Genomic DNA, 144,179 nt, shown 5'->3' with positions numbered 1-144,179 from the left:
TAAGCCAGCACCTTAACTATTAGGAAGTTTTTTATAGGTATAATTACAAATGTTTTCTAGACTTAAAAATTCTAAGTATTAACAAAGGGCTGCTTAAATATATTTTGGTACATCCATGCTGTGAATACTATGATTCTTAAAACAGAAATAGCTCTTTACAATAATAGGAAGACATCCACATTTATCGCTGCATTATACTGGCATGTTATAAAACATGATGTTAAATGACATATCAGGATAAAAACTTGCATATGCATAGTATCTGGAAAATATCATTGCACTACTACTGATTATTCAAAGCAAGGACAAGATTATCAACTACTTTAAGTTTTCTGAATATTGAAGAAAAACTGAAACAAAAACACTAGTTTGGAGTCCCCAGAGGCAGGTGCTGCCGGGTCAAGTGCTTGAGTGCAAGGGATTTATCCAGGAGTCACTTCCCTGGGAGTCTGTGAGAATGGGAGAAAGCCACTGAAGTGTGGTCCCAGACAAAGCCCCACAGAACACAGCTTTAGCCTGCTGCTGCAAAGACACTGAGTGTCCTTTTCACCTCAAAGCTTTACAGAGGAGTTGGGCTCTCCATACTGTTTTCTGACAGTCATTGGTCCATAGGGTACCAAAGGAAGGAAATGGCACTTGGGATTCAAACTGCAGTTTTGCAAAGTGCATCCCCAAAGCACCAACAATATCTGCTACAGTGTGTAACTTTTATAATAAAATGTTATCTTATGTACAGTAAGAAAGGGAAAGAGAGCAGTAGCAGTGTGCTATAAGCAAAACAAAATTTAACACTGCACAGGCGTGGATATTTACTTGACAGCTCCCATGTCCATCATATCCTCCTTGTTCATTAGAAAAGCAGACTTAAGCGGCCTTTGAACCTATCCTTCCCCTTTCTGCTGTCCATCTGTCCCTATCTGAAGTAGCACAGAAGAGATCTTAAAGGTTAGGACTCTGAAATCCTCTGATAATCCTACCTGGAAGTGCATCACTCAGCTATAAACCAAACATGAAAGCTGTATGTAAGCTAGAAACCATTAGAAAGAAAACAGACTTGGTAAAGTTAAGCTCAAAATAGAACTCTAGATTCAGGAACATGCTCTAAGAGTCTGTTTATGTTGTTTAAGATTATGACGGCAAGACTTGCTTAATCTATGCCCAGACAAAAGAATCAGGCTCATTTTAGTGTAGCTTCTGTGCAGAACAGGGTCTTTCAGGGCAATGTCCCTCAATTTAATTTTCCCGAGTTTCAGTTATGAGTGTTTTATAAAGATGGCACTCCTCATGAACCCCACAGTTGGCTACAAATGGATCCTGCCATGAACCAGAGTTGAATGAAGTTGGTTGGTAAGTCCATCATGGCAATTTCTGTCTGTGGCACATTGGGTGCTTTTGTTTCTTCACCCACAAAGAGAATGTGGCATCCACCACTCTACTTATTTTTCATGATCACTGTGAAGATGGCCACGAAGTCAAGTACATGAAAGAGTTTTTTAAACTGTATAGTCCATTGTACCATGACACATTAGTTACACGTACCAAAGTTGTACCTTAAAAGAAATGTGTTTGTCTTTAGACATGTTGGATAAGAATTGGTTGTAAAATCTAAATTCAAATGAATAGCAAATGGGCTTGGATGCTGATCAATGGGGACGAAACTGAGGCTAAAACTGCTGAGTCATCACCTCAAGAGCACCATGCCTTGGAATTCTGCCTCCAATTCTATTTCAATAGCCATTCTCTTCAAAGTGCTCCGAATCAGCTCCTGGTTTGGATTACCGAACTGTAAAGACTTATTGATACATGTTACTGCTACAACAAAATATTAAGTGGTTCTTTTTACTCCCCATTTATTTATTGAACAAGTTAACTATGCAAAATATGCAGGTTCATGCATATCAGTTAATTTCATCATGAAACCTGAAAGAAAATGAGGAGGAGAATCCTGGAACAGACACCACGCACACTATGAAAAGCTGCAGAAATTACACATGAGGTTTTTCTGCATAAATCTACATCATTTCTTACATTATTGTTTAGAGAGAATAACTATGCATGCTACAATGCTTAATATAAACTGATGAATTTTAAAATTGCCCATTATGTATCATAATTTAAAAAAATCATAGTCTTGCACATTTTATAAAAAGATGTACGTGAATGTTTCTGTACCCTTTAACTCAGTGTATTTGTCCAATCCTGGCAGTATCAGAAAGTCAAATTTTGCTGTTGAAGATGTTTAAGATGTTCACTAAAGGCACAAACTCCAAAACTAGGTTTTCCATTTCCTTCTATCATCTCCTACAGTTGCATTGATTGGTAGTTTTCTCCACGTTTGACAGGTATCATGTCAGACATGTTGCTGGCCTTACCCTTTTAATTTTGTGACGTTTGTATTAGAACTTCTGAAGTCTTTTGAAGTTAAGGGTATCTCCAATTTAAATAGGCTGTACTCTGCAGAGGCATGAAGAAGCCACAGGCTAGTTTTCTGGTTGTAAAGCTCTAATAAGCTGTAAATTATTTAATTTAATAATCAGTATTTAACTGAGTGTCAGTTCACTTTTTATTTAAATGAAATAAATGAGTACATGCTAATAGTTAACAATTTTAAGATAGCATAACACCTGAAAGTATTGTTCGAATTTAAATTCTTCTGATTTTGCTAATTACATGCTTAATAAGTGCTAATTTCTTTTTCCTAGACTAAATTTTTCTTTTCCATAAGCAGAGACAGCAGTCATCGGTTCCTAACTGTTCTTACCTATACTTCTAAGTATGTCTCATTTGTGATATGGGGAAACCCCATGTAGAGCTTTTGTTTAAATCAATGTTTGTATCTAAGAAGTAGTGTAAATTGTATAAAAACTAAAGATGTAATTCATAAAAAAAAATGTCAATCACTGTCAGAACGTGTTCTTAGATGTGAATGTTAGAAATAGCTTTTTATTTCCTTTATCATGGTAATTTCATTTTTACAGATGAGTGTCTGAGACTGTACTGCTGTGGGATGGTCTGTATGTCAAATGTGTTGCTGATTGGTCAGTAAATAAATCACTGATTGGCCATTGGCTAGGCAGGAAGTATAGGCGGGACAAGGAAAAGAATTCTGGGAAGTGGAAGGCTGAGAGAGGAAGACTGCGAGCCGCCATCAGGACAAGGAAGATGTAAGGTACCAATAAGCCATGAGCCATGTGGCAAAGTAAAGATTAATAGAAATGGGCTAAATATAAGAGTAAGAGCTAGACAATAACAGGCCTGAGCTAATGGCCAAGCAGTTTAAATAATGTAAGAGTCTATATGTTTATTTTATAAGTGGGCTCTGGGACTGGCGGGACTTGGTGGCGGGAGCTGGAGAGAAATTCTCCAGCTACAAATGGCGTCCAACGTGGTGGCAAGAGTTTCCACCTAAAAACTTAGAAAAAAGATTCTAAAACGGAACTAAAAACAGCTTCCTAATTGTCTCTCTCAAATAAGCGGCAGCTGCCGGTTTGAGCTACTGGCGGGTTCCTAATGTGCACTCTCGACCTGCAGTATGGTAGGAATGAGGCCTCTGCAAGTAACACATTAAGCTATGTGGTGGATTTAGCCTTTGCTAGTACAAAACAAAAAAAAGAAGTTTCTGGGCTACACACTACTTTGGTAAAAATGTAGACCCACTATTTCTGAGAGTTACGGCTCCCAGAGCTGGCGGAAAGCGGACCACCGCCATGTTGGGAAGCTGAAGTGGGCGGAGCCAGCAGCCACTGCCCCATTTTAGGCTTGAAGGCTGCAGTTTAAAGCAATAGGCTCACACTAATATAAAAAAATAAGCCACGTAAAGATGGCTACCACACAAAGAATCTGGATTATGTTCTCTTTGATATTCGTAACTGCAAAAAAACATTTGATTGTAAAAGCTGTTGAGTTATGCCAAAATGTATATTTTAAAGGTACCTTGACTTCAAAATTTGGATATAAGGATATGTTGCTTTGGAAAAGAGTCTCTGCTTTTGTTTCCACAGAAAGTCAGAGACTATGGATTTGTTCCAGATTAAGATACATCAGGTTTGACCAGCCAAGACCCCCTGAAAGGTCTCCAATGACACCATGGCCCAGATGACTCAACATCCAGAATGGTTCCAAGGCAACTGGCTCAGATGATACAGCCTCATGGACTACTCCATGATCCTAAAATTTTCTTCGTGTCCCCATAAGATACAGCGCCCCCCTCCAGCAGGAAGTAGTAAAAGAAGCTACGCCCAAATTCCCAAATATACCAAGCTGGCTTTAGAGATGGAATTGGCTCACTCCCCCTCTAAACCCAGACATATTGCTCAAAAAAAAAAAAATGGTTAAGAGATTCTTATGTCCCAAATCAGAAGAGCCCTCTGGTATGGGACAGACAAAAACCAATATTTTTATTTAAAGCAGGTTGATTATAAATACAATCTCTTTCTAAAGAAAAAAAGGGGATAGTTTAGATATGATAGGATGAAAGGGTAGATTAATGAACCTACTTTTAAAGAGTAACAACTTGTTTAAAATGTTTTACATTGCTATAGATTTTAGTTTATTGATACAAATTTAAACTTAATTTTGTTATACTGTATATATATTTCTATTCTTGTTTGAGGTATTATGTTTATGTAACTCATTTAAAATTGTAATGGATAATTAAAAAATAGATTAATAGTTAGTCATCTATGATAATATTTGTAGCCATGTTAGTTAAGTCTTCTAGGTATACATAGATATATTTCAGATAGATAGATAGCCTTCAAACATTTCAAAGACCTACAGAATATGGCATTTAAAATGTTTTAAAAATTTAGACTTTTTGGACAGTGAGACATGTCTGCTCCTGACAGCACCGATTTACTTCAGAGAGGAGGATGGGCATCGAAGACACTCTATATGGAGTTTATCTTCACCTTGACAAAAATAGCCATTTGGGCAAGAAACTGTTCTTGCCTGGACTGTCTGATCAACTGGACATGCAGGACCCATACAAAGGTGACCACTGAACTTTGCTTGACAAAATGGTCCTTCAGGTTCCTGCTTTGCAGAGAAAACTGCCAGACATTCTACAGGACACAGAGAAAAGTGAATAAGAGACTCTAGGCCTGTGGGCTGAAGACAGATGCCCCAACTTTACAAGAGAACTTTGAATGACTGTCCAGGCTGCCAGCTGTCTCTGTCTACCCTACAAGACTCCTAAAAGTTGCTTATATCCTTCTCCATTTCTCAGGTAATAATATATCCTTCTGAGGTCTTTGATATGGTTAAAGACTAGATACTTACAATTTTCCTTAATTATAATAAAAGACAAGTTAGATATAAAACCTTAAACTTACAAATATAAGATAGATAGGATCTCTTCTTTAATATTGTAACTGTAATTCTTGCTTGATAATTGTTTTGTTATATGTAATTTTACTATGTTAAAGTTAAAACCTTCCTTTTTAAGAAAAGAAAAGGGGAAGTGCTGTGGGATGGTCTGTATGTCAAATGTGTTGCTGATTGGTCAGTAAATAAATCACTGATTGGCCATTGGCTAGGCAGGAAGTATAGGCGGGACAAGGAAAAGAATTCTGGGAAGTGGAAGGCTGAGAGAGGAAGACTGCGAGCCGCCATCAGGACAAGGAAGATGTAAGGTACCAATAAGCCATGAGCCATGTGGCAAAGTAAAGATTAATAGAAATGGGCTAAATATAAGAGTAAGAGCTAGACAATAACAGGCCTGAGCTAATGGCCAAGCAGTTTAAATAATGTAAGAGTCTGTATGTTTATTTTATAAGTGGGCTCTGGGACTGGCGGGACTTGGTGGCGGGAGCTGGAGAGAAATTCTCCAGCTACAAATGGCGTCCAACGTGGTGGCAAGAGTTTCCACCTAAAAACTTAGAAAAAAGATTCTAAAACGGAACTAAAAACAGCTTCCTAATTGTCTCTCTCAAATAAGCGGCAGCTGCCGGTTTGAGCTACTGGCGGGTTCCTAATGTGCACTCTCGACCTGCAGTATGGTAGGAATGAGGCCTCTGCAAGTAACACATTAAGCTATGTGGTGGATTTAGCCTTTGCTAGTACAAAACAAAAAAAAGAAGTTTCTGGGCTACACGCTACTTTGGTAAAAATGTAGACCCACTATTTCTGAGAGTTACGGCTCCCAGAGCTGGCGGAAAGCGGACCACCGCCATGTTGGGAAGCTGAAGTGGGCGGAGCCAGCAGCCACTGCCCCATTTTAGGCTTAGAAGGCTGCAGTTTAAAGCAATAGGCTCACACTAATATAAAAAAATAAGCCACGTAAAGATGGCTACCACACAAAGAATCTGGATTATGTTCTCTTTGATATTCGTAACTGCAAAAAAACATTTGATTGTAAAAGCTGTTGAGTTATGCCAAAATGTATATTTTAAAGGTACCTTGACTTCAAAATTTGGATATAAGGATATGTTGCTTTGGAAAAGAGTCTCTGCTTTTGTTTCCACAGAAAGTCAGAGACTATGGATTTGTTCCAGATTAAGATACATCAGGTTTGACCAGCCAAGACCCCCTGAAAGGTCTCCAATGACACCATGGCCCAGATGACTCAACATCCAGAATGGTTCCAAGGCAACTGGCTCAGATGATACAGCCTCATGGACTACTCCATGATCCTAAAATTTTCTTCGTGTCCCCATAAGATACAGCGCCCCCCTCCAGCAGGAAGTAGTAAAAGAAGCTACGCCCAAATTCCCAAATATACCAAGCTGGCTTTAGAGATGGAATTGGCTCACTCCCCCTCTAAACCCAGACATATTGCTCAAAAAAAAAAAAATGGTTAAGAGATTCTTATGTCCCAAATCAGAAGAGCCCTCTGGTATGGGACAGACAAAAACCAATATTTTTATTTAAAGCAGGTTGATTATAAATACAATCTCTTTCTAAAGAAAAAAAGGGGATAGTTTAGATATGATAGGATGAAAGGGTAGATTAATGAACCTACTTTTAAAGAGTAACAACTTGTTTAAAATGTTTTACATTGCTATAGATTTTAGTTTATTGATACAAATTTAAACTTAATTTTGTTATACTGTATATATATTTCTATTCTTGTTTGAGGTATTATGTTTATGTAACTCATTTAAAATTGTAATGGATAATTAAAAAATAGATTAATAGTTAGTCATCTATGATAATATTTGTAGCCATGTTAGTTAAGTCTTCTAGGTATACATAGATATATTTCAGATAGATAGATAGCCTTCAAACATTTCAAAGACCTACAGAATATGGCATTTAAAATGTTTTAAAAATTTAGACTTTTTGGACAGTGAGACATGTCTGCTCCTGACAGCACCGATTTACTTCAGAGAGGAGGATGGGCATCGAAGACACTCCATATGGAGTTTATCTTCACCTTGACAAAAATAGCCATTTGGGCAAGAAACTGTTCTTGCCTGGACTGTCTGATCAACTGGACATGCAGGACCCATACAAAGGTGACCACTGAACTTTGCTTGACAAAATGGTCCTTCAGGTTCCTGCTTTGCAGAGAAAACTGCCAGACATTCTACAGGACACAGAGAAAAGTGAATAAGAGACTCTAGGCCTGTGGGCTGAAGACAGATGCCCCAACTTTACAAGAGAACTTTGAATGACTGTCCAGGCTGCCAGCTGTCTCTGTCTACCCTACAAGACTCCTAAAAGTTGCTTATATCCTTCTCCATTTCTCAGGTAATAATATATCCTTCTGAGGTCTTTGATATGGTTAAAGACTAGATACTTACAATTTTCCTTAATTATAATAAAAGACAAGTTAGATATAAAACCTTAAACTTACAAATATAAGATAGATAGGATCTCTTCTTTAATATTGTAACTGTAATTCTTGCTTGATAATTGTTTTGTTATATGTAATTTTACTATGTTAAAGTTAAAACCTTCCTTTTTAAGAAAAGAAAAGGGGAAGTGCTGTGGGATGGTCTGTATGTCAAATGTGTTGCTGATTGGTCAGTAAATAAATCACTGATTGGCCATTGGCTAGGCAGGAAGTATAGGCGGGACAAGGAAAAGAATTCTGGGAAGTGGAAGGCTGAGAGAGGAAGATTGCGAGCCGCCATCAGGACAAGGAAGATGTAAGGTACCAATAAGCCATGAGCCATGTGGCAAAGTAAAGATTAATAGAAATGGGCTAAATATAAGAGTAAGAGCTAGACAATAACAGGCCTGAGCTAATGGCCAAGCAGTTTAAATAATGTAAGAGTCTGTATGTTTATTTTATAAGTGGGCTCTGGGACTGGCGGGACTTGGTGGCGGGAGCTGGAGAGAAATTCTCCAGCTACACTGTACAGTGAGCTGCCCAAGCCATACACACACACACACACACACACACACACACACACACAAACACACACACACACACACACTGACACTGGAACCATTCTGTTTTGTTTAATGCTTTTCTATTTCCACAATGCTTATGATAGTCTTGGCACAAAATCTGGGTCAAAATAGATAGCAATATTTGCTGAATGTCCAATTGATTTGGAAGGAGAATTCAAGTCTTTTGACCCAGTTCATTGTTCTTTGCAGAACACAAATAGAAACATTCAAAGTATCTTATGTTTCTAAGCCTTAACTGGCAGAATAGAACATGACAAATTATTGGGAGATCCGAATGTGGAAAAACATGTGCAAATCTGATGCTTGGTCATCATTATGGTTTGACGTCATCATTATGGTTTGACTTTATAAAACGCCCCATTCCCTTACCGCTGGTCTCTATGTTTAAAAGAGGAAATGAGACCAGAATGGCCAGGTTAAAAACTAACTGCAACTTCTTGAAGTAACTGATTAGGAAAAAGTATGTTTCCTCATAGCATTTAGGGTATAATAAGAAAACATTCATTTTGGATTTTATGTTTACAAAAAAACAGAATTTCATATTGATGTTTATCATAGAGTTTAATGAACCAGACAGCTGTTTGTGGATCCATATTAAAATGTTCACAAATTAAAATAACATAAAATGGGAGTTCTCTGTCAGTAATATGTTTTATTTCTTCTATAATATGAAAATCTACCCTGCAAGTTATTATAGATCACATTATTCTTTGTAAAGATTTTAAGGTGAAAAATGGAGTTGCCATCTGCATCATTGGTCATGTCATCAGTAATAAAATATGTAAAGAGAACGTTAGTAAATGTCATAAAAACCACTGACTAGAATACCTAGTTTGACATAATTGAAAATATTTATTCAATAATTTTGTTATAAAATCATGCACCTGTTATAACAAATATGCTACTTGGAAAACATTACCTTGTATACAAGGTAATGATAAAATAATTTTTAAATACCACATCATAAGTTGTAAACATGTACAAAGCAAAACTATAAGATTTGCTTGCTAATTTAGTCACCAGATTAATATAGAAATTAGTTTGTTGAATAATATATCATAACAATACCTAGAAGGTAACTTCTCATGGATGAGTGCTCAGGATCATTCAGAACGATTTTTAAAGCAGCTTTAAAACAACCTACTTCAAAATCAAGATATTAAATGCCAGCTTCTAACTAGCAAGAATGCTTATGGCTAAGATAGAAATGAGATTCTCTATAGAAATGCTGACACAGCCCTGGCTGTCAGCTCCAGGGTGTACAGCTATAATTCTTTTTTCAAATCTTACCCAGCAATGGCTCAGGTACAGGAGTTTACGGAATACATAAACAGTTAGGGGCAATTCCGTAGCTTTCATAAAATCACAGACCTATGACATGTTTATATCATCTTTGATTGCTACCATTAAATAACTAGATCATTCATGGTGTATTAATTAGCTACTTAACATACAAAAGACAGTACATTATAAAATGCACGATGACACATGATATTGTTCATGACAAAATCAGGGTTTCTTAATTCATGGGATTTCAGGAGTTAAACATTTTAAGCTACAATGTAACCTGGCCACTGATCAGAAAAAAAAAAAAAGTAGAAAATTGAGGGAACCCAGAAAACAAAGATTAAGAAAGACCTTCTTTTCTGTTTGAAAATCTGTTTGGCAACATACTAAATTCCCAAGAGGAGTCAGTTTTGTATGTGAAAAGTATTTAGACTTAGATCAGTAGCACAATCTCAGAACAGGCCATAGGGTACTGGGGTACTAGGGTCCTGGGGTACAAGGGCCCATTATTAAAGACCCCAAACAAATGATGTTCATAGGCGAGTTTGTCTGAAAGCCCAGGTCACTCTACATCTCAGGCCTGATACGATTCTTTCCTTCTGCACTGTCATCTGGACAACAGATGACTATTGATCCCACACTGGGAAATGCTGTTTTGATGTTTATTGATCAAGACTGTATGAGAGAAATTGTGATTGATAAATGGAAGACAGTGATGAGTTATCACTTCTGGATCATACCCTCAAAGAGAGGGTAAGTAAGAAAACCACTCTGAATAACTGTTAAAGTTATAAATTTATCAAGGTAAGCAAAAATTAATAAATGCGAGTGAGGGGATATTACATAGTGGGGGTGAATGCACCATTACCCATCTTATCTTTCAAGTATTTCAATTTTATATAACTCTGAGTTGCTCAGTTAACGTAATTAACACAAAACAATTCAGATTAACACATTTTTAAATCGTTGGTAGATTTTACCTTAAGTTAGACTTAATTATTTAAATTCAAATGCAACTTTTTTACCAGCCTATATTTTACTGAAAAATTAAAATCAGCCATATTATAAGTCACAAGTTATCTAGCAAATCTGTAAGAATTTGACATCTGGTGAACTCATGTCATGAAACAACACCTGTTTGGTTATACTACTAATTCCATGTGCTAATTGTCTTCATGAAGTGGCAGAAAAGAAACAGTGTAGTGAACAAGAATATTAAGAAAAGAATACCTATAAAATGAGTATTCAAATTGTGCACATGCCTAGTAATCCCATTAATTAGGTTAATAACATGTTTAAAAGGCTGAGTGTAGGCCATGGAAACTGTGCAAAGGTGTAGAATAGCATGCACACCCTTTTCACAGGCTGCCTGTATGTAACATTTATCAGCCCAGCTTATTTTCTCCTTATCCTCTAAGATAAGTGAAAATAAATTCTAGATATTCGAGAAATATTGTCTTTGAAGACTTATTGAAACCTGACTTCCTATAACTGTTTTCAGATTAAGCAGAAAATTTTCATTTAATTAATTGTCAATACACCCAAATAAATTCAATATGCACTTATATATTTTTTAACAAATACTCTTTAGGCTGCCAGTGCAGATGAAAAACTAAAGTCTAATTCTAATTACCTCTCCCTGCAACTAATTTTACATATCTCTTTATAAAATTTTATATTATTTGTCTCTATAAAACTGTGTGTCTGATAGACATGTGCACACACCTTTCATCCTACTCAGGGCATGGCTTTTGAATACACATGGTTCCTACAAAATAAAAACTACTTTTCAAATCGACTTACCTTTTTTAATTTATTTCCTCTTAGGATTTTTTTTTTTTAGAATTAATATTTTATTGTCATTTATAATCAGATGGCAGTTGGGCATAGACTCTCTTCACACTTCATATTTGTTTGAAAATTTAAAAAAAGTTACAGGTTTAAACAGCTGGTGGCTGGTTCTGTTTTTCAGGATGATCAGGCAAATTCAGCAATAGAAGCTTCAAGCTTTTCCTTGTTAGCGCCAGAGAATTCACCCACCTTTTGACCCTTTTTATAAAACTGGAAGGTCGGCATGCATTTGACTTCACAGTCTGCAGCAATATCCTGGCAGTCATCCACATCTACTTCAAGGAACACCACACTGGAATACTTTTCAGAGAGGGAATGAAAGAAGGGCTTGATCATTTTGCAAGGTCCGCACCACGTGGCAGAGAAGTCCACAACTACAAGCTTGTCTCCCGCAGACACCAGGGCCTCTTGAAAAGCTTCCTCGCTCTCGATCAGCTTCACCTTTTTGGCTGTCGCCGGGAGGAACCACACGAGTTTCTGTAGAACCCGATGGAAACGGATGCGAGGCGCCGGACCGAGCTTGCAGCCGAGCGCAGCGCCCGCCTTCTCTTTATAGCGACAGGGAGGAGCACGGCGGGGCGAGGCGGACTGGGGTGCGCGCGGCGGGGACGCGCTCCCCAGCCTCCCGCTCCCGCCAAGGCGCCTCCTCCTCTTAGGATTTAATAAAGAAGTTCAACATCAGCTGAAAATAACACAACTATGAACCATCCAAGCAGCAGATTATTAAATGTTTTGTGAAATCTTCCGGGTGGGGTGCACAGTGGGGTAGGGAGTGTTTTTATTTAGATCTACCCTGCTCAAGTGCTCTGCTTTCCTTTCACATCATCCCTGGCTTGTAGAAGGCTGGGAACAGCTTTAAGAATGTGTAGAATGTAAACAGCCTTTTATTGTCCAGGAGGATGGCAGCTAAGGCCTGTGTGCTTGTCACAGGGCTGCAGCTCCTCAACTCCCTTTCCATGATAACGTGCTTCAGAAAAAAAAAAAAATTACAATCCCAGTACAATCCCAAAACCGATTAGAATTTGGCATACGCTTCCTTAAAAAGTAATCAACCCATGCTGTAATATTAGAATCTGGCTCTTAAGGAGTATATTAATTCCTTCCATATTTATTTCCTATTTCCTGGTGGGGGAAGGAGATACCTAACATTTCCAGTATTGGGGCTAATAGAACTTTCCTCCACAGCAACCCTAAATACATTTCTCACCTTTGAGGACCTAACGTGGTGCTTACGGAGCACATACACAGTCCTTGGCCACTACATGTAAAATCAGCTAGCTAGATTCATGAGTCTGTGCTGAAGACTCCACTTCAGCAGCAGATTTCCTCAGGCGTTTTCTTCTGCACATGGTACAAGTGCTGTTTTGTTGGATCACTCTTACTGGAATTCAGATTAAATTTTTTTAAAAAGCAAGTGATACTAAAGATTATAGGCATGCATCCTGGATGCCTAAAAACTTAGTTGTAGTTCATTTTATGGTACTCGATTGACTGTGACTAGCAAGTACCGGCTCATTCAAAGACAGTCTGCCATGCCACATTTCTTCATGATGGCATGGACAATTTTCTTATTAAATGCTGTGCAGGTGAATTAAGTCTCTGCTTAAACCTCTTCACCTTTTGGAGTCCATTCCACGCTCAACACTTGCAAAGTGCCTACCTCTACATTTTGCCTTTTATATTTTTTTTCATAAGTTACTTAGTCTTTCCTCTAAAAGGACATGGGAAGAGGAGTGGTTTTTATTCTGCAAGCACTTGGAAGCGTTGCTCTTGTTTTTACATGCCCAAGGTGTATGCATGTAAAACTTAAAAGTGTCAGGACAAAGACGCGCCCTAGAATCAATGAAAGGCCAGTTACCGCACTGCTGTGCAGATACCAAGCGGCCAGGAGAAATCTGGCAGAGGCAGAAGAAGCCAGAAACCCATTTCTACAATCATGGTCAAGTTATTTTTTAAACGTTTTACTTTGGGTCTACTGTAAATGCAAATTAACTAAGAAAACATAATGTGACGGAGAGTAAGCTATTCTTCAGGAAACCTAGAGAGTCACAGCCGAAATGGCAGCCCCACTGTCCTTAGTATATCCTGAACTATCTTTTAACATCCTACCTACATCTTGCTCTGCAGCCGCAGTGGTTCACACTGTGAGATCTGGGGTCGCGGATCCGGCTACTAACTGCACGGAGTTGGGCATCAAAGTTATGTTTTACATCTCTAGCTGGTAGAAACCCCATTTCAGTCCCGAGGGCCAGAAGGAACAGAGTGAAATCCAAGCCGCCCCTAAAATCAGTTTTTATCTCTAAATTACCCCTGCTTTGCAAGAAATGTTCGCCGGCACCTGTGCAAAACCGGCCGAGCCGCCAAGACTGTCCCTGGGCTGCAGGAAGATCTTTCAACCCCTCGGGTCGTGTCCATCAGCCCGGGTGCACACCGAGTGCCTAGCAGAATGCCTCTTTCTTCCTAGCACATCTTTTCTAGATACGTCCTTCCTACTTTACCGAAACAGTACATCCAACCCTCACTAAGCCCTTCAAGTCGCCTCCAGGTGCCTCTCTCTAAGTGCGATTCTTCCCCATCAACAGTAAGGCGATCTAAACTCCCGTCACGGCCTGAGCTTCTAGCCCAGTTCTGGAGGAGCTCGCTCCTAGATCCCTTACAGAAGAGGATTTCCCGCCGAAACGCATCCCGGCACATGGACAGCACCGCAGGCCGGGCACTCACCAGCTGTAGCAAGCCGGGGACTACGACGAGGGGCAGCGGCCGCAGGCGCATGGTGCCAGCTGGCGCGATTTCAGGAGCTGCGCGCCCTCGCCAGCCTCTCGCGCATCTCCACTTCGAATTGAGAGCCAAAGACGCTGGGGACCTAGTGGTCGGTGGGCGGAGAGGCCAGCTGGAGCGGCGGGAGGGAGGTGGGTAGGCGCGCCTGGTGCCTCCTTCAAGTGACAAGAAAGTGCGCCGAGCTGCAGGGTTCCAGTACGCTCTCTCAGGGCGCGCTGTGCCTCTGGGGTGAGAGGCTAGGGGGCTGAGGGTTTAGGGGTCAGGGGGACTATGATCGCGACTGTACTGGATGCGGGACAGCCAGAGCCTGTCGCTCTGGAGCTGGGCGCAGAGTTCTGCACAGACAGGAGCGTGCCCCGCCCAGTGACCGGCAGTTAACGGTACCTAGTGCCGGGTGCCCAGAGCAGCTCTGGCTCTGGCCTAGTGAGGCGGATGGGTTCTCCCTGGATTGATGCAAGAAAGATGCTCAATGACAGCCCTCAGGAAATTTGTGGGGAAGGTTACTCAGGGTCCCGGAAAGGCGTGAGGGCAGTAGGATGGGGTTGGGGTGGGGGTGGGGTCTTATGAAAGGGAAGTGGGCTTAGCCACATTCTCAGAAGAACACCTACCAATCTCGCCTGGAGTTTGGCAAGAAACAACAGAGCTGCTGGGAGGAATATAAGGATTTCTGGAGTTGGATACTTATGGTACCCTTGGGGAACTTCCAACTGTGCTAGTGGCAGGACGGTGAGTAAAAGATCTAAGGGTGCTTCGGAATGATGTGGACACCAGGTGTTTAGGAGACCCACAGAACTGTGAGCTGCCACACTGTAACATCTGTCCTGGGCTTAGGGAGAGGAGGAAGAAGAGAGGAAAGCCAGCCACTCGGAGAACCTTATGGAGGGCAATCTTGGAGGCCAGGCAAGGTTGCAAACCTCAACTCAGCCTCAACACAGCGTTCACTGTCTGCTTTGAGGGCTCCTTAGCCTTTATGACTGAGTGGAAAAGTTAAAGGCAATGGGCAATTGGTGGAAATCGAAGCACAACCCCTGATGATCCGTTACTGAACATATGGAAAAACTTAAGATCCAGAGAGGTTATATATCCAAAACAACTGGCGTCCTGACATCTGGAGACAAATAGCTCTTACAAAAGGAAACCGTGGAGGGAAGGAAACAGAGTTGCAACCACAGCCAAGCCTTAAAAAACAAAACACAGCAAAAAGAGCAGTTTGGGTTGCCTTTGAGACAGGAGAAAAAACAAAAGCAATTAAGTTGTATTTCCTTCTCCTAGCATCCTGGATTCCAAAACAAAGGAAGGTGGTTTGTGGATTCCTAGCGATCTGGGGTCAGGCTTAAGGCAAAGATGCCCTGGTTCCAGGTCTCTAAAGCAGGAGAATTGATAAGAAGAGGGCAAAGTCCTGCCCATCCTCTGCGTGGGTGTGCTAAGACTGTGAATGAGAGAAAGGATATTATTCCAGAGTGTTGTACAATTCCACTGTGACTTTGAAGCCTATTGTTCCTGAAGCTATGGAGGAAGTGTCCCTCCATACAATTTCATTCCTATGAGGAGAGAGACATAGGCAAGTATAAGCTATGTATCCTTCCTACACATTTGCATTTTCCAAGGGTGATTTTGGTGTTCTAGGGACCTTGTGGGAAAGAATACACCTCTGCCTTGCTTTAGATTTTCTTTAAAAGACAAATAATATCACTATTTGCTGCTACCCACACCAAAATTCTCCTTATCAATGGTTTTAGAGCTTAATTCCACCTCTTCTTGTGTTTCTCTCTCTCTCTCTCTCTCTCTCTCTCTCTCTCTCTCTCTCTCTCTCTGTCTCCCTCTGTCTCTCTGTCTCTCTCTCTCTGTCTGTGTGTGTGTGTGTGTGTGTGTGTGTGTGTGTGTGTGTGTTGCTGAGGATTGGACCTGACCTCACACATGCTGGACAAGCTCTCTACCACTAAGCCACACTGCCGGCCCTAGAAAACTATTTTGACCTAGAAGGATAAATATGATCATTTTAAAAATTGAAAGAGATTTCTAATGGTTAATTTCCTGGCTCTGAGTTTGGGGACACATTTTTATTTTATTTACAGAAAACTCTATAAAAGACATAAACTCCTCTTTGAAGAAATGAAGCTACAAGGACAGGAGGACAAAACATTAACCAGATGCAGCCCCTCATCTGGAGTCACTCATTTCTGTCTGAGCCTGACTGATTCACTTTAAAGTAAAGGCGAGGTGTCTTCTTAACTCACCTTGTAACCCTATAGCAAAAATGGTTTGTAAGAGGAACATATAAGATACAAACACATCAAATTAAGCCATAGTCCACTCTTAATTTATTTATATTTCTTAGAACGTTTCTGTTCTTGTAGGAAAACTTCTAAATCAAATTTAAAAGTGGAACCTAGAGTTAGAATGTGTTTTCAAACTATGTATTCTCACAAAGGATGTGTGTTGGGGTGGGAGATGAATTCCAAACTAGCATGTATAGGACATAAGAGAACTGTGTGGAAGAGAAGCCTCAAGGTTTTTTACTATTGATTTTGATATCCCCTGTTTATTTATAAAGTTGATTGTTTTCTGGATTTTCCAAATTTACTTTATAAATTATGAGAAAATGAAAAACAGGAGAAAGGAATAAGGCGGGGTTGAGAATGGAAAGGAAAGAGAGAGGGAAGAAGAAAAGGAGAGAGGTAGACAGCTAGAATCATTTTTCACATTGTATTTGTTCCTCACAAGCGAGAGGTTGTTACCAGGAAATATGCAGTAAACGAAGCATAGTAGTCAATACAGGAAGGAAGAAGCGCTGTTTAGCAGAGTTGGTGGAAATAAAGACCACTGTAACACCAGTGCTTCAGGAAAGAAGTAAAATGTTAGCTCGCTTAGCTTCCAGCAATGGCCAAGTTTAGTCTGTGTTCAGAAAAATGAAGAAGGCAACTCCATATTGAGACAGGGGAGGGAAGTGTGAGCAAAAGCAAAGTGAAGTGACTTCGAATTGCTGAGTGAGGAGTAAACAAGTGCAGAGTGGGTGGCAGAAACGTGTCAGGAAAAGGCAAGAAGAAAAGTGGTCTGCAGGCTAGATGGTAGAGCTGCACGGTTTAGATATAGTCTGCAGGGAGCCTCAGAACAACATCAAGGGGCGTAAAAATTTGTGCAGTGGCAACATACAGGATGCCTTGAGGAGGAGGTGGCTCAGGGTCATGGTAAGGGAAGCAAGGACCAGAGAAATGTGGGTGCAAGACCTGTGCTTCAGAATGGTACATTGAGCTTGATGTTTGGATATTTAAATTTTTCCTGACTAACTAGAAGACTTTTTATCACCATTTTCTTTGTCTTAGAATTACCATAACAATTTGAGTACCATATCATTGAATTGCTGTTTTAAGAGTTTTTGTTGCAGTTGAGGAAGAGTAAGAACAGTATTTTTTTATGTCAACTAGTAGCAGAAAGCTGAGCCAACCAATTTTTGCCACCATGTGATTCCATTTTGGTCTCTTAAAAAATAGTATGTGCATGGATAAGCTCAAGGCTTTGAGATCAGATTTGTCCACGTGTGGCTTTTCCGGATGGTTAGGGTTTTTCTATTTTTCCTCTGTACTTACTTTTTCATCATTTACTCTTCATTAGTGTCAATACCAAAAAGTGACAGAAAAATAATATGCAGGCTGGCATTTCAGAGTTGGAATGGACATTAGATATTATGCAACTTTCTCATTTTACATTTACGGAAACTGACTGTAAAGGTTATATGACTTGCTTCAGGTCATCTTATGAGACATGAGCAAGTCTGCAACTTGATTGAAGTCACTGAGACCCACAACAGCTCTTTCCTATCTATCATCCCACCTCAGGTATTATTCAACTCTCTGGCAGTTATAAATGTAGTGAACGATTGTGCCTCTAGCTAATAAGAAATGTGGGGATGATCTATAGATGCTAAAAGCTACAGAATCTATATCATTATCAGGAAAGAGATTCCACTGTACCAAGCCTGAAGCATTGATCTTGCAATAATTTTCAGAGTTGAGAGGTCAGGCGAATGGCATGACTTGGTGCTAATGTGCAGTCTCAGAGAAGTGAAGCCTGGCATTTAAGAAGCCACATACCTCAAGGACTAGGAGATTTTCAAGGAGCCTCTGGCTTCTTATGGTCTGGCATTTAGAAGCTCTTTGGTACCACTCTTAACTAAAATCCTTTTGAGTCCATTATTCTTGAGGAATCAAACACTCCTAAGTCACAGTTTACTAGAGTATAATGCTGTGTTGTATTAAATATTAACCCTGGTTGCACAATAGAGTCACTGGGGCCTTTAAATATCTCTGAGGGTAAGATTAAGAAATGATGGTTTTAATATTCCATCAGAAATCTGGTTTTTACTTGCCTCCCCTGGCTTCTTCCCTCTTTTCCTTCTCTTCTCTTCTTTTTCACATCAACTTGTGGGAAAACACTACACTGAGGCTTTAACAGAATGTCTTTAGAATCTGCTTATATCCTTTCTTCTAGAGATCTTGTTAAGGAGAAAACTAGGCAACTTATTGAATATATTGAGGCATAGGTGAAGGGGTTAGCAAGTTTCATGGCATGTCTGTGTCCCAACGCAAACCGAAATATTCACCGGAGTGAGGCTTCACATGCCCTCCCTCTGGTAGCAACACTCTCTTCGTTATCTTTTCTCCTAGATGTTCGAGGGCAGTCGTATGACGACTTTAACAGTAGACTTCAGTGTTAGCTGTATAGAGAAGCTAGTGGTAAAGGAAGTGAGGTGCAGGCAGGCTGAGATGGGCTGGCACTGACTGAGACTGGCCAGGCAGTTCAGAAGCTTCGTGATGTGCCAGCTAATGTGCGTCTTCACCAAACCAGGCAGATTTTGGAACATGTGGCATCATCTTTCCATGTATGATCCTATGCACTGTCCATGTACAAATACAGACGATCATTTAAGGGAGTGATAGCCTTTTTTTTGTACATCAAATACAGTGTATATTATTCCTGGAGTGATGTCTCAACATACTTCAGATATTGTTTCCTAAGTGCAGAAAAAGCAGGGAAGAGATGTCCACAGATGCCCACGCTTCCTGCAACCTGTACCTGATTGCCTGTGTCATATTGACAAGGCACATTGTTGCAAATGCCCAAGCATAACTCAACTCCAAGATAAAGGATGCCATAGCTAACAGGATTAAGAACTTCAAAGGATGAAGGTCATCTTAGGCCTTCCCATGTGTGCATGAGTGTAAGTCTGTTAACCTAGAAAAGCCATGAAAGTGGGCCTGAAAATTCGGGGAGAAAATCTAATTCCTAATCTTTGTAAGAGTCTGTTTCTCCATCCTACCATCACCAACTAAATTGCAGAAGGAATTTGAAGTTATCTCTTTAGTTTTATTATTTTTAGATGTCTTTTTCCATTAACAGGTACTTTCCTTGCCTATTTGTCCCCAATTTTGGTTTTTCTTTGATAGATCCTTGAAGACTCGCCCCTTGAATTCTTATATTAAGCTTTATAACATGCTTTGATGAACTGAATTTGTAACTCATAGAAGAATGGTTCAGCATCACATGAGATCTCTTCACTGTGTTTTACCTAGAAAGGCACGTGACTTTACTCCTTGTATATAAAGATCATCACTTATCAAAACATAGCAACAGATGCACACAGTAGTATGCGTAACTATGGCAAAGGGATGTCTATCATCTTTGCATAACTATGATGCAGTTTTGTTTACAATTAGGCTTTTATTTATTAACACAGTGCATTCTCAAACATGTGTGACTTTTTACCTATGCCCTAAATGGTATTAATGAGGATAGTAAGTTGACTTGCTTGCGTGTTCATTCATTCTTCAAAGGCTGCTGGCATGCTCACCCACTCACCGCTCTACTTTGGGGTCTTTTGGGGCCTTGGCATTAAGAAAGTGCTATTTCATGTTTTATTTCAGTCGGTGCCAAACTCATACCTTCCTACCTCCTCACAGAAATTGTGTTAAGGAAACAGTGGGTTGGATGTGCAGGCTTACTTTAAGAGGCAACTGGGATTTGATATTTTAAAATTCCACTTTCTAAAACTGTAGGGGCTTCTCTTTTCCTCATGCACTGATCTAAAATGAGTCTGTCTAATGTTTCTTGGCAGTAATCACACCCATGCCTTTCTCCACTTATTAGAATATCTATACTGCTATCTACTGGCCAAATGTGGCATTGCTTTAAAAAGGGTGGGTTTTTTGTTGACTTTTTTTTTGTTTTTTTGTTTTTTTTCTAAGCTAAATTATAATTATACTTCTTCCCTTCCCTTTTGCTGTATGACACTATTCCTGGGGAAATATGAACAAATGTCTCCTCACTTCAGATAGGGAAAAAATGACTGAGAAAGTGCAGACACCATCAGAGTCCAACTTGGTGAACTGATGTGTTTTTGTCGGCTTACTTACAGGAGTATGAGTGAGGGGTTACTTACAAGAGTATGGGTGAGAGGTTTCTTACACGAATATGGGTGAAGGGTTACTTACAGGAGCAGACGTGACTCAAAGACAGCTGCATCAGCAGATACCACCCCAGCGTGGCTGACAGCCCACCAAGTTGGGAAACCTGTAGTACACTGTGCAACTCGCAGGCTGCTCAATAGGTTGGAGAGTAATGATCCCTTAGTTTAGTTAGTATTAGTCTCTTCTGTGCAGCTCAGCTCAGTTTCTGTTCCTTCCAGTCTTCTCAGGTGGTCTCTGCTTCTTCCAGGCAGCTGGGCTTTTCTGGGAGTCTTCAAGGTAGTTTGGCTTGTCTCTCAGGAGGCCTTACTGTTTCTATACATACATGAAGAGGGAAGGACCTGGTGAATCTGGTCAGTTTCATGGATTTCCTGAAGCTATTTTGAGTTGTTTATCTTGAGCTTAATGAGCTTCCCTGCAGGATGCAATGTTTCAACTCTCCTTAGAAGCTTCCCTTGTCTCACCTTCCTTTAAACACCCTATCTTTAAATACCCTGTTGTTTTTCCTGCTTTCACATCCTGAATCTTAAAGAGTTTACCTCCAAGACAAAAGGTTTCAATCTCAGAAGAAATTGCTACACAGCAACTTTCCCACTCCTAATCCTTCCCACATCGCTCCCATTCATCCGCCGCCGTGTGTGTGTGTGTGTGTGTGTGTGTGTGTGTGTGTGTGTGTTTGTGTGTGTGTGTGTGTGCAATATTAATGTATCATGTGTGTATATATGTAACATGTAAACACAACTGCTGAATCCATTTAGTGTTATTTGTATGTGTATGACCACATGACATTGGATAACCAATTAAGGAGCTCGTCCCTGAGGAAGACTAATTCTCCCTCTCTCAGTAGTCACCTGTATTTCTTTGTCTATGGCTGGGGCTGCTGTGAGGTTTTCCCCTTCCACATTATCACGTTCGTTGACTGACCATGTTCGGGTCTTGTTTAGGCAGCTATATTGTTATGGTATCATGTGTGATGCTTTCCCTTCATTTCTAGGAGACCAATCACAGAGCAGATTTCCTGGTCCTCTGGCTTTTAGAATCTTTCTGCCCCCTCTTCTGTCATTCACCCTGAGGCTTAGATGTAGGAACTATGCTGTGGATTTATCAATTGGAGCTATACAACCAACTAGTAGTTGTTCTCTGCATTTTGACCACTTCCATTTTTCCATAATTGTCTTACCCAGTTGTAAAGAGAAGATGCTTTGTTGAGGGATGAGAATTACATTTAGCTGTGAGTAAAAAGGATAATTATTTAGAATACAATTTGGAATTGTGTAGGTCTACTAAAGTGGGAGGAGGTAGTAATTTCTTCTCTGTGATCCACGACCTCATTAGTCTCAGGTAAGATTTCCCTAATGTGATCAGGCCTTAAGTACAACTAGACAGATATTAGTTACTATCAAGGTATGAGGGCCATTTTTCTTCCTTAGGACTGTTTTGCAGTGCTGATCATTGCTGTAGTCCATTGGCGTCACAGCTGGCTAGGACTGTTGGTTGCTTCCATCACTTGGCAGCTTGCATAGCACCTTTTGGTGCTGTTAAAGCTAGGCTCATGGAAGAAGCTTTCATGTCAGTTCAAGCTCAGACTCTGACTCCTGTGTCTGAAGTGGATCGTTTCTTCAACAAGAGGTACTTACCTCCATCTTGCGGAGACAAACAAGGGCAAAATAAATAGACTATATTATTTGGGGAGTCTTTCGTACTCCCTTGATGATAATTCCAAAGGGGATTTCTTGTACCCTGTACTGGGGTTTTTATTAGATACTCTATGGCTCTGAGGTGGAGCATTGTCTACTTGATTCCTTTAGCTTCATTTAGACTACAAATGTATATGTGCACACATATGTCATTTTAGTGAAACAGAAATGTTTCTTTATGGCTTTTTCAAAGTCCTTACTGTTATTTTTCCTCCTCTCTCTCTCTTTCCTTCTGTATTGACCTCTACCCACACTCTTCAATAAAAGCCTCCATTTTTCCCTTTATATTATCACTTTATCCTTATTCTCCTCTCTCATGCCACCTCTACCACCCCTCATGATACAGTTTCTACGGCTAATTCTGGTTATGTAGTGTCTATTTTCATCGACTTAGGCTCATCTGTGTCTGTGGGACCTGGGATCTGAGGATCTAAAAGAATGGGGCGGACAACAATGTAATGTTGTAGACTATTTTACTTCACTTTCAGTATACTTTTCTATATGAGTGAAACAAAACAGTGATCCAAGGAAGATTGTTTGAATTCAGAAAATATGATCAGAAAAAATGTAAATAAACATCACTAAGTGCCTACTAATTATTAACGGAGCAGCCCATTCCCAGAACTTTCTGAGGGCAGACCAATTCAAACACAATTGCCTGCCACGCATGACAGATTCTATCTGGGAAACCATGAAAGCCAGGCAGAAGGCTGTATCCAGATTCCGCATACAATGAAGACAGCACTCAGCATATTTTTCACCATATTGGGTTCTACAACTATGTTCTGACACCCAACAAGAATAAACATGGCTTATAAGTTGAATGTAAATGTTTGTTGCAGGAGGCACAAAATCACACCCAAGAAAATGCAGGAAACAAAATACCCTTGAGGTAAAAGGCCCTCTGCCTTTTTTCCTGCAGCCTTTTTCACAGGTCCCCAAGGCATTGTTCACCATGTGCCATCCCTTTGACTGTGTTCTGACAGCATACTCACATCTGAAGATTTGGAGCTAGGAACCACAGGTGAGAAAGAACATGTGGCATTTGTCTTTCTGGGTCTGGCATGCATCAGACCTACAAATTTCATGGTTTGATTTTTTTCTTTACAGCTAAATAGTATTCTATAGTGTATATGTAGCATATTTTCATTATCCATTCCTCAGTTTGAGAGCAATTAGATTGTTTCCATTTCTGACTATTCTAGAAATCAGTGTGGAACATGCTCAAAAAGCTAAAAATAAACAAATACCACTCTTTGGCATATGTACAAAGGACTTTACATCTTACTCCACAGATACTTGCTTGGCCATGTTCACTGCCATACTTTTCATAATGATGGATTTTTTTTCAGGCAAATTGCTATGGCTCTTTCTAGAACAACTATGGAGTAACTGAATATGTGCTATATTTTTTAGCATATTAAAGACCTGCTTTGTGGAGATCATTTCTAGAGATCATTCATTATCTTCTGATGGATTCCCTGATTCAGGGTCATACAAGTTGTAAATGAAATGTGATGGGCAGGCAGGTGTCCGTTTGCCCTTCCTTGAAATGGTCACCATGATAGCTTATATCTGATTTGTACTTTGCTGAGTAACATAAACATATAAAAAAAAAAAAACCGAACAAGCCATTAAGCCAAAATCAGCTTAGGTATATTGAACCAATCAATACTTCTCTGAGTGATGCGAAAATGAAGTTTCCATCATCATTCTTTCATTAGAAGAGAATACAAGCAAACAAAACCCAAACCTTTATGATTCCTTCTGTCTAGAAGGTTCAGTTCAAAGTCACACCTTAACATCCTAAGTTTTCAATTACTCTGCAGCAACTTATTTTCCCAGTGTTAGTTCTGTAACTGCTCAATGTGGACTTCCATGCCTAATTAAAGCTGTCACTGACCTCCCAAAGCACTTTGGCATTCTCATTACAAAGATTTCACTCTTGCTTTGCTCCTGCAATATCTTGCTTCCTTCTCCATTTCTATTTAACTGTATTTTCATCCTTTTATTTTAAATATTTATTTGATGAATAACGAGTACATATTTTCAAAGGGCCCAATATGATCATGTGATATGTTTTATGTAATGATGACCACCATGGTCAAATGAACATATCAATCATTATCCCCAGAACATTTTTCATACATGAATCTCCTATCTCTACTTCCACTGTTGGCCCTAAAAAAATATTATTCTATCCTTAATTTAAAATTCCAATAAAATTAACCCTCAAACTTTAATCCAAGTAAAAGTTTTCCCTGTTTATCCAAGTGATCATCACGAGCTTTTAAGCTCCTTCCACATGAATATCACTTATAGACAGGTTAGACATCTTAATCCACAATCAATCAGTCATACTACTACTGTCTTGTTAGTGTGTTCTTTATCTGAGAATGCCATATCAATACAAAGAAAATCCATCTTATTAATTAAAAAAGCTAAGAATAGATTCCAATAGAAGCACTATGTGTTCAAAAGAAAAGCCACATGACAGGCAAGTTTTAAAACCTCAGCTGCTGCCCACAGGAGAATGAGAAGAGAAACAGCCATGCCGCATAAGTTAGCATGGAGGTCAGACACATGGTGGACGAGGAGTCACATGGGAGGGAGGGGGAGCATTAGAGAAAGAATAGGGAAGCCTAAAATGCTGCGAGAAAACCGAAAATGCTAAGAAGGCTTGGTTAGAAGAGATGGAGAAAGATGAAAGGTGATGTTACCTTCCTCTGGAGAAAGATGAAAGGTGATGTTACCTTCCTCTGGATACTTCTGGACAGACTTATAATTCTGCGTGGCTGCAGCTCACAAGTTTTCAAAGTAGGGGTGGGAATTCTGGGAAGGAAAAGTACCCTGTCTCATTAATGAACTAACTATTTTGCCTATCTCTGTAGCATGGCTTAAGGTGAACCAACCTTTGTAGAGGTGGGTCTTTGGGCAAAGTGATTGAACCAGGCCAGCTAGAGTGTTAGGCTCCACCCAGGCCAGAGTCTAGTCTCTTGACCAGCAGCTTTTCTCCTCTGTTGTTATTATAAGCAACTCCTTGTAGCGTCCATGGAGGTAGACAGAAGATTTGTGCTATAGAATATGAGGATGTGCACCACAAATAATTCCTCTTCTTTTATATAAATTAGAGTAAATTAATTTCTAATATGGGAAATACTAATAGTAAAACACGAAGATCTATAGGGACGTGAGAGATGCCTCAGCAGTTAAAGATATTACCCCACAAGGATGAAGACTGGAGCTCAGACCCCCAGAAACACCAGGTGGGGCATGTCAGCCTGCCTTTAACTTTAGCCTCTGAAGAGGGACACGGAAGCAGAATGGCTAGAAAGACTAGCCTATCAGGAAGCTCTAAGTTTAGGATACACCGCCTCGGGCAGACTTTCACTTGCACAAACGTCCATGCATATACACACCCTCTTTGTAAAAACATGCATATACACACATGACACCACAGCCACGTGAACAAATGGTATAAAAAAGGGGGAAGGCTTTTAATATAACTAAAAATGTAAATATTTGGCCCGAAGAGCATTTATATATGGATAGAGCCCTTTAGGTATTTCATTCCCAGGTTTCCACCTTTCCTTTCATTTTCTACTCATTTTATGACCCTCACTGCCTTGACAGCTTGTCTGTCTGTGATGATGCGATTACTCCTTAGATCCTCATGTTGGGTTCCCCCCACACACTGAGGTTTTACTTATTTCATTCTTCTGATAAAAGATATTTTCCTCACAACTTACCATTTCTTCAAGGGATTCTGCTAAGAGATATGCTACTACCAGAAAGAGGAGGGTTTTCCTCTGATGGCTTAATTTTTAATAATATACTAACAAATTCGGTGTAGAAGTTCTTTTTAGTGAAAAGCACACCGTCTTTGAATTCAGATAGTCTTGCCTTCAAATCTGAGATCTACTATTTGCCATTTTCGTACTCTTGGGTGAACTGTTCAGTTTAGATAAGGGCACTTACAGATTTCACAGCACACAGAATGTGCAGTGGTAACAAATAGAATAATGTACTTCAGTTCCTTTGCCCCGGATTTTCTATCATCTTTTCCTGAGATGACAGTAACAGCTATTATTTCCTTGATGTGCTCTGTGTGCCACTCACAGTGCCAAGTTCCTTACATACACTCATAATCCTGGAACGGATAAATGTTTTTATATTACTTTATCACTTCTGATAAGTACAAGCAAATAATTAATTTAATGGACAATGTGTAAGGTCACAAAACCTGAAAACGTGATACTGGTATTTGAGCTTCAGTCTGTTGACTGTAACGAACTAGCTAGTACTCAACGTGGTATGTTGCCTTAGAAATTGTGTAGTGGGACCTCACAAGCTGGGGATATTCCACATCTAGAAATATGTGGCCAAGTATGTCTTGTATCTTCCTTCACATCTTTCTTGGTTTACTTCCTCTGATTCCTGACTGTCATGGCTTCTTTTTTCTTGGATTCTTAAACATTTGTTACTGGAAAATTTTTTCCTCAGGAGCTTTGAGAGAAAATGTACTTGGGAGGTAAAAACTCTGGTGACAATTGAATCTATGAAAGTTGCCAAACATGATTGCAGTATGTTGATGGTTTGAGTCCTGACATAGAAATGCACATCCCTCTGATTTCCAAGAGATATTTTATCATTTTCTATTATTTGATTAGATCAGTGGTGAAGGCTCTGTCTGCTCTTCCAGAGGTCTTGAGTTCAATTCCCAGTACCCACATGGAAGCTCACACCATCTATAATGGGATCTGATGCACTCTTCTGGCTTGCACTCAGACATAAAATACATAATTAAATAAATTTAAAAACACACAGACAATGAGTTCTCAAGTTACCCTGAGTGAAATCTTTTTTTTTTCTTCTTATTTTGGTTTGCATTCCATGGCTCCCTACATGTTTCTCTTTGTCTTAAATTTGTCATGTGTGCTACTGTTTACCTACGTTGAGCCTTCAATAGACCTTTTCAATCTAGAAACACACCATTAAATGTTGGGTTCTCCCTCCTTCCCTTTCTTCATACTTCTTTCCTTCCTTCTTTCCAAACAGGTAATTATTAGGTACTGATCTTCCTGAAATTATCTTATCTACTTTTCAGTTCTCCGTTCTACCTCCTCATAATTTTATTTTCCTTTTGGAGAAATTTTCTTAATTTTATCTTTCAAACCTTCTACTGAGTTGCAATTTATGTTATACTGCTCCGTAACATGAGCTATATTCCTGCCTTTGTTTTTGAGCTGATCATCTCTTACTTTTCCAAGAACACGGCTTTATTTTTTAATTTTTCTACTGGCCACTACTGCCTTTGCTGATGGTTTTCTGCCTCCAGGACTTCCTCCTTCTGTGCTTTTCCTGCAAGTTTGCATGTCCTCGATGATTTAATGAATGTTGATTTGCAAAATAATTTCCTTAGAGAACACAAATGGCAATGCCTGTAGAGTTTTGTGATTAAAATGCTCACAGGATTTTCACAGGGTCTGTCGTATAAAGTCATGCTTTCATACTTAATGGTGAAGTTACTAGTGATATGACTTTGGACCCTGACAGGAACGATGTGAGCATTCAGTATGTGAGCGTTCCTAAAATCTCATTGATTACGCATTCCCAGTTCAATTAGTTGCTTTAATTTGCTGTGACAAAATACTCAACAATAAGCAGTTTAGAACAAGGGATGTATTCTGCCTTAACGTTTAAAAGGAGATATTCCATGAAGGCAGGCAGTGTATTGAAGCAGCCTTGGGGAGATAGTTGGTCACATTGCATCCACAGTCAGGAAGCAGAGAGTGAAGATGAAGTGCAGCTGGGCTATGAAACCTGAAAGTCCACCCCTGTGAACCACTTCCTACAGCAAAGCTCTGTCCCCTGTAGGTTCCAGAACCTACTCAAATAGTGCCACTAGCTGCGGACCACACGTGCAAATACATGAGTCCCTGAGAGACATTTTATACCAAACCACAATTTCAACCTTTTAAGATATCTGATATTTTTCGATCTAGAAAGATTCTAGGTGGTTCTCAGCTTCTGAGAAGTTGGAGAGTAATGCATTCATCTGCATGGAAATGGGGAGAAGGTTTGGGCACTATTCATTTCTTAAACAGACTTTCAAACAGTATCCTAGCTCCTTTTAAAAGTGTGTGTGTGTGTGTGTGTGTGTGTGTGTGTGTGTGTGTGTGTGTGTATGTGTGTGTGTTTCTGGGCCTGAGCCTTTTGGGGGCCTGTAAATCTTTTTTCTTCTCAGCTTCTACATGATGATCTTAGGATTCAACTCTCTTAGAAATTCTGAGGCAGTTACTACTCCTTGATTTTTCTTCATTGTCTTTTTGATGCTTTTCTTTCTCATTGTTATGGCTTTAGTCTTTAAAACTAAGAAAATAATTGTTTAAAAACTCATTTATGGCTATCATAAAGGAATTCTAGGAGGAGCGAAACTAAATGTAATATATATGCCTGCCCCTCCTCTTCTTCACTGTACCTGGACATCTTGCTCCTTGTTGCTTGTTTTACTGGGAGTGGGGAGCTCACAAGGAGGTGGTAAAAGTATTTACCAGACCAGAATTGATGTAAAAGTTTTAATAAAATATAGATACTGGAAAGAAACATACTGGGCATATTCTGTAGGTGAGAAAGAGATACAGAGAGAGCAATCATCCCCTCCTGGGGAGGGAAGAAGGCCTTCTGTAGTAGTTATCCTGCTTTGTCTGTGTGCCTCTTATATGTGTTATATAGTTCACTTTGTTGAAGTGGTGGAGTTTATGACATGACTTGTCTTCTCTGAGACTGTTGATCTGAAGTGAAGGAAGTACAGGATCCAATAGAAGGTAGGCTGTAAGATGGTTAGCTTTAATTGTCAGCTTGATGTAATCTAGAATCGTTTGGAACTAGACTCTGAGGTATTTTCAATATTAGCTTGGCCTATGGGGATCATCTTAATTTAATTGCTATAGAGTGATCCTGACCACTGTGGATGACACCAGTCCTGAATTGTACAAGAGTAGGGAAATTCAACAGAGCACAAGCAAGCAAGCTGTATATGTGCACTTAGCTCCCTCAGTTTTTGACTGAGTGTCACAGGACTAGCCTGTTTAAGCTCCTGTTACTGTGTTTTCTTATCCACCCACTTTGCTTTTTGCCGGGATAATTTATCACAGCCACGGAAATGAAACAATAACAGTCTCCACTTGTCTGTGTAAGCAACATAAGTAAGCCAGCCCCTGCTCCAAGTAGCTATGTTGAAGAATTTTGCTGTTTACTTTTGGACTTTTTTGTCTCAACATTGCCCATTCTGCCAGACTCTCTCACTTGTTTCAGGGAATCCATTGTTTCTGTGAAGTTGGTTCAAAATTGAATCATAAATAACCACTGGTCTCTTCCCCCTCCTTAGGAGTTTCTGGGCCAGTGTGGATACAGGTATGTGGTGCTCTCTTTCCATATCTCTGAGCAATCCTGGATTTATAAAGTTTCCCACAATTCCACGTCCACAAACTACCAAGGCAGTGGATTAGACTGCCGTGGGCACTGAGAATATAAAGTAGACCCAAAGAATTTCTTTTTCTTTTCTACATAATCAAATGTTATTTGTTTGGAAATTTTCTTAGCTAATGTTTTTGTAACTACTAAGGCTTCTGTTGCAATTCTAGAAATGCATTTTCCATTAGTTCTTTTCACCTTCTTTCTTTCATTTGGGGTCAGTACCTTGCTTTCAAGTATTTACATGACATAATTGTAGCACTTTTCATGCTTATGTACTATTTCAGGTATGTATGTCGATCCCAGATCCCAGGAACATTGAAAATACTTAATTACCTCGGTGGTTAATGTAAATTTCATCTTGACAGATTATTGAATCACTAGGAAAAGGATACTCAACGAGGGGTTATCTATATTAAGTTGGCCTCTGGCATGTCTGTGGGTCATTATAGTGATTAAAGTAAGGTGGAAATGAGGTGGGAAGACCTCCCAACTGTGGATGACACCATTCCTTAGCCAGGGGGTCACAGACTGTGTAGCAATGGAGAAAAGGAGCTGAGCATTAGCATACAAGTCTCCATTGTCCTCTTCTCTTCTCGCTTTCTTTCTTAGCTCCTGATGCCTTGACTACCCAACCATGATGGACTAGAACCGGAAACTGGGGGTAAAAGTAAGCCCTCAATCCTTTAAGTTACTTCTGTCAGAGTTTGTTATCACAGCCATGAGAGAGAATCTAAGACCATTATCTCAAGTAGTTAGTACGTTAGAGTTTATTGATATTTTTACAGTGATGAAACTGAAATATTTCATTATGAAACCTGAATTTTAGTGAGGTCAAGTAATTTATTCACAGTAATCGACATGATAAAAATCAGTATTTTCAATCACATGGATGTTTTAAACTATGATGCTGTACTACATTTTATTAAGCTAAACAGATTTCTGCAACAAAGAGCCATGTAAATGATAATTACAGATAAATATGAATAATTATTAAAAATTCCATCTAAATTATTTTTTCATCTTACTGATATTTAAGTTCCAAGTTTATTTTAGCATTAACTCATATTTATTTTGAAGTAGTTAACTTAAGGCACTTCTATATCCAACTCATATTCTTCAAGTATCTATCATTTGGCAGACTCTGTTTTAAGTATAGGCCAATAGGAATGAGAATCAAGACCAGGAATTCTTGATATTATTTTCAGTTTCTTTTTTGGGGGGTTCATTTTTAATATTTTTTTCTCCTGAGGAGAATGATTCTTAAATGATTAGAATGCAGTGTATTTCTTACTATTTTACATCTTTTAGCTGTGACAATGGGAGACAATTTGTTTCCAGACACCTCAGTCTTGCAAACTCATGATAGTCATTCTGCTAGCAGTCATTGCTGGTAGAATTTATCAACTTTGACTTAGAAAATAAAACAAATATCTTACATCAGGTTTTTGGCTGATTCCCATCTGTAAGAGATGTTGTTTCAAACCATCCTCTGTAGATACCAGTAAAAAATCAATGAGCCCCTGGTGTGTAATAAGGAAGAGAGAAGTCAAAAGGTGAAGGAAAATAAGCAACAGAAAACAGTCACCAATATTCAGCATGAGAAAGCCCAACACTTATATTATTATTAGTGTTGCTAAATATATTCACATCTTACGGTAACTTCCTTAGGGTGATATGAACAAATGTCTGTTTCTTTCCAATTAGGGCACCAAAAACAGACCAAACAAAAATAGACCAAAGTAGCAACCCATCAAAGGCCAACTTGGTAAACTAGTGAGTTACTTGAGCTTACTTAATAGGTTCATAGGTGATAATTTATGTCTAGGAATGTGAGTGGCACCCCCCAAACAACTGTGTTGCTGCCAAGTTTTAACCTCTCATACATGATGATCTCATAGAAGCTGCAATACAATTTCACTCTCATTTAGCTTTCTACTTTGTATGTACTCTGAAATTTCCCAAGATCACTTGAAGCTGTTGAGGTAGGAGATATTAAAAGCTAGAATCCTAGGAGATGGTCCAGTGTACGTTCCCTTCTTCTGCTATAGAGTATTAACAGCTCCATCACCATCAACATAGACAGAGCTATCACTGTGATGCTTGGGTTGCTTAGTTGCTTAGGACTACTGAGCCAAGGACTCTGGCTTTCAAAATGGCAATTTTGCTATGCCTGGAGGAAAAGTCATATTGCAACAATCTTTGTAATTCATGTATTGTATTTCCCCAATTAATGCAAAAACACAACTCTCACTTCAAAGGGATAAGCAATCGTTTATTTTAGAGTCAAATATGAATTGCCATGCTGGGGAACACATTTGTTTTACCCCAAATTCTGTGTTTCAATACAGAAGTGGTTTCAGGAAGTTTTTATAGTAACAGAACAAATAAAGTCATAAACAAGGGACTTTTATTAGTGGAAACAGTAGGTAGGTTGATTAAAGCAAAACAGGAAAACCTGTTATTGGCCTTAGACACTTGCTGATGGTGTTCTTAGCCTTTTGGTTGGTGAGAGCTAGGTGTTTGTTATTCCAAATAATTTACCTAATAGGCACAAAGACATTAATTAGCTCATATACAAAAAAGGGTAATAAATGGCTATTAAGAGACCTAAAAATGGCCCAAGGTAACTTGATTCTGGAACTGCAACATTTTAAATTCTCTGGTCATTGAAGTTCTTCTAGTTGGCTCATCAGCCTTGCAGGAGGCTTGGCAGGTGGGGGGGCAGGGCGTGAAGCTTCTTCCTAAGAACTTTCATCCACACCAAATAAACTAAAATAATAATGTACTTCTGAATTCAGTGAATTATTTCCTAAGGACCTGAAGAAGCAGGCTTTGTGTGGCTGTCTTCATTACTTACCCACCACAAGACACTCGTTCTTCTGGTGGTACACATGTTTTCTTCCTTTCCTTTGAATTCTGACCATTTGCAGTCTGGTCACTGGGATAACTCCCCAGAAGGACTTCTAAAGTCCATCCCTCTCCCTCCTTCATTTTCTTAAATTTAATTTATTTATTTTGCATCATAACCTCAGCCTCCCTTCTATTCTCTCTCCCCCACTTCCTCTCCTAACCTCCCTTCCACCCCACCATTCCACCCCTCCTCTGTATTGGCTTAGAAAGGGCCAGGCCTCCCATGGGCATCAGCAAAGAATGGTATATTAAGCTGCTATAAGAGCAAGACCTACCCCTGTATTCAGACTGGGCAAGGAAATCCAGGATGAGGAGTAGGTTCCCAAGAGTCAGCCAAATCACCAGAGACAGACTCTGCTCCCATTGCCAGGAGCCCCACAAATAGACCAAGGTACACAACTGTTGCATACATGCAGAGGGCCTAGGTTGGTCCCATACAGGCTCCCAGGTTGTTGTTTCAGACTCTGTGAGTTCCCATGAGCTAGTCTAGCCATTTCTGTGGGTTTTCCTGCATTGTCCTTGCCCCCTTGCTCCTACAATCTTTCCTCACTCTTCTCAGGGGGCCTCCCTGAGCTTGGCCCAATGTTTGGCCATGGTTCTCTGTATCTGCTTCCATCAGATGAAGGCTCTCTGATGACAAGCAAGGTAATCACCAATCCTGTCACAAGGGATGTCCAGTTCAGGCTATGCATCCATTGCTGCCAGGAGTCTTAGCTGGGGCCATCCTTGTAGACTCCTAGAAGTTTTGCTTACATCAGGCTTCTATCCTACTCCTTAAAGCCCCCCCCCTTTTCTGTCATCTCTCTCAGCATTCTACCCTCTGCCCCCCCAACCCTATCCCTCAAGTTCCTGCCCACCCATCCCAGTCCAACCAGGAGATCTCCTCTATTTCACTTTCCCTGGGAGATCCATGCATCCCTGTTTTGGGCCCTCCTTGTTACCTAGCCTCTCTGGGTCTGTGGATTGTATTATGATTATCCTTTATTTTACAGTTAATATCTACTTTTGAGTGAGTACATACCATGTTTGTCTTTCTGGGTCTGGGTTACCTCACTCAGGATTATTTTTTTTTTTAGTTCCATCAATTTGCCTTCAAATTTTTTGATGTCCTTGTCCTTGATTTTAACAGCTGAGTGGTACTCCAGTGTGTACCACATTTTCTTCATCCATTCCTCAGTTGAGGGGCCTCAAGGTTGTTTCCAAGTTCTGGCTATTACAAGCAAAGCTGCTGTGAACATAGATGAGCATGAGTCCTTGTGGTATGATTGAGCATCCTTTGGGTATATGCCCAAGAGTGGTATCACTGGGTCTTGAGATAGATTGATTCCCAATTTTCTGAGAAACTGCTTTATTGATTTCCAAAGTATCTGTATAAGTTTGCACTCACACCAGCAAGGGAGGAGTGTTCCTCTTACTCCACATCCTCTGGTCATTAGTGTTTTTTTTTTTTTTTTATCTTAAGCATTCTAACAGGTGTAAGATGGAATCTCAGAGTTGTTTGATTTGCGTTTCCATGATAGCTAAGTATGATGAACATTTCTTTAAGTGTTTCTCTGTCATTTGAGATTCTTCTTTTGTGAATTCTCTGTTTACATCATTACCTCATTTTTTTTTAAAGATTTATTTATTTATTATGTATACGAAAGAGGGTGCCAGATCTCATTACAGATGGTTGTGAGTCACCATGTGGGTGCTGGGAATTGAACTCAGGACCTCTGGAAGAGCAGTCGGTGCTCTTAACCTCTGAGCCATCTCTCCAGCCCCTACCTCATTTTTAAATTTGATTGTTTGGTTTTTTGATGTCTAGTTTCTTGAGTTCTTTATATATTTTGGAGGTCAGCCCTCTTGGATGTGGGGTTGGTGAAAATCTTTTCCCATTCTTTAGGCAGTCATTTTGTTCTTTGACCGTGTCTTTTGCCTTACAGAAGCTTTTCAGTTTCAAGAGGTCCCGTTTACTAATTGTCGATCTTAGCGTCTGTGTTACTGGCATTCTATTCAGAAAGTTGTCTCCTGTGCCAAGGCTATTCCCCACTTTCTCTTCTATCACTTTCAGTGTAACTAGATTTATGTTGAAGTCTTCGATCCACTTGGACTTGAGTTTTGTGCAGGGTGATAGAAATGGATCTATTTGCATTCTTCTACATGCCAAGATCTGGTTATGCCAGCACCATTTGTTGAAGATGCTTTCTTTTCTCCATTTTATAGTTTTGGATTCTTTGTCAAAAATCAAGTGTCCATAGGTGTCGGCAGCAGTAAGTTTGCTGCCTTAATTTTAAATGCCCTTTTTTGTCCTGTCCCAGTTAAGTTGTTTGTGTGAAAAATGTGCAGTTGGGTTCCGGAGGGTGCTGGGGATCAGTTCTCCTGTGGTTTTTCCTGTGTGGAAAACAGTGTCCGGCTTGCCTCTGGATACAGAGTAACCATTCCTTGACTCCTGCTGTTAGAGGGGTACATAAGCCCATGTTGGTACGAATAAAGAGAGCTGCTTCCCTGACGAACTGAGACTGGGTGTCTAGAGTGCTGTTTAACCTCGGCGTCCCTCGCCAGATTTCGTGCTCCAGCTGTGCAGGCCGCGGCACATAGGTGTGTGAATGTATGTCTGGGTCTTTGATTTGATTCCATTTACACAATGAAGTATTACTCAGCTATTAAAAACAAGGACACCAGGAAATTTAAAGACAAATGGACAGAACTAGAAAAAAAATACCAAGTGAAGTAACACATACCCAGAAAGACTAACATGGTATGTCCTCATTCATAAGTAGATATTAACTGTAAAGTAAAGGATAACCATGCTACAATCCACAGATCCAGAGAGGCTAAGTAACAAGGAGGGCCCAAGGTGGGAGGCATGGATCCCCCAGGGTAGGGGAAATAGAGGAGATCTCCTAGTTGAATTGGGGGTGGGTAGACATGGGAACTTGAAGGATCAGGTTGGAGGTGGGCAGAAGAATAGAATGCTGAGAGAGATGACTGGAAAAGGAGGCTTTAAGGAGTAGAGTAGACGCCTGATGCAAGGGAAACTTCCAGCAGATGTGTTGTCTACTTGAAACCTAACAAAAGAACATCTGTTTCCTTTGTGTTTTTTCTTATACCCACTGGTTATCAACACAATGTCCTGCTGTGACATTGTGGCCAAAGAACATGACCTCATGACTTACATGCCTACTAGACTGGGTCCAAATGTTACCTAACTAACTTCACACACAGAACACAGAATTCTAGTACATTCGAACTGAGGTTGTTTGCATTTGTTCATCCAAATTGGATTGTACATCTAAAAGACTGTCAGCTGAGTATACAGAAAACACTATGGCTGATGATAGATGAATAAATCTGTGAGAAATAAAAAAAGATGATCAAGTGATCTGTAATTGTTCATGAATAGAAGTATGTTCATTGGACCATAGAAGAATTTTACCTTACAATTTTAAATAAACACATGATAAAAAGGCTGAGAAAGAAATCAGGGAAACAACACCCTATATAATAGCCACAAACAGTATAAAATATCCCAAGGAAACTCTAACCAAGGAAGTGAAAGACCTGTATGACAAGGACCTCAAGTCTTTGAAGAAAGAAATTGGAGAAGATCTCAGAAGATGGAAATATTCCCCATGCTCATGGATGCATAGGATTAACATAGTAAAAATTTGTATCTCACCAAAAGCAACCTACAGATTCAGTGCAATCCCCATCAAAATTCCAACACAATTATTTACACACCTTGAAAGAACAATACTAAACTTCATATGGAAAAACAAAAAACTCAGGAGAGCTAAAACAATCCTATATAATAAAAGAATTGCCAAAGGTATCATTCTTCCATTCTATCCCTACCTAAGAATCAATTTTGATGATCATTTAAAATTTTTAACATATAATGATTTTTACCTATCTAATTGTGTCGATTTATTCTCATCCCATCCAATCTATTCAGATCATGCTAGCATCCTTGCTTTCCCACAAGTACTCAAGTTCTGCTCTTACATTATAACCTTGGATAAAGTATTTCCTCTACTTGCAACTCTTTTCAGAAGAACTTCATAAATATTTTCATTCCTTTAACTCTTTAGCACTCGGGATGTGTTTTCATGAAGGCCTTTTCAAAATTTGACATGTCGACGTTCCCACAAAACGTGCATCTATAAACCTCTTCTTTGATACCCTTTAAATTCCCTGTAAGACTTTTTTATTTATAGCATGCATGCACTTGCTCTATATTATGGGCATGGTCTGTACACCAGTAGAAGCACAAGCTTTATGGAGATAAGCAAGATTGCTTATTTGTTGGTACATTCCATGTACCTTTTGCTTGCCATATAGTGGATGTACAGAAATATTTCTTTAATGTGAACAATATTTATTTTAAATTGTAAGGGAACATTCTTCTGTGGTTTAATGAACATAACTTCTATTCATGAATGATTGCAAATCATTTGATTATCATTTCTTATTGCTCTAAGATTTATTTATCTATCATAAACCATAGTGTTTCTTGCATGCTCCCATGACAGTCTTTTAGATGTACAATCCAATTTGGATGGACAAATGCAAACAACCCCTGTTTTAATGTACTAGTACCTTGTGTTCTGGCATGGGAAGTTAGTTGAGTAACATTTGGACTTGGTCTGGTAGGTACATAAGTCATGAGGTCAAGTTCTTTGGCCACAATGTCACAGCAGGCCATTGTTTTGCTAAAGCAATGGTGAGAAAAAGAAGAAACACAGAGGAAACAGATGCTCTTTTGTTAGACTTCAAGGAGATAATGTATCTCCACAGTAACAGGATTTCAGGCACCTAGAGAAGGCAGTTAGCACAGAGGAATCAGAGCAGGCAATGGTGGAGAAAGTAATGAAAGGAATCATAAATAATGAAATACAAATTAAACAGCCAGAGAAGGAGCAAGGAAAGCCTACGTTCAGTCATTGGTTATTCAGCATATTGGCAAAAAGGTGAAAGTGTGGTTGCGTGACAAAAATAGACTCTGGCTTGAGAGTCCCCATGACAAAGGAGATCCTGCAAAGAAGCACCGTGGGTTGGTTGGGTCTACAAATTTTGGTTCCTCTCCTGAAACTAGTGACCAGCCCCCAAGCAGGCCTGCTATCAAGCTTGATATGGCATGGCATTGAGGTTGTCATCAGTTTCTATTTTCTGCAATTATTCACCTCCTCACCACTGTGGTGCTTAGTTCTACATCAACTGTCTAACATGTCTCTGCAAAGCAGTTTGAGGAGTTAGTGCTGAGATCAACCCATTTTCTTCCCTTTGTTTGCCCATCCATGCTTTCTTGGTCTGTCACATATTCAGCTACTTCTTCAAGTCTCATTTTGCATGAGACTCATTCAAATGTGGCCAGTGAGCTAGCAGTATGATAAGCACAGTCATACAAACATATCTCCTAAGTTGATAACTGTTAGTTAATAAAAATTATTGTTTACTGACATTTCAGAATATTATGTTGTTCTTATAAGAGCTGAATCAATATTTTAGAATAAAACATTTTCAAAAAGTCTTTGAAATTTTTCTGAATATACTTTCTTGAAGTCTTTTATTATCTTGAAATGTTGCTGTATAATCCTTTGAAATAATATTGACGTCTTGAGTACAAGAACAGGAAAAAGACGTCTCAACCTGAGACTTTTGAAAGTACTCAAATTTTGGGCATCCGTGTTGAACCAAACTCATGAAGGATTTATGTAGATAGCTCTCACAGATACATTTGATCTTTTTAGAAGCATATGGAAATGCATATTTAATTTGTCAGCACTTTGCAACTCACAGCCCTTCAGAATAATTTTCAGAGTATAAATGTCTCCGTATGTTAAACTCTGGTTTGTCTATTATGGTAGGAAGAAAGAAAGAAAGAAAAAAAGAAAGAAAGAAAGAAAGGAACATACATTAATTTTTTTCACTGAGCATTCTGGATTATAAAGGAGAGATTAATAGCATAATGCCCCTTACTCAAATAATTCAGAATTAAGAAGTTTCAATTTACAATCAATTTTATATTGGAGAGATTATGATGAAATCTTACTAGGGTCATAAACCTTTTATTTAAAAAAAAAGAAAAAAAGAGCATATCACCTGCCTAAATTGCCATGTTAAGTTTCTGAGACATCAACCAAAACTGATTGAAACAGAAAATGACATGCAAACCAAAGGCACACCATATCTACATAAGGCCATGAAAGTAGCAGGTAAATGAGTAAATACCGCCCAAGCAAATTCCTTCTCCTGACAAAACACAAGTAGGCAAAGAGAAACTAGAGCCTGTAGGTCAGCCGTTTGTTTCAAGAACTATATTCAGAATGTCTTGAACATACCAGCATGCCCTGGGCCTGTGAGTGATGAGGTCATTTCCCAAGCTGCCTAGGTGTGTCTATCCTCATAGCAGATTTCTACCCCAGCTCTTTTGACAATCTTAAAGAGCTGAGGGGGGGATGCAAGCAATTTCTAGATAATGCTCTATTAAATTTTAGAAAAAAAAAAAACCCTGCAGATTTCAAAGGTCATTTTCTGTTCAGAATTTGAAGTAATTAACACAAGAGCTGAAGCTCTTTGACAAGTTTTACTTTTCAAGTCTGAAAGGATCGTTGACCCTATGTTCCTTCTGAGACCCTAGACTGCAGTTTTAGAGCATAAAATAAAATGTGAGGTTCCAAAGGACTTCACCGTTCCCAAATTAATGATTATGTCATCATTATCAGTGAAGACTGATGTGCTAGCAAGAAGGGCCTCAAGGATCTTATAATGTGGATAATTACTATTTAGCTTCCTTTAACAGCTGGTATTATTTATTTCCTTAGTAGAAAGAAAACAAAATGATTAATCAAATTTATTTTTAATTGTGATCACACCTCAGTACAAATAAGTTATTTTTATCGTAACAGCTTAAATTTACCATATGGGAAAGTTATTTGGAAATTTCACAGAATAAAAACTGCTGAGGCTGGGGAGAAGGTTAAGTGGGTAAAGTTCTTGAAGCACAAGAATAATAAGCTGAGTTCAGATACCTAGTACTCATATAAAAGTCTGATATGTCAGTGAGTGGAAAACAATGGCTAGTACTGGACCTAGCTAATTACTCAGTGCTAGTGAAATCATGGTTATTGGAGGAGAATCTACAACAACTAATTTACTAAACGCACATAATCTCTAACAACAGTCTATAAAAGTTAGTCTTTGTACCCACAGGTAAGTGTAGTCTTCGCCCTCATCAAGGAAACTTCTCTTTGCAACAGATACCACTACAGAAAATCACAACCAATCAAAATGCAATATTATGGAACCCAATCTCAATGGACACCTCGATACAAAGTGATCCTGCTCCTAAGATACAGGGGGCATTGTGGGAGAAGGGATGGGAACATTTTAAGAGCCTGAGGATCAATGTGTTTGTTGTGAGATTGTGTCTACTAGTAATATCAGAAGCTACACCCATAAATTCTCACCAACATGGACGGCCAAACATGAGCTGAACAAGGACAACACTAATGAACATGTTAAACTGGATGGGAAAAAGCCCACAAGGCCTTAACCCTATAAAAATAACTATAGGAAACTGAATAAATTGGTCATGGGAGAAGTGGTTTTCCCCACACTTGCATACCAATTGGTTGTCCAATGCCAAACATTCAGCACTAAAAACATACATACAAGTAACATTATATGGACCAAAATGGTATATTTAGGTATATATATATATATAGATAGATAGATAGATAGATATGAATAACAATTAGTGAATAAAAAGGCCACATGAAGAAAATTAGGGAGGAGTATATGGGAAAGTTTGGAGAGAGGAAAGGGAAGGAAGAATTTTATAATTACATTATAATCTCAATAATAATAATGATAATATAACAAAATAATATGACAAGGCCCAGACCATGGACAACCATGCAACCATTAAAAAAATTCTTATAAGGCTATAAGCCTGTAGCCCCAGCCTAGGTAGGAGGAGACAGGTAGATTCCAGGGGTCTCACTGGTCAACCAGTCTAGCCAAATCAGTGAGCTCTAGGTTAAGTAATATTATCTCTACAACCTGACAGTATTGCCTTATTGCTGAAGATTCTACTTATGTCATTGAACATGGGGAGTTCAAGCTTGTGCCTAACTAGAAGCTTTGCCCCTACTAAGTAGTATTCATTGTGTTGGAAAGTACTGTTTGATATCAGAGGAGAAAAGTAATAATATCATCCAGCTTCAAGTCTTATGACCTACAATAGAGACATGTCTAGAAGATATGATAGTGTGATAGTGGAACAAATGTTATGGGAGTAACCAATTGTTATTATATATAAGGTCTACTCCATGAGATAGAATCCATGCTTGACACTGCTAATGTGGCCAAAAATCGGAGACAAGGTAGGTCAGGGGTCCTAGTGGTAAACCTACTACTATTATTCTGATAAAGGAACATAGCAATAAAATGACTCCTAATGACATATTGCTGTGTCTGTAGATCAGTGTATCACTCAACCCTCATCAAAGAAGCTTCTTGGACTAGATGGCAATTGATACCGAGACCGACGAATGGACAATCTGCAGAGAGTGAGAGACTTGGAGCATTCAGACCCAGTTGGGATGACATTATCAAACCCCTCCCATGAAAGATTGGAGATCTACGTGAAAGATGAGGTTAAAAGACTAAGATTCAGAGGTGGTGGACAGCTCCAAGGGAACAGTGTCTTCTAGCTACAATAGGACTGATGTAAATATGAACTCACAGAAATGGTGACAGCATGTACACACCTGCACAGATTCAAATCAAACAAAATCCCATCACTGAGAAAGAGAAGTAGACACAAATTCATACCCATAACCAATAATCTATTTGCATTTGATACCTTCTGGAAAAAGGAAAATTAGTTTTCTCCATTGAGGTGTCATGGGTATATTAACTACACACCTAGGCAAGCCTCATGCCCAGAAGTAGTTGATCCACACAAAACGGACGCCATCAATTTTGTGCACTTCTTTTTTTGTTTTGGTATTTTTTTGGTCTTATTGGATTTGTGTTTGTTTTTATTTATGCATTCATTTTTGAGAGAGAGAGAGAGAGAGAGAGAGAGAGAGAGAGAGAGAGAGAGAGGGAACTGGTAGTTAGTGAGGTGGGAAGGATTTTGGAGGAGTTGGGGGAGAGGAATGATTAAAAAAATAAGGTTGAAGATTGATAGAGGAAAACACCAAATATTGACCTCCAGTTTTCTGGATAAGCTCAGCTACCCACTTCTTTCTCTCTCTCTCTCTCTCTCTCTCTCTCTCTCTCTCTCTCTCTCTCTCTCTCTCTCTGTCTCTCTCTCTGTCTCTCTCTGTCTCTCTCTCTTTTTCACACACACACACACACACACACACACACTCATACACACACACCACACTTTGCCATCGAGGGAAATAATAATTTTGTAATGACTGATCTTAAATCTTAATAGTTTATAAGCGAAAACAGAGTTGGTTATGTATCATGATTCCATAGGTAAATTTTCTGAAAGAAACATGTCTGATTTTGGACTCCCATATACTTACAAGTTGAGGCCTAAATCTGAGGACAGATGTAACTAACTTGTTCAGTGTGGCTTCAGAACTGGTAACTTAAAATAATCTTGATTTTACTATTGCTTATACTTTCTGAAATATTAAAGAATGAGGATAAAGGGCGATCTGATTATAGTGAGGCAGGTTTAAAATGTTAAGCCAATAACACTTCCATAAAGGTACCAGTGAAGGGAATAAAAAGAAAGGAGTCCCTTGACATAAACTTAAGGAATGTCATTTAAACAATAATACTTAAATGGATGGAATTAGTAGCGTGACTCTTTCTTATAGACAACTGGATAAAGGTAATCATGTAGTTAATATTGCATTCTGTTTGACAGAGGAATAGATGCTTTACATTCCTTCTCCCCTGGTCTGAGGTTAGACCAAGCAGCTCCGAGTTAGTTACGCATCTTCACTTCTATGGCAACACCAGCCATTACTTACAAGTTGGCTTGGGACACAGATTCTACATTGGTGTTGTCTGTCATTTAAATCAATTACATGATTGTTTAAGTGGTATCTTCTCAAATGAACTGTAACATTTTTAAATTTCCATCAGAAAGAATGTTTACTTTCTTGAGTGTTCTTCACAGTGTCACACAGCTGTAATGCCTGCACTGAGGGAGAAGGATCACAAGTTCAACACCAGCCTAGACTGTACGGCAAGAACATTTTATATCAATAAAGAGGTTTTCATAGTAATCTACAGATTCAGCACAATCCCCATCAAAATTCCAACACTATTCTTCACAGATCTTGGAAGGGTAATTTTCAGCTTCATATGGAAACACAAAAAAACAGGATAACTAAAAAAACAATTCTGAATAGTAAAAGAACCACAGGAGGGGTCACCATCCCTAATTTCAAGTTGTACTACAGAGCTATAGTACTAAAAACAGCATCAAATTGGCACAAAAACAGACACATCAATCAGTGGAATTTAATTGAAGACTCAGACACACACACACACACACACACACACACACACACACACACCTGATTTTTGATAAAGGAGCTGCAATACACACTTGAAATAGAAAGCATCTTCAACAACTAGTGCTGGTCAAACTGGACAGCTGCATGTAGAAGAATCCAAATAGATCCATCCTTATCATTCTGTATAAAGCTCAACTCTAAATGGATCAAAGACCTCAACATGAAACCACATAAACTGAACCTGATAGAAGAGAACGTGGGCAATATCTTTGATTTTTTTTTTGTTTTTTTTTTTTTGTTTTTTTTTTTTTGTTTTTGTTTTTGTTTTTCAAGACAGGGTTTCTCTGTGTAGCTTTGCGCCTTTCCTGGGACTCACTTGGTAGCCCAGGCTGGCCTCGAACTCACAGAGATCCGCCTGGCTCTGCCTCCCGAGTGCTGGGATTAAAGGCGTGCGCCACCACTGCCCGGCGGCAATATCTTTGAATTCATTGGCATAGGAGAAGACTTTCTGAACAGAGAAGTGTTAGTATAGTCCCTAAGATAAATAATTAATAACTTCATGAAACTGAAAAGCTCTTATATACCAAAAGACACTCTCATTTGGATAAAGGGGCAGCCTATGAAACAGGAAAGATTTTTTTTACCAACTACGCATTCGACAGAGTGCTAATATCCAAAATTATATAAAGAACTAAAAAAAAGCTAGATATCAAAAAACCCAAATGTGGTAGTTTGAATGTAATTGGCCTCAATAATCTCATAGGGAGTGGCTATTAGGAGGAGTGGCTTTGTTGTAGTGTATGGCCTTGTTGGAGGAAGTGAGCCACTGTAGGGAAGGCTTTGAGGTTTCCTATGCTAAGGATACTGCCCAGTGTCTCAGCTGACTTCCTGTTCCCTGCAAGATATAGGACTTCAGCTTCTTTTCCAGCACCACATCTGCCTGCATGTTCCCATGCTCCCTGCCATGACAATAAAAGACTAAACCTCTGAAACTATAAGTGAGCCACCCAATTGAATGTTTCATTTATCAACATTGCTGTGGTCATGGTGTCTCTTCACAGCAATAGAAACCCTAACTAAAACAGCAAATAATTCAATTAAAAATGGGCTGCATATCCAAACAAGAGAATTTTCAGTAGAGGAAACTCAAATGACTGGGAAACAATAAAAGAAGTGTTAACTATCATTAGGTCTCAGAGAAATACAAGTCAAAACTACTTTGAGAGTTCATCTTACATCTATCAGAATAGCTAAGATCAATAAGACAAGTGACAGCTTATGCTGGTGAGAATGTGGAATAAAGGGAGCGCTCATTCACTGCTGATGGGAAGGCAAACTTGTAGAGCTACTTTGGAAATAAGTGTGGCACTTTGTCAGAAAGATGAAAATCTATCCACCTCAAAATCCAGCTGTAACTCTGAGGCATATACCCAAAGGATGCTACATCCTACCACAGAGACACTTGTTTAACTCTGTTAATTGCTACTTTGTTCATAACAGCCCAAAATTGGAAACAACCCAATGTCCCTCAACAGAAGATAAATAACATGGGTATATGTATACAATGGAGTACTACTCAGCTGTAAAAATAAATGAAATAATAAAATTTTCAGGTAAATGAATGGAACATGAAAAAAAACAATCATCCTAAGTGATGCATCCCAGACCCAGAAGGACAAATATGGACTGTATTTACTTATGTGTGGATATCAGCTGTTAAGTCAATGATAACCAAACAACAACCTCTAAAACAACAGAGGTTAGATAAAGAGTGAGAGATTTTGGGGGCATAGATAGATCTCTCTAGAAAACAGAAATAGAATAGATAGTTATGGATGGGTGGCAGGATTGAAACAGGTGGATGAAGTGGAGAGGGAGATCGAAGGAGGGGCAGGAAGAAATATGGGGAGAGATAGTTAAAATTAAGAGTCATTTGAAGGATATTATGGAAACCTAATACAGTAAAAGCTTCCTAAAATATATACATGTATGAAGATGATCTATGTGAATTCACCAAATAATCGAGAGACAGAGTGACAACTGGATATTTCTTATTACTAAATGAAGCTTCCAGTACCAGGATTGGGTTACATCTAATTGCATTATTTGAAAATGGGTTCCAATGGGAATCTCCAAATAACCCAGACTGTTGCAAAGACTATAGTTTCCTCTTCACAAACTGATGGCAAGCCCATGGTGCTGAAGATAATGTTTACACAACTCATTGAAAATACAGAAATCGAGCTGTTGCCTACATAGAGTCTTCACCCCTAAGTGCTAGAGTCTTGGATGAAGGAAGGTACTCTGTATACTATCAAAAGAGAAATGTAAACAACAAGCTAGCCACAAACCCTTTGATCTACAATGGTGTACTACCTGCAAGATATGCTAATGCAATGGTAGCACAAAACTTCTAGGAATAACCAACTAATATCTATTTTGACTTAAGGCTCACTCCACAAGATGGAACTCATATCTGATGCTGATTGACTCAAGGATCTGAGGCTAGCTATCCAAGGGATCTTGGGAAAAACTAGGTACTAATGGTCTAAAAAAAGGGGGGAGGGATAAAATGACTTTTAATGATATTCTACTATACTTGTAGATCAGTGCCTTGCTCAGTCATCATGGCCAAGCTTCCTCCAGCAGCAGATGGGAACAAATACAGTGACCCACAGCCAGACAAAATGCAGAGAATGAAGGACCTTGGGATACATTCCTAAATGGGATGGGTCCATCAAATCATTCTCCTCAGTGTTCACAGAACCCTCTTGAAGAGAAGGCAGAAAGAGTGCAAGGGTCAGAGGTGATAGAGGACACCAAGGAAACAAATCAGTACCAACACAGAGACTGAAACAACATACATAGGGCCTTCACGGGTCTGCACCCTAACCTAGAAGCAATCTCCAATTGATAATCACTTGTAAATGAAAGTTTAATTTTCTCCAAGTGCTGTGGAATGCCATTTTGCATGCTGTGAATGTGTGTTGCTCTGATTGGTTGAAAAATAAAATGCTGATTGGCCACTGGCCAGGCAGGAAGTATAGGTGAGATATGCAGACAAGGAGAATTCTGGGAAGAGGAAGGCTGAGTCAGGTGTTGCCAGCCAGACACAAAGGAAGCAAAATGACAAGGCAGAACTAAGAAAAGGTACTGAGCCATGTGGCTAAACATTAATAAGAATTATGCATTAATTTAAATGTAAGAGTTAGTCAGTAATAACCCTGAGCTAATGGTCAAGCAGTTATAATTAATATAAGCCTCTGTGTGCTTACTTGGGGGATGCAAGTGGGAGAGATCTGGCGGGACCACCAGCAGGCCAGGATACTGGAAAACTTTCAGCTACATCCAAGGGAGTCTTACTGGAGAATAAACTACTCTTAATGGTAGGCTGCATGTCCAGCAGTAGATGGCCATCAGAAAACAAACTCAACATCACCTTTGGATGTTCCCTGTCTCATAATATCATGTCAGGGTTTTTCCTTTTTTTAAAAAATGTATCTTTTTTTATTTTATTTATGTATATTTTTTCTTTTCTCCTTTTACCTTATAGGTTCCATATATATATATATATAATATATATAATATATATAATATATATAATATATATATATATATGTATACACACACACACACACACACACACATATGGCTTCCAGTTTAGTGTTTTTCTGGGATTCCTGTATGTGGAAACAAGTGAGTCTCTGTTTCTTGTGACTTCTCTTGGGTTCTTTTCCTTATATTGTTGGTTTTGTCCTATTCCAATGTGTTAGTTTAATCTTGTTTTTATTATATTAGTATCCCTTGGAGATCTGTTTGTTTTCTTATGAAAGATAGAAAGAAGGTAAATCCAGATTGGGGAAGGGGAGTTTGAAAAGGAACTAGGAAAGTAGAGCAAGGGGAAACACATTTCAGGACACACTATATGAGAAAAAAATCTATTTTTAGTAAAAGAAAAAAAGAGGTTTTTGCATAAAAACATTTGCAGGTTGTATTTATGCTTCATTTTAGCCCGCTCAGTATTATTCCATTTACATGACTAAGCACTGAGAACTTAGATGGGTACTTGGGTAGGAATAAGATGCATAGTAAGCTTTGCCATATTTAATTATTGAGTTGGAAATATAAATTCATATGTATACAGATTCATACTTCCACAACATACATATGTATGTAAAGACACTGGAATTCTTTATCCTTTGATGACAAACTGAGCAAATATCTTTTGAAATAAATTTTAAATGTAATGGAGAAAGTAGTTTATTGAAGTGTTACCTTAAAATAAGTACATGAAAATACTGGAGAGATGGCTCATCGGTTAAGAGCACTGGCTGCTCCTGCAGAGGACTGAAGTTCAGTTCCTTGCACCTACATGGCAGCTTACTATCGTCTATAACTCCAATTTCAGGTGATCTAACACCCTCTTCTGGCCTCTGCAGCTACTAGGCACTGATATGTAGCACTGACAAACACTCATACTCGTGAAACAAAAATAAATAGAAAAAATTAATATGAAGTTGAAAATTATGAAAAATTTCAGTTTAGAATCTGATAAATTTGAAATTTGAAATAATTATTTTGTTTTTAATTTCTGTATGTATTGGTGCTTTTTGAGCATGTATATCTGTGCACCACATGTGGATCTGGTGACCTCAGAGGCCAGAACAGGGTAGAGGAGTCACCTGGGATTGGAATTACCAACAGCTGTGAATCATGTGCACCAGAGGATCGAATCCGGATCCTCTGAACCAATAGCCAGTGCTCTTAGCTGCTGAGTCATTCCTCCAGCCCTAGAAAACAAATTTTGAAAAGAACAAACAATACATCCATTGTTTATTTTTGGTCTGTATTTTGAGTCAGTGTGATGGTGGTATATACAATCCCCTTTATATAAGTTTTAACTCTTTCCAAATGATCTTGGAGATGTTTTTAACAATTATTTTCTCTAAAATCCTTAATATTTCAGTTATTTGATTTAAGATTCTTATCAGATTTCTTCAACTATCTATGCTAACAGCTCTAACTATGGCATATTCTTCCCATGATTAGGAATCAACAGTTTTTCAACTTTATTTACATTGTGACTCTCTGGAAAGATCTTACTTTTAATGTTCAGTATGCTTTCGCTGTATCTTCTCTTATTTATGATGAAACTACACAAAGTAATTCCCAGAATTGGATGCCAATTTAGTTGAGGAAAGATGTACAAGTAAGGACTAATTTTATAAGAGGGTAGTTGATGCGTGAACATTTTTTCTTGTAGGAAAATCTTTGTTTTCTTGCATCACTGTATTGTGTTCGACACTGGGTACTATTTGCATAATGAGAAACTCTCACAATTTGCAATTTGATGATAATAATGGCTAGCTATGGACATTTTTTTCTTCCACAAATGTGTGGTTAAAATTATCCCCAGGGCTGAGCTAGTCCTAGGCATGCACCTTCCTCTGCAACCTCTACTCTTTGTTATAGGAGCATTTGCATAAGGAGACATTATGCAGGAGCAGCAGAGGATTCGGTAAGTAGTGAGTAAGAAGAGATCACTGAGAAACTAAAGCAAGGTTTCCATTTTAGATACGGTTTTGAGCATGCCTCTAGATGTATATAGATATAGGAAACATCAAATCAATGTTGGGTGAAGCATGGTATAAGCTTATATGTTTTTTTAAGTCTTTTGGTAGGACATTTTGATGCATATGTTTATTCTTCACTGGACTTCTCTGAGAATCATTTTATGTACATAGTAAGTGGCAAAACAATGATACTAACCTGTGCTTCTGAGATCTATAATTTGTTTTAACCATTCACTAAGTTAGACAGACTTTTTTAACTTGCAAACTATCTGTAGCAATAAAGAGGGGGAAAGCCCTTAATAAAGTTTTTAAAATAATGTCATCTATATTTAAAAATTTCAATCAAATAACTGTAAGTTGTTATGAAAATGTGTTGACATGAATTAAAAATCAGAGAATTCTCATCAAAATTATCAGTTGGCATCATTCTGGACCAGTTAAAATGTTCACAAATTTATTCCAAGAGAAATGAACATTTCAGGAGATCAAACATAATGGGGGTGTTTGGAGATCTGCTGAATCAGAGTGCAAATGAGGGACAACAACATTGAGCACTAGGATCTCACTGACTAAGGTTAACAACGTGAACAGAAATCATCTTTCTGCACATCCAATCAAAGCAGAATATCCATTTTTATAAAAGTAGGTTGGGTGCTGAATATTGAATTACAGTCTATGGGATCTTGCAGAAAAAAAATAAAACTTTTCATAGAATTCAGGTATCATTGGAATTCCTAAATCAAAAGGGCAAACATTATACATTATCATGGCCCATATGAAATAAGTGACATTTGTAAAGCTAACACAAAGTCAAGGTCATTTGAACACTGCTGTTTCCCAAACATTTCTGATTATTAAGCCTTTGCAATTAAAAGACTCCTTTCATATTATTTTATGTTTACTTAGAAAGGCATATACAATATATACACATATATATTAAGTGAATTTGCACCACTTGGAGTGGTAATGCTCCCTCTTGAGAACCAGCCATAAGAAACCTCCCTTCAAGTTTTTGTTCAGGAGAGTCCGAGAGACTTTCCAAACAATTTCAGCCATTGCTGTTGTTCTCAGTTGCCTCCCAGAACTTGAAGGTAAGACCCGTTGGTGAAGAAACCACTTCAGACTTTTTTGTTTTTTGAAGTTCCGTTTGTCATTATGTCATGTCATGGATTTTTTTCTTTCTTTTTTCATTATCTTATTTTTTAATTTTAGTTTATTTATGTATTTTTCTCTCTTTTTATGCTATAGGTCTTTTGTGTATATATCTTGGCTTCCTGCTTATGGTTTTTATGGGGTTCCTGAATATGCCACAGATTGGGTCTCTGATTCTTATTCATTCCCTTATGCAATTTTCTTTCTGTTTGTTTTGTTTTATCCTATTTTGATGTGTTACATTTTATCTTATTTTATTTTTTAAAAAAAGATGGAATTCCACAAAGGACTAAGGATATAGTTCAGTGGTAGGGTTTTTACCTACTGATGCAGAATGTTCTGTGTGAGGCAGTCTGGCCAAGTGAAAGAGAGGATTAAGGACTTCCATGAGCTGACTCACAAACTACATCCTCCAGGGGCTGACTTCTTTGCAGTGCTCTCCTTTGGGTCTCTCTTAGGCCCCTGACTCCTCCCACCCCTCCCTTTGCCTGTCTCCTGAAGTCTCTTTCCTCCTTGGACTCAGAGACTCCACTAAAGCCTTAGGACCTGACTACCTTGACAAGGCAGAGAGGGGTAGTCGACCCTCCAGTGTTGTTTGTTCACAGTTTGAGAAGGGCCTGGCATCAGGTGAAGTGTGGGGCAGTTTTCTGCCAAGGTGTAAGTGTTGCCACATTTGAAGTTGGTTCCAGGTGTAGTCTCTTTGTGCCACATAATCATGATTGCTGTCTATCTCTGCAGGATTTTTCCAGAAAAAAAAAATTGGCAACATTACACAGTGGCCCATAAACCAGACACTTGTGACAAAATTTCCCTGGGTCTCCTACTATTACCTACCTGCCTGTCTCTTCACACTCAACTTTTGACTGACCTACTTCCCAGCCTTCCTGGAACCCCTACAACATCCCAATTCAGCTTAAAGTGGTCAGATGATAATTACAATCAGCCCCTATCATCAGCAAAATGTTGGAATGTTAAATCCTAACCCGCCTCCAATTGCAGTGCCACTGACAATGTCCTAAATGACAGTCTGGGCTCAGCTCTGCCTAGACTCTTGACAGGTTCAACAGAGGATTACTGAGGTATACACTCAGCACTCCTGGGAAACCTGTGAAATGGGTATCTGTCTGGTAAAAAGAGCTATCTCTCCCTACCTCAGCAAATGAGGAATCTAGGTCCCTATTAGCACATACCCATGACATACCAAAGTTCCATGCTGGCTGCTGGTCTCTTGTGGCTCTCAAACCTCCTCACCAGGCTCTTTTGGGCTGCATACTTCCCCCACTTCTTTAAAATTGGCATGACTTTCCTTACCATTCTGCTGTCCTCGGCCTCCCAAGGGGTAGTCATGTCAGCTTTGGACTCCTCCAAATGATTTTTGCTTCTTTTTGTCCCCAAGAAATACCCATGGCAGCTTTGAAGTCCTGAAAGAAACCACCTTTCCACCTGGGAAGTGGCCTTGTTCAGGGTTTTACTGTTCCCTCCCTTACACTTACATGTGTGTCTAGTGGGTGTGTACATGTGAATGAAGGCACCTATGGAGACCAGAGGTGTTGAACACACGGAGCTGAAATTACACCAGTTGTCTGTGAGTCACCTTGTGTGGGTGCCGGGAATTGGACATCTATCCTTACTAAAACTATGAGAGGACAGAAAAAGAAGGGACAGAGAGTTCAGGACAGAACTGAAGCTGTATAGACAGAATTTTGTCTTAGATAAATAAAGTGAATGGACAAAAGAGCATGTTTTAAATAGATTCTTTTCCTTCAGATAACTCCATGGTGGACATAGTGTCTTCCCCTTGACTCTGGAAGGAATCATCTCTGAGCAGGCACCTGGGAAAATTCCTGTATCTACCTTTTGCATTTTCTTTCACTTGTCTGTCTGTCTGTATATCTATCTATCTGTCTATCTATCTATCTATCTGTCTATCTATCTATCTATCTATCTATCTATCTATCTATCTATCTATCTAATTATTTATAGATATAGTCTCCCTACTTATCACAGATTGGCCTGCAACTTTCTATGTAGACCTCTAATGGTGCTATAAATAACTGGGCATTTGATGTGGAAGAGTGAACTAGATCTTTATCTCTCTGCCTGCATAAAAATCAACTCCAAATGGATCAGCTACCTTCATGTAAGACCTGATACTCTGGAATTACTATTGGAAAAGTAGGGAAAACTCTCCAAGGAAGAGACATAGGTTAGAACTTTGTGAATTAAACTCCATTCATCCAGGAGATATGGCCAACCATTGATAAATGAGTTGTCATAAATGTCACCATATGAACTAGTCTGGATATTATCAAATGACAAAAAAAATTTGCCTTTGTGTGAATTAAACACCCTTGGACATTGTTGGCAGAGCAAACATTGATTCAATCATCCTGAGACACAGTGTGGAGATTTCTCAAAGTCTGAAATCATGTCTGCCCTGTGATCCAGTCATCTCAACATTCTGGACATAACAAAGGAAAGGAGGTCAGGATGCCAAAGAGTCCTCTGTACTGCCCCATGTACCCAAGACCTGTTCCTGACAACCAGGCTATGGAGTTAACCAGTGTGCAGCAAGGGGTGAACTGATACAGCACAGTGCAGGACCCCTCATGAAACCAAAACCAGACCTGCCAGATGGCCCATGCTGTCTGTGTCTCCACAGGAAGAGAAGTGAGCTGCTTTTTGAGTTTCTTCTGACAGTGATTTGGTTGCAGGGGGCCAGGACTTCTGTCATTTTGGAAACCTCTCAGTCTCTAGTTCACAGGCCCTTGTCCCTTGAAGAAAACTCTGCCCCCTCAACAGGATGTGAATGGCAGGGCAGAAACATAAGTTGAGGAGGGAACCAGGTTACAGGCTACACAAAGGCAGTGCCTTGTGATTAGGAGTCAGGGCCCTTGTGAGCATTTCCACACCCAAATATAAGGATTTTTTGATGATGCTGAGATAGGACAACTGCAGAGAAAGATGGAAGTATTTCAAAATGAATCAAAACCTAATCCTTTAACAATGTGTCTAGCCTACAACCACATGTCTGTCTAAGAAGAATGTGATTAGGCCTTATAATTCAGGAGGTACAAACCTGTCACCCCAGTACCCAGGATTCTGAACGGGAGTATCAGGAATTGTGGGTCAACCGAGGCTACATAGCCAGACCTTGTCTCAGCAAAAGAAAGGGGAGATGGATACTGAGACTTGTGGTCAACTTGAGTCCACCTGAAAGACATTATGGTAAGAAAAATTATCCTTAAAAGAGAGAAATACTTCATATGTGGAGCCTAAAACAAAATTCTCCATTAGTGATAATAGCGGGATGGAGAGATGTTTCCAGGATGCAGACTAGGCAGTATGTAGGAGGAAGAGGGCAGAGATCTAATGCACAGAATGAAGACCAAAGTACATCATGGAGAATGAGGGTTGCTCTCACCACAGGGAGAAAGGGTGCATTCAGAAGACAGACATGCTGACCAATTCACTATCAGAATGTTTATATAGATATAAATCAGGACACCAGAGCATGTGGTTCAAATATACAAAGGAATTTATTGTAGCAAGAAAACAATCTCTTTATTCAGATATTTGTGCCGTATATCTTTTTGTCTGGTGCCTGTCTTTCTTGGTAACACTTCTGCAGAGCAATCTTATGCCCAGCTCTCTGAGCATATCCTCGATGGCTGATCTTCACCTGGATACACAAGGCATAAAGTCATCAGTCCCTCAGCTCTCACTATCTAGGACCTTTCCTTAGAGACTGTCTTCATGGTTCAGTTCTCTAGGTATTGGTTGATGTCACTCTCTAAAAGGGGACCCACTCTAAAAAGCCCTCAAATTACTGTCAGTGTTCTCTATGTCTGTCCCTTGCAGCCGGCAGTACTTCTGATGGAAAAGTGGTGTCCCTGCCTAGGTGACCGAGAAAACAGTAACAACAGCTGACTCCATAGAGTAGATGGAGGGGACTTGAGCAGCACCTCACCATCACATGGCTCCTGCCAGGACAGAGAGGCATTACCCTCAGTGAGGTAAGTCTCCAAGCTGCCTCAGACACTGTTCCACCAAAACAAGGAGTTAGTACAAGGGCCTGGGTGTTACCTGGATCAGTAGACATTTTCTTTTGTTGCTCTTAGTCCATCTGCTTGTAAGCCTCTGGCCCAAATTCTCTGTCAATCAGAAGCCTCTTCCATCAAGGAGACCTGGTAACAAGGCATTTTGTGAAGATGACCAAATGTTCACTTGTCCATCACCCTGTAACCAATCATAACTTCCCCATGGCCTGAGCAGAGAAGTATCACCTGTGTGTTCCCCCTTCCATCCAGTGTGTTAGGGCTTGAGTGGCATCTCCTGCTCTAAGCACCATCCAGTTGAAAATGTCCCTTGCTGAGTGTAGTCCCAGGAGTCTCCTTGGTAGCCCCAGCATAGGGTCATACAGGCAGCAAAAGTCTTTCCCAGCCTGCTGCCTGGAGACACAAAACTTCAGCACCAGCCATGTCCCTACAGGATGTCAGAAAGAAAACAGCTGGGATCTTTGTGTGAGATACTGTTGAAAGTAGTATCTTGGGGTGTAGTAGAGTGTGGTCTTGGGGTGTACTAAAGTGTGGTTTGGGGTGTACTAGAGTGTGGGCCTAAGGAGGGGTGTGAATCTGACCCCTTAAATCCCTTTAAGTGTCTCTGAGTTATCTTAGGAGGTGGAAATATGGCAGGAGACCATGAGCCACCCAGAGGAACACCCACACTGTCAGGCCGGGGGTTGCCATTGTTTTTCCATCAACAGATTCTATCCACGATCACGCTTGGAACCAGCTCCATCTCTGAATCCAACTGTCAAACACTCCAGACTTCACCTTGCTTCCACTCAAAGCACAGCTGGTGGGCCTTCCCTTGCACAGGACCGGATGCCCTGGGGGAAAATGTGCACCATGCCATGTGTTGGCTTCACGTGGCTCCTGCGAAGCAGTAGAGCAGGGTGGTAAGTGATTGCATTAGGGGTGGAGACAGGAACAAGCTGAGTTAGAGGAATTTTGAGACATTTCCAGAAGGGAAATCACATGAAATATGAAATTACCTTTCTTGGAATGGGAGTCCTCTCCAGTTCAAGCGAACTTCACTAGTGTCAACTGTGCACGAGGTACATTGGGAGAAACGTGTGTGTGTGTGTGTGTGTGTGTGTGTGTGTGTGTGTGTGTCCCTGTCTGTCCAGATACAGAGTAGAGAAGAGTGCATCCATATGACTCAGGTTGCAAAGCAACAAGCAGTTCAGCAGTAATAGTGCTGGGGTGAGTTATGAAGGTGTCTGGATCTGGTGGGGACGGGAAGCAAGCTGTCTAGTAGTTCAGGATGGTGCTGAGAGCTGCACCATAACTAATGGACTCACCTGTTCCCACACACTCTACCTTCCCAAATGAGCACAAGATGGACACTCCCTGCAAACTCGTTCCTCCTCTGTGTCTGGCTCCAACCTGGTCAGCAATACTCATCTTGAACACATACAAACTGGGCAGGCCCTCTGGGGTCCTCCTCTGCTTCCGGTGCCGCTCTCTCTTCTAATGGCTCATGGTACACCTGGCGACAGGTAGCTGGAATGACGATCACACTGTGCGTGGAAGGTCCTCTGAGGCCTGTTTTCCTAATGATCACAGCACTCCATGGATCCTTGTTTAAAGGATCTCGGGTCCCACGGAGTGCTTCACTTTACTGGCACAATTGTGGCACCACCAGCCATCATGAACCTACCTACAAGGGAGAGTCAGGAGGATCATGAGTCTGTCAGACCTGCCTCCCAGAATCCTTTCTCAGTCCTCAGGGTCCAGGTGATGTGAGAAGGGTGTGCCATGCCCCCTCCTCCCCAGTCATCATCTGCAGACACAGGAACACTTTGCTCCTAGTTTCAGCCTGTGATATGAACACAGCTTCCCATGGTACACAGCCATCTGAACTTCCTACCTGGCTCTCTCCAGCAGCCCTGTGCATCCTCAGCATGCTGCTCTTCACTCTCTGGTTTCAGCTTTGGGGGAGCACAGTGCCTCCAACAGCACTTGAAACAGACACAAAAAAGGGCCCTCTTAGGAGATCATGCAGGTCTTCTGCTTGGCTGTGCTGGCCCTGCGCAGTGCTGGGCCCTCAGTCTGATTCCTCCTGAGTGCCTGTCCTAGTGCTCTTTACCCACCCTTCTCCTCACCCTTGCCCAGCCTCGGGCCACTATCCTCTGCTATCTATCTGCATCTAGGTCAAGTTTCTCAGGAAGGATACTGTGGGATTTGCTTTCTGGTGTGAACTCCCAAAATGGGCATGTCTATAATCTGTTTATTTAAAAGCATATCATTTAGTCCAGGAAACAGCTTAGTGAGTAAAGGCACTTGACCCCAAGCCTGGGGACCTCAATTCATTCCCTAGGACCCACATGGTATAAAGACAGAACTGATTCCTGCAAGTTAACTTCCACACACACATATAGTAAATAAATAGTTTTTTTTTTTCTTTAAAGAAATGAACCAGATTTTAAAAAAGGCCTAGATAGAAAAGTGCATTGGAGCCTCTCCACCTACCTGTTACCTTGGCTCCCTCCATGGTCCTCTAAGGTCACAGGCAGGATTTTGTTGCAGCCTAGGCGCTCCCTCTTTTCTGTTGGTATGCAGCAGCATAAACTTCTCAGGCCTTTTATAATCCTGCTCTGTAGGCTCTTCCAAATCCGCTTTCTAAAGGGGGCTCTGGGTGCAGTCTGTCTCCGGCCACTGAGGTGTCCCTGGGATGTTTCTGGGGAGGATGGGCTGAGGTCTTTTTCTTGTACAATCGGACCCTCATCCTGGGCCTCCTTGCTGGAGAATGGAGTTGATCTATCTTGTGAGGTCATGTTGTTCTTTGAAGCAGCTGTAGCAACACTGAGGGGCTGTCCTCTGAGGTCCTCCTGAGGTGCAGTTTGTAGGAGAGATGAGCTGCTCCTTTCACCTCTCCGACCAGCAGTAGACATGCTGTGGGGCTGTCCTCTGAGGTCCTCCTGAGGTGCAGTTTGTAGGAGAGATGAGCTGCTCCTTTCATCTCTCTGACCAGCAGTAGACATGCTGTGGGGCTGTCCTCTGAGGTCCTCCTGAGGTGAGGTTTGTGGGAGAGATGAACCGATAATTTCACCTTGTATGTTGACGTCTCTGCACTGAACTTCCTCCATAGTGGTGTGATGAGATAAAACATCCTGTGAGGACGCCTTGCTCTTTGATTTGTTAGGGCCAGCTTCGGACACATTCCAGGATAACTTACTGGAATAAGTTTCCAGTGCTGAAGACACTGTGGTACATATTTCATCGGAAGTGATAACAGTGCTCTCTGAATCCCCCGAGGTGCTGTTCGTGAAATTAGCCTCATGTACACACTGGGGGCAGGACACTGTGGTACATATTTCATCGGAACTGTTAACAGTGCTCTCTGAATCCCCCGAGGTGCTGTTCGTGAAATTAGCCTCATGTACACACTGGGGGCAGGACACTGTGGTACATATTTCATCGGAGGTGTTAACAGTGCTCTCTGAATCCCCCGAGGTGCTGTTCGGGAAATTAGCCTCATGTACACACTGGGGGCAGGACACTGTGGTACATATTTCATCGGAGGTGTTAACAGTGCTCTCTGAATCCCCCGAGGTGCTGTTCGTGAAATTAGCCTCATGTACACACTGGGGGCAGGACACTGTGGTACATATTTCATCGGAGGTGTTAACAGTGCTCTCTGAATCCCCCGAGGTGCTGTTCGGGAAATTAGCCTCATGTACACACTGGGGGCAGGACACTGTGGTACATATTTCATCGGAGGTGTTAACAGTGCTCTCTGAATCCCCCGAGGTGCTGTTCGGGAAATTAGCCTCATGTACACACTGGGGGCAGGACACTGTGGTACATATTTCATCGGAGGTGTTAACAGTGCTCTCTGAATCCCCCGAGGTGCTGTTCGGGATATTAGCCTCATGTACACACTGGGGGCAGGACACTGTGGTACATATTTCATCGGAGGTGTTAATAGTGCTCTCTGAATCCCCCGAGGTGCTGTTCGTGAAATTAGCCTCATGTACACACTGGGGGCAGGACACTGTGGTACATATTTCATCGGAGGTGTTAATAGTGCTCTCTGAATCCCCCGAGGTGCTGTTCGGGAAATTAGCCTCATGTACACACTGGGGGCAGGACACTGTGGTACATATTTCATCGGAGGTGTTAACAGTGCTCTCTGAATCCCCCGAGGTGCTGTTCGAGAAATTAGCCTCATGTACACACTGGGGGCAAGACACTATGGTACATATTTCATCGGAGGTGTTAATAGTGCTCTCTGAATCCCCCGAGGTGCTGTTCGTGAAATTAGCCTCATGCACACACTGAGGGCAGATTCTGTGAATGGGGGCTGTTTTCTTGTCAGGGCAGTTCAGGGTGGGAGGCCTACTGTACCTCGTTCTCCCCTTTTTGTCATTCTCGGGACTCTCAGTTAGAGTGTGCAAACTGGAAGAAGTGGAAAGGATAGAGACACTAGATCCCCTCTTGATAGTCACTTTAGGTGTTGTGGGAGGGCCTGTAAGGTTCAAGGTTCCAGCAGACTGCTTGGGCTGAAGATCTTTTGTAATGTCTTCCCAGGGTGACTGCTGCCTAAGAATCAAGTAGGTGGCCATCACTTGATCAAACTTCTTCTCGTGTAAAGCTTCCAGGATCTGTCCTTGCTTATAACCCATGACACCCATGATGGCCATCACAGTGGGGTCTGGGTAGCTGTCCTCATCGTTCTCTCTAAAGGGATTGGGAGAACCTTCATTGCCATGCTTCAGCCATTGAAAGCCCACAACATCATCTATTGTTGGTCTTTCTCCAGGATTTATAGTTAACAACTTAGCAATAAGATCCCAAAGCTCTGGCGACAGCTTGAATTCAACAGAGTACTTTCCCACCAAGATCTGCTCCTTTATTCCTACAAAGGCAGTTCCCTTGAAAGGGAGGCACCCTGTAGACATAAAGTAGAGTACAACCCCCAAACTCCAGATGTCGGTTGCTCGGCCATCGTAGCCTCCACCTTTAAAGACTTCTGGGGCACAATAAGGAACGGTCCCACAGAAATGTGCTAGCTTCTGCCCCAGGGTAAGCTTGGTGCTCAGTCCAAAATCACTGAGTTTTATATTTCCTTTGCCGTCCACTAAAATATTTTCAGGCTTTAGATCCCTGTGAACAATCCCTTTCATGTGACAATACTGAAGGGCACATACCATCTGTTTAAATACCTTACGGGACTCCTCCTCCTGTAGGTAGCCAAACTCCACAATCCTGTCCATCAGCTCTCCGCCTATGGCATAGTCCATCACTATGTACGTGGTATTTGTGGTGTCGATTATGTGCAGAAGTTTAATGATATTGGGATGGTCTAGAGATTTCATTATTTCAATTTCTGATTTGATGAGGCTATTCTTTGTGCCTTTTGGAAGAACTTTTACTGCTACCCTTGTCTGGGTGAGTAGATGGCTAGCCAATTTTACTTCTCCAAATGCTCCCCGACCAAGGGTCTTTAGGATTTCATAGTGCTCTGTTAGAGCCTCTTCGTCAGAGGAGTTGTACTGTAGGGTGTTGCCTTGAGCCATTTCCCACTTCTTCCTCTTTGTTGATATAAAGGCTCGTACCAACACCAACTAGTGATGCAAGATAAAAATTAATTAAAGCAGATCTAGGAAAAACATTTATAGCTATAAATTCCTGCGGTTAAAAAAAAGATGGATGTCCAAAATAACCTAATGATGCATGTCATGGTCATAGGACAACAAGAACAAGCCAAACCCAAAAGAAATAGAAGAAATGCTCAAGTCCAGAGCAGAAATTGGTGAAATGGAAACTAAATTACAAATACCAATGTAACAAAGACTTGATTATTTTAAGAATAAATATAATTGATGTGATCTTAACCAAAATAGCTAATAGAAAAATTGAAGATACAATTTAACAATATTAGAGACAAAATAAGAAACTAATAGAAAACTTTAAGATACAAGTTAATAATATGGGAGACAAAATAACATTCGATTACCAGAGATACAACTGAAATCCAGACATCTAGACAATCACTAGGGAATGTTTTTAAAATGTTCCAGTGAATTGGAATAATCTAGAATAAACTTCTAGACACACATTAGCTACCAAAACTCAACTGAGAACATATAAAACACCTAAACTGAAAGACTGTCAGAGTCAGAGGCAGTGGATGACAATACAAACTGTTTTCTGGACAAAGCAGGGCAGTTGCCCATCTGAATTTACAGCACTGTGACCTGCTTAAGCTCACTCCAGACAAAAGTCTCAGCATGAAGAGGGGAGGTTGGACAAGAAGTCACACTCCTGATGAGCTATTGACAACTGATAGATTCCGGGAGAGGGAGAAAACTTTTTAAGGGTGTGGCCCCTGGTAGGTGGGACCTACCACACTTCAGTGGAAGGCCATATATCCAAGAGTATAAGGACAACAGAGACTGTACTTGATGGTGGAAAACAAAACAAAAAGACACAAATATGGGTGGTAGGAAAGAGAGTATGGAAGATTTGAGAGAAATTGGAGGAAGGGATAAACATGACCAAAATATATTGTATGAAATTCTCAAAGAACTAATTTAAAACAGAAAGAAAAGCAACAAAATTGAAATAGTAACTTAAAATAATCTCTTGACAAAACAAAAACAAAAAAAAAAACAAAAACAAAAAAGAACAACAACAGAAAAACCTTCAGGACTAGACAAACTCATTGGTGATTTCTATCAGACCTCTGAAGATCAGAGTGCAGAGCTAAGCCACTAGTTAGCCATAGAGGCCAGGTGTTGATGGCTTACACCTTCAATCCCAGCACTCAGGAGGCAGAGGCAGATGGATTTCTCTAAGTTCAAGACCACCCTGGACAACATGAGATTAATCCAGTCTAAAAGAAAAACAGAGCCAGCTGGTGATGGCTCATACCTTTAACCTCAGCACTAGGAAGGTGGAGACCTATAGGGATATGGCTGGGCAGAGAAAGGAATATAGGGTGGGAGGAGACAGGAGCTCATTGTATTCAGTCTGAGGATTCCTGGAGACAGACTCTTGTACACTTTCATTCTGAGGATGGCTAGAGGTAAGAAGTCTCTCTAGTGGCTAGGTTTTTTGTCTTAATGATCTTCAGGAAAGCTTTGTTAGAGCATACATAAAATATCACCAAGATACCAGTGCTTCTCAGACGATTGCATGAAATGAAAAGGGTTAGGATGCTTCCAGACTCATCCTAGGAGCGTGTATTACTCAGGTACCAAAACCAGGTGGATAAGGTAACAAGAAAAAGGTATAATCAACATCCTTGGTGAACACGGATGCAACAGTCCTTAGGAAGAGTACTTAATAGTTCACACGAAATTCAACAGCACTTAAAAGGACCATACTTGATGATGAAGATGGGTTCACCCAGTCATGTAAGGGCTGTAACATATGCCAACTGAATAGCAATGTTGTGCAGAAACAGAAGGGCAAGAATCAAATACTCAGCTGAAAAGAGTGAAATTGTCATTTTTCAGGGACAACGCATAGACCTGGAAACCATGTTGTGTATAACAAGCCAGTCCCACAAAGACATTTTTTTCAAATCTTGGATGTCAGGTTGGGGAGTGGACCTGATAGTAAAAGGGAATGATTAGGGATGTGAAGGGGAAAGAGGAGGGGGTAAGTATATAGAGTAGGTGAATATTACCAAAGTACATTATGTACAGATACAGAAATGTTACACTGAAGTTTTTTACTTTATATGCTTAATAGTTACTAAAACAAAAATCTTTAAAAAGTAACAAGAAACAAAGAAAATGAGTAGTTAGAGAAAGAAAAATGGAGGATAGTTAACACAGAGAATTTTAAAAATGTAAAAATTAACATCTAAAACCAGAAACATAAATTACATAAAATAAAACGAAAAATGAAAACCAATACCCCCAAAGCACAACCAGCAAAGTGAGAGAAAAACTCACTCTGTCAAGTAAAACAAGTCACCAGCATCCGAGTCCAAAACTTCACCGATATCCAGGTCCAAAACTGTCACCACCATCCAAGTCCCACAGATCACTCACTACCCAACAGCTCTCTGTACTAGAAGGACAAAACCCAGGCCTAGGCAGTGTGTTATATGCACAGGTGTCAGTCATTCCTCACAATGACTCCTTGTGAGGTCAGAGCAAGACATGGACCAATGAGGGATGGGCACACTCCTGTCTAAAGGACTGTGTTAGCTACTCTGCTGTCACTGCTACCAAGTGCCCCACAAAAAGTAACCTAAGGAAGGTTTGCTTTGGCTCACACTTTGTGAGAACAGGGAAAGCATGGTAGCAAGAGTAGTTGGTGTTAGCATGTGGCTGCTTACACTGTACTGGTCACCCCACCTCCAACACAGGCTTACAAACTGCTTCCTGGAGCTAGGCCCCCCTCCCCAAAGCTAGACCACCAACTTCCCAAGAGAGCATCACCTGCTAGAGACCACAAGTTCAAACACAGAAGTGTCTACATGGGACATTTCACAAGCAAACCCTAGGAAGGACTGGCTCCACTTTAACAGTAGTAACAACAGAAATGTTAACAATGAAAACATAGGCCCCTAAAGCTCTATGTTTTATTGGGTATAGACTCATATCTATCAGTAAGAAAGTGAATCCAGAGGATGTTCCAGTGACATTTGCAAGTAAGATCAAAAATGCTATGAAAGCAGCTGGCTGTTGTAGACCATTATTACACAGTGTGGTAATTTCTGATACCTTCCAATAAGGGCTTTTCCCGCTAAATACATCTAAATGAAATTTCTGTTTTCTGTGAACCTTGCATTAATGTTATCCTGAGTATTGTTTTTTAATTTAAGGATAAGTTTGTATAATATTAAAGTTTTGATAATTTAATGCACTTACTATGATTCTAATAATAATCTTTATCATTTTTTATAAATGACTTGCTATGGTACTCTGAAGTAACAAATATTTATTGGACTGATAAGAAATTCCAAAAATTAATAAAATATGTAAAACTGTACAGTGGTCCAGAGTAAAAATTTAATGCATAACTTTATTGTTTCTTTATAAGAACATAGATTTAAATTTTGTGAGAAACTGACTGCTTATTTCAATTCCATCCCCTTTGAAAATGAAGAATTTAAACAACTTTCATCTATCATTCCTTAAGGTCCTACAGTAAGATTCACCAATGTGGTGGCTGCTTTATAAAGCAGCAGATACTTGGCCAGCAGTTTCAGAAGGAATGCTAAATTTTATTAATTGAATTATTTAAAAAGTAAACCCATTATGGAAAAAATAAGTTATACTTCAGGCTACCATTCAACTGTATTTGCTTAAGCAGATCTACTGAGAATAGTAGTAGTTTGATAATGAGAATTAATAATTAGGACTGTCTGCAACTACATTAGGAATGTGTTAGTCTATGCTTTTGTATTTGTGTTTCCCTTTGTGGAATATTTGGCAACTACTACTAGATTAAAAATGAAATTAAATGAAAACTATGCTCTATGTTTGATATACCAAATCCTTAATCTTTATTTCTGAATTAAGTAAAATCATCTCTACTGTTGACAATCCATATATGAAGTGATTGATGCATTCTTTTTTGTTGAAAGTTTTCAAAATGCTCTATTTTTGTTGAAATACAATAATTACACATATTATAAGACATAAAATACAATGATATGGCATCACCGTAGCACAAGGGGTCTGTCAGTTAATACAGTTTTTAATCATTTCTCTGTGTTGAGAGCATGCAAATTCCTTTCATCTAAGTATTTTGAAATACTAGTTCAAATCTGTTTTCAGCCACAGTTACCCTGCCATGCTGTGGTACATTACAAATGATTTATTCTACCTAACTGGTCTTCTATATATGCCAAACATTCTCTTCCTGTCTTCCTTTTCACCTACTATTCCCAGGCTTTGATGACTATTCAGTTTTATAGTTCTTTAATATCATCTTTTTAGAATCTGCAAATAAATTAGCTGTGGCATTTATTATTCTTCATGCAACTTATATCCTTCAGGTAAATCCATAGTGCTGCAAATGACAGAATTGAATTCTTGTTTGGGGAGGACTAATAGGACTAATATTTCTTAACACACATACCAGTTTCATTATCTACTCATCTGTCATGGATATCCAAGTTGATTCTGTAACAGGTTTACTCTAAATAGTGAGACAATAAATGTGAAAGTTGAGTCTCTTCAACATATTGATCTTCATTTCCTATGGATATTCCCCTTTAGTAGGATACTAGATCACATAGATGTTTGCTTTCTAGTTTTTGTTTTTTTTTTAAATAGAATTTAGTGTACTGTTTTCCTGAGAGTTTTACTACTTTTTACTACTGGGAGTAGTAAAGGGAAAAAAATACTCTCCACCAGTATTTGTTGTTACTTGTTTCTATTTTTGTAATGGTCATTCTGATTGGATATGCTGATTGCTTGGCACAGTGCTGAACCTGTTGCCGGGTTGCTTCCAAGGTTGAACATTTTTTTTTTCATTTTTTGTTAGTGGATTATGACTGTTGTGTGGTTGTTGCTCAGTTCTTTTGCCAGTTTTAAAGTTAAGATGGTTTAATGTTTTGACTGCTGCCATGTTTGAGTTTCTTATAACTTATATTGATTACTAGCTACTGGATGAATGCTTGAAAAACATGTTCATCCATTCTGTGAGTTATGTGTATACTCCTGACTGGTTCCTTTGTTACATAGGTAGTGTTAGCTTATTTTATAATTTTTTTGTTGTGTGCATGTGTGGGTGCCTTCATGTGTGTGTGTAACACATATATGCTGTGTTTATTTTTAACTTCATCATAGTTTTGCCTTTGTTGCTGATACTTTCAAGTTCACATCCTAAAGCTACTCACCTCAACACTTGTCCTGAAGAATCTTCTCTGTATCCTTTTATTTTAGGTTTTTATTTTCTTTCATCTTTCAGATACTACATTTTGGCCTTTTAACTATTTTCACTTGAGCTTTTAATGTGGTGAGAGATAGGAATAAAGTTTCATTCCTTTACCCTTAGATGTCTAATTTTCTCAGCACAGATTGAGAGAATTTCCATTCTTTATGGTGTATTTTTGTTGTTTTTCCAAAAAGTAAACAAGCAAAACCCCAAAACCTGTTGTCTATAATACATAAGTGATTTTTTTTTTTTGGGTTTTTCAAGACAGGGTTTCTCTGTGTAGTTTTGTGCCTTTCCTGGAACTTGCTTTGTAGACCAGGCTGGCCTCAAGCTCACGTAGATCCACCTGCCTCTCTGCCTCCAAAGTGCTGGGATTAAAGGCGTGCGCCACCATTGCCCAGCTATAATACATAAGTTTACTTTGCAGTATCTTGTCTAAGAATGTACTTCATGACATGCTATGTAAGATATTCTAAATTTACAGTGTGATTTAAAGTCAAATATTCGAATGACTCCCGATTGGTTCTTTTACTCTAAGTTCCATTGACTATTTAGGGTCTAGAACACTTATGGAAGTGTTGTAATATTTCTGTGGAAATATACACTGTGTTGGGTGTGGCTGCACATGCTTGAACCTCCCAGAATCTTTAGAAAAGGAAGGGTACAAGTTTGGAGCAAGTCTAGACTATATAACAATTTTGTGTTTCATAAAGCAACAAAAAGAAAAGAAAAAAGAAAGAAAATGGAGGAGTAGAGAAAGAATGAAGGAAAGAAAAGAGTGGGGAGGAATAGAAAGAGGGATAGGGAAAGAGCGAGAGATGGGGGAAAGGAGGAGGAAGAGAGACTGCAGAAAGGGAAAGACTGCCATTGATGGGTATTGCTATAGGAGTTGCTTCGAATTTGTAACTCACTTCTTGTAACAGGGACATTAGAATAGTGGTATTTATACTAATCAATGAATATAAGGTATCTTTCAATTTGATTGACAGGGGAAGGTGTTTCTTCCTCTCTACTGTATTTCTTGACCCATGTATAGTTTTCATTTTGGACAGTCTTCACTCTCTTAGTTAAATCCATTCCTGTTTTTATAGCCATTGAAAAGGAGATTTTGGTCTTGAAAATTCAGATTTGCCACTTTCAGGATCATGTCTGTGGCATATGTGGTCTCTTCCAGAGATCTTTTGATTCTTGGCTTTTGTCCATTTTCTGTTTCCTAGTACCCCTACAAATGTGTTTTTGCTGATAGCATTTCTCTGTCCTGGATTTGGAGAATGGCTTTACATGCCCTTTAGTAAATACCAAAGTCTTTGCAATAACCAGATTTGTTATGTAAAATACTCATCATTTGTCTATCTCAAGTCACATCCTAGCTCTCACCTACTCTTGTGCTGTGGAGATGAAGTCCATACCTGATCTGAGCTCTTCTCTTGACCAAGTACCTAATCCTCGTGATGACATGGCATGTTGCTTCTTAAAGAAGTGTGCCCTGAGTGCCCAGTTTGATGGAATTGTCCTCTCCATGCATCTCAGCACATTTGGTGCTTTATTTTTCTCCAGAGCACTCTCAGCCTATATGATATGTTTGTTGGTTATATTGTCTGCTTCCACCCAACTAAAATTTGTATTATGAAATGGTGGCACTTGTTTTGTTTTTATTGCTGTTCTCTTTATATGCCAATCTCCTCATGCATTACTTGGCATATAATAGGTCATCGCAACGAAGGTTTTGGGAACAGTAAAATGGTTCAGTGTAAGGAACGGATACGGTTTCATCAACAGGAATGACACCAAGGAAGACGTATTTGTACACCAGACTGCCATAAAGAAGAATAACCCCAGGAAGCACCTTCGCAGTGTAGGAGATGGAGAGACTGTGGAGTTTGATGTTGTTGAAGGAGAAAAGGGTGCTGAGGCAGCAAATGTTACAGGCCCTGGTGGAGTTCCAGTTCAAGGCAGTAAATACGCAGCAGACCGTAACCATTATAGACGCTATCCACGTCGTAGGGGTCCTCCACGCAATTACCAGCAAAATTACCAGAACAGTGAGAGTGGGGAAAAGAACGAGGGATCGGAAAGCGCTCCTGAAGGCCAAGCCCAACAACGCCGGCCCTATCGCAGGTGAAGGTTCCCACCTTACTACTTGAGGAGACCCTATGGGCGTCGACCACAGTACTCCAGCCCTCCTGTGCAAGGAGAAGTGATGGAGGGTGCTGACAACCAAGGTGCAGGAGAGCAAGGTAGACCAGTGAGACAGAATATGTATCGGGGTTACAGACCACGATTCCGCAGGGGCCCTCCTCGCCAAAGACAGCCTAGAGAGGATGGCAATGAAGAGGACAAGGAAAATCAAGGAGACGAGACCCAAGGTCAGCAGCCACCTCAACGTCGGTACCGCCGCAACTTCAATTACCGACGCAGACGCCCAGAGCACCCTAAACCACAAGATGGCAAAGAGACAAAAGCAGCCTATCCACCAGCTGAGAATTCGTCCGCTCCCGAGGCTGAGCAGGGCGGGGCTGAGTAAATGCCGGCTTACCATCCCTACCATCATCCGGTTTGGTCACCCAACAAGAAGAAATGATATGAAATTCCAGCAGTAAGAAATGAACAAAGATTGGAGCTGAAGACCTTAAGCGCTTGCTTTTTGCCCGTTGACCAGATACACTAGAACTATCTGCATTATCTATGCAGCATGGGGTTTTTATTATTTTTACCTAAAGATGTCTCTTTTTGGTAATGACAAATGTGTTTTGTTTTTTTTTTTTTAAAAAAAAAAAGGTCTGGTTTTTCTCAATACACCTTTAATAGTTTTTAAATTGTTTCATATCTGGTCAAGTTGAGATTTTTAAGAACTTCATTTTTAATTTGTAATAAAAGTTTACAACTTGATTTTTTCAAAAAATAAAGTCAACAAACTGCAAGCACCTGTTAATAAAGGTCTTAAATAATAAAAAAAGATATTAAATTTTTAAAATGCATAGTGAACATAATATTTTGTATCCTTTCTACTAAGATTTAAGAAATTATTTTATTTTATGTGTATGCATGTTTTGCCTGCACAGATGTCTGTATACTATGTTCATACCTGGTGCCTGAGCAGACCAGAAGAGGGTGTTAGATCTCCTGGGACTGGAGTTACAGGTGTTTGTAAGCTGTCATGGGGGTGCTGGAAATTAAACCTGACTCTTTTGCAAGAGCAGCCTATAGTCTTAACTGCTGATCAATCTCTTCAGCTCCATGTTAGCCTTTATCTAAAGGATACAATACAGGAGCTGAGTAGAGAACCAAGTCTCTTAAGAGTAGGTACTATCATTTGCTCTTACAGTGAAAAAAAAATGTTACAAAGCTCTCATCCATGTGTGTCTCCATCTGTCCCTGGCTTTCTTGCTTTCTTCTCTTTCTTCCCTCTCTCTAGCAATCTAAAAATATAGGCTAGATTTTGATACATGTATGTATATATGAACTGTATTTTTAATGTAGTATTTATACACATTATGTAAATACAAATAAGTAAAACATAGCAGCAATTAGTGTGTGTTTGTGTATGTATGTATGTGTGTGTCATATATATATGCACAGGTGTGCTCACTGATTCCTTAGCATGTGGAAACTAGAGGTGGATGTCTGGATGTATCCCCTCACTGTTCTTTACCTTATTTTTTGAGGTAGAGTCTGTAGTTGTAATTCTGAATGGTTTTATTAAATAAGAAACACAGAGCCAAATGCTGAGTTAAAAGCCCCAGAGGTCAGAGAACAGTAGCTAAGAGCTGAGACCAAGACCGCCTTCTTACCACCCGCTGCCACTGCCGTCCTTCCTCTGAGAAGGAGACCTACTTTCTGTGTGTCTGTCTTTTTATTGACTTTCTGTTCTGCCTTCTCATTGGTTGTAAACCCAACCACATGACCTCCTCGTCACTGCCTGTCTATACAGACCTCCAGGTCTCTATGGTTGATATTGCGATTAAAGGCATGTGTCTCCATTCTGGCTGTGTCCTTGAACACACAGAGATCTGCCTGTCATGTGACTGGGATTAAGGGCATGTGCTACCACTGCCAGACTTCTGCTAAATGGCTTGTTATTAGCTCTGACCCCCCCCCCCAGGCACTTTTATTTATTAACATACAAATAAAATCACATTTCAGTACAAATAAAATATCACCGTAAGAGTCTCTTACTGAGACTTTGTAATTAATTACGTTGTGTTGATCTCCAGTTCCAATTCCTAGGTTGGTAACTAGGGAAGCCCCAGGATCCCCATGTCCCTGTGCCTTTCCCTTAGTGATGTGATAACAGGCCACCGGGACTGGCTTTTTATGTGTTTACTGGGAGTTCAAACTCAGGTTTTGTGCTTGTGCAACCAACACTTTAGTCTCTGGGTCTTTTGTTTGTTTTTTTCAGTATGTAGCTGGGCTGTCCCTGAACTTGAGATCCTCCAGCCTAAGTCTGTGATTAAAAACATGAATTATTACACTGGGCTAGAGCATATGTTTTATTTCTTGCCTAAAAAGTAGTTGTTGTGATTTTGTTTGTTTAATTATTATTGTCATGTTTGTTTATTTTGAGATAGGATCTCTTGTAACTCAGGTTGGCCTTAAACTCATTCTGTAGATGAGGTTGAGTTTAAACACTTAATCTTTCTGCCTGTACCTGGAAAGTGCTGGATTAAGATGTATACCACTAAGTTTAGATGGAACACCTGTTCTCATTGTAGTTATATCAACAGTAAATTTCTCATTCACATTGTTTTAATATAAAGCTCTACTTGACTCCCTATGTAGATTTCAGCAGCCAGAGACCTGAAGTCCTATCTCCAGCATTCCAGACATATCAGTGTTTTTGTTGTGTGTAAGTGTGGATTTAGTAAGTCTGAGGTTTGTAACAGGATCAGATTCACATTTATCTCTCCCCATATTTCCTAATTTTGAGATAATTATCACAGAAATTATTCAGAAAAACTGTCTAGATTCTTCTATTTTATTTTTTACCTTAATATCATCACATACACATACAGTACTATAAAGTAATTCCAAATGAAACTAAATATAAGAATAATATAAAGAAAATAAAATTCTTAAAGGAAATGAAAGGTATGGATCATTTTATCTTTCTACAGACCAACTGTTTATTCACCTTTCTGAAATTATCAAATATTAAATGCAAGATAAATCTGACACCAGGGCCTCAGGCAGTTGTTTCTTATCTGATGTTTGGAGTAAAAACAATGTCCAGGATATCTTTTAACTTATAAATTAGAATAACACCCCACTACATATATAAACAAAATCCAAATATCAGACTTTTTCCATATGTGGTACAGGTACTTGAAAATTCATATATGATAGAATACTGAAAAACGAACAGCCCTGGAAGATTATAGAAGGCAAGATTTATGTTTTCTATTATTTTGAAAAAAAAATCAGACCCAGAGAAAAATAAAGCAGACAGATTGTTTTGTACTGGAAACATATTCTACCTCCTCCTGGAAATAAACATTTATCGGGGACTAAATTACTGAGGTTTATGACATTCAGGTATTAATACAGGGCTGTCAAATGTTTTGTGTATCATATGTGTCTTAATTATTGTCTGATGGAGGCTGTAATATACCTTTAAGTTTTCTTCCCTAAATAGACAGTATATTCACTGAGCACAGCTGTGTCAGTAAATTAAAATGAGGATGAGGAGGCCTTTCATCATGATAAAATTGTTTTGTATCTGTCTGCATATTCACATTTTTCCATCTATGTATTCACATCTTTATCATCATCATTCCATTCACTTACTCCCAAATCTACACCTATGTATGCTCTCAAACCTGTGTCTACATGTGTCTCGGAACTGACATATATCTAGATATATCCATGCCTGACACTCGATTCTACACCTGTCTATGCACTCAGACATAAAAAGATATGTTTATCATATACTTTTAACTCATACCCGTAACTGCAGCATCTATCCATGCCTCATACCTATATCTGCATTCTGTGCACTCATACTTGTGTTTATATCTATCTCTGTACCACACCTGCATCTATAATGTCTTTGAACTCACACCTGTACTGCATCTGTCCCCATGCTCACGCATGTCCCCACATCTACTCCTGTGATCACACTTGTATTTACACTGCTGGAAAGAGTTGCTCTGTAATCCACATTGCTAACTCAAAGTACCATTCATTCAATTATTTATCAAAAACTCTCTGCGACACACGTAATTCATGGTACTTCTAATTCTGGAGGAACCATGAGTGGGAAGAAAAGACAGAGTTTGGGGCTTCAAAGAAACTCACTTGGACTTGACACTTAAAATTTTTATTAATGCATTTGTATTTCATATTTGAATATTTAAATATATTTGCTTCCAAAGTAAGTTAGTTTAGAAGTACATGTTGTAGTAGTGTTTGGTAAGTTATTTTTCTTTTCTTTGTTGATTGGATTTTATTTTAACTGATAGAAGTAAATTAAATAAAATCATGGATTTAAATACAAAATTCTTAAATTTTTATTAGTAATGAGAAAGATTATTAGGCAAAATAATTTTAATAATGATTGATTATTTCTCATTGTTAGATATAAAAAACATCATTTGGATACTTAAGTATTGACTGATCCTTCCTGCAACTGTTATAAAATCAAATCAAATCATTATTGTAACTATAATTAGATTAAATTGAATGTAAATATGAGGTAACCAGCTATGAGAAGAATGCAGTATGGATTTTATGTACTGTGACTATTAAGATGTTACTGACCTAATCCGTGAAATTTATAGGAGATTATTGATGCTGTGTTTGAAAAATAGTCAGTAACATCCTACAGATAATTTTATGAAATATATTTAAAAGATATAACTTCAAAGAAACACTATCACATGAGCTCTGATGGGAATATATTCTTAAAATGAAATTGAAAAATGTATGGAGTCATTAAAATATAAAAAAATTTCTGGGCTCTTCCAATAAGATGTGTGGAATTATTCATGTTAATTTAGTTTAAAGATTTCTGTTATGGCAGTACAAATACTAATTCTTCCTTTTCAGAATGTTGTATTCAAATAAGGAAGTATATTTTAAACTTTAAATAATGCTAATTTATTTCAGAATATGGAAATTTTTATTCAATAGGAATAAATGTCATGCCATTGATTTATATATTTAGCATATATCTTAAAAACATTATGTAACCTGATGCATTATCGTCAACAGTTTCTTATTTCTTACTGTTTCAGTTATATATGCCCCCAAATATTGTGAAATATTTCCAATTTTCCAAAATCTGGATACTACTAAAAGTTGAATATACAATTTTATGCTGCACATATTGTGAACACAGACAGGGTACCTGAGTATCCTCCAAAGTTTTACATATTATCCCATAATCATGGAATACATATGTTGGCATCTGTGAGCTACATAAACATTTCCACATTCCCTATTAGAAAAAAAATGAGGTAATTTTTCATTACCCTCTGAGTTTAGAAATTGAGATCATTCCTTGTATTATTTGCTATCTTAGTTTTGAAGCGTATTTTAGATTATTATGCTTATAATGAATTAAATGTACAGTTCAGAAAATGAAAAGAATTGATAATAAACTCTAGATTATTTCTTCTGATCTGAGACATACAAAATAATATGTAGGAATTTATAGTATTAAGAACCATTGTGGAGGAATTATCTCCCCTGTAATGCTCCAATCCCTCTGGCCTACAGTGTATAAAAATAACCCCATCCATGGTTTCAGTTTTCAGTATTGACATCTGTGTAGTAACCATCAATTTACTCATAGCAGTTTATTAGTTATGGCCCAAGTAAATAAAGGATCCTCATTTTAATGTTTTACTTCTAAAATAATAAAACATTTCATTAATTGATAACACTGAAATTAGCATGCTATGAAGTGACCTGATAATCGCATTATCAGAGTGCTTCTGGAGTTTTGTAGTTCTGTCTGTAAAGATAGATGTAAAGCTAAGCAAGCTCTCACTTTCTTTTCTTGTTCCTTTCCTCCCCCTTACAACTCTCTCTGTCTCTGTCTCTCCGTCTCTCTCTCTCTCTCTCTCTCTCTCTCTCTCTCTCTCTCTCTCTCTCTGTCTGTCTATCTGTTTCTGTCTTTCTTTCTGGACTGCCACTCTTTAGTCTCTGCTCTCCTTGGACTTGTTCTGTTACCCAGACTGGCCTGGAATTCACAGCAACCCTCTTATCTCAACCCCCTGAGAGTCACGTTTAGAGGCAAAAGCCATGACACCTGGGTTAATACATTTTCTCAATGGACAGCTTGCAAGAATAAATGTCAAATTTGTGATTATCTAAACTTGCATTGTTTTAGCTACATGTCTATAAAAAATGTTATCTCCAAGCTCTTCAAATATGTCTTTGGTTTCATCTATGATTCAACATGGACTCCTCACATATATTTATGAATTTCTTCCATCAGTGTCTCTGCTCTCCTCTAGTCCAGAACTTCGGCATTTCTGTGCTGTGAGTTTTCCCAGTATCCCACCTTTCTTGGGGTCCTCAGCATAATGATATGCCAGTGTACTCACCCCACTGGAGAACAAGTTCCACATGCTTGCTTGTTCAATGGTAGTCTACATCTACATTCTCAGACACATGCTCTGCTTTCCAAACACCATGCCACACTGCTATGAACATAATCTGGAGAACTGTTGATGACAGACAAAAGGCTACCTTCCTCCTTGCTCCTGGTACCTAGAAAATGGTTACCTGGCCCAAAGTCCTTCTCCAACCAGCTCACATATTCCTCTTACCTATCAAAGTAATATATATTTTCAAATGTTTCTGAAAACAGTTTCTATTAAGGAGGAGTGTTGACGATATCAACAAAGGTGAACGATATATAACTTATCTGTACACACAATATTCCCACATATATCTCATTGAAAGAAAGTATTCTTGAAAGCTAAATTTGGTAGTATATGCCCATAATTCTTGCAGTTGGGTGGTAGATAAACAAGGACAGAGAGTTAAAAGGTAGCTTGTGTCACACAGCCTTAAAAGTAAACTGTATTTTGTAAGTTCCATGGCCTTCAGCTTTGTTAAAATCAAAGTTCTGTGATAATTTCCTTTCTTTTTTTTTTCTGCAGGTGACAATATGTGTCACATAAACAATGGGGGCTGTGGTACACTCTGCCTGGCTATTCCAGCAGGCCGTGTATGTGCTTGTGCTGATAATCAACTTTTGGATGAAAATGGTACAACTTGCACATGTAAGCTCCTTTTCTTCTGACACTCATTGTGTATATGGCTTTTTGTGAAGATCAGGATTAGGTAACATCAACAGAACTGAAATCACAACTGGAATAAGAGATCTGTGTAACTTCTTAGGTATAATCGTAGTCTGTATTAGGTAACTCAATCTCTAGCATGCATACATTAATGATAATGGCAATGTGCTATATAACATCCTGTCCTGCTGTGCAGGTAAATAGACAATTTCAATGTCTATGCCACGGGAGAAAATACTTCTTGTCACACAAAACTCCATGGTAGCAGTTTCAGCTGACAAAAACATTGTCTTTGGTGCACAGGTTAGCCCTGACATGATTTCAAATGAATTGGCAGCACAGATATCTGTATTTGGAGGTAAAGAACAAGGAATAATGCCCCAAAGGGGCTTCTAAGGAATCTATAGGCCATAAAAGCAGTGAATTAACTGGATTGATTGACTTGTACTGAAGACACCTTTATTAGTTTCGTCATATTCTTCAATTTACAGTGCTTATTATTCCAGAGTGAATCTTGTAAGTTTCATGCCTCAAGTTCTGTCCCCTAAGCACAGTAGCAGCCACAATCATATGCATGTATTGAGAGCTAAATAGAAATTTCTGGAAAGACTTGAATTTCAAATTGTGGCTCAAGGCTTTCCTGAGAAAGAAATACAATAGGATTTATGGATTTATGTATGCATGTATATATATATATATATATATATGTGTGTGTGTGTGTGTGTGTGTGTGTGTGTGTGTGTGCAGAAAGATGACAGGATTATAATAAAGAGTTCACTGATAACCTCCGAAGTTGATAAGCCTTAGGATCTGCAGTCTGCAAACTGAAAATCCAGAATGGGTGAAGTGTCTGTCTAGTGAGTCTACAGATTGATGAGGGAGGAACTCTGGATCTACAGGAGGCAGACCCAGGATCGTTCCATTTTGAGGCTGGATTCTCTATTACATTGTATCTCTATTTTTCAGCCCTGGCTCACACTTCTATATCTATTACTTTAGGTTTATTTTTGCTTACCATGAACATAAACATCTTCTCATTTAATTAAATGCTCACTGTAAACATGACCCTTAAGAACTGAATTTTAAGTCATCTCATGCTTGATGACTGGAGACATTTATGATATATTGTTAAAGATATTTGTGTCTTTTTGACTGTTTTCAATTCCTTCTGTACTTTCCCATATGGCCCACATTCAATTTGTGTTACATCTTGAGGCATTTGGCATAAAACTACCAGTCCCAAAATGAGGAATTCAAGTCAGTACATTGAATGCCAGTATTATAAATTCCAATTATTTGAAATGAGGACTTTAGCTTCTTGCTATTATTCTCTTTATCATTCTCATTTTCATGCCTTTCTATTACAGTATAATATTTCTAACCAACAACATTATTTTGAATTATCAACATTGAAGGGGGCACTGGGATACAGCTCAGTAGCAAAGTGGTAACCAGTGTATGAAGTCCTTGGCTTGATTTCTAGCATTGCAATATATACTTCCCCTACAAATGTAGCTAGTTCGTTAATTAAATTTAATATGTTTTATAGTATTTTAGTAGTAGAGCAGAGTTCTGCTGGTTGTGTATCTTAGTATTCAAGACTAGTAGTCCATTATTTATTTACTAATAATTAACAATTACTAATACTGGGAAATATATTAAAGTAACATCTTCAAAGATAAAATATAGATATGAATATATATGTTCTCTCCTTACATATTCTACACACATATGTATTCTATATAGAATTGATTACTAATGTGTTACAAATGTCCCACCTTTGCCTTTTCATGGGAGAAACAATTCCTTAGTATATTAAGTCTTGGCTAAGCAAAATTTCCCTTCAAAAATACTGACTTCAAAAAATACCATTAAATTCTTTCTAGAATTACACATGCCTCCCTTTCAAGATTGTGTGGAGGACAAATCCCGTTGTATTCTTGAGTCCTTAGATGAAGGCTTCTCTTTCTTTGTTCTGGGTAATATGTTTGGCTCTTATTGTGTTGCTAGTTATGAGCACACTACCAACAGACAGGTAACAGGCATAGCTTTGAACAGCTGGAATTCTCTCACATGGTTTGCTAATCTTAATTTTATCAGTATTTTGGGGAGACAAAGTGTGCCTAATTGGTACATTTGACAGTGTAATTTTTTACAAGAATTAATTAAGCATTTTTTCTATTATATTGTTGAGATTTCTGCTGGCCTAAATTAATAATTCTGAGATATCAAAAAGATAGACTATAACACACACACACACACAAACACAAACACAAACACACACCATTTAAAGTACCATCAAGGATGCTTTTCCCTGTGATCCATTAATAGACTTTCTCTCAAAGATGGTAAGTAGCACTGAATACACCTGTGTTTTGATTTTGCTCGATATAGATTTAAGGTCCACCTTCTTACCCCAGTGTGGACAGACTTTTTCAGTTTCTCATTAAATCTTTGAGTATGTCCTGGATGAATCTTTAAAACTCAACTTCTGTGTATCAAACACAACTAACGTTCTCTTAGGACACTATCTATGGAATGATCAGGAGCTTAGAATGTCAGAGATATTGGTGATCTTGTGAGCCTTTAGGAAATCATGGGGAGGTGTATTTATCAGATGCTAACATCAAAATGGCACTTAAGCTTGAAACTTTCTAATGAGCTCCTAAATTTGCATTAGGGAAGCATAATTATGCAATTATGATTATATTTCCTGTTTTATTCATTCCTATGCTCAATTTAGACTCTATGGATAACTTTTGAGTTATATCTATATTACTATGAATATGGAAAAGATTGATAGTTTAAAATATAATATTATTGTAGAATATAGTAAATATGAAGGAATAGAGAGGAGAAAAATATAGATTCATATGGCAAAAGATTGATGAGCAAAATGAAGATATGAACTGGGATAAGAAAAAGACAAAAGCTAAGAACTATCTATGAACACAAGAAGCAAATCCTTGTCAGGATCTTCATTTCCACTTTAGTAAATTATACCTATACATATAAATTGTTTAATGTATGTTTCATCTTCTTCTAGGCCTATTTTCTTTGATGTAAGCCTATACACAAGAAGAAACACATTTCCTTATTATTACTTGTGTTAGGTATACATGAAGCAAGCTTACTCATGCCTTGTGTATCACCCAGTAAATGACAAATGTCACTCTTCCCCATCCTACAAACACATCAGTTTACCTTTATTTACTCACACACTTCCCTAGTTATTCTACTTCATAGGTAGATGTTACACACTTCATCGCTTGCCCTTTTCACTTATATCACCAAGACGAACTGTATTTAAATATCATAGTAAAATAAGAAAGAGGCTTCTGTTGGATGATAAACTATATTAGAAATGGCTCTGCCACTGTTTCTAAAACTATAAATAGTTCTGAATACTATTTATTTCTCCAATAGTGACTGGAAGACTGTCTTTGTTGTGACTCTGGACTTTGATCCGACACTCTCTTATACGGTTTTCTCTTGCCACAACTGCCAAACTAACCAATCACATAATCACATAACATGCTCAGTAGATTTTTGAAAGCTAGAGATACAACTATCTTAAAATGAACTCTAGCTGAGAATGTACTCCAGCAGCACTTAGAATTTCCCAGACTACAAGCTTAACTACGAGGATCAACACAATAGAAAGATACACAAGATTATTTCTAATACCCCCAAACATTGTCTCCTAGCTCTATAAAAATAAAAGTTTATTTTGGCTTGTAAGGAAAATATATTATACACAATGTTCATTTCAAACCTGATGCTAGGAGAACCATTTTCAAGTATTGCCAGTATAATCATGTGATCATACACAGGAGAACTAGAAGTAACATTTTCTGGAGTATTGATCTCTTTCTAGTACCTGTAATTCATAGATGAGGCAACACAAATGCAGTAAAGGGAAAAGAGAGGATTTTGCCTGTTCTGTTCACACTGAAACCTGTCAAATCAGTAAATATGCCCTTACTTCAGAATTATTTATTGTACTTGCCTACTAAAATTCTACTCTTTATAAACACTGCATGCAAACTGCCTGAGCTTCTTTGAAGCACAGCACAGTCACTCATTTTTTAAAGAATACAATGAGTCTTCATATATATTATTTCAACTCTTACCTACCTAATAATATTAATAATAATATTCCTACTTATTTGGGAATGATAAACAAATAATTCCTAAATTATCATTCCTAAATAATACTTGTGAGGGATAATAACTGATATTGAAGTCTATGTTAGTCAGAAAGTGCCAATAGAGAAAGATGCTACATGAAACCATAGCTTTTAGAGAGTACAGCGCAAGGTAGAAATCAGTATCATTCCATTAACCATTCCTTGGTGCTGATTGCTTTGGGATTCTGATTAGTTCAGGCTAGCTTACAGATGTGATGGGTCAACTGAGTTATGCAAGCAATTTGAGTTTGACAAACACAATGGGGGATATTGCAACAAATGCATCTTGAACATCCTGGTTTCAGTCATTCTCACTGAATTGACACCAAATGGATGAAAAGCAGCTGGGAGATAGTTAAACTAGACTTAACACCAAGGATATTTTTTCCTCAATGAACTTGCAATTTAAAGCAGTGGCACACAAAAAGCATACTCCCAACAGAAAACATTGGCATGTTACACAATTGGTTAGAAATGAATTCTAATGTTGTTTGGAAGAATGAAAGAAGATCCCATACTTTATTCTTGAGACTCTTTGTCCATTGTGGTCAAATCCTCTAATTACTAGAATTGGTGTCTGTGGTGGCATAACAAATTGGTACTTGCTACCTCTGAGAACCACAGAAAAATAGGTTGAACAGTTACAGGTTGCATTTGTTTTTCTCATGAAAATTATAAGGAAAAGCATGAAATTAAAAATTGAAAATTAGATTATAAATGAGCCCCTAAAACAAATTAGTCTTTAAAATGGTGAATTTTGTTGTAGAAGTTACCTGGTTGTTTCAGTTGGAGTGAAGAAGGCAATTCTTTAACTGTTCTGCAGATGTTTGAAAGAATAGGACAATTTCTCCACTGTGTGTCACTTCCAGAAAAGCAACTTACAGTTCACAAAATAACGGTAATCCAGAGGCTAGCAATGCACCGTCATGTGCTTATGGTCCTCTGTAATCCTTGCTACCTTCTGGAATACCAGATATAGTCCTGTGTGACAAATAGTGCTCCTCTGTGGGGAGCCATTTGAATGTTCCACTGTGACAAGCCTCATGCCTAGTATATATGCACATAATATGTAGTAAAAATTTTAAGGCAATAGAAAAGTTTAGAAGCCCCATTCAAGTGATTATTTATGTCCTCTTGTGAGAACCTCACAGAAGGTTATATACAACTTAGGCTGGCTGCTCAGAAGACCATTCTATCTAACAAAAGGTCATCTCTCTATGATATAAAGAAAAAAACCATAGCTGAATATTCCACTTTCTCTTCTCATGTAACTCTGTGATAGGACAATATCCAATCAGCTACAGTTTCCAGTTTTCCTTTTGGTCCACATCCCTGGGTTAAGGATGTGTGGTACATTTTTTTTTTGTTGTTGTTGTTTTGTTTAGCTGAGATCAAAATACAAGATAAAGAGTTTGAGGAAGAGTTCTTCAACAAAGAATGCTTGCTGCTCTTCCAGAGCTTATGACTGTCTGCAACTCTAGCTCTAGGGTATCTGATACCTTCTTCTGGACTTTTTGGCAGATGCTAGTATACACACACACACACACACACACACACACACACAGAGAGAGAGAGAGAGAGAGAGAGAGAGAGAGAGAGAGAGAGAGAGAGAGAGAGAGAGAGAGAGAGAGAACACATTAAAATGAATAAAAAATATATGGAAAGATACAAAACTAAATTAAAATAAAATAATATAGCTTAGAGAGCTGCTTATTTTATTTCACGGGGTTCTGGATATTATTTCTGGCAATCATCTTTCTAGTTTTAAGAAAACAACTCCAGAATAAATCCTTGATGTTCTTCTGTTCTGGGGAGTCAGACATGGGCTTTCTGATTTTTTTCTCTAACATCAATTTTCACAAGAAGCATGGAAAATGACATTTTACACCAGGCAAGTCATAATTCATGCTGTGCCATTTCTGAACGTGATTAAAATAAATGATTATTTATTATTTTGTCAGTTTCTTATTGCTCAGACCATGTTGTCCTGATGACAGAATTATACATTTTGTGAATGTTCTCCAATTCATGGTTTAAAACATAGCTCTTCAGCAAAGTATAGAATTCTAGCACTTGCTAACATCCAGGAATCAATTCATTGCTGTGCTCAGACAAACCAAGTACTCTCCATATCCACATTAATCACTGGATCAAAATGATATACATGGAGCTTTAAGTAAATGTTCATTTTTCTCTCTTGGTACACATCTATATTGTTTGCTGAAATTTGACTATGCATACTCATGCTCATGAACAGTAAGAGAAGAGAATCAGCTGCTGATCCAGTTAAAGTGAAGCTGCCTTTCTGAAGGATTTCTACAGCCCCTGGAGACAGTCTCTTAGTGTAGTAACAGCAATCTCATTAAATTCCAAAAAGTCAGGCAACAAATTATTTTATGCATTAACTCTAAGCCCGGATTCTTTTAAGCATTGTTCTTTTGTACATATGACACTGTTCTTACATTTATGAATCTTAAGTGGAAATTCACGTTTAAAAATCCTTCATAGAGATTTTAGCCAGCCATAGAAAGAATGCTACATGAGCCTATTGAATGAGATTTTTTTCGTCTTTTATGTTATGCTCAGTATATTTGCTTCGTCTCATTGTTCTCTCAAAAGTGGCTACATCTAGAGACAATAAACTTGGACACTGTTGTAAATGATCCTGTCCCCTGATTCCACATTGCTTAGTTAGTTCTGGCAAACAAATCACATACTCCAAGCTTCTATCTTGTCCATATTATCACATGGATCTGAGTTTCCTTGATAATGAGCATTGGTTGTAGAATAGTAACTTTTCTTCCATTGACATGGATCCTGTATAAATGTGGTAGTTCACATTGAACTTTGTGGTTCCTTTATGATATGATTACTGGTCACATCTGAAAATTTTGGATTAGTCATAAAATGGACTAATGAAACCATAGGCCATGGAGACATTGCAAATCAAAGCTCAGTAGCTAAGAGGTTAGGGGAAAGGCTCAGTGTAAAGCACTTGGTACCAATTGTAAGGATCAGAGTTCAGATCTCACATAAAGGTCAGACAGGTGTGCTCCCCAGTGTATATCCCAATACTTAGGAGGCACAGACATGATAGTCCTGGACCAACCTGGCATGTCAAAAATGAAAATAAAAAAATAGAAATTCAATATCTAAAAACACCCATTATCATTATGCAAAGAGTAGCAAAGATTCTGGGATTTCATTTTGGTTACCATATAACATTATTGCCTGAAAGAGATTCCTGGATTCTAATAGAAGATACATGAGTCATGCATCAAACACAAAGGACACAGCAGATAGCATAGCCTCCCTGCTTATGGGTTTTTTTTTTTGTTTTTTTTTTTTTTTTTACTTCACCTCAAGTCAAGCTGGGGCCATGTGTAGGGGAATTTAAGTAGAATCTGCAAATACAGTGATTCTGGGTGCTAAATGATGAGCTCTTGAAAGGTCATATCCTAAAAGATGTTGGCTGAAATTCTTCCTAACATTTCATTTTAAGAATACTGTTGATTAAAAAACAATAGTGAATAAACTAACTAACTCACTAACTCACTAACTCACTAACTCACTAACTCAATAAATAAATAAGTAAATAAATAAATAAATAAATAAATAAATAAATAAATAAATAAATAAATAAATAAATAAATGCTCTATAGCCAAACATACACCATTTCTATCTTTACTACACAAACATCCTCAGATAACAAAACCAGAACAAAAGCAAATATATGATATACAGGGATACCATTGAGAAATAGTCCAGGGCTTAGAAAAATGCAGAACAAATTTCAAAAGTCAAAACCATGAGTATTTGTGTGTGTGTGTGTGTGTGTGTGTGTGTGTGTGTGTATAAATAACACGCATATTGTATGTATATCATTCTCTATCTCTCTGTCTCTCCCTCTATAGTGATATACATATTTAATATTAGTAATACTTTAAAAGATCAGTATCTGAAATAGGAAATATAAAGGGATAAAATTCTATCAGGTGGTTAGATTGATGCATTGTGTTTTTGTTTTGTTTTTTTCTATTTGGATTTCATACCCCCACCTGCTCGCCCCACACAGCACCTTACTTTGAAAAGACCATAGAGAAATGGCATCAGGGAGAAATTGCTTCTTTGTTGTTTTGTCCCTGAGACAGACTAGGAAATACATGCTCTCATCTGTCCATGTGCCCACAGTTAGCATAACTGAGAGAGACAGAGAGCACAGGGATACTTTTGTTCAGGTTGACTATTTCATTCACTAGAGCAATTCTGTTTGGCTTGAAATGAAGTCTGGACCCATTGTGGTAGCTTTTGTTTCTATTGCTACAGACCTCCAAGGTTTGTGCCTTACTGTGCCACTCCAAAGTGGTTTCCTGCAGGCATGGTTCAAAAGTCATGTCCCCCTCTCAATTCTTTGCTGCAAGGGAGAAACAAGAGAGACCAAGGCATGGCCCTGTTCAGGGCTGTGGAAGTTCCACCTATGTTCTCTTGATATCACTTGTGAGTGAGGTGTGTATAAGTTTCCTATCAGTTCAGCAGCCCACAGGACTTATGAGAAATGAAGTTTAAAGCCAATAGAACAGAAATTAAAGATTTCCCCAGCTAGAAGCCAGCTTGAGTTAATTAAGCCCAATTTCAGACCGCAAGACACTAACCATATACTGCAGCTCTTCCTTGCCTTCGATCCCTTCCTGTTGTGTTTCTATCTCATGTATACAAAGAAAACAGAAGAATAGGAATGCTTTCAGTTTATGTTAATTAACAACGGAAATTCAAATGTTCAGAGCCCACATATGCAACAGACACTTCTGGTTAGTATAATGCAGTTTAGCAAAGGAAGTAGAGCTGCCCACCTTGTCTTGTTTCTGTGTCTTTTTACTGTGATTAACTCTTTGTTGACTTGTTTAGCCTAAAGTGATTTAATGTAGTGAAGGCTCCCATACAGACAACCAGATGAGCAATGAAGAAGCTACATGCACAACAGAAAGCAAAACTGTGTCGTTTTCTTTAGTGATTTTAAGATTTTTTAACAGAATAATTACTGTCAGCAAAACTAAATGTTTCATTCCCCAAATGGCCATCAGTACAATACTATTTAAGTATTTTTTGTAGAGAAATAAGAATTTTGTCATTAGAACAGCTATCTTATTTAAATTATTTTGTGTTATTAGAGCATAATAACCTTTATTTAATGTCAGGAAAATGACTTTATAAATTTTCTATGGTTGTGGTTTATCTTCAGATGTATTTTTTAAATTTGTAGGTTCCATTTTTATTGTACACACTTAATGTATGCAATATGCTACTCTGATATACTTGTGGACTGATTTCTGTCAGCAAACAAATGAACAAACCAGACATTTCTCTTTGTGACCTTTTTATGACTACCTATGATAAGACCACCTGCAACTGATTGTCAATTCCCAGCATGAGATACTACAACATTATTATGTTCTTAATGTTGTATCTGAGACATGTAGATAATTCATCTTACATTTATTCAAGTGTGCCCCTTTCACCGATCCCTCCCTCATTCTCTCTCCCTCAGAACCATGCACTGAGATCAGAAAATGTGTGTTTCTGTGCATAAGTGTATAATGACTATTATTCACCTTTTAATAAGATTGAAACCTTACTACTTAGATGAATATGAAATAAACTAGAGGAAGAAAGACAAGCACTGTACAACCTTTTTTTTTTTTTTTGGTTTTTCGAGACAGAGTTTCTCTGTGTAGCTTTGTGCCTTTCCTTTGTGCCTTTCCTGGAACTCTCTTGGTAGTCCAGGCTGGCCTCGAACTCACAGAGATCCGCCTGGCTCTGCCTCCCAAGTGCTGGGATTAAAGGCGTGCGCCACCACCGCTCGGCACAACCTCATTTCTGTGGGGTTCTAAGGCAACTGAAACCCCCAGCCACTGATAGCTCAATTAACTTATGCAGCTAATACTGTGCATACATACATCTTGTATTTTTATTTTTATCTCTAGTTAATCCTGAAGAAACAGTGCTTCATATATGTAAACCTGAAGAATTTCGCTGCAAAAACAAACACTGTATCCAAGCGAAATGTGATGGGGACGATGACTGCCTAGACGGGAGTGATGAGGACTCTGTCACTTGCTGTATGTTCTCCCTCAAATAATCTGAAACTATATTTTCCTGAGTGAATGTGTGGATTACTGAAAGCAGCCTATGACATATCTGAAAATAGCTTTCATGTGAATTGACTTAACTTTCTTCCCCAGTGGCCCATGGCTTAGAATTAAGCTATGGATTACATCCTTTGTAAGATGTCAAGGTCTGCTCTTCTCCTCTGTGCCCATCCTTTCCTATCTGTTAGAACACTGACAAACCTGTCTGATGTTGTTCTGATGGACAAGTTGGGATCTTCGCTTGTGAAGACATGGGAGCTTAGCTCCCTTTGAGATGGACTTTTGGGCATAGAAGGTCACTTTCCAGTCCATTCCTCTATGGCAACAGAGCCTTGATGGAAATTCAAGGAGATTGGCATGGATTTGGAATGCATTCTAGCTTCACTGGCTCAAACCATGGCTGAAAATACATATGAGTAACTCAAACAGGAACAAAAGGTTCTATATCCCTACCTATGGCTTCCACTCAACTTTTGTTGTTTGCTGGAAGAGGAACTGTTCATGTTTCTGGTGAAAGTAGTGACATTTCTCACATGTATGGATAAAATAAACTTTTGAAAAGCATGTGAAGCCGGTCAGGTGGTGGTGCACACCTTTAATCCCAGCACTGGAGAGGCAGAGGCAGGCGGATCTCTGTGAGTTCGAGGCCAGCCTGGTCTACAGAGCGTGTTCCAGGATAAGTTCTAAAAGTTACACAGAGAAACCCTGTCTTGAAAAACCAGGAACAAAAATACACCATTTCATTGGGACTGGAGAGATGGCTCAGAGGTTAAGAACATTGACTGCTCTTCCAGAGGTCCTAAATTCAATTCCCAGTGACCACATGGTGGCTCACAACCATCTATAATGAGATCTGGTGCCCTCTCCTGGTATGAAGGCATACATGCAGGCAGAACACTGTATACATAATAGTAAATAAATCTTTTTTTTTTTTTTTTTTAAAAGGAAAGCATGTGAAGTAATATTCTGAGATTATATTTGATGAGCTAAATGGATTTAAAGAAGTAAAACAGGTTATGTTTAGAAAGAGAAGCTTGTGTTGAACCTTTAATTATCAAATTTGACTTCAGTACATTGTTTTTGAGAAAATTTTTTCTCTATAGCCACATTTTTTTTTTTTTTTTGGTTTTTTGAGACAGGGTTTCTCTGTGTAGCTTTGCGCCTTTCCTGGAGCTCACTTGGTAGCCCAGGCTGGCCTCGAACTCACAGAGATCCGCCTGGCTCTGCCTCCCGAGTGCTGGGATTAAAGGCGTGCGCCACCACCGCCCGGCCATATAGCCACATTTTTGCAGGCTAAAGTGACTGAAATAATTCAGAGTTAACACTTTTTTATCATTTATTTGAAATTAAAACATAAGAATTTGAAATAGTTTTTAAAGAATACACAAGATTGGTCTACTCAATCATATGATGTAATCATTATGATTAGGATAAAAAGGCCTCAAGAATATATATCTAAAAGTTTTCTAACTGCTGCTTCATATATTTATATATACTTCATCTGTATATTTAAGTCATGTTAGCAGTTCCATATGTATATAAACTATAATTAATTCATGGACACATTGCTGCTTTCTTTGGAATTCCAATCATGGGCTTTCAGTTCATTTTCATTTGTACAAATATCTGCATGGACTCTAAATGTTCAACACTAAATTGATACACTTGTCAACAATTTTGGAGTGGTAAGAGCATTTCCGCTGAGGAGGAATCCTATGTTTCTTAATATTGTGCACACATAGCATGTGAAGTAGTATCTTATTTAACTGCCCCACTCCTCTTGAATCACAGGGTCACATGTAGCAATAATTGATGCTACATTTGGCTCCTGTTAGTCATGGGAACCATGTACCTGTTCAGAACACAAATACCTCATCTGTATATTTCAGTCATGTTAGCAGTTTCATGCTTTTATCTGCATCCCTATTCTTTTTGTTAATTAAATGAAATTCAGCTCTTTTATAGGCATAGTAGCATTGTATTTGTAACATTAATAGTAGTTATGAAATTTTCAGTCAGTATTCTGGAGTAATAGTATTTTCTGTTCCATCACAGAATCTATAGGCTTTGCTTGACTTCCTACATTTCACTTACTATCCATATTTAAGTCTATAAATAAAGGTGTTTCTCTGAAGTCTCCTAACTAAATTTAAACATGCCCTCTTCTCCTTAACCTGATTGAATTAAACTTCCATCTTAAATTAACTCAACAAGCATTCCTCTGTAACCCCCCATTGTTCTTCCATTAAGTAAGCCCACTTTCCACATTGCTCCCTGAATAGTTCTTATAGGATCAAGTCCTTCTTATTGAAAAAGTTGCAGGACCTGTTAGCTGACATGTGAGGTGCCTCAAGTTATACACTGACTGTATAACTTGTAGTCCATCATCTGTCTACTTACCTTTGTTCTTATTGAGTTGAATACTAGGTTGCCCTTCAGAAAGATGTTTCTTGCTTTTCTTGTCTGTATGTGTACTGAACTGAGAGCAGTCTATGAAATTTAATATAGTTTCCCACTACCTTCTTTTGGAATTATTTGTAACCACCAATAAACTTCAGTACAGCCTGTTAGAGTTGAGCATCCGTCTTCTATAAGTCCTATATTACAGTAGTTCTTAATCTATACTGCAACCATATGTCTCTTCATCTGATTCATCTAATAAAAAATTAATATCCTCCTTGGAAGATATGATTGGCTATAGTATGTCTGGAGCCTCAACTCCAAAAATAGATCTTGGGCCTGAAAGAATGTATGACTGTATAAAACAGGAAGTGTACAGGAAGTGTCTCTGGCCACCTGCTTGTAGGGAACCCTTTTTGAGCATTGTAGTCATTCTGAATAAAATTTTATTTCTGCTGTTTTGGGGTCAATAATACAATGCAAACACAATCTATTGTAAAGGATTTTTCTAGATTTTAATCCCATAACCTCCTACCTAGAATTTCTTTTACTTTTTTACTGCCTATATTTCAGTAGCTCACCACTAATTAAAAAAATTGTGGTTGACTTTGCATTTCCTTCATTAATGGAAATGGACCAGAGTCTTGAACTCACTCAATGGACTATGTAGGACTAACACTTACAATCCTCCTGATTCTTCCTAGCTAGTGTCCTTGAGAAGCTTCACTACAAAGTGCAATAAAGAATCTTGCTCCTTTAAAATGTTGACCTCTTATTTGTGTATAACTTTTATTTTTCATGGGCATCTATACTTATTAAAGTCCCTGAAATGCATAGAACATTTTGATCATGCACAAATCCTAAAGAATATCTTTTCTCTTTAAAAAAAATGTGTTTTTAATTAAATTCATTCAATTTCTTTTAATCATACTCTTTGCCTCTCTCTCCTCTTCCCAGATCCTCCTCATCTCCTTGACCACCCAACTACATGTGTAGGCTTTCTATTTTTTAAAATAAATTTTACTTTGTTCAAGTGAAAACCTTCCATAAAGTATGGAAATCACTCTATTATCACAAATACTTAAAGAACGTGTGTTTTGTGGGTACATATTGTAAGTACATCCATTTGATATGAAGCAAATTGAGAAAATATTAACTTTCTCTTTATAAATAAAACTAATACAAAATGTATTTTTATCTTAGAAAATATACAGCTCTTATATTCAATAAAAGAATAAAATATCATTGAAACTGAGACAAATATGGAAGAGCACACATTAGCAACCCGAAAAATACATTTAGAAGGTTAAGATAAAGAGCCTCCCCATTATGATTAGATATTGGAGGGTTATGGCTCAGTGGTATACCACTTTCTTTATGATAGTTTCTCTCATTTTCAATATTGTTTTTAGTTGCATGTTTATTCATTTACATTGGGAAGGCATATGATAATACTTTGTTATTAAAATTATATAGAATCTCATTTTTAGTATCAATTTTATGTAACAAGTGATCCATTTTTATTTCTGTCATTTCTTTTCAGATCCCCAAATTGGGTGGCCAAATTAAAACACACTTAAGATTATTTAGTATTTTAAAAATATGTGACTGAATGTGATATATATATTATATATGTGTATATATATATATATATATATATATATGAAAACAGTATCTTAATAAGTGTGAGTAATTATTTTGAGATTTAATTTCCCTGTTTAACATTCATCCTTGAGATTGATTTCAAATACATAAGATTCTGGAGTTGAGTGACCAGGTTCTGGTTAAGTGATGAAAAAACAAACTCAGAGATAGAGTTGGTTTGAGTAGAAGATGGAGAATGGATATATCCCCTTTTGTTTCTTATTTAATATATTTATCTCTTCTATAAAGATTATATTTTAACAAAGTCTAAAATATTAATATTTCCTACAAAATTTGAGACAATTAGTGACAGATGCTGAGGTATTTATTAGAACATAACATTACAGTTACTGAAATAGTTTTGTAACCATAATTAAAATACACATAACTTGAACTGAACTTGCTTCCCTCCCTCTTACAGTCAATCATAGCTGCCCTGATGATCAGTTTAAATGCCAGAATAATCGTTGTATCCCCAAGAGATGGATTTGTGATGGAGCAAATGATTGTGGGAGCAATGAAGACGAGTCCAACCAAACCTGCGCAGGTAAAGGTCTGCACAGACACATGATAAATCACTTCCACATCCGCGTCTGTAACACACAGGTCAGGCTGATAAACTAGCTGAACTCTGTTAGCATTGCCAGTCTGATTACTGCCACGGTCAGGGAATTCAGTGCTTAGTGCCACAAAGGCCAGATTACAAATGGTGTTTTACTAATCCTTGAACATGACTCTGCTTTCCAAATTAATCTGGCACTCCATCTCTCCATGTGGGCTGCCCTGTTGATCAGAATCTCCTTCAAGACTTGTCTATGCTAAACCTTCCTAGGCAACGGAAGCTTTTTATTAGCATCCTGGGATCCTGGCCACCTCACAAGGAAAACTATTTATTTTATCCTGAGAAAATACTTAAAATTTTTATTTCTTCTACTACAGAATACCTTTGTGAATAGTTTTCTGTTCATGGAACATTATTTATGGGAGGCAGAATTTTTTTTCTCCTGAATTAAGTCCCAATACGACTAGGCATATTTATATTTCCATATAATCCATGACTTTGTAATAAATCATTGATTCCCTAGCCAGCCTCTCATTGAATAGAAATATACAGCTGGTGGTACAGCTCACAAAAGAGTGCCAGAAAGGTCATAATTACTACGTAAATGTTGAAAAAGGACGCTGGCTAGCAGCAGCCTGGTGCATGGTAAATGATGAAGAAAAGCTAGTGTGTGGTGATACAAGTTGCTATAATTGGTGAAAACTAATTGTTGAAGAATGCTGCAATGCTACACCCTACCAGCCACACAAACCCTCTTTCTCCTTTAGCCATTATACACCTTACTAAATAAATACAAACTATTGTAACAATGTAGACTCATGGACTGAGAGATTTGTTCCTACCCTTGTTTTTGGTATTGACTTTCCCGTGCAGAGGCTTGTCCCTCTGTGCCTTACTTTTTGAATACATTTCTTTTAGCTCAGTTAGACACCGAATTGGCTACAAATTGTTTCCAAAGAGCTTCTTGCTATGTATAAAACAGTAATTATAAAAGCAAAAGCAAAACCATTTTCTACCATGATGTCATGATGTGAGACATCCTATGAACAGACTTTTTCATGGTGAAGCACTTGCTCGCCATCTGTGGATGAGTAATTCTCTTGGGCCTTGATTAAAACCTCTACTCTTTGGAGGAAATGGGTTTCTTAAATCCTGTGTGTGTGTTTGTGTGTGTGTGTGTGTGTGTGTGTGTGTGTGTGTGTGTGTGTGTGATCTTACAAGACTTTCTAAAACAAAAAGACATCACAAGACCATGGGGGCCCACTTTGAAGATCTTTCATTTTGTAGATGAAATGTAGCAAACAGAGCTTGCCTAAACCTTTATGAATTCTGTCTGAAAGGCCTTTACTTTTTGGAATAAACTTCACTGCACATCAGATTATCTTGAATTTTATGTGCAGCCTACTTGACTTTGAGAAGGTTACCCTGAATATGACTCTAATTTACAATGAAGAATTTCTGCACGCCAATGCACATACTAATCTTTTAAGATTAAGGTTTAATTTAAAGATTGTGCTTCATTACATCCTGAATGTAAACACAGAAGATTTTTGCCTTAAAATAGAAAGACACTCATTTTATAGTATCATACCTGCCCTGTTTATACTAATTACAAATTTTGCTTGTTTCCACATGACTTATAAACGAGCATTTGCATTTGGTTAGCTAGTAGTAGTAGTAAAATGGAAATACATCTGTGTAAGAGCAAACAAAGCAATCAGTCCTGATTAGTGTGATTTCTGTGGTTCTGGATCCCTATAGTACACTCAGAAATAAAACCCAACATATTGAATGCCACTTCGAGTTGTGCCCCTCACTACTAGGTTCAATACACTCGTGTTAGTATACTCATGGCAGCTGGTGTCACTGCAGGATACCCTGAAATGCAAATCAAAAGAATAAGGAGAAAATATAAATGTGTCCTTTATCATTACAAAGTTTGAAAGGTGTGGATTAGCTATGATGTGCTTGCATTTTGTTTTACCCAGAGAAATAAACAAGTCACATGGTGTAACACACCTAGACAAAGTAGCACATTCCTCTAAGCACTTTCTGGGACCTGAAATCTAAGTGCATATGTGGAGATGTATCCTAGGTGAAAAGACTCAAAACAGGGATATTTTATCATGATGTCTTCTTCCTCATCTTTATACACAGGGCTGCCTATATACAAATGGGAATCTTCTCCCACCAGAAACTGATTGTCTGTTTTGTTGCTTTAGGATTTTTCCACACCAACCAGTAGGTATTTGTGGTGACATTGATTGAATGATCAAAAGTACATAGTACTTTCATTTGTAGACAAAGAACAAGTGGACACAAAAATAAATGTCAGGCAGCCATTGTCATGCAGGATACAAAGCCCAAAGTTGAGCCATATTGTGCTTATGCTGCCTAGTTTTATGTTGACTGGACATATATCATGTTGGAAGCAAGAACTTCAATTGGCAAAATGCCTGCACTAGATTGGCCCGTGGGCAATCCTGTTTTGCAAGCTCTTGGGAGATGACTGATATGTCATGGCCCAGTTCACTGTGGGTGATGCCACCCCTAGGCATATGCTGGGTATTATAAGAAATTAAGCTAAATGAGACATGGAAAGCAATGTAAGCATTGTTCCTCATTATGCATGGCCTCTGCTTCAGTTACTTCTTCCAGGTTTCTTCCCTGAGTACTTCCTCTTCTTCTTCTTTTTCTCAGTGATGGAGCATGATCTGAGAGCTGTAAGATGAAATAAACTCCTTCCTTCTCATGTGGTTTTTGATCATGGTGTTTCCTCACAGCAATGGAAAATCAGGGCTCAGTAGAAGAGCAAAGTATTGGGAAGAATTCCTGAAGGAGGCAATGTTAAACCCTTGAAAATATCAAAGTCCCCAAGTAATAATAAGATCCATTTACAAAAGAAAATAAATAATCTGATTAAAAACAAGTTTTGGCAACATTATGAGGAGAAGGAACTGCCATATGTTCTTATTGGTTGCATAAGTTAACTTTTTATATTATAAAGTGTATTAGTTAGGGTTTCTATTGCTGCGATGAAACACCATAAACAAAAAGCAAGTTGAGGAGGAAAGGGTTTCTTGGCTTACACTTCCAGATCATAGTCTATCATTGGAGCAGGCCAGAACTAGATCTTGAGCAGGAATGGAATGAAGGGAGGACTTGATGCAGAGGCCATAGAGGAGTGCTGCTTACTGATTTGTTCCACACGGCTTGCTCAGCCTGCTTTCTTATAGAACCTTGACCACCATCCTAGGGATGGCACTATGCACAATGGGCTAGGCCCTCCCCATTGATCACTAATTTTAAAAATGCCTTAGAGCTGGATCTCATGGAGGCATTTCCTCAACTAAGGTTTCTTCCTCTCTAATGTCTCTAGCTTATATCATGTTGACACACAAAACCAGCCAGTACTGAAAGGAATTTGTTAAACTCAATAAGATCCAAAATGTATGCATGTTTAACTCTGCAATATCTATTTTCCCACTCTAGTTAATACCTGTGCATAGGAAAACCTGGGGAAAAAGCTCTTCACCTGAGAGCTAGGAATAAAAAAAGGCTCCTAAACAACTCAATTTAAAATGAGTAGGATACTCGATAGATTTGTATATTTTACATCCATAGTTAAAATGATTGAGCTCATACTCAAGTGTCAAAAGGAATGACTTTCAAAATATCTCCTACAAAAAAATTGAAAATATAAACATTATCATTTATAAGAAATATAACCTGAAAAGTAATTCTAAATATCACTTAAAAATTCATGTGTAGTTTTTGAAATATTCCTGTAGGTAAAAAGAAATAAGGAATTAAGTCTGTGAGGGGAAGGTCAACATGTGGGAGAGACAAATGGTCCATAAGAGGAGTCTATAATACAGTTTTTAAATAATAGAAAGCAAATTTCTGTACCAAGTATAGAGAAATAAATGGATGTAGCTGTACAACAGAGACAAGCATATATTTGGTAGACCTCTTTGTGTTAGAAATATTTCCATAGGAGCAAAGTGCCAACTGGCAGCTTATAGGGCTGGAGCAGGGGTGGTGTAAATACTAGGAGCCAGTTAGAGCAGGCACCCAGAAGAGTAATAGCATATGCATGTTCACAAAGGAGCAAACACAGCCACATAGAGCAGCTGTTAACCCTCAAAAACCCAGATTCATTTTATCTAATTCTAAGATAATTTCAGAGGCCAAGGTGAATGGTGCTTAGATTTGAAATTCACTTTCCTGTAAGTAATAATAATAATACTATAGTTATACCTAGTCAGTCTTAAGCCAACATTTACCCCCAGCAGTGAACTCTAATTGCATTGGAGAATGCTCTTCTCACATCTTCCAACAATTTTGATTAAATCCACATAAGCAGGTATAATTACATTAAAATAACCAATGTGTTAAAATCAGATTTTTTACAAGATAAACTAAAAAGGGCTTTCCCCCTCTCTTATAGTGCTAAAAATAAGACCCAAAGGCTTGCACATGGTGTCCAAATGCTGTACCACTAAGGTACATGCCCAGGCCTTGGGTTTTTTTTAATGTAACCGAGGCTAGCCTTGAACTCACCATCTTCCAGCTTCCTCCTCCCAATACTGCAGTTTACAAGGATGTGTTGTCTAAATGGAATGCTTTGATTCAGATGAAACAAAGGGGATGTTCATGACTATTTGGTTTGAACGGTCTCCTCATACACTGCTCATGCTTTTTGTGTTTCATTCTGCTATATAGTAAAAATGATGAGCAGGAACACTTACACTATGAGGGGGAATCTCTGATTCAACTACTAGAAAAATCATTCTGCAAAAGGCACTGATAAATTCCTCTTTAGGGCACTACTTACCATAAAATTCGAGTCCTTTGGGGCCATTCATCTAACATCACCTGCAAGCTAATTACACCTGATGCAGAGGAGGACTGAAAAAGAACACATTGTGTTGTCTTTCAGTGAGTCCCTTGATTTGAAGTGCTAATTCTGTCAGTTTGGTTATGTCCAGAAGCCTGAACTTAGAGACTTATGGAACAAAATATCTTTCTCATCAGAAATCAGTTAAATTTCCCTGGACGAAAAAGAAAATACTTTCACCCATGATTAGAAGGGATAGTGAATTTAAGCATGTTCTAGTCTTAATATCTTTCAATAATTATGTAGAAAATTCTTGAGTCAATGACTACAGCAGTTCCTGCAACTTCACTGCTATAATGAGAGGCACATGCAGGTGCCCCTGCCGTCACAATGGTATGTCACCCACCATTTGAATTAGTCTGAGCAATTTATTCTATTTATTTTCTCTCTAATCAGACCAACCCATTAAGAAAGCTTTACTAGACTCAAGGGAGTGCCTGATAGGAGAGACTGTAATAACAAGAACATAAAGTTAAAGAACAATGGTTTGCATGAATTTAATATATTATGATCATAGCTAAATTGGAATTAAATGGAGATAAATCATCTAATGATGTTTTCATTTAAAAACATGAGAGAATGGAATACAATTGGGAGAGAGGGAAGCAGGGAGGGAAAGGTAAAAAGACTCCAAGGAGAAAAAAGGGAAGAAAGCTAAAGACAATAAGGAAAGGAAAATGGTAGGGAGAAAGAAAAGGAAAACAAGAGCCCTTGTTAAATTCCTCCTAAAACACACAGGGAAAACACTTGGCTGTAACCACTGAAGCAATATGGACAATTACAAGGGGAAATTATTTATCTCCTTCACATCCCAGGCTTCTTCATCAAATAAACCAAAGCCCACACCTTGGCATATGCTTCTTTATCCGTATCTTAAAAAAAAGACACAATTATATAAAATTGACTAAAGCCTTCACTGAGTTTATTTAGCATGTTAGAATTATTGAAAAGGAGGCTGGTAATTGATTCTTTCTTATATAAATTGATCTTTACAGCCAGAACCTGCCAGGCTGACCAGTTTTATTGTGGAAATGGGCGCTGCATTCCCAGAGCCTGGTTGTGTGACAGAGAGGATGATTGTGGTGACCAGACAGATGAAGTGGCATCCTGTGGTAAGTTGAGAATGGTTGGGCTTCAGCAGACATCGTGCTGGATACAGTGGACTGGTGTGACGTTTCCCTTACACGCTAGCTCTATGTGAGGAGACAAATATGTTACTTTCATTGCAGTTTTTGAACATGTCTTTCAGTGAGTGCTCCTGAATAGATCTTATTCATGAAGTAGTTACAATATCCTCTGCTGAAATAAATAGAATCAGACATCAAAGATAGGTAGCTATTAGAAGGCTAGGTCGACGCTCTTTTGTTCACTGTTAATCTTGGAGCTATTATGAATAAACTTAACAAAACAAAATTGTGTTTTGATTGACATTTGGAGTAAACTACAAGGCTATGTTTCTTGTTAATATGTATAGGACACATTCTGGGAGAAATAAATAATCTAGACTGAGGCCGGGTAGTGGTGGTGCATGCCTTTAGTCCCAGCACTTGGGAGGCAGAGGCAGGCGGATCTCTGTGAGTTCGAGGCCTGCCTGGTCTCCAGGAAAGGCGCAAAGCTACACAGAGAAACCCTGTCTCAAAAAACAAAACAAAAAAACAAACAAAAAAAAATCTAGACTGAGATTAAGTAGTAAATATCAATTGTGAATTTCTGTAGAATCATAGAAGTCTGACTGCCAAAAAAATTTTATTGATGGTATCCCTCTCAGTCACATATCACTAGATTTCCAGTTTTTAAAAAGGTTTGTTTTTGAGAAAGGATTTGTTGTTGACAAAGTTGCAAATGTAATTACTTTGTTTTGTACTCGTGGATCTGTGTGAATTACCGTCCTGGAGGTGAGGAGCACAGAGACTGTAAGTACTAGTAGATGCATACCTTCTCTTTTTAGTTTAAGGAATTTTTTATTCATTTTACATACCAATCACAGATCCCCTTCTCTTCCCTCCTCCAGCCCCTCCTGACTTCCCCCGCAGCCCATCCCCCATTCCCTCCTCCAACAAGACAAGATCTCCAGTGGGGAGTCCACAGTGTCTGGTACATTTAGTAGAGACAGGTCCAAGTCCCTCCCCCTCCATCAAGGCTGTGCAAGATGTCCAACCATAGGTAGTGGGCTCCAAAAAGCCAGCTCAAAATGCATAGTTTCTTAATGAATCTTCATGCCAACCTGTAGATGTCCAATTCTTTCTTTACTTCACACCTAGAAGAACTGTGGCAGACCCTTTGGCCACATACTTGAGAACATGAGGCCAATACATACTGGGCTAGCTCTTGAATCCAGGTGTGTTTTAAATTAAAACTGACATTCTAGTTTAGCATTGATTTGGGTCCCAGGCATGAGGTACAAAGAAGCACCGGGTAAAGTCATACTCCCATGGATACCTTGATTAAGGGCACAATCCCTATTATAGACTTTAAACAATGATGTGCTACTATTTTGACATTCCATGCTGTAAGAAGCTCTGTATTTGCTTCTTTGGAGCTATTTCTATCCCCATAATAGTGACTGTTGACATGCCAATCTCACTCTCTGAATGGTAAAATCAGGGAGAGATATGAAGAGCTATCATAATATGTAGGATTTCTGCTTTAACAGTGCAATAGACTAAAGTTCATTCACGATCAAGACAGTAAATTTGCTATAAAATTATGAATCTCAAGTTTATTGCCTTCATTTAAATATGTTTACATTTAAATTTAAAAAGTTTTGTTTTCAAATTGGCGTGTAAGTAATAACTGGCCCATAGAATTTCTGAACATATAAAGATCTCTCAGGGGCTTCCTTCTGTTGTCATTTTTAATTCCCGTTGCCATGCCTTGAGTGCCTTTATGGACTGTATCTGCTTTGCAACTGTAAGCCAAAATAAACCTTTTCTTCCATAAAAAAAAAAAAAATCTGCTCTTACAAGTTGGCATAAGACGTATAATAATAAAAGCACACTGCGACAATTTAGATGATGAATAAACTTGGTTCTAAGTGTGCAAAAACAATGCAGATTGTCAGGTACATACCTATATGTTAATTGGGTTCCATTTTTCCCTTAGAAGGTATTAAGTGTTCAAACAGTCTTCTCTTTAGAAATGTCTTCTTGTATGTTAATTTCTACACAGTTCCAAATGCATCCTATTTGTTTCTCTGTCATACTATTTTAATTAAAATATAATTGCTTCACTTTCCCTCTTCCCATTCCTCCCTCCAGCACCCCAAGGCCCTTCTCTCCAACTCCTTCAACTCCACATCTACCCTTACTCCCAAATTAACAGTTTCTTTATTCCTGATTATTATTTCTACACACACACACACACACACACACACACACACACACACACACACGTATATGTATGCCCAAATATATAAATATACCTTACACAGTCTGTTTTTGTTGTTTGTGTGCATGTGGTTTCAGGACTTTCCATTTTGTACTAAATAACCAGTTATAGAACATATTCCTGGGAGAGGCTAACTCTCCCTCTATGGAGTCATAAGTTACAAGTAATTCTTTGTCTAGGGAGTATGGTCTTATGAGATTTTCCTTTTTCCATGTTAACATGTATATTGATATTACCATTGTTAAGTCTTACTTATACAGCCATTTCTAGGAGACACTATTTCTCTGAAGATTGCTTGAAACATTCTAACTCTTAAAATCTTCCCCCCTTTCAATGATGTTCCATGAGCAATACATACATACAAGGCCTGTGATATAAATGTATCCTCCCCAGAACTACTTTCTTAGGATATGAGCTGAAATTATATTAAGTCTAGCACTGTGCCTGGGGAAAGTGAAAGGACAAAGTTTCTGCCCTGAGAGGTTAGAACAAAGACCTAGGGGGACCCTCAGTAAGTAGAAAATGCACATCTATCTGATGTGATCAGTTGTGAACTGAAAGGGGTAGTCATTGTACCTTACTCATTTTACTATCAAAATGACAGCCATCTTTAGCTCTCAGGCAAGTTTTCATGTTGGTACTTCCAATTTTTAAAATAAAAATTATAAAAATTTGAAATAAGCTATAAAAATAGATTAACTATTAAGTTTTAAAGTTATGCATTTCTCTTCATTTCTTCCTCACTAGAATATCTATGTAACCCAAAGTTTTAAAGTTCCAAATAAAATACAAGCATAGAACATATTATACACATTTATAGAAAGTAACATTACATTGTCATACTAATGTAAAACTGGTTATATCTGGGTATTTCAAAAATCAATGATAAAACCCTATTAATAAAACAAGAAAGGGAATGTGTGGAACACCGAACATTTCAAACAGGTATTTCAAATTGCATGTAACTGCAAAAGTTAATTAGTGTTGTATTTGTTAATGATAAGCTTCATAAATTTATTTCAAATTATTTGTAGATTCAAGAATACATATCAATCATTTATGATTTTCTTCTGTTCAGATAAAGATGTTATTTAATTGTGATATGAAGTAAAGTCTGTAATTATTCTTTTTTTGGAATCTATTGTGACTTATTTCTTCACTAGAGAATAGTAGTTTTATGAAATTCCTTTATGAATACAAGAAATATATGCACTTTTTTTTGGTACATATAAATATCTTCTAATGGGTAGGCAGACTGATGAACAGATGAACAGGAATATATTGATCTATCTTATTAATTTTATTTCACATTTTATGCATTCTTATTTGTATTTTGCTATCATAAGGATAACTTTGAAGAAAACTAATTTCTTTGAAATATACTTACTTTTCTATATAAAGAAAAATAATAAAAAATAACCTGGGCTGAGGAGATGGCTGAATGGATAGGATCACTTTCTGGACAAGCATGAAGACCTGAGATAGTATTCCCGCACCTTCAGCCACATATACATGTAATCCCAGAGCTGTGGAGGGTGGAGATAGGAAGATCACTGGGACATGGTGGCTGCCTGCCCAGCTGCAGGCGCGGTGACAAACTCTATTTCAAAGGAGTACAGCAGAGTAATGGAGCAGCACATGTGTATATCTTCTCTGGAATTCAGACATGCACACACAGGTACAGGTACACTGTGTGCATGTGTTCTCTCTCTCTTTCTCTTTCACACACACACACACACACACACACACACACACACTCACTCACACTCATTTACAAAACCTTACTTGTTGTTCTCATGAGGACTGAACAGGAAATACATGCACTTCCAACATCAAATCTAGTATTTAGGGAAACTGTCACACCTCTATTGTAGGCTAGTTAATAGCACTATTCTTTCTTCTGTTCTCTGATTCCATTACTAGGTTAATATCTACACTAATGTTTTTCCCTAAGTCAATTTAAAATGACCTCTTCAAGTGCTTGCCAGGCCCCACTGTGCATGCTAAGTGAAGTGGTACATTCCTTATCCCAGTGCTTGGGAGGAATAGCTGGGAAGATAACTGCCAATTCCAGGTCATCCTGGTCTACATAGTAACTTCCAACCACTGTGGACTCAAGAGAGGCTCTATCTCAAAAAATATAACAAACAATTGAATTAATGAATGCCTTATGTACCTAAGTCTGCCCAATAGTGATCAACACCCAGAGTTTGAACCCTTTCACAAGCATTGATCCATAATATATTTACATAAAATTTTTCAGAATGATTGAGTTGATGGTCTATCTATGAATATTGCAGTGGCGATGTATATCTATCATTTCATACCTCAATTGTCACAGATTGGGTACAGTGCAGGTTTGAAGTTCTAATTGATGTCTATCTTTTGTAATGAAACTTTACAAATAAGGAAAAGTGCTGTGTTCTATAATTGTTCACCCAGTTGTCTTGAGCAAGCCATCATGCATGATGGGGGTTAACACTACTGCCTTCCTGTAGATTGGACCCCTAAAAATATAAGGTTTTATTATTTTTAATTGTGTATGTGTGTACATGTATCCGCATGTGGGTACATGTGAATGCAGGCCCCAAGGAGACTAGAGGCATTGGATTACAGGCATTGGAGCTGGAGTTACAGGCAGGTGTGAGCCACTTGGTGTGATTCTGGCAAAACTCAGTTCCTTCATAAGAAAAGCTTGTGCCCTTAACCACTGAGCCACCTCTCCAGCTTCCATGGAACTATTTTTCTTAGCAAACCAGCTTTAATCATTCTCATGCACACTTGTGCGAACTAATTTGCAGCCAGATTTGGATAGTGTGAGGATCCATAATAGCTTGTTGGGAACTTTTATGTTGATTTTCTATGTGAAGGGAAAGTTCTAGAGCTAGAATGGATAAGAGTGAGACCTGTGAAGCCATGTACAAAGCTGAAGATGAAGGTCTAGAAAGTAAGTGTATGAGGCTCAGGGTTCAATCCTTAACACACCTCAACTCAAACAGGAACAGAATACATTTTATAATCATAACTGTGTCTGGGCTCAGTACTGGCACTGTAAAGAAAGCAGTTACCTGTTTTGTGAAGTGAAGAATGGTCTCTTAGATGTGTCATTCACTCCTTCTTCTAAGTACCTTACTCTCACTGGGTCATCCATCCCCTCAGACTTGGGAACACTGCTTCTAGTCTGGCTGTGAACGTCCCTACGTTGGGCTGCCATGTAAATGGTATTTCAAGTATGTGCAGCCGTGCCTGGCTTGCTTGCTTTCCCTGTGTATGGAAAGAAATGGAAACACCTGAACAGAGTAAGAGCAGAATTGTGATCTGAGCTTCCCAATAAACCATAGATCACAGATCCAGGAGTCCCTTCTCACACCCTTTACTCCAAGAAGCCCTTATGTGCTCTGAAGTCCATTTTCTCTAAAAAGGTCCCTATGTGCTCTAAAGTCTCTTTGTCTAAAAAGCCCCAAATTTTTAGATTAGCAACAATGAAACTCATAACAAAGCATGCTGGGTAATGGATTTCTTCTGCCTACACACAGCTACAATGAATTGTTGCTGTGTTAGGATTAGTATGAGAAAATAATATGACCTAATGTTGTACAACTTATTAATTTTAATTGTTATTTAATTTCAAAGGATGTTATCTCACAATAAAAAAGTTTTCACTCTTTTTCTCTTGGAGAATGTGATATATGCACACACACACACACACACGCGCGCGTGTGTGGCTCACCAAAGATGAAAATTTCCAGAAATATAGCCTTACACCACATGACAAAATTAATTTATATGAGATAATCAATCCTCATACATTTTTGCTTTAATATGAATGTATATGAGATAATAATCATTTATCTGTCACATTTTATTGATTTTTTAAAACTTTACTGAAACTAATTTCTTAGAATTACAAATATGACTATATTGTTTACTGGCTTTAGAGTTGAATTGAGCATGGATTTGTTTTAATACCAATCATTGTTGCTTCCAGGAAGAGGTGCTACTTTCAGATATGATCTCATTCTTTATGATCTCATTCTTTAGGTTTGACAATGTTTATTTCACTGAAATGTTAATAAACAATAATAATAATAATAATAATAGTAATAAACGTTGATAGTAGTAGTAATAACAACACATGAACAGGCCCTAAGATTTCAGTTTTCATGTCCCAAGTTTTGATGCATCAATATTCACTCATATGCAGAAGTTGCCATCAACAAAGCTAAGCTTTGCTTACAGTTGGCACACTGATTCACTGCAGTTCTTACATTTCACAGAAAATGTATATGACTTTATACATTCATGTTCTGTTCCATCCATTTACCTAGGACTTCAAATTCTTACATTTATTTCCCCCCAAACTCCTCCAACATAATTGTTCTCCAAGCTTTTCAGGGATTTTGTTTTCCTTAGACGGGCAAAACACCGTTATTAGCATATCTAAGCAGCTCCCATACCACTGTCCTGATACTTTCTTCTTGCATTCAGTCTCAGGCATTTCTTGGTTTTCCTGTTTGTTTTTTTTGTTTGTTTTTGTTTTTGTTTGTTTGTTTGTTTGTTTGTTTGTTTTTCTGTCTCCTTTACCTCTCTTCAACTCTCCATTTGCTTTGAGAAAGGGAGTGAATTACTTTCTAAAAGCTCACACCCCTTTACTGGAGGAAGTAGATTTGTTTCTTCTGATTTAATACTGTGAAATCTTTCCAAGTCAAATCCAATTCATGAATTGATTTTTGCTATTCTTGCCTTTCTGCTGGGTTTCGTCTGTGAGCTGACTATTGTTCTTCCTGAATCTTAATTAATATATACATGGAGGAAGTATTTTGATATGACTTTTTCCATATTTTTCTCTACCATGGTTTTGGAACTTTCAGTTTTATCGCCGCGACACTTTATCTCTTTTATTTCTTTTTATTCTTCACTGTGTAGATATGCTGATCTCTTTAGCTCGTTCAATTCAATCATTCTCTCTCTCTCTCTCTTTTTCTTTTTTTTAGTTTTTCGAGACAGGGTTTCTCTGTGTAGCTTTACACCTTTCCTGGAACTCACTCTGTAGACCAGGCTGGCCTTGAACTCACAAAGATCCGCCTGCCTCTGCCTCCCAGTGCTGGGATTAAAGGCGTGTGCCACCACCGCCCAGCTCTCATTTTTAAAGTTTATTCTTTCAGCATTTATTTCACATATACATTGAAATATTATCCAGCTCCCTATTTTCCTCTTGCCAATCCCCCATATCTTCCTACATGACTCCCTCCCAACTTCAGGTATTATTCTTTATTTAAATGTATCAGACTACAGCATTGTCTATTCATTTGAAGTAGCTCTGCTTGAACTATTATTTCTCAATATGAAAGAAGAGGGGTGGAAACCAAGAGCAAATGGTTTAGGCATAGATGGGGATAGGAAGTGAATTAACTAAAACTGAGAAGGTGCGAAAAAGCCTTAAATGTATGAAAAAGCTACTTTCAAAATATAATCCAACCTTTCAATATACTAAAATCTAATTTAGCTCATTCTTTCAACTTGTATTTTCAAAAGTTTATTTTTATTTTTAAATATCCTAATTGTTTTCTTTTCATGTTACCCTTTTTTTTCTTTGGGGGGGTGGTTGGAGTTTTGATTTTTCGAGACAGGGTTTCTCTGTATAGCTTTGAAGCCTGTCCTGGAACTTACTCTGTAGACCAGGCTGGCCTTGAACTCAAAGAGATCCCCCTACCTCTGCTTCTCAAGGGCTGGGATTAAAGGCGTGTGCCACCACCTCCCCGGCTGCCTTTATTTCTTAGAGTATTTATTTTTATCTTAACCATTTAAATAAATACGATCTGAATTTCTTATATTATTTATCTGATTTCAATTAGTAATCTTTACAAACATAGTTAATGTTTAAAGATCTGTTTTTTGTTAAGTCTGTTGAACTTTACTGACCAAAATGTTCGTTACCTTTTCTATACTTTTATAAAAGTTATTGTTTTTGAATTTTGAATTTTGAGAACATGTATAGTTTGGTATTATTTTTGCACCTTTGTGGTGTTCCTATGTAGCTGTGTATAGCCTTATATTCTGTGAGCTCTCTGATACATTTTATTAAAATTTTATTAAAAGCCTTAGATTAACTTTTACCTAATTTTTTCACATGGGAATTTTTTTCAAGTTGTAAAGTAGGATTGTGAAATAATTAGATGGTTATTAATTTCCTGGAGAGACCTTTTTATTTCTTCACTCACAGTCTAGTTTTCTAAGCTGACATTGTTTACGCTAGGGGGCAATACTAATAATAAGCTAGGGTTACACCTTCAACATACTAGGTTCTTACTGTTATCCACATTTTTGTTTTTTTTTTTGTTTTTTTTTTTTTTTTTTTTGTTTTTCGAGACAGGGTTTCTCTATGTAGCTTTGCGCCTTTCCAGGAACTCACTTGGTAGCCCAGGCTGGCCTCAAACTCACGGAGATCCGCCTGGCTCTGCCTCCCGAGTGCTGGGATTAAAGGCATGCACCACCACCGCTCGGCCGTTATCCACATCTTAAGCGGAATTAAAGTATTGTGTCCTATTCTATATTGACATTGATATTCAAACTTCTCCATTTATAGACAAAATATAATTTCATATGTGCAAGCATCAAACAAATACACAGTTCACTCATTAATTTTTGAGCACCCTTTCCACTCTCTTCTACGTTTTACACTTTAGGAAACACATTAAAGTATCTGCTATTTATTTCTTTTGTGGCTGTTCTACTGCTAGAATAACTTACTGTTTTTCCTGAACTTTTGTTCGTTTTGTCTTTTACACACTCCCATGTACCTTCTTTTACTTCTAGGGTTCTGCCTTGTAAACACTGATTACTCTCTAAAGCCTATTCCACCACATGTAGAATTTCCCGCCCCCCGTTGAAATTCTTTCACTTTCTCCAAGTATTTATGTACTTTCACTTTAGTTTCTTCTGAGATCTGAGTCTTGTTTGATCTAGAATGTTACAATGCCTTCCCTCCTGTTGACCTGTTTTAACATGAATATTTCACTCACATTACCTTTATGTCACTTCTTTCAGAAGAATGTTAAAACTACCCAAAGTGACTCAAAGTTTCTGTGTTTCGCAGGAACACAGATTGTCCTTAGCTTTTGATAGGCACATTCTGACAACTGTATTCTGATTTGAAAACACTGTAACCCAGAAGTGCATGTCGTATGCTCGGCCTGCAGATCAACCAGAACGTAGAGTAGGGCACCTGAAATGCACTCAGGACTCCTGTTAGCCTACAGCTGAACAAAATCATCTGAAGCTCACCTTCTAATGAACCGCTTTGTATCTCATATAACTTCTTAAATACTTGTATCTGAAAAGCCCTCTGGCAGCCCAAAGGCAGTGTCTGCTGCTTCCCCTGCAGACTGTCACTGCCTAGCACTGTTTGGACTGAATGAGAATGCTTCTGAACCTGGTATAATACTGAAGTGTCCCAGTCTAGCATATCATCTGCACCACCTTTATGCTACCAATTATTTGATAATTTTGAAGTCATGTGTTTAATCACTTTCCAAATATTTTTCCAACTAGATTTCCTGCAGCTTTTGTTTCCTGTGCCTAGGGTATTCATTCATTGATTCATTCATTCATTCTTCACAATCTATGTCTATAACCCAGAACTCTATATGTAATAAAGCTCTAAATAAAAATCTTGAATAAATGGACTTTTGCAGTATTTCCTGTTTACTATACACATTAATAATCTTGGGTCAGAGACATTAAGTAAGTACATAAGGCCACCCATTAATTACTCATAAGGCCAGGATCTCAATCCAGGATTATCTTTGTACAAAACTTGTAGTGTTTATGAAAAGAGTTACACTTATGCCCTTATCACTCCCACTACCCAAAAAAGGAAGAAAGATAGAAAATAAAAAGAAAAGTAATAGGAAACATAAAATATTGCACTACACTTATACTACAATGTGTTTATATCATTGGATATTTTAAAATCTGACCTATGGAATAAATCAAATTAAAAATGTATCATGTGGTAACTATGTTAGCTCTAAATATTTAAATATGTGTATAACTTTAAAATGTATCTATTATGTCTGTCTTCTAGAAAACTGAATTTCACATATGTATTAACTATTCTCATTTTATTTAAGTCATTTATTTAATCTACATTAAACAGTACCAAATAGCAATTGGCCTCTAAGTAAAAAGCAGTTCATGCTACAAAGTACAAAGGCCACCCATGTAACAACTGCTCTGCATCACCAAATCATTTTATAGACATCACAAATACATAGCTAACCGGAGCAATCTAACGAAGAGGAATACTGAGATAACAAGACTGATGTCAAAGTGAAGTAAAAGCAATAAAAATAAGTAATCTGTTTGATTTGAGTCCTGGTCCTTGGGAGCCACAGTTAGCAGCGATATCTGAAAAGTGTCTTCGGTAGTTACAATCCAACATGAGTAACTTTCAGAAGCACCATTTCACTTTTCGTACCAACAGATAATTATATACATTATAGCAGGTAAAACTCAGATTTCAAACAAAAGACAGAATGAAGAATGTTAATATTTGATCTTGCCCAAATCTTCCTCTGCTGTGGTATCATTAAACATTCTTGGTAATGATTGTGGCAGTATAATGAAAAACTAAAGTGTTTTGATGTCATTCACATTAATTCCAAATTTCCTCTGCCCTTGCTGCTCTTCTGAAGTATCCTAAGGTGAGGTGTATTATTTAAGTCTCAGGATTCAGAAATGACAATTTTAGCCCTCTAGTTGCCAAATTAACAGTAAAGGTGGAACAATTGCAGTCTCCTTAACTTAAGGCATTACTTTTCTAAACCTGGATTCTCGTGATATTATTACTTTATCATCTAATTTCACACGAATATCTGTGTACTCCCACAGGCTTGGTCATAAAGGTCTGCTCCATCATTTAGACTATGGGCTACAGGATTTTGAGACTTCAACAAAAATTACTTCGCTAGATTTTTTTAGAGGGAAGGAAGGAAGGAGATACCTAGGTAAGAGGCAGAAAATAAACAAAACCGCATCTGAAAATGATGTCCTTGGGAACCACTCCTAAACTGTATGCACTAGACAAATAGAAGCTCACTGAAAGAGAAATTGTAGCTGTTTTTCAGAATGGCATTCATATAACACGCTAGTAAAATTTAAGAAAAAGATAAAGTATACAAATTGAGCAAACTACCTGGAACAATAAAAAAAAATTAGCAGCCCATTGATCCATAAACTGTTTTACATAGTTAAAGTAGTCATCAAGATAAAATACAGTTTTCTTTTCCTCACTGTAATTGGAACAGGATAAAATGTGAGTCATTTTGGTTTGTACTTTCTGTCTTTTACAGAATTAATCATTCAATGTTTCTAAATGTCCTACAATTTGCATTAAAAGATTTAAAGTCAAAGTATATTTATATGAAGTCAAGAAAGCCATGTTTATTTATTTGTCAAAAATAAAAATTCATAACAATATTTTAATAAAATGTAATACAAAAGTGAACTAGAATATTTAGATACTAATTTCAAGTGTTAAAACTAATATGAAAGAGGGAAATATTAAATTCAAGAAGCTTTAGCTGTAATTCGTGTTTTAGGGTAAGGTGTGTACTGTAAAACGACACCATTTCTGTCTCTGTTGGGCACTAGTGGTAAGATAGAAAGAAATTAAGGATATGTGTTTTTCTACCCTCTGCCAAATGAAAGCCACTATATTTCATTTATTCCTCCTAAAATGGACTCAACACTAGACACATATCTCTCTCTCATTGAGCATGCACATGTGGGTAGAAGTTAAAATAATTTTAAGATTTAACATGGTAGTTCTTCCACTTATGATAGCCTCTATGTTCTGTGATGTAGGAATGATATGAGGAAGTTAAAATAATTTTAAGATTTAACATGGTACTTCTTCCACTTATGCTAGCCTCTATGTTCTGTGATATAGGAATGACATCAGGATTTGCTTATGTGTCAAACTTTTTAAGTTTTACTGCTTACTAGCCTTCAGGATGCTGTATTTACATCACGAAGTCAAGAAAGGCACATTTATTATACTTAATTCTTTTTCAAACATAAAAATGCATAAAAATATTCTAGCAAAACACATAAACAAAGGTGAACTCGATGATTTAGATACTCATTTCAAGTGTTAAATTAATGTTAATATGAAAGTAGGAAAGGGAAACACACTGTAGTCACAGCCCTCAGGGGGCTGGGCAGAGGGATCATGAATTTGAGGCCATCATGAAACAATATACATATTGTGTGTGTGTTCATGTTATGTGCTATGTGAGCAGAAGGTGTATGGATTTTCTAAGAAACTGAAGGTTGATTCAATTTTAGATTTATTCATTTATTTCTCAATTTTTTGAGGCAAGGTCTTCCCTCCCATCCTTGGCTGGCTTTGACTTCCTGATTCCCCTACCACAACATTTAAGTATTTGGGCTGTTGGCCTATGTCAGCAGGTCTGACTTCCAGAGTTAGCTTTGAATCATATTTACCTCCTTTTTTTTTCTGCTGAAATCTCTTTTTCACCATATTCTTTGAATCATATTCATGTCCGTGTGTTTCTGGTTTTATGACAAGCATTCTCTCTTTCTCTCTCTCTCTCTCTCTCTCTCTCTCTCTCTCCCTCCCTCTCTGTCTCTCTGTCTCTCTGTCTCTCTCTCTCTCTCTCTTTCTCTCCCCCCCCCGTTTCTCTCGTTGAGCATGCACATGTGGGTACTTTTGTGGTGACAAATGTGTACATGTATGTATGTATGAAGTGAGTGCGGTCTCTCTCTCTCTCTCTCTCTCTCTCTCTCTCTCTCTCTCTGTGTGTGTGTGTGTGTGTGTGTGTGCGTGCGTTTAACTAAAGACAACTTAGATCTTCATTTTTTGGAGACAGGTTCCTCACAGTTCTGGAATTCAACAAATAGATGAGGCCAGCTGACCAGCAAGCCCAGGAAACTTCTAATCTTAGTCTCACTTAGGGCTGGGATGACAAAAATTCCTTTATGCTAGGATTTCTATGTGTGAGCCCCAGGAAGCATCCTGTTCCTGCCTTAGCCAATGATGGAATTATAAAAGAAATTGGGAACCAAATACTAAAATAATGGAAATATTTGAGAACTCATGTCTGGTAAAAATCAGAAGTGTATTCATTTGCGTATGGAAGCAATTTGTAATATAAAGAAAATAAAATACCAATTTGAATAAGTTAAGGATAAAAATTGAAATGATATAGAAAATTACTACTAAAATATGTTGGAACCAGCTTTAAGGAAGAGAATTCCAATGTTGGGAGACATTGGTGATCATGGGCACATTGGACTTTTCTGAGCCATAGATACCTTAGGGCCAAAGTAATTGCGATTATCAGTGATTCTCAACTTTTAGAGCTGATAAATATAGTAGGTTTGCTTGTTTTTATAATTTTTCTCCAAATTAAGCAGTACTCAAAATTTCAAACTCAAAATTACAAGTAGATAGGTAGGTAATTACCAGATATATAAACATTTAGCTAGATAAAAATAAAATAAAATAAAACGGTTTTGCCACCCTAAGTGTAACATGCTCAACCACCATTTATTTTAGACATCTCTTTAAAAGTCCACAGAAAACTGATAACATTTGTAGTTTTTCTCTGTCAAATATTCTAAGACTCTAAGTAAGCTGTTTTAAAGAGAAAACATTAATATGACTCTACTCAAGTTTTCTTGAGATAACAGGCCTAATTTTGAGAAATCCACCAATCTTTAGGTGAATAATTTCCACCATCTATAAACAGGTACAGTACTGTTTTTCCCTGCAAAACACTCAGTTCAAATTTTTGTCTGTACTCCTCAGTACATTAATCTTTCTCTGGTTACTATTTTTTTAATTTTCATTATTATCCATTCTTATTATGTTAGTACTAACTTCTGGAATTACTGGAATGTTAAAATGGCTAATTGTATTTTATATTTCATTTGCCTTTTATCATTATTACTATTTATTATTATTATGTAAGGGATAAGAAAGGAGATCTTTTGATTTAAATGGTTTTAATTTAACATTTAACGGATTTAGCTTCATTTTAAAAACCTGAATTATTTTTCAGGGGTTTTGGTCACCTTGTTAGACTAGAATTGATAGTGTCAAAGTCTTTGTAAACATATGGTAGCAACTGCACTGACTTCATTAGTTGATAAATTAATTTCACCTTACACTGTTGGCATCCCTCAGAGGTCAGTGCTACCCTTGACAGCCCTGTGTGGCTCTGTGTATTCAGAAAAGCCCAGCACGCTGGATATACAGAAGCAATATTTTGTGGCAGCACAGCAGAGCCCTGGTTGCTATCATTCACCAAGACAAGGTTGGCCCTGAACATGTCTTTCAGAAACTATGAGAAATCCTAATGGCACTTCATCTGATGATTCTCCTAGGCTTGTGGTGGCTGGCTGTCCCTCCTTTCAGACACTGAAGTGTGGTCACCTCATGTCTTTAAGAACTTGCAATCACTGTGTTTGTTCTTCTCCTGTCTGCTCTGCCTTTGTAGAGGACAAGAGTTCCGATCACAGTAGTAAAATGGATACAAATCAAACCAAGCACAGTCCATAAAACATTTCTCAGTGGCTCTCTTATATCCTTCACAGAATTCCCGACGTGCGAGCCGCTAACTCAGTTCGTATGCAAGAGTGGAAGATGCATCAGCAGCAAATGGCACTGTGACACTGGCAAGTACCAAGCGCTCACTGCCCAGCACTGACCAGATCGGAGCCCAGCTCTCTGGGCTGCCTGGCTTCCTCCAAAGGGAGTTTGCAAGCAAAGCTTGCAGACCCCAGCAAAGTGGCTAAGAAAAGTGGTGAGCGGGCAGCTGGCACATCACTGGGGATCAGTGTTAGGGATAATGGAGCATGATATTTGTCCCATGGGGCTTGAACAGTGCTTCATTTTCAGATATTAGTTTGGGCATAGACTAAATCTACAAAGATGAATAAAGGGAACAATTAAGGAAACGACCAGAACAATTTTAGGTTCCCGAAGCATTTATGTAACCTTGGCAGTTTAAGAATTATTATGCAATTAGCCAGATGATCTTAGCTCTGTCACCTTGCTTTTTATGTGCAAGTAATGTTTTTCTTCCCTGTACTTAGTTGTATCATTATGCCAAGTCATTCTAAATGCAGGCAAATGAGTTATATATTAATCAATGTCATTTAGTTCCATTTAATCCATTGTCTTTGCGATGGCCAGTCCTGAGGATGAATCATTTCTAATGTGAACATACAGTTTCCATGTATGAATCCAGTCGATTAGGCAGCAGGGGAGGAATGAGCAGTAAATGGCTATGTCAGAGCATAGAGACAAAGGCACTGGGTGGAAGATACAGCTACAAGTTCTGCGGCATAGAAATGGTGGCTTCGAGTAGTAATTTCACCATAATTCTACTGCACTGTGTCACTTAACAGTCCCATAGTCACAACTTTCCTCTTAACCCTTGTGGCAGAGAGGCAGTTAGTGGGTGGTTAGTTATTCATAAACAAACTAGATTTGAAGCTGCAAAATCTAAAGTCAGTACTTTCCTTCTCTTGGTTCTGCATTTGCTATTAAACCAGAAGAGATGTAACGTCAGTATAAAATGAGACTTATTGACTGTTCCCGGGAAATGTTGGTCATGAACGTATCTTTCCTTTTTCAAAATCATAAGCAAATTCTGCACAGAAAATGTTATAAACGTAAGGAAAGAATGTTCTTCAAAGTGAGTTTTTACTAGCTTTTAGTGTTTCTCCCCAGATGATGACTACGGGGACAGGAGTGATGAGGTGGGCTGTGTTCACTCTTGCTTTGATGACCAGTTCAGATGTCCCAGTGGCCGGTGTATCCCGGGGCATTGGGCCTGTGATGGTGACAATGACTGTGGAGACTTCAGTGATGAAACACAAGTCAACTGCACCAAATCGGGTCAGTAATTTTATCAATCTCTGAAATGTCATGACAGATTGATACATAAATAAACTCTTTAGAGTGTATTATTAAATCACAAGCAAATTTTTGCTCATCATATTAACAATACACAGGAAGAACAAGATAATATTACCTTTGACCTCAATGTTTTTAATTTTTTCCTTTCTTTTCTCTGGTTTCTTACTTCAGTGGTGTCCAATACTTGGTTGATTTCTGTGCCCATTACTTTCTATATTCATTAAATGCTTTGGTACAATTGTTCTAACCTTACACAAATTTTAAAGTGTCTGAAAAAGGAAAAAGAAATATATAAAAAGATAGTTTTACTTTGATATTATACCAAATCTCTTTCCCTGAGATTGGAATTAAGCATTTAGCAATACGTCTAATTTCTCCCATTTCAGACTGATTGACTATCAAAAATGAAATGAAAGAGGGCGGAGCGTCCAGGACTGTGGTTCTTAGCAGATCTGTGATAAAGCAGACCCTGTCAATAGCATGCATTGCTTTGTAAAATATAAAATATAAACCATCAAACATATTAGTATATTAAAAACAATAGCAGAATCACAGGAAAGTGTCAGCTTTCAAAACAATAATATTGTCATCTTTATCATTTAACTGACAATTTCTACTAAAATAACTTATTTTTATTAATTCCATAAATATTGAGTACTAAGGGCTAACTAAAATGTTTAAAATATCCATAGCATCTCTTTAAATAGGTGACATTTAAATAGGTGGACAATAAAATGCTTTTTTAAGGTGGTAGAATCTAGAGACTCATTTACACTGTGGAAGCTTAGTTTTCAAAGGCTCTCTCTAATAGATACATGTGTCTTCTCCAAACATTTGAGAACTCATGTGACTGTTAGTATCTCAAGAATTTTATTCCATGTGGTATTCTCTCTGTCATTGGAAACTGTGGCTAACTCTGCATAGCAGGTTTTTAAAAGAAGGCCCCTGGCTTTTATGTGAATTTGCCAATTGATGCATTTTTATTTGGCCTGTATTATGAGAATCATAGCAATGATCGAAAATGACTTTTCAATGTCCCTGAGCTCTGAGGCAAGGAAACATAAGTATTCGTTTTGTTGGTTGACATGATTCATAGTGGTTTTCTTTGAGGGGGGACAGAGGTGAACAAAATAGAAACTAGAAAGGAAGCAGAAAATTACTGAGAAAATTTTTCATGTGGACATTTGAATTTAATTGTCTTCAAATCAGGGGGATATTGAATTATTGATGGAGCTAATATTAAATATTATCTGTCTCTTATTCTGCATTGTGCAATAACCTCATGTCCTCTCTCCTTTTCTTTCCCATGACTCTCTTCTATCTTTCTCTCCTTTCTTCTCTCAATGTATTTATTTTGTGAGAATATGTAAAATGAAAATTCTTAATACTAAACAGGCATAGAAAATAATTGCATGGGGACATTTTTCCTTTTTAATAGGTATTTGAAGCATTTGTCTACAGGGTAATTGACACCTCATTAATGCACTGCAGTTTAACTCATTTGCCCTCCTCACAGATGTCTCTTCAGGCTTCTCATAGGGTGTGCATCTGTGGCCTGCTGGCGGTGGCCCATAATATGCTATAAAAAATAAATTGCCCCAAAGTTAAATTATTTTCACCTAGAAACAAGATCCTATCCATCTTTTCTATGTATATTTGTTGCAATTTAAAGAGACCATTGCACATTAATAAGTTTGAACAAGTATTTCAGCCTCACAAATACCCACAGCCTCTTGTAAACACTAAAGAATATTTCAAGTTGAATTATCATACAAGCAGAGACATTTGAATTTTGCTTTGTTTTGTTTTTTGAGACCGGGATTCTTTGTGTAACCACGTTGTCTCTCCTGGAACTCATTGTGCAGACCAGGATGCCTTTGAACTCATAGAGATCTGCCTGCCTCTGCCTTACTAGTGCTGGGATTAAAGTCTTGAGTCACCACTGCCCTGCTGAGACATTTCAATGTTAATAGCCTTAGTTTTTCACAGCAACTCAGTTTTCCCACATATTACTATAAAGGCCAGACTGTCAGTACGACCTTCTTATGTGGTAGAACACTAAGGAAATGATTGAGATAATCTATATGATTCGTGGACATATTTCAGGAAGCCTTAGAGAATTGACTCAGTTTTAGTTTTAAGGTGTAAACTATACAAGGATTCTATAACAAAATATGCTGCGTGATGAGGAGTGGGCACAGCAATTGAGTAAAGATGACATTTAAGATGGCTTCAGGACAAAAAAATTCCTTTATTTTCATCCTCTATTATTTTGATTATACATTCTGGCACAGAAGTTATGAAATATAATATTGAGATATCATGTGGAAGTTATTATCTTGTATACTTTTATCTATAGACTAGGTAGTGACAAGGTAGAAATTTGATATAATTAGTCACATAGTTCTGTTTCAAAACCTGCTGTGGAAGAAAGAGCAGGAGTTTCTGGCTTGAGTTTAAAAGACTAGCTGTCAAAGCTCATTAAATTCCTCAAATAATTGCTCAGCACTTTGCTGTGCACTTCCTGGAAGACAGAGCATATGGTGCAGCCCCTCTTGACTCAAGTTCTTTTCAAAGGAGTAGAACAGTTCACAATCAGAGTATTTCATATAGAATCTCTATTTCATAAAATTCTAATTCAGTTTGTGTTTTCTCAGGCATCACATTCAGAAAGGAAGTATTTCCATGGCCATGGTGGGTTTTTCATAACAATGTGATTTGCAACTCCAACAGAACAGTTCTCTTCTGTGTTAATGAGCATCTATCCCTTTGTCTCTGAATTTTATTTTGTTAGGGTTTCTCATTTTATAACTTCCTATAGTCAAAGAGTACAGTGTCTTCATAAGGCTTTGTTGTTACACACACACACACACAGAGAGAGAGAGAGAGAGAGAGAGAGAGAGAGAGAGAGAGAGAAAGAGAGTGAGAGAGAGAGAGAGAGTCAATTTTGTCTTGGAAAATCATTCACAAGACTTCAATCTTTCTTTGATGTGATTCAATTGAACTTTGTGTTTTGCTTGGTCCTATTTCTTCTACTGTAACCATGACCTTTGTATGTTTGTTGTTTTCGGTTGTCCTAGGTGAATAGTTTTGTTTTGTTTAGTTTTTTTTTCTTCCATGGTGATCCAGATTTCCTGGGCATTTTGTGTTAAGACTTTTTTGGCTTTAGTGTTTTCTTTGATTGATGAATGTATTTCCTCTATTATATCCCCCACGCCAGAGGTTCTCTCTTCCACCTCTTGTATTCTGTTGGTTATGCTTGCATCTGTAGTTTCTGTTTGTTTACTCAGATGTTCTATTTCCATCTATTTCCATCATTTCCTCGGTTTGATCTTCTTCATTGTTTCTATTTCAATTTTCAGGTCTTGAACTGCTTCCTTCACATGTTTAATTGCTTTTTTTGGTTTTCTTGGCTTTCTTTAAGGGATTTGTTGATTTCTTCCAATTTTTTGTTTGTCTTTTCCTCAATTTCTTTAAGGAAATTTTTCATTTCATCTTTAAAGGCCTCTATCATCTTCCTAAATTTATTTTTAAAGTTGCTTTTTTCTGTTTCTTCTATGTTGTGATGTTCAGGTCTTGCTGTTGTAGAACCACTAGTTTCTAGTGGTGCCATATTGTTCTTTATGCTGTTTTATGTATTTTTGCAATGGCATCTACCCATCTCTTCCTCCAATAGGTACAAGAGTTGCCTGTGTCTGAGGGAGCTGTTCTTGGTCCACTCTGTGCTGGCTGTGCCTATGTTTCAGGAACTGCTCTTGGTCCTTCCTATCAGAGCTCTTGGTCCCCTTGGTCTAATCAGAGCTCTTGGTCCAATCAGAGCAGTTGGATTCTATGTCTCAGGGAGCTTCTGACATCTCAGGTGGATGGGTGGGTATGGGGCAGAAAGTGGGTCTTGTAGAATGCAGGGTCTGGTCTGATGGGAGGTGTTGGTGGAGATGCTTGCCCTCAGGAGTCTTCTCTGCTGGCCTGCACCTGGGGCAATGATGGGTCTAGGGTTGTTTTGTTTTATTTTTTTGTTTGTTTTGTTTTGTTTTTATAACTGGCTGGACTCAGAACTTAGTATAGGGGAAGTTTTTGAGAGACAAAGCATGGCCGTTTACTGTGTACCAAAAGGTTCATACCCAAATGTGGTTTACAAGTGTTTTATTTACTTCCTGATTGCTGTGACAAAGCACCTTGACCAAAGAGACTTATAGAATGAGTTTATTGGGGGCTCACAGTTTCAGAGGGTGAATCCATGACCATCATGGCAAGTAGCAGGCAGGCAACAGGCAGGCAGGTGTAGCACCTCAGGAGTAACTAAGAGCACAAGGGAGAGAGAGAGAGAGAGAGAGAGAGAGAGAGAGAGAGAGAGAGAGAGAGAGAGAGAGAACACTAAATGAGAATGGTGTGGGCTTTTAAAAACTCAAAGTCCACCCCCAGTGACACACTTTCTCCAAAAAGGCCACACTTCCTAATCCTTCTCAAACAGTTTCACCAACTGGGTGTGAAGCATTCAAACATATGAGCCTAGGAGGGTCATTCTCATTTAAGCTACCACAACAGATAAAGATATACTGTCAAAGTGAGATCCATCTTTTCTTACAAGTATACAACCATGTATGTGAAATAGTAAAATAAGGACTCTGGATATTCTTGATATGCATAAATACAAATACATAAAATAATTTTGATTTCACTTCGACAATTTAATTTATTTAAATTATGTAACATTCTACTGATGCCTTTTTCAAAATCTCACCTTTATTTCACCCTTTTGGTTGGTATAAGACACTGCTAATACCTTTACATGGTTATTTCTCTGTTAGTCTCCTCTGAAAATATTTTAAAGTTGCCATCCAATAATTTAGCATATTTATAATAGAAGAGGTGACAGGTTTTTTCCAAGTTTGTATTTCACCTACACTTTGCAGTTTTTCCTAAAAGCAATTTAATATTTTTCAAATATTTGCATTCTACATTTTAAAGGGACATTTAAGATGGCTCGGCTCACCTTCCTCCAGGACCGTTGAGGCCTCTGCTCATCCAGGTCTGGGGGGCTCGTCAACAGGGCGGTCTCCTCCCAGCGATGGCCCAGTGTTCCTGCGCAGACCCGCCGCCTCAGGCTGCAGAGGCCGGGAAGGACCGAGCTGGGCCTTCGGGTGGCCGTCGTTCTTTCCGCCGTGCCCGCCGGCAGCTGGAGAAGTCCTCGAAGGCCTGGCTGGGGCATCTCCACGGCCCGTCCTGGAGAGCAGGGCCCGGTGGAGTCGAGGAGGCCTTGCGCAGAGGTCGCCGCCATCGAGGAGCTTCGTCGGCGGGGGAAAGGGTAGCTGCAGGATCGCGGTCGGCCGGGCTGGTGGCTGCTGTCAGGGCTCAGGTTCCTGGGGTCCGCAGGACAGAGACCAGGCTGTTCCCGGGCCCCCGGGCTCACCCCGCACAGGCCGGAGGCCGCGGGGTCAGGAGGAAGGAGGCCGCACTCCCTAGCTCGCCATGCTCTCCGCTGGAACTGACTTGGCAGTTCTCCCTATTTCTATATTTTTTTGCTGGCTGGCCACCAGCTGAGGGAGTAACCCCAGGAAAGCTAAACTGTCTGAGGCAATATAGAGTTTGCAGATCTTTTCATTAAAAAACTAACTTCTCCCGTGACCTTATAGAAGAGTAAAATAAATGTTAAATTTTATTAGAAAAAACAGACTGAATTTTAGTAAATTAAATATAAAAAAGGAAATGAGTTTTCATATTCTTCTTGATTTCTGTATGAACCAATTTCGTTTTATCTTTGAGCCTCTTCATAACCAAAGCCCTTCTAGAATGGTGTCTTCAAAATGGTATGGTGATAAAGAGGGCAGAGGAGTCACTGCTGCAGATGTTATCACTGATATTTATTATCTACGTGCCTTTTTGAAAATTAATGTTTTGTGTTTTTCTAAGAACTGTCATTTAGTGAATTATTTGTTTTGTTTAACAAAGTAAAATGAAGCAGATGAATGATTCATTTCCATACAGGGCTTTATCCAGCCCGCCATAGTTACTGTGCAGTATAGAGTTGGGACTCCGTAATGGAGCATGGGAGACATAATGGGTAGGAGTAAAACAAATGTTGAAAAACGTGGAAAGTATTATCTTTTCTTGAGAGTCAAAAGTGCTGAGTAGCTTATAGGTTGAGGGGAGCATTTGATATTTAATGACATAAACTATTACATATAAGTCCAGTTTCATAAAACTGTAATACTTAACCATGAGATTTCTTAATAGAAGATACAGTTTATTTTGGCTGTTTTGTTTTTCATAGAAATTCAGTCTCTCATAAAGCCAAAGACAATATTAGGTAAAGTGTATACAAGAAGGTAGTGGATGCTGGGGAGAATAATGAGACATAGAGCAGGATTCACACATGAAAAATGTATGTCCGAGCATACTTAAGGGAACTGTTCTGCCATGCTAGGTTGACTCTCCATGCTACACTGAATTTACCATTCCTAAGTTTGTAAATGACTATAATTTAATTGTTTGTAGTAACCTTTAGATGTTACAATAGCCTACAGAGTTTAGATTAGTAAAGTTACAAAAAAGTAGGAAAAAATCTATAGAGGAAATCCCATCTGTATTTAAATGTGGAGACTGGAATCCCTGTTCTGTACTACCTTGACTATTGTCCTTGCTTTAACAGACACTTTTCTTGCCTCTGCACTGTTAACATTTACTCCTCCAGCAATTCTTTGGAAGCCACACTAAGCCTTCCCTAGTCTTAATTAATTCACTTGAAAATTCTTAAATAAAACAAAAAAACCTTACCCATTTATACCACAAGGGGAAGCAACAGCAAACACTATAGTTAAAATACTTATTTACAAACATCAAATGTGGTCCTCACAGTAGCACTTCCAGGTGGGCAAAAGGACATCTGAAGGTACTGGTAGTAGCTTTAGTGACATCAGAATTTTGGTCTTAAGTGAGTCTATTACTAAAATCCTCACTTTAGATCATTAACAAGCCAAGAAATTAAGTAGGTGAGTAATTGTCAGCATAGGCAAATTAAATGATCTTTGCAGATATGCAATTAATTCATTACATTAAAACTTCAGTCGCAAATACATGTGAATATATTTATTTTAGAACAGTGCTGGGGAGTATTGGTTAATATACTCATGATATTAACTATTTTGAAACTTTAAAAAATTGATTATACTTGCATTGTTCAGTTGTTATAGTGTAAGATATGTCTATGCCCTGATGTTTATATTCCCTTATTCTTCGTGATACTTAATTTACGTTTTATCAACAGGCTGGACAGTAGTGTATCTGGGTAGTATATGCACTACTTTCAGTAACAGAATTTGAACACATACTATGTTATTAAATTCACCCCTAAAATTTTCTGTTGTGATTGTAGAAATGAAATCTTGCATCTTGGAGCTGTTTTCCTTATTGTGTATGTTTCTTTGCTTTCAAATTCTCGGTTACTATTTTCTAAAGGTTTTCTTAGTCACAAAGTGCTTATTATTTCATTGGTTGTTTTTTTTTTTTCTTGGTAATTTGAAAGAAGTTACTCCAGGAATGTCAAAAATCAAGCAAAATCTCAATAGAAGATTTTGTTTACATGACTTGGAGAAAGTGCTTCAAAGACAGTATCTGAAGGTACTAATTAAGACAACAGTCAGACATCCACACAATCTCTTTACTCATTTAGCTAAACCTTTAGGAAATCTGCCAGAGACAGCAAATATTTCTTCTTTTAATTACTAATGTTTGTAAAGTAGATTTGAAATGCTTGAGCATTTCATAGCTGTTACAGTAAAATATATAATTTCTCTAGTATAATAATGTTACCCAAAGAGATTATTATTTTAAAAATGACAGTAAAATCACAATTTCTCTCCTATCTTGCCCCATTTTCTCCTTCCTCATTTAAAATTAAGACGTTCACTCTCCAGCTGGCTGCACTGGGAATGAATTTCAGTGCCGCCCTGATGGAAACTGCATCCCGGATCTGTGGCGCTGTGATGGAGAAAAAGATTGTGAAGATGGCAGTGACGAAAAGGGCTGTAACGGGACCGTCCGACTGTGTGACCACAAAACCAAGTTTTCCTGCAGGAGTGCAGGTGAGCACCGTGAACACCCAGGGAGCAGAACCCGTCAGCGCAGGCTCCATCTGTAGCTCATCTCTGAAAAGCACTCTTCGTCTTTGGTAGATAAGCTCACATTATCTGTGTAATACTAGTAAGGTATCTGTCAGAAGCATTATGGGTCAGACACCATCCTATCAATGTTTTCTTTATGAACTCATGGAGGAAACAGAAGTATTTAACTTGCTAAGAATTACGGAGACTGAATAGCAGAATTAAAACCTGACATCAGTGTATTTGGGTTCAGAATCTGTAATTGAATCTCAGGGTCAAAGAGGCATGTGCTAGCCCACACTCAGTAATTCTGTAGATAAAATCCTCCCCAAATGCCAGTTGGGAGAGTGGGAAACACATGTTAATTTACATCTACTTTCCTAGATTTCATTGCCATCGCTTGGCTCCTGCTAAGTGTTTGCCATTTGAATCTGATTATTTTAAGAGTCATTGGCTATACTGTTATTTTCCATAAAGGTGTCTTTATGACATTTCCAGTTTTTCTTACTTACAGAGAGTTCCTCTTGAGATCCCACTGACTTATTTCTCTTTCCATGCCAGATGGTGAGATAAAGTTAAGGAAAGAATGAATGCATTATATTTTATTTAGCTGTGAAATCATTGAAAGAATTTCCGATAGGTTTCATAATATCATTTCCTGTGGGTTTCACAATATATTCTTGAGTCACCCTAGAATTTCTCTCTATTGCTTGTGGGTGGCTTAACCATGAACTTTCAGCTTTCCTCTTTTTTTCTGTATTCCAAGCAAGAAAGGGAGTAGAACAGCTGTCTGCGTACAAAATGGGAAGGTTGTGGCTGATGGCCTTTTGAAGACAATGAGCCTTGTGTTTCTTCCCCAGGCATGCCACATTTATCACACTGAAACACTGAAATCAAAAGAAATATTTGCTTTATCACAGTTGTATAAAAATAGATTCTCCTATGGCCTATTCGTGTTGAAGATGCCATGAAAGACTGAAACCTCTAAGGATACGAGATAATATACATAGTTACTCCCTTTAAGTTAGTTATACTCTCAGGTATTTTGGTCACAGCACTGAGAAAACACAGTAACTTGTATAATGGATTTTTAAACTCAAATACTTCCAATCAATAAATAAATCACAGGAGGTGTATTTAAAGTTTTATAATTAAGTTAAATAGGAATGACTTCACAGTAAAAGTTCTATAATGAATTTAATGAGTTTAAAGATAGGTTGTTTTATATAGCAGCAAATTTGGGCAGACATAATGGAGTTCACATTTACCCTCTGCTACCTTCCCCTGCCCAGGTTCACTCCCCATCAATATCCTGCCACAGAACAGTGCATTTATTAAAATATTTAATATGCAGCAGTAAGTCACACTTCACCAAGGCCCTGTGTTCCAGCAGCATTTGCTGTTGGTATTGTACATTGATGAGCATTAGAAAGTGTATTATTATGTGCATTCACATTAATATGTAGAATCCTCCATACCCCACTTGTTCATCCTTATCTTCCCCTTTGCCTTGGAAACTGTTAATGTACTAACTGTCTTACCAGTTCCAGAATGTCACATATCTGTACTCACACAGTGCAGTGACTTTTCATATTTCCTTCGTTCACTTAGAAGTATGACCTTAAATGTCTTCCATGTCTTTCCATAGCTTATCCACTCCTTTCTTTTTGCACTGAAAAACAATCCACTTTCTGGTTGTACCAATGTGTAATTTTTAAAATTTTTTCATCTACTGATGAATGTCTTGAAACAAACATTTATTAAAGCTTATGCATGGGCTTTTATGAGGATTTATAAGAAATTGCCAGTTAGAAATTTAAACTCTCCTAAGGGAAAGGTGTAGCTGAAGTTTTCCTGGTCCTGCCTGGCCATGATCAGGACAAATCTCTTTCACCTACCAGTCCCACAGCTACTCAGACCCAAGCAAACACACAGAGACTTATATTAGTTGTAAGCTGTATGGCCATGGTTCAGGCTTCTTGCTATCTAGTTCTTATATCTTAAATTAACCCATTTCTATAAATGTATGCCTTGCCACGTGGCTCGTGACTTACCAGTATCTGTCATGGCGGCGGCTGGCAGCATCTCCTGACTCAGCCTTCCATCTCCCAGAATTCTCCTTTCTCCTTATCCTGCCTACACTATACTTCCTGTCTGGCTACTGGCCAATCAGTGTTTTATTTATCAATCAATCAAAGCAACACATTCACAGCATCCCCAGTACTTCCCCTTTTCTTATTTTTTTCAAAAGGGAAGGTTTTAACTTTAACATAATAAAATTACATATAACAGAACATTTATCAAGCAAGAATTACAGTTACAATATCTAGTCTATTTTTAATAGTTAGACTATTTGTATTTGGCAAAATTAAAGAAGATATCCTATCTATCCCATATTTGTGAGTCTAAGTTTTCATATCTAACTTATCTTTTATCATGATTAACAAAATTATAACTATCTAGTCTTCAACTACATCAAAGACCTCAGAAGGATATAATATTACCTGGGAAATGAGAGAAGGATGTAAGCAACTTTCGTGAGTTTTGGGAGAGTAGACAGACCAGCTGGACAGTCATCTAATGTTCCTTTGTAAAGTTGGGGCATCTGTCTTCAGCTCACAGGCCTAGAGTCTCTCAGTCACTTCTCTGTGTCCTGTAGATTGTCTAGCAGTTTCCTCTGTGAAGCAGGAACCTGAAGGACCATTTTGCCAAGCCAAGTCCAGTGGTCACCTTCCTATTGGTCCTGCATGTCCAGTCGATCAAAAAGTCCAGGCAAGAACAGTTTCTTGCCCAAATGGCTATTTTTGCCAAGAAGAAGATAAACTCCATATAGAGTGTCTTCAATGCCCATCCTCCTTTCTGAAGTAAATTGGTGCTGCCAAGAGCAGACATGTCTCACTGTCAAGAACGTCTAAATTTTTAAAACATTTTAAATGCCATATTCTCTAAGTCTTTGGAGTGTTTGAAGATTACCTACCTAATTGAATTATATCTATGTATATGTAGAAAACGTAACAAGACTATAAGTTTGACTATCATAGAAGACTAATTATTAATGACTATATGTTTAAATTATCCATTACAATTTAAATGAGTTACATAAACATAATACTTCAAACAAGAATAGATATATATATATATAATATAAAAAAATTAACTTTAAAATTGTATCAATAAACTAAAATCCATAGCAATGTAAAACATTTCAAACAAGTTGTTGTTCTTTAAAAGTAAGTTCATTAATCTACTCTTTCATCCTATCATATCTATATCAGGAAGGGGGAGAGGGCAGGGATGCAAACATTGTAGTATCACATAAGGTAGAGGTTTTTTTCAGTAACAGAACTCATGACTATTCAATGCCATCATTGTGTCCCTGTGACTACACGTTGAGAACGGCAAAGGATATGACAATTGGCAAAACACTTTTAAGTGAGAAAAAATTGAAATATTATTTTTATAACAAAGATTATTTTTTGAAGTCTTAAAAATAAACCTTGTCACATTTTTGTCTCTCTCCAGAGGGAATGAGAGCTATGGCCAAAGCAAGATGTAGGTGTCATTTTTTTACAGCATCTTCTTTTGATTAACTACCTTTCCAGCGATTGTTATAAATTGATGTTAAGTCATATTCCTTCACACTAGATACCATTAAAATACACAACATACATTTTCCTGTCAGGTCTCAAAGTCAGGTTAAGAATTATGTATAAAGTGATCCTTAGCAAAAAGATGTAACTAAGGCAGCTGATGAGCTTGGGCCTCTCCTTAACTGGCTCCAGCTCCGTGCTGAGTAGGCATGTCCTAACCATTCACTATGGGTTCCTCTGAGTCACAAAGCCTTGTTCTTGTCTCAGTTTGAATTGTTTTGTTTTCTGCCCTAGTGTTAGATCAGCAAATGCAATGTGAAAAGCAATTTCAATCTGGAGTTTTAGACCTAAAAGGATCTTTCTTTTCTATGACCAGCCATTGGAATACTTTCATTTATTTCTCACACAAATAACATGGGAAGCTTTTCATTATCTATGTGTCACAAAACTAATGAAATACTTTGTGTATTCCTTTCCATGAGCATTGTACATTTTGCTTTTGATTTTTCTCTGTGAAAATTGTAACTCTTTGCCTGTGTGTTTATTCTGTCTAAGGTTAACCTACTGTGGGATGTTGTTCTGTAAGCTGTGAATATGTGTTGCTCTGATTGGTTGATACATAAAATGCTAATTGGCCAGTAGCCAGACAGGAAGTATAGGTGGTGCAAGCAGATGAGTAATAAGCCTGAGCTAGTGGCCAAGCAGTTATAATTAGTATAAGCTTCTGAGTGATTATTTTATAAGTGGGCCATGGGACTGCAGTGGCCTGGTGGGACTGAAGAAACTTTCTGGCTACATTAACCTTGTCCTCTTTTTTTGTTTTGTTTGTTGTTGTTTTAAGGATACTTACAATGTGATTCTATGAGACAGTGTGTATAGGAAATTTTATCATCTTTGTTTCTTGTTCTTCATTTTCTTTCTCCATACTAATTATCATCCCCTTCTTAAACTCATGTTGTCCAACAATCAGCCAAAAAGCAATCTTTTAACTTTATTCCTCCCTGTCTTCCACCTTCCCTTGTGTTGTGTACCTTCATGTCTTGAGTTCTATGTATCCCTTCATGCTTTGCATTCTGCCATTGGTGCAAATTTCTCTCTGAGTCATCAGAAGTAATTCTTCCATTCAAAGTGATCTGTCTTGAGACCATCTCTGTACTTCAGTAACTGAATGACATCAGATGATGTACTAAACATTTGCTCCAGGCTCCTGACACATAAAATAGAAATGATGAAACTAACAACTTAGCAAATGCACACTGACTGGAACGCAGCCTGCCCAGAGCTTCTCTGTCTGTGGACACTGCAGCCTGTCCTCTCACTGCAGTGCTTGACCACAGGTCAGGTCTCTTCCAATGTGGTGTCCTCACCTTGTCTCTTTTTCCCACCTAAGCATTTAAATCTCTTGCCTTTTATTTTCATTTTTCCTTGTCCTTTTCTGTTGATTCTTTTGGTTTCATTTTTAAAATATCTATTGAGGATACAATGTGGGTTAGGCATTACATATAATTTTGTTTGTTCAGGTAACTGCCTTGTAAAGCTCTATCCTGAAGTTCAGCCCCAACTTGGAAATCACAATCTCAGTACTTTTCTCAACAGCCCACTTTCTTTCTTTCTTTTTTCATTTTTTTTCTTTATTAAGAAATTTTCTACTCACTCTACATACCACCACAGATCCCATCTCCTCCCTCCTTCCACCCCCAAGCCCTCCCTCCCAAGTCACCCCACATCCCCACATCCCCCAAATCAAGGTCTCCCATGGGGAGTCAGCAGAGCCCAGCACACTGAGTCTAGGCAGGTCCAAGCCCCTCACCACTGCAACAAGGCTGTGCAAGGCATCATACCACTGGCACTGGGCTCTTACAAGCCTGCCCATGTACTAGGGACAGATTCTGATCCCTCTGTCTCGGTACCCCCCAAACAGTTCAAGCCAAACAACCATCTTCCATATCCAGAGGGCCTACTCCAGTCCCATGGGGCCTCCACAGCCACTAGTCTACAGTTCATGGGCTTCCACCAGTGTGGCTGGTCATCTCTGCACATCTTGCCATCACAATCTCGATGTCCCCCACCTTTAGAATTTCTCCTCTCTCATCGATTGGATTCCCAGAGCTCAGCCTGGTGCCTGGCCATGGATCTCTGCATCTGCCTCCATCAGTCACTGGACAAAGGCTCTATGATGGCCGTTAGGGTATTCACTAGACTGGTCACCAGAGTAGATCAGTTCGGGCACCCTCTAGACCACTGCCAGCACTTCCAGGTGGGGTCATCCTGTGAGCCTCCCCGGCACCCTGCCTCTTCCTATTCCCATGATGTCCTCATCTATCATGGTATCTCCCTCTCTGCCCTCCCACTCTGTCCCTGTTCCAGCTTGACCCTCCCATTTCTCTATGTTCATATCCCCCACTCCTTGCCCCCGCACCTCCCCCCTCTCCCAAGTCCGCTCATGTAGATCTCATACACTTCTCCTTTGCTGGTCAACATCCCACTTTCATCTGAAGAGCCATCTCTCCATTTCTGCTGATAGCATCCTCATTCCTAGACACTCACAAGTAAAGCAGAGTACATATTTTGCACTTACTTGTGAGTGTGTCCAACTTCTAATCTTGCTGATGTCTCTGCATTGTCTCCATCAGTCATTTCTTCCCTCCTAGAGTACTATGGCTTATAGTTAAGCTGGCACAATCTATCACTTGGTAATATTACACTGCCTATATTTGCCCCTCACATATGCTTGCTTCAATGTGTTCTAGACTCAGAATGGGATTCTTATCAAAACATAACAAAGGAAATTGAATGCTAAGGAAAAAAAATTCATTGTCAAAAGTTTAGAAAACATACCTTCAATTGGTAATCAACATTTCATGATCTACAATCCAACAATGACTCATTGCTTCTTTTTGAATAGGTCCCACCTTTCCCTAACTTAATGCATTTAGCTAAGAGGAGTATCCATCCACTGTGTGAGTTATATTAAGCAACTATGTCTAAAACTAGGTGTGATTATAGTCATACCTGAAAATAATTCATACAATTCAGGATATATGATTCTGTGGCTATAGGTCATGACTATATTAAGAAAATCATTCTTAGAATAAAATAAAAAAAAATGTTCATAAAATATAACTTTTCAACTTTCCAATTATAAAAATTTTCTATATTCTTGAAATTTCACAGTAGTCTTTGATGATTAAATGCCTGTTATTTCCACTATGATCAACATTTTGCACCAGTTTGTTTTTCTTTTTCTTTTTAATTTTTTTAATTTTAGACTATTTTTCATCCCTAATCAGTGAGCTTGATATAACAAGAAAAACAACAAAATCTCAAATGACTATGAAGGCAAATGAAAATATATAAACAATAGGGTACTCCCTCAAGAGTTTGTAGCTCTCATGTCCATATATTCATCAATAGCTAGCTAAACATGTAATGCACAATAAATATTTTCTAATTCAGAGTGAATCTCAGAACTGTCAGAGCACACTGAAAACATTTGCAACAGAAATGGCAAGTCAGATAGCAGTGTTATAAATGTATTATAAATGTATCATCTAACACATTGGTTTGTCTCAAATATTCTTTTCTCTTCATCTTAATATTCTTTGTGTGTGAGGGAGAGTATTTCTGTATGCATTCATGTGTATAAATTTAGGTGTATTGCAAAGGTTAGAGGAGAAACTTGGCTGTCTGTCTGTCCTTGCCTTAGACTTTGTTTGAGACACAGTTTTTTGTTCTCTGCTGTGTATTCCAGGCTCTCTGGGCCATTAGATTCTGGGGATTTTCCTGTCTCTGTTTACCTTCTCCCTACAGGATACCCGGGATACAGATTTTCACACTCGCCTTTGACCTTGGTTCTACAGCTTCAAACTCAGAACTTCACACCTGTACAGCAAGCATTCTTCGCATTGAGTCACATTCTAATATTCTTTTTTAATACTAAAGTATTTTAATTTATTTTCTGTTTGCGGGCATACATATACATACCATGGCTCCATGTATAGTTCACAAGTGAGGAATCTATTCTCTCCTTCCACTATCTGGGCCCCAGTGATTGAACTCAGGATCTCAGGCTTGGCAGCAAGCACCTTAACTCTCTGAGCTATCTTGCTAGCCTTCATATTCTTAATATTAGTTATTGAGTTTTTTTCTAGAAGACAAAGGTTCCTTTAATAACATAAATTAACTTTCATAAAGATTCTAGCCCTATGTGGTGGCATATACCTTTAATCTGAGTATTTGGCAGGCACAGGCAGCTGATTTCTGTGAATTTAAGGCTAGTATGGTCTACATAGTGAGTTCCAGGCCAGATATGGCTATAAAACAAAACAAAATGAACAAACTTACAACAAAACAAAACAAAAAAAGATACACATTAGTGAAGTGGGACACAAAAAGTCCCTCATAGTCTTTGCATTTTGATGAATTTTTTTTAATGTAAATAATGTTTTCATACTATATATCCTGGCCAAAATTTCCCCTCTCCCTACTCCTCCCAGTTCCTCCCCACCTCTCTTACCACTCATTTCCACAACCTTCCTGTCTCTCCTTTAAAACAACAAGCATCTTAGGAATAATAATAAAATAAGACAAGAAAAATCCAAAATAAACAAATTGGAATATGACAAAAACAACCATCTAAGAAAAAGAGCCAAGAAGGCACAAGAAATGCACATAGGCACAAAGACACACACATTCACACCTGCAGAAATCCCATAAAAACCCACAACCAGAAGTTCTCAATTAAAAAAAAGTGGTCAAAACTTTTAATAGAGAAGAAAAACTGAAGAAGAGATACTTGGTTATTTCAAAACAGTAACTTATTTTGTATAGTCAGAAATACATGTAACTTTCATTGAGATAGTGACTTTATGATGGTATTTAGTATGGATTGTATTTTACACAAGCATACAACTCAACAAAGTCCTCCTGATGCTTGATCATGTATGTGACAGAGTGTGATTGTACTAGATGCCAATGTTCCAACTGGTTGGGTTTGTTGTTTTTCAGCTTTGTTGTTTCTATTTGGTCAATTTAGTTTTCTTGACTTGAAGTAAAAATGTACAATTACCATAATAAAGTCTTGCACTATAGTTATCAGGTTAAAAAAATACAAATAAATCAGAAAATAGAACTCTACTTCTTAACTATCATCCATTACTACTTTTGCCCACTCTAAGAAAGAATTTGTAAATGGCAAGGTTTTGCTTCTTTGAGTGTTACTTCAACACATTTTCAAACTTTTATTTCACAGATAAGGGGAGAACTTTGGAATATTTTGGGGTGTTTAATTTTTATAACATTGGATATTTATTAATCATTCCAAAGTATTAATAACTTCTCCAGCACATCTGACCAATATTAATTTGTGTTTGTTTTGTTGGTACCAGTGTGGTCCATGTCTTAGCATCCTCTATTTGAAGGTGGCAGCATCTCAGAGTATCTCAGAGTATCTGGTTGTCCAAAACTTCATGTCCAGTGACTTCAACAGATGGTGATCCATCTTGATCCAAATTGAATAAAAAGCATCATTCTTTGAATGTATTTACTGAGGCTATTTGCTTTGGAGTTTTTTTATTAATAATTATAAATTAAAAATTTCTTGAAACTTACAAGTTAGGTCTACTCTACCTATATTTTTGTTAGAATTAAAGATGAAAAAAAAAAACAAGACATAAATAAGGACTTCAGTTTCAGACTCCCCCTAAACTGTGAAAGGAGGGGAATTTTTTAAACTTGAAAGGTGGACCTAGGCTCTAGGCTCTGTCCTAACATTAATTCATATTTCTCATGATGTACAATAGAACTTTGGAGACAATCTTGTGAATATGATTTATTTACCTTCACAGATAGAGTCTCCATTAGTAATAGCACGTAGATTCACTGTTATTTTGATGATAAAAGATCAATAGTGATTTGTAGATATGGTTGTTCTACTGCTGGTCTGGAGTCCATGGCAAGAATGTCAGGATGCATTGATTGGTGTTGCCTAATGAGAGGGGAAGTGTTACCTTGATTCACCACCTCAAAGGAGGAAACCACCCCATTCTTGAAATCCCCTGTCATGGTGTTAAACTTGCAGATGACTCTACACAATTTATTCTTTTAACTAGAGGATTCCATATTTTAGGGAACAACTGTGTGCTATGCATCTATCTAGTCTTCTTATTTGGATTGTATCTTCCTCATTGGAGGTGACAGAGTCTATGTATTTTGTTTCATGGTGTTTTGTTTTGTTTTCTGAAGCCTCTGTGAAAGAGTAACTCACAAAACATCTGGATGTACAGGCTGTATAATTGTCTGTTCAGTCTGCTGGACTTTGGGGCAGGTGTACAAGCATATCGTCATCATCATTTTTAAAACCAATCCACATTCTACAGAAAGGTTATATAGATGTAAGACAGAGGAAGATAATACAACACAGAAGTATTTTTCAGTCTACCTTGCTCTGCCCTGTGTTGTTGGTGCCTAATTCTTACTTGGCATGGGCAATCACCTTTATCTAATTTTCTGTACAGTCTTCTAGAGAGATTTCCCTCTGTAGCTATGGGTTCTGAGATTCATGGAATAAGCTGACTACTAACTAAAAATATTTGAAAAAATATTGTGTCTATACTGAATATGTATTTAATATATATTTCACATCATTATTCCCCAAAGTAATATTTACAAATATTTATTTAACATTTACACTGTATTAAATTTGGGTTTCATAAGTAATCCAGTGACATGGGCATATTATAGGCAAATACTACACCCATTTAATATAAAGGACTTACAAATTGCCAACTTGGGATCTGTAGAATTTCCTGGAACCAATCTCTTGAGGACACCAAGGCATACATATACATACACTAACGCATTTATGGAAATGAAATCATACATAGTCATACATATGTGAATCCTTTTAATGTATAAGGAAGCCCACATCTGTTTGGTTAACACCTTTTTAAATTGATGTCTTATAAGATGGTTTCTTAGTATGCTGTGTTCATTTTCTTTCACTGAATTCACTATTACAGTATATTATGCTGCAATCCTGGTTACTTTCTTAGGATGAGAATTTGAATTTCTGACAGTCTTTCCATAACAAGCAAAACACCGATATACACCACTGCATGCAGTAATTTCAAAATTAGATTGCTTGTTTTAAAGATTTGATGAGTTTTGTATTCACACACTTTTTAAAAACTTTGTCCTACAAGGACGTTCCTCCAATATACAGTCCTTCAACATTTGATGAATTTCATGCACCCTTCTCAAATCTATGTACTTACCCAACATTTTGATCTTGACTTGCCTAATAGAAAAGAAATGGCATCAAACTAACATTTAGTTAATGTTTTAAATTTCAAGAGCTGTTAAACACTCTATATTTATATTATTTCATTAAAATGTTGTACACATGTTAGAATATTGATCTTACCCTACCAGTTTGACAAAACTCTCTGTATGTTAGATAAATATGCCCAGTAATATTTGTATAGTTTTTACTGAAATTTATGATCTGTACATATTAATGGAACTCTGTATGCTGTTCCAACATATGCATCAAATGCGCACTGATCTATCAAGCCCCCTCCTCCTTTGACAACTTCTAGTAATGACTATTCTACATTCTGATAGACCTTTTGTTTATTTGTTTAACACTACATGTGAGAAAGAACATGTACCATTAGATTTATGTACGTGATTCATTTCCCTTAACATAATTCCTTCAAGTTCCATCCACATTGCTAGAAGTGAAAGAAATTTTATTCTCTTTTAATACTGACTAACATTCAATTGCACACGCACGTGTGTGTATGTTTGTGTATGTGTGTGTGTGTGTGTGTGTTTGTGTGTGTGTATGGAAGTCTACACAAAAAATATAGTTTATTCATCTACTAATGGGCACATGGGCCTACTTCACTTTTTAGCTGTTATGAAAATTATCACAATATACATGACAAGTAGTTATCTGTTTAGTAAGTTGATATTATTTCCTTTAGATATATAGCCAGAAGAGGGGCTGTGGCACATCTACCTTGAGTTATTTTAAAGAAACTTCAATATTAGTTTTCAAAACATTTATATTAGCAACAACAGTGTATATGAGTTCCCTTTTTGTCACATCCTGGTCAACATTTATTTTTAAATTTTAAAATAGTTTGTTATTTTTTGTTTTTATTTATTATTTGTAGGTGTGTGCATACACATACACTGCAGTGCATGTGTGAAGGTCAGAGGACAATATGTAAGAGTTGTTTCTCTCCTTCTACAATATGTCCTGGCATTGAACTCATATCAAGTCAGGCAGTCAACATCTTTACCCACTGAGCCATCTCATCTGGTGTAATTTGGTATTTTTAATGTTACTTTTTACATCCATTTAATTAGAATAAGATGGTGACTCCTGGCTTTAACTTACATTTTCCTAGTGACTAATAATATTTAACAAATTTGAATTTTTTTTTGTGATTTGTAGTTTTTCTTGGAAAATTGAAATTCACCCATTTTGTAAAGCAGCATTACTTATTTTTTTGTTTTGTTTTTGCTAAGCTTGGGAATTTCCTTCTTCATCATGTATATTAATCTTTGGTCAGATGGCAATAGTTGTCTTCACTTTGCCTCTCACTTGTTTTGTGAGTGTGTGTGTGTGTGTGTGTGTGTGTGTATACGTGTGTGTAGAATATACTTGCTGTAGTGCCTTCTGGTACCATACAGGTTAGCTAAAACAAGGAGAATACTTTGTAGTCAGTACCAACATGATTTATCTATATCTTGTGATGAGTGTGTGGTGTCTTCAGCAATAATATCTTTACATGGAGTTCTGGTGGGCAATCGAGAACAACAGCAATAACTTATATTGTGTTAGAGGTCCCTGGGACACATCTACTGACACCATGAGACGCATCCCATATCTGAAATCCTATGGCAATCTAGGAAGAGCATTATACCCAGTTAAACCCACAGATCGAAAGATCCAGCTATGAGTGAGAATATGTAGCATTTATATTTCTCAGACTGGGCTACCTCAGTCAATATGTTTTCAGTTCTATTTACCTGATGCTTTCATAATTTCTTTTTTCTTTACAGTAGAATAAAATTCCATTGAATATGGATATCACATTTTCATTATCTATTTATTAATTGATGGAGATTTGGGTTGTATCTAACACCTAGCTATCAAGAGTAGAGAAGCTATGAATATGGGTTTGCATGTGTCTTTGTAATAGGAAATGAAGTTGTTTGGGTGTATGCCCAGGTTTGGTATAGGTGGGTCATGTGGCATATCTATTTCTAGTTTTTTTGAGGAGTCCCCACACTGATTTCTAAGAACCTGTGGCAGTTTACCCTCCCACCAATAGCACATGAGGTTCCTCTATTCCTCATATCCTAAGCAGCATTTGTCACAACTAATTTTCTTAATCTTAGCCATTCTGACTGGGATAAGATGAAATATCAAAGAAGTTTTAAGTTGCTATTCCCTAATGGCTAAGGATGGTGAACATTGTTTAAATGTTTCATAGACATTTTATTTTTTTTCTTGTGAGAACCCTCCACTCATTTCAAGGCCTACTTTTTGATTCAATTGTTTTCTGGCAGTTTAGGCTTTTATGTTATTTGTATATTCTGGACACTAATCCACTGTTAGACATACAGTATATGCTTTTGGTTTTGTTTTCATATTCTGTAGGCCTCCCCTTCAATTGATTAGCAGTTTCCTTTGCAATACAGAAGTATTTTAATTTCATCAGGTCCCATTGGTCTATTGTTGGTCCTGTTTCCTAGGTGACCAGAGTCCTATATAAAAACCTAGAGCCTAAAATGTATTTCCTATTATTTTTTTCTAAGTTTCAGTTTCGAGTATAACATGGAAAATTCTTTTGTTTCACTTTTTGTTTGTTTATTTATTTATTTATTTATCTATTTATTTATTTATTTATTTATTTAAAACAGGGTTTCTCTGTGTAACAGCCCTGGTCCTGGAGCTCAATTTGTAGACCAAGCTAGACTTGAACTCATAGAGATCTGTCTGCCTCTGCCTCCCCAGTGCTGGGATCAAAGATGTGCACCACAAAACCTGGCTCCTAATATTGAATTTTTCATGTGTTCTAAATCAATTTCTGTACATGATGAAAGAGAATGATCAAGTTTCATTCTTCTACATGTAGATGGCAAATTTTCTTAGCAACAGTTGTTTCAAATATTTTTCTCCTGTGTGTCTTATTTGTTTGATTTTTTTTTCATCTTTGTCAAAATTCAGGTGTCTGTTGACGCATGAATTAATACTGGGTCCTCAAGTCTTCTGCAATGATCAACGAATCTGTTTTTGTGTTGAGTCCAAGATGCTTTTGCTACTTTGGTTTTATAGAAACCTGAAATCAGGGCTGGCAGTTCTTCACAGAGTGTTGTCTTTGGTGCTCAGGCTTACATTTGTTATCCAGGGCTGACATTCTTTTATGAAGCAACTTTCATAATCATTTCAAGACAAATAGGTAAAAAGTGTTGAAGTGCTAAGGTTCCATGTATAATTAAAATGCCACTCTTCCTAAAATAAAGCATCTGCCTAAAATTCAGCTTGGGTCATAACTAATAGTCTTTGCCTGAATTTAAGATTGTGAAATCACTGGCATAAAGAGTGTCCTTCTAAAGTGGACTTCTGGGATCTAATTACAAAATTCAAATGCATTTTCTTTTCATTCTCTTAAGGGAGATGCATCAACAATGCCTGGGTCTGTGATAGAGATGTTGACTGTGAGGATCAGTCTGATGAAGAAGACTGTGACAGTTTCTTGTGTGGACCACCCAAGTACCCTTGTGCTAATGACACCTCCGTGTGCCTGCAGCCAGAGAAACTCTGCAATGGGAGAAGGGACTGTCCAGATGGGTCAGATGAAGGCGACCTTTGCGGTATGCTTGTTCTGTCCCATTTCCTTCTCTCCAGATATTAGACCCTTGCAGTGTACTCACATCTACTTATGATCATTATACTCATTCATTCCATTTATTCCCTTCAAATGAGACTTTTTGCATTAAAACTTATATATAACTTTTAGGCACTAAATGGCCTTTTAAAATAAGAAGATTTGATCCAGAATTTCTGAAAACAACAGAAAAGGAAAACTAGATTATGCATTACCAGTTCCATAGCTCAGCAAGGGTTACATCTCTAACTCCTGACAATTCCACAGTTGAGCAATTACTGACGGGAGTCATTAAGAACAGAGAAGCCTTCTCACTGCTGACCTGTAAGGGTGCAGTTCCCCACCACTATGTGGATGTTGAATAGTCTTCAAACCTTACAGAAGAAACTCTGTTTTTGTTTGTTACCGCAAAAGGGAGAAGCTGGATAATGAGGCAGACTGTTGCTATGCTGCTGTGTCTGTTTTGAAGTCTGTGTAGAACAGTTTCCCTGAGTATGCTTAACTGGTTAAAACAATCAATGCAACAAACTCTAAAAGAACTTGGAATAACTATCTCCCATGTCAAACAATAAATCTGAAGGAAAATAGGTTTTCCATTCTGAGGAGATCAGAGACTTATCATGTAGAAGATTTAGGGATTTAGGTATGTTTGCTAAACAATACTGAAGGAGGCATTTGTAAAAAGTCTAAAGAATGATAAGAACAAGTAGCCCCCTGGAGCTATAAGTGATAATGGCTAGGAAAGGATGACTAAATTTATTAATCCAAGGAGTGAAAGGCTATGCTTGGCCCTGGAGTTGTGTTTGTATGCAACTGAGCATCAGTAGTATATTTGTATTGTGTGAAAATTGTTGTCACTCCATTTTAAAAGGTACGTAATAAAGCAACATTTCTTTCAAAGATTCTATAATTCTATAAGATTATCTTTTAATAGTAAAACATTTTACATACCAACTACAGATCCCCCTCTCATCCCTCCTTCCACTCCCCCCACCCCAACTAAACCCCCAACTCATCCCTCATCTCCTCTTCCAAAAGGGTAAGTTATCCCATGTGGGGGATGGAAAAGCCTGGTACATTCAGTTGAGGCAGGACTCAGCCCTTCCCCCGCCTCAAAGGTGAGAAAAGTTAAAGAACTGGCATTGCATTGTCTGAGAGAATACTGATGTTTAACTTGTACACTGTTTTAGATTTCAAGGTGAGTTTTGTTTCCACTGAACTATTTTGTTAAACCCACAGATGGCATCAGACATTCTTAGAGCTAAGATAAAGTGATATTTGAAATAAACTAAAAACATTGTGAAAACTTCTTTCTTTTTATTTTATGTTATTTTTTTAACCTGTTGTGCACAATGGCATTTCTTTACAGTAATTCTCTTGAAAAAGAGTGTCAATGAAATTAAAATAGGGAAAATATTTTAAAATGGCTACAATTATTTAGTGATTATGGTTACTGGAGAACAAGCATATTTGGAAATAAATCTATTTTTCCTCACAAAAGAATACCTACTATGAAGTGAATTCTTAAAGAATAATGGCTAAGAGAATTATATTCCTTTTCTTACTACTACAACTGTTTTAATAATGATGAATAGTATGGAAAAAGGTAAACCATCAGAAAACTTTAAAATATAGGAATCTTTTATGAATGTCTTGCATTTCGGCCCATTTTTACAAGAAATATACTAGCAGCACCAGGAAATATTATATTATACCTGTATATATTACTACAATTTGTCCATCATTACACAATAGGCCTTTTAGCACTTGCCTGAACAAGCACAACTAGATCAGTTTTGAGAAACTTTTTTTTTTTGAAGTGTCTATTTTGCGTGATTTCTGTTGTTCTTTTGTTTTGTTTTAATATACAGTCTCACTGTGCAGAGCTGGCCAGCCTCAAACTCCCTGTGTAGCCCAGGTTGGCCTCATACCACAGAGATCTGCCTGCTTCCATGTCTCTAATGCAGGAATTAGAGGCATTCACACCCAGCTCAAACATTTTTCCTGAGGAAATGTGGAGAAGCTCCTGCCTGTCTGCTGTGTACTTGTGTACTTGTTGCCTCTTTAGGAACTGTAGGATACTCTAGGGAACCCTAGGGGACAGTAGAGCTGTAAAAAAAAAAAGAAAGAAAGAAAAAAAACTATCTCAGTCAAGAGCATGACATTTTCCCACACTGGCCCAAATTATAGAAGTTATATCCTATTTTTAAACTTTAATTTTAATAATAAGATATCTTAATTGCCTATTCAACATCAGGCTGATAAACATAATTAGAAGTATTCTATATCTCTCTAGAACCTAAAATTTTGTGATTAAAAGAATAATAAATGTATATATATATATATATGTATATATATAAAGTTAAATACAAATGGCATGAAGGAATCAGTCACTTTCTTTAGCAATTATGTGTATTATTCATATGGTTGCTCATTACTTGTGCCAAAATTCAGGTGTAAATTTGTTTGTGTATTATGTGTTTCATTTCCATGACCTCATTGAATTAATCATAACAACCAATATATAGGGCATGAGGCACAAAAAAAACTACTTGTCATTATGATGTTAATTAGATATGAACATATATGTGTTTATTTATAGTCTTTAAATACTGAAATAATCAATGTCTGTGTCTCCTTTGAAGACATCTACAATTGATTTTGCACTTCTTCTGAAAGGTTGAAGGTAACTTTCCCAGTTTTAACAAAAGTATGGAACTCTATTTATGGGCAAATGTAAGCTATATTACAAATTTAGTATAAATGAAAATTTATATTCCCAATTCTTATCATTTAGAAATAAATCTGACATTGCATTATTTCAAGCAGCATTTATAGTCCAGTGACTGTGGGGAGATTGTCTTATATTGGGTACAAAATCCCCGACTCTAATTTCATACCTGGAGAATTCAATCAGTGACTAGTATGGCATAAGACAAACAATATGACTGAAAACATCTGCCCTGTGACAGATGAATGTTCTCTGAACAATGGAGGTTGTAGCAACCACTGTTCTGTTGTTCCTGGAAGAGGAATTGTCTGCTCCTGCCCAGAAGGACATCAGCTCAAGAAAGACAACAGAACCTGTGAAATTGTGGACTACTGTGCCTCCCACCAGAGGTGCAGCCAAGTGTGTGGGCAGCACAAGCACATGGTCAAGTGCTCCTGTTACGAAGGCTGGACACTGGGTACAGATGGGGAAAGCTGCACCAGTGTGGGTGAGTAGATACTGCAAACCATGAAAACAAACCCCCAAACACCTTGAAAACTTTTAATGGAAGGATTCCATTTATTCTCTATATAGCCTTTAAAAGTTATGTCACTTTTAAGCTGTTCCAATACCTCTGGAAAAGATGTGTTATAACATACCTTCCAATTATAGTTCTCTGACCCTTAGCCATCTGATCACTACCACTCTTCTAACCGGTGACCATCACAACTAACTTCTCATAGCATGTTTTATGGATAACACATCACGCATTTGAAATTGTACATAATGATGAATTTTTGTCATCACTGAAATCTTATTGAGTCCCCATGACACAGGTCTATGGATAGAACTAAAGAGGTTCCTGAAATTTGTTGAAGAAATTAACATCCAGAGGAGAGAAGGGATCTCTTTCATTTTATTAATGTAGGCTTCAGATCACCTAACCTAAAACCAACCAGAATAATTTGTATATAACACAAAGGATAGACAGAAAGAAAGACACACAGAGAGAGACAGATAAACAGATAGATAGACAGATGATAGGTAGATAGGAGATAAACCGATAGATAGATAGATAGATAGATAGATAGATAGATAGATAGATAGATAGATATAGATAGATAGAAACATAGATACATAGATACATAGATAGACAGATAATAGGTAGAAAGAAGTTTACACATATTTCAAAATGTCATTTATATTCAGACTTTGAATATGACTGTTAATTCAAAATAGTCACTAAGAATGGTATGAGCTGCTAACTTTTGGGCTTTAAATGTAAAATTTCTTCTTTCTTGCCCTTCCTTCACTCCCATCATTCTTTTCTTGACTCTTCCTTTAAAATATGATTTGTATTGAATTGTAACATGTATGCTTACTCATCTTAACACTTCAAATAGGAAAAGAAAAGAGAGCTAGTTTTTCTAAGGCATCTAATCAATGACAATTTGGGAACTACTTCAATTATTTACAAGATGAGAAGAAGTTAAAATAGGGATGAAAATACCATATCAAATAAATTTTAATTCATGACACCTGACACCAATACGATATAGAAATACAGTCTTTTTGTTGTTGTTTTTCAAGATAAGGTTCCTCTGTGTAACCCTAGCTGTCCTGGAACTAGCTCTGTAGACTATGCTGGTCTTGAACTCACAGAGATCCACCTGCTTTTGTCTCTGCCTCCTGAGAGTTGGGTTTAAAGGTGTGCACCACTGTTCGACTCCATGGCTGTGTCTTGATTAATCTTTCTGTTTAATGATGCATTTTTATTTATTTTTTTACATCCAGACCACAAATCCCACTCTCTCCTCTCCCCCAAGTTCCTCTCCCCACCTACCCTTTGCCCCCCACCAACTCCTCCTCCATTTCTATTCAGAAAAGAGCAGGCCTCCCATGGTTGTAAGCCAAACATGGCAGCATATTAAGTTGCAGTAGGACTAGGCAGCCACATTCGTATTAAGGCTGGACAGGGCAATCAAGTACAAGTAATAGGGTCCCAAAAGCTGGCAAAAGACTCAGAAACAGCCCCTGCTCCTGCTGTTAGGAGTCCCACAAGAAGACCAAGCTACACAACTGCAACATATATGCAGAGGAACTAGGTCAGTTTCATGCAGGCTCCCTGCATATTAGTTCAATCTCTTTGAGTCCCTGTGAGTACATGTTAGCTGATTCTGAGGGTTTTCTTATGATGTCCTTGACCCCTCTGGCTCCTACCATCCATCTTTCTGCCTCTTCCTCAGGATTCCTTGAACACCACCTAATATTTGGCTGTGGATCTCCACATCCATTTCCATCAGTTGATGGATGAAACCTCCCTCTTTGATGACAATTGTGCTAGGCATCAGTCTATGAGTATAGCATAATATCATTAGGATTATTACATGGATTTTTTTTTGCCAATTTTTTGTATTATTTGGTTCTATCCTGGGTCTCTGGGCTATCCATCCTCTGGGTCCTGGTGTTCCAGGCAATGTCAGGGGTGGGTTTCCTCTTATGGCATGGTCTCAGGTTGAACCAGTCATTTGTTGGCCGAGCCCACAATTTCTGTGCCACCTTTACCCTAGCACATCTTGTAGGCAGGACAATTTGTAGGTCAAAGGTTATATGGCTGGTTTGGTTTCCGAGTCCCTCCACTGGAAGTCTTGCCTGGATACAGGAGATAGCCAGTTCAAGCTATGTATTTCATGTTGCCAGGAGTCTTAGCTACAGTCACTCTTGTATACTCCTTGGAGTTTCCATTGCAATAGGTTTATACCTCACCTGGAAATGCCTGCCTTTTCCTGCCGTCTCTTCTATTACTTTCCTCCTCCACTACCCCTACCTGATTCCTCCTGCTGCCATCCCCAACTACCTCCAATTACCCTCGAAATCTACTTTATTTACCCTTCCCAGGGAGAACCAAGCACTCCTCCTTGAGCCCTCCTTATTACTTAGTTTCTCTGCTTCTGTGGATTGTAGCATGGATATATTTTACTTTACAGCTAACATCCACTTATAAGTGAGTATATACCATGTTTGTCTTTCTGAGTCTGGGTTACCTCACTCAGGAGGAATTTTTCTAGGTCCATCAATTTGCCTGTAAATTCCATGATGTCATTTTTTTTTAACAGCTGAGTAATTCTCCATGTGTAAATACACCATTTTTTTAAAAATCCATTCTTCAGTTGATGAACATCTAAGTTGTTTCCAAGTTCTGGCTATTAAGAATAAAGCTGCCATGAACATAGTTGGGCAAGTGTCCTTGTGGTGTGATTTGGCATCTTTTGGGTATATACCCAACAGTGGTATAGCTGAGTCTTGAGGTATATTGATTCTCAATTTTCTAAGAAACCATCATATTGATTCCCAAAATTACTGTACAAGTTTGCACTCCCACCAGAAAAAGAGAAGTGTTCCTCTTGCTCCACATCCTCTCTAGCATGAGCTGACACATGTGTTTTTTATCTTAGCTATTATGACAGGTATAATATGGACACTCAGAGTCATTTTGATTTGCATTTCCCTGATGGCTAAAGATTTTGAACATTTCTTTAAGTTTTATTCACTAATTAGAGATTCCACTGTTGAGAATTCACTGATAGAGCCGTACCCCATTTTTAATTGGATTGCTTGATTTGTTGATATCTAGGTTCTTGAGTTCTTTATGTATTTTTGATATCCCTCTTTCAGATGTGGGATTGGTGAAGAACTGTTCCCGTTCTTTAGGCTGCCGTTTTCTCTTTTTGACAGTGTCTTTTCCCTTAAAGAAGCTTTTTAGTTTCAGGAGTACCATTTGTTAATTGTCAATCTTAGTACCTGAGCTATTGGTATTGTTTGTTTGTTTGTTTGTTTGTTTGTTTGTTTGTTTGTTTTGAAGTTTTCTACTGTGCCAGTGTGTTCAATGCTATTTCCCATTTTCTCTTCTATCAGATTCTGCTTACTTGGATTTAAATTGAGGTATTTGATAGACTTGGAATTGTGTTTTGTGCAGGGTGATACATATGGATCTATTTGCATTCTTCTACATGCCTACATCCAGTTAGGCCAGCACCATTTGTTAAAGATACATTCTTTTTTTCTATTAAATAAGTTTGGTTTATTTGTCAAAAATCATGCATCCGTATGTGTATGGATTTACATCCATGTTTTTTAAATTAATTCCATTAATCTACCCCTCTGTTTTAAAGCCAATACCATACAGTTTTTATTATTATACATCTGTAGTATTGCTTGAAATCAGGAATAGTGATACCATGGAAGGTCTTTTATTGTATAGGAGTGTTTTAGCTATCCTCGGTTTTTAGTTTTTCATATGAAGTTCAGTATTGTTCTTTCAAGATTTGTAATAAATAGTGTTAGGATTTTAATAGGGGTTGCATTGAATCTATATATTGCTTTTGGTAAGATGGCCATTATTATCATTTTTAATCCTATTTATCACTGAGCATGGAAGATCTTTCATTTTCTGATATCCTCTCCGATTTCTTTGTTCAAAGACTTGAAGTTATTGCCATACCAGTCTTTCACTTGCTTGGTTAGAGCTACACCAAGATATTTTATATTGTATGTGGCTATTATGACAGATGCTATGTCCCTGATTTCTTCTTCTGCCCATTTATCATTTGTATTTGGAGGGCTGCTGATCTTTTATTCAGTTAATCTTCTAGCTAATCACTTTTTGGAGGGTGTTTGTCAGCTCTAGAAGTTCCTTGGTAGATTTTTTTGGGGTCAGTTATACATACTATCATCTACAAATAAGATATTTTGACATCATCCTTTCCAATTTGTATCCCTTTGATCTCCTTTAGTTGTCTTATTGGTGTAGCTAGAACTTCAAGTACTATATTGAATTGATATAGAGTGACAGCCTTGTCTTGTTCCTGATTTTAGTGAGATTGCTTTGAGTTTCCATTTAATTTGATATTGGGTATAAGCTTGCTGTATATTATCTTTATTATGTTGAGTTATGTCCCTTGTATCCTTAATCTCTCCAGTACTTTTATCATGAATGGGTGTTTGATTTTGTCAAAGGATTTTTTAGCATTTAATGAGTTGATCATGTGTTTTTTTCTTTCAGTTGTTTATATGATGGATTACATTGACAGAATTTTTATGTTGAACCATTCCTGGATCTCTGTGAGGAACCCTACTGGACCATGGTGGATGGCCATACCAGCAGAGGAGAGTGCTGATTGGAAGAACCACAATCCACGGTTACCTTTTTAGAGCTTTATTGGGAGAGGGGGGAGAGAGAGAGGGAGAGGGGGGAGAGAGAGAGGGAGAGGGGGGAGAGAGGGGGGAGAGAGGGAGAGAGGTGTGTGTGGGAGAGAGAGAGAGAGAGAGAGAGAGAGAGAGAGAGAGAGAGAGAGAGAGAGACAGACAGACAGACAGACAGACAGAGAGAGGACAGATGGAAGCAGAGAGAACAGAAAGAAAAGAAGAATGCACAGAGGGCCTGCCCGCTTTTTAGGCTGGGATGCCATTGCAGGCTGGTGATGTAATTAAGGACAGAATCCTTACACATAGTCCTGCTAATGTGAAGGCTTAGACTTAACTTTACAGGCTCTATTTTAGGGAAGGGGCCACCATCTCAGACCACCTGCTGTACTCAGTTCTAGAAAAGACCTCAGGAATATGCCATGGTAACTCGAACAGATACAGAGCAGTATCCTCCTGCAGACATCCTGTCTGCTGTTTATACAGGAAAGGAAAGCTTAACAGGATCCTGTCTGTGGTTTATAGCACTTAGAGATATCTAGAAATCCTGCTGAGCAGTCCAGGTAATCTTGTTCAGTGGGTTGTGGTTTTGCACCCAAAGTCTAGACCAATAGTTTCAAAAAAATTGCCTTGCCCTTCTACCCAATTCCAAGTTGCCAATTCCTGGCTTGTGGTTTTTCCTTATAAAAACCTTCTACACCTGGGCTCATGGCCATCACCACATTTCCTTCTATCTGCCATGTGGCAGCCCAGGTTGGACCTGAATAAAAGGACCCTTGTGTGCTTGCATCGGAAACCGGCTCCTTGGTAGTCTCTGGGGAATTTGTGAAATGGGTACAACACTAATGACCAAACTCCTGTGTCTAGCCTCATCTTTGATCTGTTTCCTCATTCTCCATTCCCACTACTCTCTACTCCTGGCACTCAGAAAACACTACCCAAGATCTGCTTACCCTCTATGGAACCTCGGTCTTCCTCCCTTTTCTCTTGCCATACCATTTCTCCAGAAAATGCCTGTCCTCCTCTCCCTGGCCACATGGTTCTCTGCCTCCTCAGGAATGTTCCTCCACCCTGCCTTCCACCTTGATATGTAAAATCCTCTTTTGTTCTCAGTCAATTGCTCTGGAGTGCCACTAGGCCTCAAGGTGAGGGATGATCTGAGTTTCATTTGCACAAGAAGCAAAGCTGCACATCTCCAGCCAGCTTGTCTCCTAGGCTCTGTGGGAGAGTTAGTAACTTAGAAGTTCAGCAGGTCTGGAAATGTTTGGGTACACAAGAATTTCATCATGAGGAAAGATGGAACAGAGGGGTCAAGGTGAGGAAGGGTGGCACCATAGCTCAGTTATGGGGGGGGGGGGGATTGTGGCTAGAGAACACACTCCTGGGTACTATACTGTTGTGTGGAGACAGGCTGGTGATTGCTCTTGAAACCGGAGGTTTTGAGGGGGAAGAAAGTGTTGTGGCACCTTTTCATGGGAATAGAGCCAGGCATGGGGAGGTTGAGAACATGGGAGCTCTTGTTATCCTCCAGCTCTGGGTTCTCAGGTGTCACTTCCCACTCTGATGACATTCTGCCTCCTGACAAGGTTTCCTGAGAATGAGTGAAAGCACAGGCAGGTGACTAATTACAGAAATTAGCACTATGTATTCATGAGGTCCAAACAAAACAGTGTAACCAATCTATAGCATGGATGGGGGCTTTGTGCAGATGGGGTGTCACCCAGTGCAGGATATAAATGTTGCAGGGAGGCCAGGAGCACAGAGGCACCATGGTGACCATGCAGCTGCTCTTGCTGACTGTGGTTATGACCCTGCCCTCTGTGGAGCAATCATCCTACAGAAATTTTCAATATGATGTCACTATTGATGAGGTGAGAGCGCTGGGCAGACAGAATATGTACAGTGGGTTCCCGTGGATTGAGTGAGAGTTTCTGGGCTGCTGATGAGAGCTGAAAACGCACACCACTGAGATGCTATTTTTTCTGATTCACTGTCCATCCTCCATCATGGCTTTTCTTGATGTCTGACATCAGGGGTACCCAGATGCCAAATGGTGATTTAAGAATGCCTCTGTCTCATCATATGCCACAGAAACCCACTGCTTCCTCTGTCAGCCTGAAGTCTTCTAAAGCCTTCTAGATATTCCACAGAAATGACTCTTTTCAGAGTTTCTATTTCTCAATGAAAGCCTCATGCAGGATGATGTATACAATGCAGGGCTGCTGTCTGCAGAGGGCTGAACACTGCTGGGTAAAAGAAGGGCTGGAGGGAGGGACTTCCTAAGGTATTTTGAT

At 38.2% G+C, this 144,179-nt stretch overlaps 3 protein-coding genes and 1 pseudogene across 3 annotated transcripts; 2 read left to right on the top strand and 2 right to left on the bottom strand.

The window, feature by feature from the left end:
• Positions 1–11,487: 11,487 nt before the first annotated feature.
• Positions 11,488–14,271, bottom strand: LOC131907700 (uncharacterized). Its single transcript, XM_059258821.1, has 2 exons — positions 13,993–14,271; positions 11,488–12,150 (listed from the first exon to the last, which is right to left on the bottom strand). The coding sequence occupies exons 1-2, from the start codon at positions 14,269–14,271 to the stop codon at positions 11,626–11,628; spliced, it is 804 nt and encodes a 267-aa protein (XP_059114804.1). The 3' UTR covers positions 11,488–11,625.
• Positions 14,272–53,077: 38,806 nt separating this feature from the next.
• Positions 53,078–62,222, bottom strand: LOC131907699 (sperm motility kinase X-like). The gene is made up of 4 exons (XM_059258820.1): positions 62,002–62,222; positions 58,101–59,661; positions 56,564–57,296; positions 53,078–53,240 (listed from the first exon to the last, which is right to left on the bottom strand). Exons 2-4 carry the CDS (start codon positions 59,611–59,613, stop codon positions 53,078–53,080), a joined length of 2,409 nt encoding a protein of 802 aa, XP_059114803.1. The 5' UTR covers positions 59,614–59,661; positions 62,002–62,222.
• Positions 61,357–67,694, top strand: LOC131907698 (Y-box-binding protein 1-like; annotated as a pseudogene).
• Positions 67,695–74,451: 6,757 nt separating this feature from the next.
• LOC131907697 (low-density lipoprotein receptor-like) lies at positions 74,452–135,751 on the top strand. The gene is made up of 10 exons (XM_059258819.1): positions 74,452–74,551; positions 84,366–84,500; positions 88,996–89,121; positions 95,032–95,148; positions 110,048–110,128; positions 111,189–111,356; positions 118,900–118,994; positions 119,276–119,458; positions 133,759–133,959; positions 135,012–135,751. The coding sequence occupies exons 1-10, from the start codon at positions 74,452–74,454 to the stop codon at positions 135,093–135,095; spliced, it is 1,290 nt and encodes a 429-aa protein (XP_059114802.1). The 3' UTR covers positions 135,096–135,751.
• Positions 135,752–144,179: the final 8,428 nt, after the last annotated feature.

This window comes from Peromyscus eremicus, chromosome 4, assembly GCF_949786415.1.
Source record: "Peromyscus eremicus chromosome 4, PerEre_H2_v1, whole genome shotgun sequence".
In the NCBI taxonomy this organism is placed as follows: Eukaryota; Metazoa; Chordata; class Mammalia; order Rodentia; family Cricetidae; genus Peromyscus; species Peromyscus eremicus.
This window is presented reverse-complemented; position numbering and strand designations above follow the sequence as displayed.

Coding starts and splice junctions, on each gene's coding strand:
- LOC131907697 (XM_059258819.1), top strand. CDS start 74,452: ATGGTAGCAGTTTCAGCTGACAAAAACATTGTCTTTGGTGCACAGGTT. Junction 95,149..110,047: donor AGATGAAGTGGCATCCTGTG/GTAAGTTGAGAA, acceptor TATCCTTCACAG/AATTCCCGACGTGCGAGCCG. Junction 133,960..135,011: donor AGATGAAGGCGACCTTTGCG/GTATGCTTGTTC, acceptor CTCTTCCAAAAG/GGTAAGTTATCCCATGTGGG.
- LOC131907699 (XM_059258820.1), bottom strand. CDS start 59,613: ATGGCTCAAGGCAACACCCTACAGTACAACTCCTCTGACGAAGAGGCT. Junction 57,297..58,100: donor TATTAACACCTCCGATGAAA/TATGTACCACAG, acceptor TATGTACCACAG/TGTCTTCAGCACTGGAAACT. Junction 53,241..56,563: donor GGAGGGAGCCAAGGTAACAG/GTAGGTGGAGAG, acceptor AATGTCTTTCAG/GTGGACTCAAGTTGACCACA.
- LOC131907700 (XM_059258821.1), bottom strand. CDS start 14,271: ATGCGCCTGCGGCCGCTGCCCCTCGTCGTAGTCCCCGGCTTGCTACAG. Junction 12,151..13,992: donor GGATGTACTGTTTCGGTAAA/GTAGGAAGGACG, acceptor TTAAATCCTAAG/AGGAGGAGGCGCCTTGGCGG.